At 37.7% G+C, this 121,896-nt stretch overlaps 3 protein-coding genes across 13 annotated transcripts in view; all 3 read left to right on the plus strand.

Moving 5' to 3' along the window:
* The window catches only part of LOC131697986 (uncharacterized), a 59,042-nt gene extending 42,453 nt beyond the window's left edge, over positions 1–16,589 (plus strand). The window contains exons 2-5 of the mRNA XM_058990355.1: positions 300–369; positions 1,751–1,859; positions 14,130–14,344; positions 16,394–16,589. Of these exons, the coding sequence (XP_058846338.1) occupies positions 300–369; positions 1,751–1,859; positions 14,130–14,344; positions 16,394–16,544 (545 nt within the window). The 3' untranslated portion in view covers positions 16,545–16,589. The remainder of the gene's footprint in view (positions 1–299; positions 370–1,750; positions 1,860–14,129; positions 14,345–16,393) is intronic.
* Positions 16,590–26,453: 9,864 nt separating this feature from the next.
* On the plus strand, positions 26,454–35,001 carry LOC131698003 (uncharacterized). Its single transcript, XM_058990499.1, has 5 exons — positions 26,454–26,569; positions 28,546–28,614; positions 30,817–30,968; positions 31,980–32,137; positions 33,314–35,001. The coding sequence occupies exons 1-5, from the start codon at positions 26,454–26,456 to the stop codon at positions 33,635–33,637; spliced, it is 819 nt and encodes a 272-aa protein (XP_058846482.1). The 3' UTR covers positions 33,638–35,001.
* A 3,813-nt stretch (positions 35,002–38,814) lies between these two features.
* Positions 38,815–118,745, plus strand: LOC117974117 (dedicator of cytokinesis protein 10-like). 11 transcript variants are annotated; one of them, XM_058990360.1, is made up of 57 exons: positions 38,815–39,010; positions 73,706–73,825; positions 75,083–75,172; positions 79,871–79,953; positions 80,705–80,777; positions 81,243–81,368; positions 81,783–81,917; positions 83,058–83,241; positions 83,778–83,863; positions 84,028–84,111; positions 84,290–84,445; positions 84,980–85,198; positions 85,781–85,903; positions 86,524–86,606; positions 87,723–87,845; positions 87,929–88,011; positions 88,397–88,584; positions 89,404–89,469; positions 89,814–89,906; positions 90,761–90,884; positions 91,280–91,401; positions 91,481–91,567; positions 91,868–91,960; positions 92,173–92,291; positions 92,806–92,875; positions 94,512–94,625; positions 94,868–94,939; positions 95,282–95,428; positions 95,520–95,603; positions 96,196–96,292; positions 96,791–96,826; positions 97,242–97,417; positions 98,089–98,205; positions 99,043–99,160; positions 99,403–99,524; positions 99,767–99,881; positions 100,533–100,599; positions 101,411–101,458; positions 104,387–104,488; positions 105,200–105,324; positions 106,036–106,151; positions 106,537–106,674; positions 107,009–107,191; positions 108,284–108,394; positions 108,831–109,046; positions 109,917–109,974; positions 110,413–110,511; positions 111,573–111,679; positions 111,993–112,115; positions 112,533–112,646; positions 114,275–114,421; positions 114,828–115,038; positions 115,260–115,450; positions 115,856–115,956; positions 116,474–116,612; positions 117,332–117,407; positions 118,092–118,745. In XM_058990360.1, the coding sequence occupies exons 1-57, from the start codon at positions 38,900–38,902 to the stop codon at positions 118,160–118,162; spliced, it is 6,582 nt and encodes a 2,193-aa protein (XP_058846343.1). In that variant the 5' UTR covers positions 38,815–38,899; the 3' UTR covers positions 118,163–118,745. The 11 variants fall into 11 exon arrangements, with proteins under 11 accessions (XP_058846343.1, XP_058846348.1, XP_058846346.1 ...); XM_058990365.1 differs by lacking the exon at positions 38,815–39,010 and adding an exon at positions 56,520–56,759; XM_058990357.1 differs by lacking the exon at positions 38,815–39,010 and adding an exon at positions 59,581–59,789.
* The last annotated feature ends 3,151 nt before the right edge of the window (positions 118,746–121,896 follow it).

The following is a 121,896-nucleotide window of genomic DNA, read 5'->3' on the forward strand; positions in this document are numbered from 1 at the left end:
TTTGACAGCCGATGCTCATTATAAAAGCAGACCTAATAGATTTTTAAATTGTACCTTTATATCCTTCTTATATTGTATTAGCTAATCACATTGTGTGTATTCATTTGTGCTTTGGAACTAGAAAGTTAATAAATCACAATAAACACCACATAAAAAATATAGCTACAGGGATATCTAAGAAGACATATGTAATTAATTTATATGCAACTTTAATCCATCCCTATAGTATTAAACACATGTATAATGATTTGTTTCCCTCTGTATTTTAACATCACATTTTTGTTGCTGTGCTATTCAAGACAGTGTGAAGATTCTACCAGCACCCATGTTTAGAGATGACACCATTCCTACCGAACTGGAAACTGTAACGTGAGTATCCGATCACACAGACTCAGATGATGTGACTAGAGGTGTCTCAGCAGGGTTAAGTGGCATGCTAAAGTAAAGGTCACTTATCAATGTCAATTTTAAATTAGAAAAAGTAGAAACCATACACATTAAAGTTCAGTGTCCCACAATCATTTTGAAAGTTAAAAAATAACAACAAATATATAACTTCTTCCGTAGTTTTGACTAATGAGCACACCGGTTTGTGATGGTGTCACAGGAAATTGGTAGACCGTGAAAAAAGTAGATATCGTCTTTGCTGTGCATGCGCGAATTTCTTAAATTAAAAGGAGGGCTCACACCAGTTGACTATCTGTGAATTTTAATTGTTAACACCCTGTATATGACCCCTTTTGTTTTAAATTGGTTACCATAAAATTATAAAATATTGCAAACTGTTTTAAACTTAATTTTTTTGTCAGAATTAATATTAAAAACTACAATTTACGTTAAAAAATGTATTCTGCTAATGTTTTTTTTTTTTTTTTCACGGTCTACCAATTTCCTGTTACACCGGAACTGTATTTTTTAAAAGGGAGTTACAGCTGTAGACTTCTCCTTTACCCTTAAAATGTGTTTACTTGCATCTGAAGGTGGTTCTAATTGACAGCCCTGTATAGCTTAGGGGGGAAAACTTTAGTTTGTGTTATAATTCTAATTATTACACATACTAATATGGCCAATCAGATCGCTGAAAATGAAATGAGAACCAATGAATTTTATCTAATAAATTATCCAATTAAAACTCGCCTTACATCTGCCATTCCCGCCAAATTTGTGGTGGTATATGGACTTGGCATTATGTAAAGTCTAGTGAAAGATGGATCAACATGGAACCTCCGAGACGAGCATCAACCGGGGATTTCAGAGCCTTAGAAGTCACTTTAATTCAGTGGTAACCCCACTGTAACTAATATGTATTTTAAACAAGTGTTGAAAGATCTGACATTGATTCTAATACTAGCTATAGTAACTCAATATTTTAGTGTAAAACTGAAATAAATATAATTAGGAAATAAAAAACAAAAACGATTGTGTACATGGTTAATACAAATTTGCAATTTTCCTTTCTCTTGATTTTTTAAAATCGTATTTCATGTCTGACAGTGATTGGCTGCTCTTGTAATTACGCTGCATGACTGCATGCTTGTGCTTGTGTGCTTGTGTGCGCATGTGTGAGTGTGCTGGTGTGCGTGTGGATGTGTGTGTGTTTGTGCGTGTGGATGTGTGTGTGTGTGTGCGTGTGTTTGTGTGTGTGTGTGTGTGTGTGTGCGTGTGTGCGTGTGCGTGTGTGCGTGCGTGTGTGTGTGCGTGTGTGTTTGTGCGTGTGAGTTGCTAATCTTCTGAAGCATTCTTGTTTCAGACCAAAATTTGAGAACATCATGACACACTGGGTGACAGAGCTTAACAAGATCCAGAAGCACAGTGGCGAGGCTCCTCTGTTTACTGAGAATCTGCTCTCAGCAGGAAAGGTATTGCACACTTTATTCCTGCTTGCAAATCCATAGCACTGGAGTAGGTATCTCTTCATACAAAGCATTCCTGACTCACTTTGGAAGCGACCTTCAGTTTCAACTACCAGGTACAGTAAAGATCCCCTCTTTCTACTGGGGAAGGCCTGGTTTACTCAAACAAAGACCACCAACATAAACACTTACTGCCGTATACCATGGTATTTGTAGTGCCACAAGTTTGTAAAAGCAAGGTCAAGCACAGGCATAAAACTTTTATAAGGATGAAACTTTTTTCATAATGGCAACTTAAAAGTTCTGATTCGACAAGTCATTAGTGATTCCTCTTAAAAATAAACCTCAGACATGGGCAGCTTGTTGTTGGTTATCAGAGGCCATTATATATTGATAGAGGAGGATTTATTGCAGAGAATATAGCCCAATCACTCTGGATCAGCTGGTAGTGGTGCCTGGAGGGAACAGGCATCACAGCTGTTAGTCTACTGTAATTTATCAGTAGGTGGAGCAGTGTGATCTATCAATTAGAGAACAAGCAATTCGACGCATTTGTTATTGGCAGCCTAATAGAGATAATGCTCTTTCCTGGACACAACAGGTATAATACAGGAAAACAGCAGTATAAAGTAAACAGAAAATACATGTTCATTAAAATATCATGACCACTGTCACAGGGAAATGTTAAACTGCAGGAAGAGAAGGACTGCAAGGCACCACAGTGTCTAGCTCATGCTGGTCTTTTAAGGGACACAGGCTGTTTGAAATGGAAGAGATTTTTATTTCCCTTTATTTAATTCAGTACATTAAATCATTGCAATATGCTACAGCGATGTCACGTGTCATGTCAAAAGTAATGCAAAAATAAACCACTAAAATATACATTTTGAGTGCAGAAAACAGATGTAGTATAAGGAAATGGGCCTGTGTACCCTTTTGCCAACAGAAGTTAATAAAAAAAGGGCTGGAAAATTGTGCAGGCTTGAAAGTGTTGTTTGAATACTAAAGTAAAAAGTAGTATTGGAATGCCTGGAGTTGTTGGGTCGTTGGTTTGTATACAAGGTGCAAAGTATATGGATGTCTTAGTATTCTATGTAATATACAATGGTGTTTTAGGTTGGGATGTGACCTTAGGCTGCTCAGTGGGTTAGGGTTAGGGTTGAAGCTGGGGTTGAGGTTAGATTAGAGTTAGGGTTATTGTTAGGGTTAGGGATTAGTTTTCTGTTTCAAGATAAAATCAGCTCTGTTATTGTGACCATTGTTGCTCAGTTCTTTGAGGTGATATACTAAGGTTTGACTGTATTTATGAAAAGCAGCATAAGTAACACCCTAAGTCCAAGAGTCCCACTTTACCACCACCTGTCGGTGGGAAGTAATCTTCATTTTCTTTCTAAAAATCCAACCAATTGTTATAAATCTAAATTGTATTGTTATGAATATAAATTTTGTTGAGGCTGCGTATCCAACTGTAAATCATTTTACGGAACTGCATCTGCAATAAATTAGGCTGGTTCAACAGAAATATAATTGTGTCACACATGGAATCATGTGATGAAAATGTTGGACTGTTAAATGTGATGACTTCAAAGCTGGTTTTAATTTCTAACATGTGGTAAAGCCATAATAGTGCTAATATATATATACATGCATTTTCTATCATGTGTTTGTTCAAAATGAGAATTATATACTATTTACATTTCTGCAATCCAACAATATATTACCACTGTGAAGTGCGGTGAAGGCATTGTTGTTACTGAGTGTTGTAAACCTTTTTATTATTATTATTATTATTATTATTATTATTATTATTATTATTATTATTATTATTATTATTATTGTAATAGATTTTCTTTTGGCAGTGGCACAACTTGCTAGTTATGCATCACAGATTGGGCCTCTGGGTATTAGAATGTTTGGAGAGCAAGAGGAAAGAAATTTCAACATTATATGAAATTAAATCACACAATTCAAATTCTGCATAAAAGTTTTAGTACAATGAAAATGTCACCCATAAATTATGAAGTCAAACTGAATTCCCTTTACAGTTTTAAATATGGAAATAAACTAAACTGATAGTCAAGTGGTTACACATATTTTACCAAGATGCTGTTCATATACAATTAAAATGACAGGCGTTTCCAAAGCGATCAGTTTTGAGAAATGTGCCCTCTATTTTCCTGTATTCATGTTTACTAACATCACATTTTTATGTTACTGTTGTGTCAGGCTGCTGTATAACAGTTTTCATTTCCACATTCCACATGCACTTGAAAACCTTGAATACTAAGTGGAAGGCTGTTGATTGACAGATGGATGGGAGATTTGCCTGTGAAACAGAAGCTGGGTGCAGGCTGGTTTGTTTAGCTTCTTTCAGATGTACTTTTTTTTAATATAAAGCTCAACGGTAAGTACAATTCTATGACTTGGAGAATCCTCAAGCAATCAGCTTCCCAATTCATTACTTCAAAGAATCAGACGCTACTTGCACTGTAAGTACCACTGCTTTAGCCAGTTAGGTGAAATCTCATGTTTAATAACACAACCAGCATTTCTGAATGAAGAATGTTTTGCACTGAGCCATGCAAAGAAATGGCTCAGTATGAAAAACCTATTTTCTCCCGGATATTATTTAACATTTTGCTTTATCTTGGCACCAGCCAAACTTCATGTTTTAATTCAATAGTTAGCATTTTTTTTTCATTAGCCCTGACAGGCAATATTTTAATACAGTAGGCTAAACCCAAGTGGGGAGAAATGGTATTCTGTAATTAAGTCTTACTTAAGTAAACGCATCAGAAACAAGTTGACAGAATGGGGATTTGTAGATTATTTAAATTTCTCCACCTCCTCCTCAGGTGAATGATGTTGACGGCCTTGACCCCAGTCTGGCTGCAGGGATTAATGTGGTATAATGATTTCTGAGGCTATCATTGCAGCAGGCATCATTAATTATCCTTATTGATTGCTGCTTTCAAAGATAAAGCATTCTGCTGACTGGAAAATACCCTCCCAGTGCAAGGTCAAGGCTAAAAAAAGGAACTTAAATAATCACATTAGCAAACAACAGACATGAAAATAACCTCTTCCCAAATTGTGTAATTAGGATCAAGTGGCAGAATTCATTTTTGTTTACAAGATGACAGAGTTCTACATGTCAAGTTGTTCCACCCCAAAATCCTTCAGTACATGATTATTGCATTATAGCAGGTAACTAGAAGAGCACATTAAAAGGAAGGATCAGTTTCCTTGAGTGTCTGCAACTTGCTAACCGGGCTGACTTACTCACCTAACAAAGTGAAAGGGTCTAGAGGGACCAATCTAAAAATACTAATGATATGATAAATGAAATGGGTTAGATGGAGGAAGTAATACTCAGTCTGGGGCCCGATTATATTTCCTGGGGCAGTATAATGGACTGTAGGGCATCACAAGGAAGTCATGGTTTGTATTTCCAGATTCTTACATCACCGTGTCTGTGCGCTTGCATCTCACAATTTGAAACCTGGCTAGGCTTGGCTGTGACGTTCCCTCGTTCGAACATCCCTACCAATTCCTTAACCTCTGTTGACATTGATGTATTTGTAAAAGTCGAAAGAGCGAGTGTGTTTTTAAACGTGTTAATTCTCCAGCATTGTTTAAACCCGTTCAAGGGCTTGTTGACTGTCTCACACTGATTACTGTACCGCTACTGCGTTATCAAAGTACTTTACATCCATGACCATTTTGCCAAAAAATATTGAAATGGTGTGGCTTTTATCATTAAAGTTTTGACGAATCAGATAGAAATTTAAACTGGAAGTTATTTAAAACCAGTTACCGGGTCCAGGTTAGAATAATTTCCTTTAACAGTAAAATGTAAAAAGTGTGTATCACTGTCACACCGAATTGACGTCTTTGTGTAAGACATAGATTAACATAATGGATAAACCACCAGGAGTGCACGCTTACAAAGCACCAACCATTGCGAGCGCTCTTACCTTTACAATCCAATTTGTTTCCTGTTTAAGTAATTGTAGCTATGGGTAGCTGTTCTCCAATGTCACATTTGCCATGTCTGTGCTATTACTTTTTATTTTCACATTGTAAGCTTCCTGTACATTGAATGGAAGTTCATATACAATCACAAGCCCTGCTAATTGTGCCATTTGAGTACTATGTACAGTACCTTTGCATTGTTTGTCATTCATCGCTAAATTAAGATCCTTGAAAACCTGCTGATATAATAGGGTGCACAGTGAAAAGACTATATTTATATCATGTGTATTTAGCATGCCTTGTCGGGTACTGTCAATAAAGATCTAATGTATAAAGTTAATGCCAGTCATAGATTGGAAATGTGTTTGACATCAATGTAATCTTTCCATTTCAAACTGGCCATTCAGGGAAGCCTTGGTTTTTGTTCTTCTCGCACTGTGATCTGTGATTGGCATGTTTTCATATGTGGATTGTGTTTTTCTCTGACATGCTCCTTTGTAGAAAGTATTGATATCAAGAGCTGAATAACAGCCATTTTGAAGTAAGGATGCCCTTTAAATAATAATAAGAACAATAAAAGCGATGCTGCTGTGAATCTGAACGCAGAAGGAAGTGCAATAGGTGTTAAACTGAGTTCAGGATATAGAATATCATATATTGGGATGTATATAACTGAAATACAGTGTGGGTCTCAGATGCCCCCAGCCTGTGCTGTGCTCTGCAGCATCCAGGGAAGGAATACAATCTCATCCTCACTATACTGTAGCACAGGAAACATTCCAAGGCCTGCAGTTGCTTTGAAACAGACTCACAGTTTGAAACTTCACATTGTCTGTATTGTATACATTGTGAAATTGCAAAGCAGATGCCTAAGGGCATGAGATCCAAACTATTTTAGATTTGGCAGGAGCTGCCAGGCATGCAGAAGTATTTCCTAAATGTGTGTGTGTGTGTATGTATGTGTATATATATACTGTATATATATATATATATATATATATAGCTTGTAAAAAAAACGATCTGATTGCTATCGTCCTAAAAAAAGGTGACACTTTCAATTTTGTCTCTACTTACTGTGTATTTATTTACATAGTAGTTACTTAGTAAATACATGTGTACTTAAACATAATTACAATGATATCATGCATAGTTACAATGTATTCATGTGTAAATATGTTTGCAAGATATATGTTGATTAAATGGTGCAAAAAATTTACACATTGAGTATATTGTAACTATGCATAATAACACTGTAATTATGATCCATATCCATTGGGTTCATTATATGATGTGCAAGTGAATCTGCCAAGGTTTGTGAAGGGGAATACATGGTTTGTATATTGTATTTTATACAAATAAAATATACATTATTTTTTCCAATGCAAATTGTGCACCACTTTCCTTAAATGCGATGAGATACATAATTGTTTTAAAACTAGTCATAAACAGCTGTTAATCTGTGGTCTCCTATTAGCAAGTCTTACTGGTATTGAACCTAGTCTGCACTGGAGCTATGCTCAGTAGATTTGGTTCATTATGCACATTTCAGATTGATGCTGATGTGCATGCTGGTGCTGGTGGTGCGCTCCTGCAGTTTTCATCCTCAATTCTTTTGACAAGGGTTGGCTCTGAAACAGACCAAGAAAGGTTGCAGATCTCCAAGTGTACAGTGGATAGATCCTCGTCATGGTGGACAAAGAAGGAGAGTGTCTCCTGAGAGACAGAGAAAACTCAGAACCTGCAGCGGACCTTCCTGAGGCAAACCAAACCCTTTCCCACTGACCCAGGAGAAGGCTTTGACAGGCTCTTGCTGTGAGGGAGCTTACAGCTTCTTCATTCCCAGGAGCCTCTGTCAGTGATTGTGTAGGCAGGGCCCCCAGAGTGGAGTTCAGGGGGAAATAACACGTCAAATAAAAAAAAAAGGATGCTTTTGCAGATTTTACTACATGAACAGAGGTCATAAAGAACAGACAGACGGACAGACTGAACTCCAAGCTTTCCAAGTGCTTCACGCTTTTTACAACTAGTGGTGTTACTAAACTGCAACGTTAATTTAAAACAATATTTAAGCTTCTTTCGTAGTTGTTTTTCAACATTAACAGTTTGATAAATGCTGGTACAATTAGATAAATGATGCACTAGAGTATTGGCAAATTGGTCACTGCCTTATATTGTAATATAATAATGAACAATTGTTTTTGGATGAAAGATGGCTTAATGTAATTGTACATGTAAAGGTTGTCTTTTCATTCCTTTGTGTTTTATTTTTGGTCAGCTTAAATTCTTGCCTTTAAAGTTGGAGTACACATCCCTCGGACAAGCACTTTAATACTGTGTGATGTCCTTTTTCCCTTTAGACGTTTCCTAATTTGATTTAAGCTAAGGTTAACAGAATTATGCACGGGCATTAAATAATCATCGTACCACTACATCTCTTGAATGTTCTAAAATTGTTTTAAGAAGCGTAGTTCCGGTTTGTCTTGTTTTAGAGTGCAGGTCACGTACTTGCACTTACTATATGAGGGATAAAAAAAAAAGTCTCTTGTATTGTATTGCAGAGAACCTGCCAGAACCCTGCTCGCCACAGGCCTTTTTTTGGCTGTTGTTATCTGTGGCTTTCTACTAATTGTTTTCAGTTTCTCATGCTTTAATCAGTTGTATCACTTTATGTTTCCATCAAACACTGCATTTATCTTATCATTGCCCTGACAACTGCCTATTAGCAGAGCTGGCTGTGCAGGCCAGCGAGTATTTTGTAGTGCTGACACTGTGACAGTGTCAGGCGGCTGCGACTCGCATGATAGTTACAGCACGCAATAGAGCTGTCAGCCTGCTACAATTGTCCGACAGTCTCCCAGCTACATATTTCATATGCTTTTGAAAAAGCTGAACCTGACAAATGTATATATTTTTTTTTTTCCTGTTTGTCTTTGAACTGCTATTGTAACCAAGCAAAACTGGGAAATACATAACTGTACAATAGCCATAGGGTTGTTAAATCAGCAGCCAGTGAACATTTCGAAGTGGAGTGGACTCCACTGGCTCGTGACGGGATTATTTTTGACAAGTTTAACAAGCTAATTGAAAGCTTTCTGCCACAAAACAGGCGTTTAGATTGCATGTGAATATGACGTCTCCTTTCATTTCCTGTTGAGATTTGTGGTTGTGTGTGACAGATTGTTTGACAGAATGTAACCCATTATAAAGGCGGCATTATTAAAGGATTTTTTTATGCACATAAATAGCACTACAGTATATCCTCAATTTGGTGTTTGTGTGACCAAGTCTCCATTTATTACAATGAACATTGACTTGCGTGTGCTTTGCAAACAAACTACAGCAAGTCCCATTATTATTATAATGTATCACAAAACATGTCTTTGTGTTCTCCCTGTCACTTTTACTGGCAACTACAGCATTTCCAATTCTATGATTAATAAAACACTTCAAAATGTTAAGTGATACCAACAAAAGTAGGTTTATGCAAATAAATGTTTTAACCAAACAGTCTTCTTTCCATCCTTTTGGGAAGTTGCTGTCTTATCCATCTTGACTGAAACTGCTGTACCCTTGAGCTGCTGTACCCTTGAGCAAGGTACTTTACCTAGATTGCTCCAGTAAAAACCCCACTGTATAAATGGGTAATTGTATGTAAAAATACTGTGATATCTTGTAACAATTGTAAGTCGCCCTGGATAAGGGTGTCTGCTAAGAAATAAATAATAATAATAATAATAATAATAAACTGACTTGCAACCAAGAGATATAGCTTCTGCACATTACAGAATACATGTCACAGATTAATTTGCATAACACAATAATCAGTGAGGATCCACTGCCTTTTTTTTTTTTTTATTTCACGACTAGAAAGAGGCATTTATTTAATTTTTATCTCCCAGTCTCTGCTTCTGTTTCCCAGCTAAATCAATATTATTTTAGCTGTGCAATGTGGTTATTGTGACACCTGAGGTCCATCAGTCCCTATGATTCTCTAATTATTCCGGCCACACCGCTGCACTGCAGTAATTCATTATGAGAAGAGAGCAGCCTTATCTTGTCATGGCTTTCACGTCGTTAGCGTCAGTGCATTAGCGACCAAACCTAAACTGAGCAGCCAACTGATTAGAGCTGTGGCACAGAAAGGGATGAGTGATGTTTGAAATATTGAAATCATTGTGTTAATAATATCCATCAGAATATGGGTGTGGAAGTCAGCAGAAACTAATGGATACGTTCAGAATACTTCTAATCAGACACAGTCTGATTGCTAATTGTCTTTGATGTACCTAAATATATACATTTATAACCTGAAGACTTCAAAACAGAATTATTTTATACAGATACAGTATACACTCATTTTGACCAGCCCTAACACCATGCTTGTCAGCTGAATCAAATTGCCAATAACTCCATCTTTTTAACGGACTGTTAATTAAATACTGTCAGTGTTAGGGATATCAGTGTCTTATCCTGACTTTGATTTAACAAGGGGAATACTTTTTTTCTTTCAGTGAGGAAGAATTTATTTCATTATTTTTAAAAAAAAGAGAGTGAGGTAAAGGATGACATTTTGTATTTTCTTACAGTTGAAATTCTAACACTTTTCAATAAGTGTAGACTAAAAAATGACATTCTCCTGCTATTGATTTTTATTTAATGGTAAATGGCAGGGTAACAAACAGCCTGTGCACAGATTTCAGTGTAAACGCTTATCCGATAAGCACAGTTAAAGAAGTTCCATGACTTGATATTTCTTCAGCCCTGCGGAAGAAAAATCAATGCTAATTTAATTGGAGGCCACAGAACAAATTTCGCCTTCATTGTTCCTTGTAAACTAAATCAAGGTCCATAGATACAAACACACTCTGCAAACGACTTTCCTGTCATCCCTCTTAATAGTCAAAATACTACCGTGAAGCAAATCGCATGATGAATGCATAGGCTTTTAAACAAATAAAAAGTGTGATTGTACAATCTGAGATATAAAATGGGTTTGCTTGCTATTAGATTAACCTCATATAGCAGTGAAAGAAGAATGGAAAAAGTGATGTGGTCTGGGAAAGGTTTTTTTTTTTTGTCAGATTATTTTTAATTCAGAATGTGGTTGCGTTATCCCTTTTGAGGGTTTCAGTTGTGCTTAACCTTTAGACATTTTGAAGAGTAATTGCAGTTTCATCTTATTTTATTGATGTAAGCAATGGCAGGTTTAAATAATGCCAACATTTGAATATTGTAATTTAAAATGGACTCCCTTGCACTTCCTGTACTTTCACAGACTACATAAAACAGTTTTTCAACTACGGATTTAAGCATACCAGGGAGAGCTCTATCTGAATAACTGTAAACATCGACCGTAATAGAGCCACTAGATTTATAAGTTAAATAGCATAGCATAGAGTAGCATGTTATTTCATTTTAATTTTTTTCTCATGCCCCTTTCTCCATTGATGTTTTTTAATCATCGGGCAGCGTTTGTCCTGGGCTGCCAAGAAATTGGATTTGCCCCAGTCCGGTAATCTATTATTAATTGTCTGTGTGCTGTCTTATCACTTCAATGCTCAGGGACTAAAATTAGGCAGCAGCAAAGTGAGACTGTTTGTACGGCATCGCTAGCAGCGCAATACTTTGCAAGCTGAACAAGGCTGTGGAAGTTGTCTTCTGTCAGGTACGAACGATCAGCAGTGGCTCAGTTAACCACATCTGGAGGTCTCTAGATAGACACTAGATGAAAAAGAGTGCATTTTCCATGAACCAACAACAGTTCCATCATAATAAACTGGGTATATATATATACATTTATATCGATTTTATTATATATATATATATAATCCTCAATTTCCTAACTAAGTAGCGGTAATACAGTACTCAAGTTCAGATACAGCACATACCTCAGATTAATTAATTACTGTAAATTCTGTAACTTGTTTTTGTATGTCTTAGTCTGTATCTGAGACACTTTGATTATGTTCAATGCAAAGAAAAGGTAACACATTAGTTTAAGGATGTAAATATATTATAAAGAATGTCATAAACAATATTAAACAGTGAAAAAGCAGTCCTATTGTAAATGAATGTAAGTAAAGGAAATAAAGGAGAACTAATATCGGCCACACGGCTTTATTTTCTGTTTGTTGTTTTAATATTTCTGTTCTGCAGCATATCTTGGATAAATGTGAATGACTACTGCTTCTATTCCAGTTCATGCAGTCATGGCACAAACCTCTTTCAGCTTCTGGATACTGTTCTGATTTCTCACGGACTGTGCTAGTTTTGTTTAAATCATTATTTGACAGGCTCATCACAAGCAGCAGGTGACGCACATCCTTTTGTTTTAACAAGGTACCATCGGAGTACTTATGGACGTTATTTTAGGCACAGGCCTTTGAGAAAACACAGACCTCAGTTCGTTCACTTGTTACAGTCATCATCACACAAAACGTTGAGGCTGACAGGATAGGAAATACTTTTTTTAATGTCTTTTGGGTTATTTTTTCCTTTCGCAGTCCAGGCTGCCCCTTATTACCACTGCCTCTCTCGCAGTCATGTTACATCACAGATGGCCACGAAAAGAAAGCAATGATAATTCCACTCTAATTTCCTCCAAGCTTGACTGGGCTACATAAATGTTGGTTGAAGACTTGCTAAATTAAATAAAACAGGTGGAGGAACCCCTCACTTACATCACTGCATAGGAATTGAATAGATTTCCCACAATACTCACTGCAAGCAGTTTTATTTCATACGGGACAGATTTAAAAAAAAAGATGAAGAAAATAATGTTGTTTCAAAACCTCTTTTTTTCTTATAACTGTAAAATCCTGCATTCGCTAGAGCTGAGTGAGAAGAATATCCAATAAAAATTGATGGGTCATGATGCCGACCCAGAACAAATAAATGAATGCTGCTTTTGCTAATTAACCGTGGTGTAGCCACACAGCTGTCTGATTCAGTCAATAGTGTTCTTGATGAAATGAACTACTTCTTTAAGAAGGCTGAAAATGCTGGCGATGACGACAGCAACAGTGCATCGACTACCACTGTGTAAAGAAATTAGATACATGCATTACCTATTATATGTGTTACTAGAAGTTCAGTATACAAATGAAATGTGAATTTGTATAATAATTATTGTTTAAGAAAATCTATATTTTATTGGTATTCGGACTACACCACTGCTAATTAATATCCAGTAGTCTATCAGAATGCAACAGTGGGATTCTTACTTGCCCTGGGCTTGTTCTCTTAATGCATGCCAGGTGCACCACTTAGCAATTAAATGCATAGCATGAGAGTATTTGTCTGAATGGGCTGGATGTGAAACTGTGTCTTACTCTCAGGTGACTTTGAAGCAAGTCAAAAACTACTGACTGCATCAACTGGGCCCTCTTGTAAACAAGATGCTACACCACAATATACTTTACCTTGTCAGTAACATATTAAAGTAAATGGAGAAGATATGTACATTTTCTGGAAGGGAGAATTAAGGTATGCCACAGTTTATATAAATAAAATGAATAAGTGTTAATTTCATAGCATCAGAAACACTCCTTTTGCCCTTTCGCTGTGTCCTTTTTCCAATGACTGTCTTTTTTGGCTTGTGCTTTGAATTGGTTCTGTTCCAGGTACTAGCAGGAATGTAAATATGGAATGAATCAACTTTTTCCACTTTTTTTTTTCCAAGCAGTCCTTTTATGAAGAACAGATTTTCCATAAAGGAAATGAAAATGTCCGTAAAATTCAGACACCACGGTGTAGCTGAGAACAGCATATTGCAGCCCTATGGAGGTCTTTATAAAAATAAAAAAATAAAAAAAACTGTAATGCAGATCAAACTGCTACATGTTCTGTAAATATTTACAAATATGTTACAATTGTAAGAACCTCTCACTTCGTTGCAAGATATAAAATAGAGCCACACATTTTGGTTTCACTATGTTGAAAATCTGTCTATCTGTCTTTCAAACATGAGTGACATTTTGAAAAACAAATAAACTGAAAGCAAAGTGGACTGCCCCCTAAGAGGGTCATACAAAGTATAGCTCTTGGACCACAGTGAATTAAACTACAGTGCCAAGTATAAACAACCTGCCACTGATGATGTAAACATCCATTAACATGGCATATTTTTCAACGTACAAGCAAACAAGCACTTCACCCGTGTTCATCTCCTCTCTGAGTATTTCACCCTTATTAATAACACATTCAAGCAGAGGAGTACTGTATTTTACCCCACAGCAGAGGGTTTCGAAATTCCTGGATAGTGCCATATGCTTTCACCCATTTCCTTTCTTTTCTCCCCAGGATGAACAGCTGTCAGGTCAGCCCTTACTTAGGAGCCCAAAGCCATTGAAAGCAAGGACAACTTCACCTGAAGGGCAGCTTTTCTACAGACCAGAGAGATCACACAGATACCTCCAGGCCAGTATGCTTGAATCAACTGCTTATGAGCTCACTGAAATTGCCAGACCACGGAGTGTTACTCTGGAGCCCCAACTGGGAAGACCTACCAGATCTAGGTACTGTACTGTACTGTCTACAACATAGATGAGGGTAGATGTATGCTGGGCTGGATTACTGTAGTGATTATACAACACAATTACACAATTAGGCACATATACATATTGTCCTATTAATATTGTTAATCATCATTTTAATCTGATGTACACACTTGAACTGAAGTTTCCTCAAAAAAGGGATACATTTTAATTTAGAAATAAGTTTAAGCACCTTTAACAGAGATCCTTTAAGTAAACATGATAAAAACAAACTGGTCTTGTAAGAATCTCCAACACGAGTGCCCATTGGCGCTGTGAGATATAAAGGGTTAATCCTTTACGAGGTGTGCTGGCACTAGTGCAATGACTAGTACACCTGTCCCTTTATACCGTAGGAGTATGTAACTGTGTAAAATGAGTTCCATATGAATAATAAAAACGTGTCTTTGTAATGTTTAATCATCATCATTGCTGTAAGTAAGCTGGCCCATGGTATATGCGTTCATCTTTTATGCTATACCCATGGTAATGACTGGCTGTAGTTTTATGCTTTTTATATTTTGCATTATACTCTCAGAGATTTTTGCTGATTTCATGCTAAATGTCAAATCCCTGACATGTGACTTGGAGGAATCTTTATGCTAAGTCTCTTACCTTTACTATTCAGATTTTTTTTTTTTTCCTTACAGAAAGAGGAGTATCTCTTAACCATGGAATTAACCCAACCTCCTTCACTGCCTTGGGCCCTTGATTTAATCCCTCGTTATTTTATACATAAACACACAGACAAAAGAATTTTGGGATTATCTGTTAATGCATTTACAATGAGTGGCCTTAACTTCTATTCAAATTAACGTTTGAAACAATGAATAAATAATCAAATCAGTATTTATTTTTTTTGTTCAAATTAATCAGTCACCATTTGTACTGCCTCAAAACTATATTTTTTGTTATTTGCAATGTAATTTATGCATCACACATACTGATATTAATATTAAAGTGAGACAATTGCACGTGAACTGTATTATTATTATTATTTATTTCTTAGCAGACGCCCGTATCCAGGGCGACTTACAATTGTTAAAAGATACCACATTATTTTTACATACAATTACCCATTTATATAGTTGGGTTTTTACTGGAGCAATCTAGGTAAAGTACCTTGCTCAAGGGAACAGCAGCAGTGTCCCCCACCTGGGATTGAACCCACAACCCTCCGGTCAAGAGTCCAGAGCCCTAACCACTACTCCACACTGCTGCTATAATCGTCTAGAATCTATACAGTATATACACTATGATGATGATATTATCATCTTTGTGAAAATTATTTCACTACAGAAATGTCTGTATGCATATTTTTTTCACCAGAATATGTGTACAAGTACTGCCAGGATGGTGTACAGTATCTTTTATAATTAGACAGCATTCAAATATATAACCTCAGCTGTTTATTACCTCAACTGGATTCAACCGCCTGTATGCCGTTAATTGGCAGTTAAGGACAGACACAGAGGTCATTAACGGTACTATGAACCAAAGCACATGTTTTCTGAAAACAGAAAAACAAAACAAAACAAAACAAAAAAACACTATGACTTCTGATTCATTTTCATTTCCATTATTAAGCAAACACAAAGTTTCTTTGATACAGGATTTAAATGCAGAATGTCTTTATATAACATTACACCAAAGGTCTCGTAAAAGTGTGGTGTAAAGCCAGCTTTAGTATTAATACACAATATAATGGATACCTAAAGTGTTTATAACATGTTATTCAGTGACAGGGGTGGGTGCAGAGATGCAGCTTGAAAAGCAGCATGAAAATACAAACAATGACACAGACTTGGGACTGACTATAGCTTTTTCAGTTTTTATGAACATGTTGGGATGATTTCTATATCTTCATGAAATTGTCTCATAGAAGAAAAAATATAAATTCCAGTAAATCAGTTCCCTAACATGTGACAAATAATGCCTATTCTGCTTGAAGATTATTTTTGTTTATTTTTTCAGTTATTCACTTGTCTTGCTATTGTATTGTAAACTTCAGTTTTGTATTTTGTTTTTCAGTCTCATAAGAGCAAGACAGCTGGCGTTATCAGCACCAGGTCACCGCCATCTAAGAGAAAAACTTAAATGTGAGGGTTTTTTTTTTTTACTTTTTAAAACACATAATTGTATTGTCAAAAATGCATATTGTTTCTGTTCTTCAACTAAATAACTTGCTGTTTTTGCTAAAACTGTGGTTTAATTTTGGCTAAATATGGGGGGGTCTGTGATAAAATATTTGTTATTTCTATATTCATTTTTGTATATTTTGAATTTAAGCATTTTATAAAGCAACTGAAAGTATTTCACTTTTTTTAAATAAACGATAATGGGGGGGAAAAACAACAACTTTCCCCTAACAATTGATTTGCTCTGCAAGGGATCACTTAAATCCAAGATAACCTGACAGTCGTTCTCTTAAGTAATCATTAAACACAATGCATTTGAAGGTGGTTTTGTAGTGGATAATCAGTGTAAATGTGCATCGTTGATTGAGGGATTAGCACCAGATACCAGATCTGGAGGGAATAGTTCAGCTGTATTTCCTCTGCCCGTACACGAGCCACAAGTGTGGTCAGAGGTTTAGAAAGGTCTGTGTGGAATCAGCGAGCTGTGTCAATATGTGGGGAACTACTTTAGAGGGAAGTGGAGGGGAACACTGTCCCCTACTCCAGTGGCAACACTTGCTACCCCCCCCCCCCCCCCGTGTTCAAATATTGCACGTATCAAGAAACTCTAAAACAAGAACTACATTACCCCCATGCATCACCCCACTTAGACCCCCTTGCTTTTTAAATATTTCGATATCCCTGTATTTTGGTATCTCTGCACATATGTCAATTATACTTGGTTACATACAGTCATTCTGCATTGGTTTTAAGTCAATAATATTTGCGCTCTTGCTCATTAAGGTCTTTTGCATGCAAGTGTTAATTCTAGCTTGAAATGTAAATGCTGATTCAGTGTATTTAACAAATCCAGTACTGTACATATTTCATATTAAATTTGTATTTTTTGTAATGTTTATTTAAAAGGACGGCAAAGTAAAATATGACTTTACTAAGTTTCGCGTTTGTTGTATTTTAATGCTGCCTAATTACATTGCTTGATAGTTTTTATGTGTTTTCTCAAACCCTTTTGATTGTAATTGGTACAAAAATGTATGCAGTCAAGTTGAGGAGCCCTATAAGCTAGTATTGTAGCTCTGCAGCGCCATCTACTGGTAAACAATATAGTCACACCTACTGATTTAAAGCTGTAAGGCACGTATGTCTTATGGAACATATTCCATACACTTTTTAGTGTTCATTTTAATTGTTTTAGACTGTACTTTAGAGACACCAAAATAAACATTATATAAACACTAACATGTGTTTCTAATCTGTTTTGTGTTGTTCTTAAACGCTTGATTTACAGTGTCTGCATTTCAGTATATTAACTATGCACTGGTTCCTTGTCTTTGTTTAGTATTTGGACAACAGTGTGGCAGAGTTAATGATGGCAAACCTCTTTGAGTGCTGTTGCGGCTGCAATAATAAAACATAAAAATGAAAAGGTTCATTAAAAAAAAGCAGTTCAATTTTTTTTTTTTTTTTCACTAGTTCGATGGTTAGCTATTAAGCACTACAAACTGTATAGGATTTATTCTGTGCTTATGGGGACCTGTCACACAATTATTGCTTTAAGCAACAGCTGGTTTGATGTTTCATTCAGATAATGTATTGTGGTCCTCAAATGCAACATTGTTATACATTATTTCATATAGAGGTTTATAGGGCGAGCTTAGTTTTTACTACAAACCCCATTCTCTATGCTTTAATATCCAGCTTGCACTCACCAGGGTAGTCAACCAACTTTTATATTTGGCTGATGGGACAGCGAGATTCGAGATACAGCATTAATTTCCTTATCTCTTGTTGGTTTTACTGACATTGTTACTGGTTATTGGTTTGTGTTCAGAATCTTTTCAATCTTCAATTATTTTTTTGTGTTAATTCATGATATGCAAATATTTCAAATAGAAAGCTTTAAATAAACCTCGGCCACATGGGCAGCTAGAAGCAGGGAGAGCATTGCAGTGAGATTAAACTGCAACACAATGAAGTGATAAGTTATCAGGAAGCTGTAACTCATTTTCATCATAGTGTTGTTGTTTTTTTTTTTTAATTCAGTATATTCCAAAATTAAAGCATAAGCATTAATGGTAACTTGTGTATTTTTTTTTTTTTTTAAGTAAAGATAAAAAGATAAAAAAAATGGATCCTAAAATCTTTGTAGCACTTTTATAATATGTTAAACACAACTATGGCAACCATGCATCAAGCCCATTAAGTAAGATGAGATTTTTTATCTAACCCTTGACAGGTAGATTATTAGCTAGACCCTAGAAGCCAGGAATGATCTAGTTTCATACATCTGTTGATTTAAAGTACTGGCGGCAGCAGAAAAGCACAGCTGTCTAAAAAAAATATATTCTTTTGTTAGTGTTATAAAATCTAGTGAAATGGACCTGCATGGTGCAGAGGGGTCATCTGTTATTTCTTAAGAAGCCGCATACAATTGAATCATTGTGTCTGTTTGCCTGTTAGAGGACTGAAGACACTGATGCAATGATGAATACACATTATCCAGAATGAATTTGTAAGAGTAAAATAAAAACGATACTGTATGCAGAGGTATCATCAGAACGCGTTCAGATTGCTGTAGAACAAATATCCATCCACCTCCACAGGACACAGAAATGTCATTTATATATTTAGCCTTCTCCATATACATTTAGAAACATATAGACAAAAAATACATTGTTGTTACAGTACATATATTTCCTATTAGTACAAGGTTATGAATATATTATTCCCATTGGCATGTCATTCTATAATCAGAGTTTATAAATTAAATATTGAATTCTAATATTGCGCTATGCTGTTATTTTAATATAATTTGCATCTTGGCATTGCTCTTGAATCTGGCATTTGCTACAGCATGAGATTCCAAATATGGCTTTGGCAGAACTAGAAAAAAAAGAGAAATAGTATTTTTCTTTGTTTTCCATAGCTAGTGTTAGGGCTTTTAGTCTGAACGTCCTCTGACCTGTTACTACCTTTATATATCACAATTTGCAAAGTTCTGAATACCTAAATAGCCGTTATTCTGACAAAGAGCATTAGGGTACATAGATGGTCTTGGACCAAAACATATCTTAAGAACAGCAATAGCAGTTCACTACATTGGCGAACCTGAACAGTTTCCAGTATGCATCTGAAATGATCTGGCTTCGGCAGTACCCACAGCTGACTAATCGGTGCAGTGATTTGTCTCAAGGTCCTGATCTTGTCAGGCGAGGAGGCTGTGTTCCCCCTGGTGATGAGAGAGAGAGAGAGAGAGAGAGAGAGAGAGAGAGAGAGAGAGAGAGAGAGAGAGAGAGAGAGAGAGAGAGAGGCAGGGCCCACATCGTAGCTTCTTGTTTACAAGGCCCTCGAACAAAGGGCTCACAATTCTGAGACGATCCTTAAAGATTCTATGGAAAGTCGTAGGATCACGAGATACCACCCAGGGGAACTTGCGTCCTCTGAAAACACAATTGCTATATGAGAGTTTCTCATTATCTCATTGGCTTTAGCTACTGTTCTGTTACCATGGTTTCTAATACACAGAGGAGTCTGAAGCTAAGAGCACTGCTAACAAAGAACATCTCCTTGTTCAATGACATTAGATCATGTTAGACAGGAAAGCCTTAATTAAATACCCCGCGATGTGAGCCAAAAACACAGGTTAACTTGCGCATGCAGTTTCTGGCACCAAAGTGCATGCATGGGTGTTGTTTGGATAAATACAGGCGCTTTAAAACATTCGGCACGAAACTCTTTCTAATTTAAAAAGAAATGTTGCAAAGTTAATCCCTGGTGCTCGTATTCCAAGCTTGTTATAAGAGTAAATAGTTCAATCCATTTTGCTACTGTACCCAAACATTATGTTAGTAAAACAAGGGGGCACAGCACAGCATAGGTAAACACTTGTGTCCGCCTACTCTGTTTCACTGGTGTATATTATTGCACTGTAACCTAAAGTGAGATGGTAGTTCAGTGTTCATGCATCTTTATTTTTTAACTGCTGTAGAGCACAGACTGCCTGGTGTGCCTGTTATTCGAATGATGTTGTGGTCTCATCACAGCTCTTGTCTAATTCATTCCAAGGCCGAGTGTTTGTGTCATGCTGCATTTTTGTTTGTTGTTGTTGTTTTTACCTTTTCATTACTTATGTTCAGGGGAAATTTAATAAATTATGTTTTTTGACAAAGTAAAGAACGAGAGGCTTGCTTGGGGGTATGTTTTGTTTTGCCTTTAAGTTCATGTGTGGGCAATCTGACATCAATGTGTTACACGATTTCGAGGTACAATCAGCAGTATCACAGCAACGGGTGCATGCTTTTAATAAAGAAAACGTACCGTTATGGCTTCTGAAACAGGCCACATGCACTGATGGTATCACATCAAGCTGTGGACAGCATGCACAACCAGGAACAATCCATCATACTGTCAGAACGAGCTACCTGCAAGGATGCAATTATGGCAAGCAGGGACAATATCTGTATGAAAACAATACGGAAATCAAACCATTGCAGCACGTTTTACAGTGCTGGCAATGCCTGTGACATTTCAGGCACTGCTGAAACAGGAACATGATTGAAAATGCGGGCTGCCACTTTGTCCAGAAGCAGGTGTCCTCCACATTAAGGGTGGCTCATGCTTTAGAAGAAGCTCTGAAGCCTATACTATGGTCACCATTATAATCGCACAAATCACTTATCTGTCCTGGAGGATATCAGGTGCCTTAGTGTGACAATAATGATGTCCCAAGAGGTGTTAATTGATTTTGTACGAGGGTAATTTGGCGTCCAGCAGCTTTTACTTTATGGACTTACTGATGTCTGGCTAGCTAGTATTACTGCTAATGAACACAATAAAACCACTTTGACCTCTGAAGGAACATTGTGCTGATTATGAAGCACAGCCTGCAAAGAACAACAGGCTAACATTAGCTGTTTAAAAAAAAAACGAATTACTCTGCAGTGAAACTACAATGAATTCCTCTTCCACAGGACAAGAGACCTATACCGTCATCTATCTTTGTTTGTTATTTGCTTTATTTAAGTAGGAGATAATGGGAAATCTATATTAGTTATATTACACTGTTGCTTCTGCAGTTTGATTGAATAGTTGATTTTTTTGTATGCATTTGGATTTTGTTAGATTGTCTTCATTAGATAAGACCAGTTTTCATGGGACTGTATTTCTTGCATGTTGCACATCTTATACAGTACTGTATTTTCTTTTGTTTTGGTATTTCCTTCCTGGCTTACCCCTCCTCTGTATATTGCACCCCAAATCCAGACTGCTACAGTATACATGTATAGGCATTTCACGTTGCTTTGAGGTATTTCACTATACAGTATCGATATACTGTAGTAGCCTGAGGGGTGAAATGTAATCAATATGTGTCCTCTGACTCTTACATATATTATATCCTATTGTTTTACTGTTTACACACACCACATTATCTTACTTGCATTTTCTGTTTTTCATTTTGATCTAGTTAATTGCATGTGGGTATAAATGCATTGAAAAATACCAAACCGTTTAACCCAGTGCTTGATGTTAAAATACTGTCTGTCATAAACTCTATGATGCATTTACAGATATACTATAGCTGTAAAAGAGACAACTGCATAATTACTAATAGTTCATATGGCAGAATATAATGACTGCAGACACAACACATTAATATCAGTTATGGTGTCATTTTAGTTATACTGATAAATAAAGAGGCTACTTTCTGATCACTGATGCAGTGGATGATGCCGCTGCTTGATCTCAAAGGACCCCAAGGTGTTTTTTTTTTTAAATAATACACCATCTTGTCTGACTATGAGAATCAGGAGTGTAAGTATGGAGTCTCTACAGGCTAGCCTGTGGTGTTATAGATGAAACACCTGCCAGACTCCACATCAAACAGCACCATCTTCCTTCTGACCAGGGCTTCCTTTTTTGAAGAGTGGTTTAAAACCCTTTACTTTTAACTGAACTCCTTTTTCATACGGTTATCGATTTATTCAGGAGATTAATATTTTAATGTTTCCTTTTCAAGTTATGTTTATTGTATATATATATAAAAAAATTAAGTAGTTCAGTTTATAATTATCTTAGTTCATACATTATAGCGTTTGAATTTCTGCCTGGTTTATCGCTTATTACTAATATCATACCATAGATAATGAATACTGTGTTTCTGAAGTACTTTCCTTATACTGTACACAGATACGTCTAACATATATTGAACAATTATGGGTAACACCATTGTGCCTCCAATTAATGTGTATTTACATCGTAAATACAGGTGTACTTACACATAATGCAAAGTGTTACCAAACCTTAATATTCACTTCAGTTGAATTATGTAATATGAAAACATTATAACCATATCCTCCTAATTACAGTATCTATTTAAAATAAATGAACGCTGTTTTATTCATTAGAAATCATTCACAGTAGCTTTGATTTGGGGGTACTGGGACTTACCATGTTTTAGAGTGGAGGCACCAGGTATTCCAAGTCCCAAACGAAAATAAATATAATAAAACTGTGAATGATTTATGAATCCCAGCATCCGTTTATTTTAAATGACTCCAGGGAATGTGGAGAATAGAACTATTTAAACCAGATAACGTTTCCTTAAAAAAAAGGGGGTCTTCTGATGCTAATCTCCAGTGCCATGCATTTTCACACCAAATGGAATCAACCTGCAAACAGTACTTTGTGTACAGTCTGTAGCTGAATGCTGCAACTTTCGCTTTTTACAAACAGTTAAAGAATGAGTTATAAAAGGACCGGAAGTCAGAAATGAGTGTAAATGGAGCAGATAACTCCTGCTTCTGTAAATGTTGTATTTATGCAATTAGGTTGAATTAACCAGGCAATTATGTGCTGTGTGGCGAATGCACAGATGATGATAGAGCCCTGTAGACTTGAAGCAGAGCTCCTCATCAATAATAATGTTGGACATGTCTTGCTTTCTGTAATTAATTAGTGTTTTCGTTTGAAGAGTATACATTCAAACGGTGATGAATTGTTTGGTCATGTTGTTGACTTTCCTTTGTTTTTTTGAAGTTTCCGTAGCTCTCTTATAGAGCTGCGTGTGAACATGAAACGGAAAAGAAAAGACAGAAGTATGTTTTTTTTAACTGGACCAGCTATTTCTGACTTTATTGGAAGTGAATACTGATGAAATCCAAGAAGTGCACTGAATGTTCTTTTGCAGTGGCACACCATTTCAGATCTGTATGAATGGCAAAGACCTAAAATATTTAACCTCCCGAGGATGATGTTATCTGTGTCGAATAAAAAAAGACACACACCAAGTAAAATACAAATTAACAGAAGGTAAAGGTGAATGGCATGAGGTAAAAAGTGTACAAAAAGTGTCAGGAATGAAATTCAACTTTATCTCTGCTAGACAATTGTAACCGTGGAGCTTTGCTTTTAGTACCCCTTTTTTTGTAGTTGATAATTAGAACACATTTTTATGGCAAATGAATGGCTGTACACTGTGAGGTCACACACCTAATGTATAGAACACTGTCAGCCAGTGCTAAAAGGCATGTACAGTACATCTAGTATAACACAATCCCAGTGAAACAGATCTTAATGCTCAAAATGGTTTTCACAGGAGTTGTAATGGGAAACATCAAGTGATTTGTTTTAAATCTAAAAGAATACAGAGACCAAGTAATCCCAACCAGAAGCACACTAATCCTAATGACATTCAACCTTTCCTTTTGCAAGAGTTATGTTTTTTTTTATCAATTCCTTGAATAATAATAATAATAATAATAATAATAATAATAATAAGAAGAAGAAGAAGAAGAAGAAGAAGAAGAAGAAGAAGAAGAAGAAGAAGAAGAAGAAGAAGAAGAAGAAGAAGAAGAAGAAACTGTGCAAACTACGAATAACGGTTCCAGGATTGCTTCTCATAGCGCAGTTGCCCACGCAGTAATTCTGGGTCAAACTAGAGCAGATGTCTGAAAGGGATTCCTGGCTGCTGTGAATCTTTTGCAGTAAAGTTTGCACGAAGGAGTAGTTTGTGGTTGAAACATGCCTTGCAGGAATAATTGATCAAACTGCCCTTTTTTTTGACATTGGGTAACCATGCTTTTCTGTTGTACAACACAAGATTGATAGTGTGCGCTCATCTCAAGGTGGATCAAGCAGTACAGGTCAGTAATTTGAGGTGAGAGTCCTGATATTGAGTACAAACAGCTTCTCGGCTGCCTTGCTGATGAGACAATTGCAGGAGGAGACTCAACCCATTACCCGCATGTAATAAAGAATATTCAGTAACACTTTAGTTTAGGTATCAATTAGAAGTGATTATAAACAATCTATACAATATGATTAGACACAATAAGACTATTATACACTTTTTCTTTTTTTTTTTTTGCTATTGTTTATAATCACTCATTACAGATCCATAAACTAAAGTGTTACAGAATATGTCTTGCCTCTTTAAGTAATACAGGGAAATAGAGGCCTGTACGAGTGACTGACTCATTTGCTGTGCCGAGAAGTTCACCCTGGTAGTCAGTCCCATGAATTACAACAGCTTACATGAAATAATTTGTGTTTCTAGTTACCGTTTCCTATCATTGTATTTAATTTCACTCGGGGTGCTTACATTTTCTGGGCAGTTTACATCTGTGTCTTTGTCATATTTATCTTAACCCCCTCCCCACCATTAATTAATGCTTCTATGTGTTTTAACTAAACTGTTCCTGAGCCTTTTAACATTCACAATGGCAAACCTTCAAGGATGAAGGTCAAGAATCACATACTTAGTTAAAGGAAAACAAACTTACATTTTCCTTTCGCAAACAGTGTTATTAGTGTTAAAGACAAACTTCATGATTCATTAAGAAAAGAAATTCAATAGAGCTGGACAGATGTGGAATACTGCAAACACCAAGGCTGCTTTTACTCGTATCCCAGCATTCAGAGCAGTGTTATGGTTGTGTTTATAAGGAGCCAAACATCAAAATTATCAGGGGTTACAATGACAACTTTGTTTCAAGTTACTTGTTCAGACAGCAAAATATTGCTGTTCAAGGTCAAACACGGGATCTGTTTTGTATGTGTGTGGGTGTACAGTACAGGCCTAAGGGGTTTAGGTATTCAAGTAGAATTCGAGAGGTATAGAGATCAAGGCCATATGCTTTACTGTGTTTATTGCAGGTGATGCCTAGTGAGTCGAAGCTCACCTGTGCTTGTCATTGCAATAACTTTGCTGGACCATTTCACCTAATTTAATATGATTGTATCAGCAGCCCTGCATGTTCGCAGTGGCTTTGTATTGTGTCAAATAAATCAAAATGATAATACTGATACAGTATGCACTGTGTGTTATGGTTTTGATACTTTATAACACAGTAGGCTATTTTCTTTTATAATTACAGAAATATGTTTTTGAGGTACAGGCTGAAAAGAGTGTCTTCTGCTTAGTAGTTCTTCAGTGTTAACCATTTAGCAGGATTTTGTTATTAGGTGTAGTGCTAGTGTCCTACTTCTCCACACAAACACATGAATGCACATACATATACTGTACACATTGAATTGTTGAGTGCTGAACACTAAGTTAAGGAGACTGCAGGTTCAAATTCCAGACCAGCCATGGACTTACTATGTATTGTACTTCATTAAAGCTGTATTTACAAAATTAGGAAGGACCACACTGGCTAGGCTATCCTGAGAAAAATAAAATACCAATCATAATAATAATAATAATAATAATAATAATAATAATATTGTAGAAATGTGGGATACTGTTATAACGTGAAACCTTACTGTAGAGCAAAATATGACAATGAAATACAGCAATACAGCATTTAATTTGAATACTTTATCAAACTGGTGCAAGTTGTTAAACAAACATACTCTGCAAAGTTTTTTTTTTTAAATAAGAGATGAACTGCAGCGTTTCATAAATTCTACCTAATTGAATTTATATTCCAAACTGTAATGGTTTTAGATTAAAAATGGGTAACGCGGGTCTCGAAGAGAGATCTGAACAAGATAATGAATTATCTGCATCTCTCTCTGTTTCAGCTCCAAAGGAATACTCCTCCTACAGATCACCTCTGAACAGGAAAGAGTATGTGCAGTTTCTATTCTCTCCTTACAAGAAGCCCTTGGTGTGATACTTTTCTTTTTCCTAATGAGTGCTAAGTGGCCAATACTTTCTTATGCAGGAAACTTATGTCAAACTAATTACATTTTAATGAGAGGAAACCAACTGATTAGAATGTTGTTCTTGGCACATAAAGCAATGGATTTTGTGTACCGTTTCAGCTGTATGTGCTACGGACGATATCCCTTGAGCAGCCTGACCCAGACGCGTTGTGGGTGCAGATGAATGTTTATTTGAGTGCAGCCTATTATAGCCAGCATGCTGAACAGATTGGAATGGCTAATTTAAGGAAGTAAAAACGAAAACTGTTGAGATAAGAATTACATAGAGAGGGCATTGTCTTTGTGTGTTGGTTTTTATTTTAATACCAACAATTAGAAATGAAACCAATTGCATCCAAATGAGGAGGAAGTCTTGAACCAAAATATAGTGTTTTTTCAACACTCAACAATGGGTGTGGGTGTGTGAAAAGAGTGTATATAACATAATTACATCTACATTTAGAAACATAACAATAATAATTAATAATTAACAAAAGGCACAGAGGCGTTTTACCACGTGCCTTTTGGGTACTGTATATGCTTATATCAAAAGACAGCAAAGAAAGCTTACAGTACTAAACCATACATAGACACTCCAACATCATTCCTAAATGAATGCCCTTTACTGTATAGCATGCTGTCTGGTTCACTGCTGAATATTTAAACAGTGCAATGAATGTGATGTAGGCTGCTGTAGGAAACATCTCCAGACTTCTTTTTTAAATACACTGTGCAGCTCCATGTAAGCAAGCAAGATGATGACCATATTAAACTATTAAGTTAGAAATTAACAACTACTATAGCTTAATGTATTTTTTTTTTTTAAAGTGTTCCAGCGTCACTGCCCCCAACCAATTTAGCACATTAGTTGTCCCCATTAAAAGAGTGCTTACAGACTTCTATTTTTCTTTCGTCGGAAAAAAAAACTACCAGACAAGTAAACTGTTTTAACAATATTGATGCACTAGCCACTTGCAGAAGTAAAAGCTCTTGGTGCAATTGATGCAGTCTGTTCTAATGGACGTTTAAGAATCATATATCTCAAATGTTAATCGTTTCCTTAAACTAAAGTGTATTAGCTCCCATTGTCTGCTGATCAAGCAATATGCTACGGAAGGCTGTAAATTAAATATGAAATGTTAAGGGGCTGAACGAGAGATCTTGCTGAAGAGCTGGCTCCATAATAGAGAGAATTCAAAGATTTAACTGGGTAACCAGTAATCGCACCTATTGCCCACCAGGGGGAGTACTTCTCAAAAAATGTTAATCCCTCCAGAGGGTGTGGCCACCTTATTGCTGGTATAACACATTTATAACTGGCTTTATAACATTTTAAAACATGTTCTGCTTTCGACTTGTTTTACGTTTGCATGCACTTGAAATGTATCAGGGTTCCCATTTGTTGAAGTGTCCCTTTGAATCCCAGGGAGCTAATTGGAAATCTTTCAGTAACTGAGCAGTTATATAATGAGGTGGATTTTAGGAGAAGGCAATACAACTCCTGTCTGTTAAAGAAACCCTTGCATTAGGAACCACAATCTCTTTAATATTCAAAGACAGTAAAACGCTGGCACAGAGAGTATGGAAACTTATTTCATCTTTCAATTACAAAATGAGTTTGAAGTTGTTATGTTAGTACTTTATCTGTCACAATATGGCGTAAGTTTGTTGAAGTATTAAAAACAAAAAAAGCAACTGCAGTTTCAAAGAAGCCATCCCTTAAAGATGAAATCAATCTTGTTTCAAATTTTTACCCTTGCTTTATGATTAGGGCTCTAGGGATATATTTGGCTTAAAAAAAAAAAAAAAAAAAAAAATTCCTTAGATTAATATGCAGCTGTCACAAGCAAAGCAAATCTAGACCTCATTGCAGCCTTTTATCTTTTTCTCTTACCCCAGGCTGCATCCAGTGTGTACCTTTGCAGGAGAGAATGTCCATTCTTTCCTGAGTGGAGCTCGATATAACAGGTCAGTCAGCAAAAGTTAGCTACTAACTAGCAATGATACATAATGATTCAAGTACAATGATTTTATTTTATATGTACATTTGAACAGAAAACATATAAATAAAATGTATATATATATATATATAAATATATATATATATATACATATATAATTGACAAAACAACAAAAGGCCACAATATTATGTGAATGTGTGGTTTTAACTTATTGCTGATTATCACTTACTTCCCAATTAAAATGACTTATTTGAGTCAAAATTGATTTCTTTTAGCTGCTTTATTGCATATGTATTGTACAGGGTTCTGCTTCCATGTATGGCCCCATGTCATTAGGATTAGTCCAGTGCTTCATTGATGCATAGTTTCTATGTTTAAACCTCTTGTCTGTTTTTATTTTTAAATGGGGTTACACTTTACCAAGTTGTTTCCAAGTCGACTCTGCCAAAGTAAATCCATGTAGTTCAAGTTCCTAATATATAGAGGGAACTAAAAGTGTCAGACAAATATAAGTGAAGTCTCCAAATGGTTTTAAATGTCCTATTCTAATGAAAAAAGCATACCTGAACTGAATGAGTTCATTGTACACTTAAGGCTAATGCAGTTAATGGCTGACGTATGAATTTAATATCTTTTTAAATATTTCTTAGTTTGCCATATATGCCAGTTTGCAGCCCAAACGATCAGGTGACATTTTGAGCCAACACAGTACATTAATACGGATGTATTCTTAATGTTGTTTACTCTATATACATTTCTTGTGATGAAGCCACTGAATACAATTCAATTTCAGTTCATTAAGGATGCAACCTTAAATGATACACCATTTACGTTTTCAAAACATGATTTAAATGTGGTTACACATATGGTTAATTTATTTAAAATACACAAAGCATATACTGTAGACACCGAGACTGCGGGATTAATATATCCAGCATGTGTATAATATTTTAGGCAGCAGTCAGTTAATATTGTGTGACTAGCAGCAGCAGACTGGTGAAACAGAACTGCAGTTTAGTATTCTTGTCCCCAGTGCATTTATTTCTAAAATATGGAAATTTCTACAGGCCTTAGGCCATAATGAGCATTGAACAAAATGTACGTTTTTGTTTGAGTTTCACATTGACCTGCTATAAAGCAGTGTTTCTGAACACGAAGGAGAATCATCGACAGCTCCTTTGTGAGTCTGCAGTAAACAATGCGAGAACTATTACATGATGGAGATAACCAATTAAAGTCTAATTTAATATATACATATGGCTGTTTTTAGGATGCTGTCTAATAAAGGTATTCTGTATATATTATGTATTTAAAGTTTTATATTATGGGTGCAAGGATTTTTGTTTCCGTTTGCATACTTATGAAGTAAATCATTTCATTCTTTGTATTATCTCCTAAGTGTTTCATTTATATATATATATATATATATATATATATATATATATATATATATATATATATATATATATATATATAGTAACACAGCCACCACTCACAGTCATTCGTTGCACCTTTAAAAATGAACATAGAAATTGAGTTTTTGTGAGCTGAAGCTCTATTTTTAATAAACAAAATAAACAAAACACCTAGCTCCGTTTGGAGTGCTGACTACCCACATCAGGAACCTTTTCTAACGAGCTAAGCTGTTTACCAGCTAAAAACACAAAACATACTGTACAATGAAAATTTTCACTCTTGTGTTTTCTTAGCCACTGTTGTAGCAATCAACCCACTGAATGGAACAAATATCAAGGAATATCGTCTTATTTGAATGGGCCAGTATGAGAACTCCTTCGTACTCCCAGGTCAACCTTCTCAGCCCAGAAAATAACAAAACAAATAATACAAATAAAATTATGAGAATTTCAATTACAAATGTATTTTTGTCGTCCATACAAATCATTGATAAGAACCTCCTGCACAGCATGCTAGTTGGTGTGTGCCGGTTCCTGCTAGCTATCAGGAATGAGATGAGTTTGCTTGATAATGTTCCATTCAATGGGTTGATAACAATCAGATCGAGTGGCTTTTCCACTGCTTCAGACCTGTGCCTGCCAGTTTCAATCACTGGGACCTTGCACTGAAGTTGAAGGCGATCAGGTAGAATCTGCCTGCATTTAAATAAATCATCCCCATGCTTACGGGACTAAAAATCCAACGTATTAATAAAGGGTTTTCTATACCCTTCTTTCACCTAATTCATTCACAGGGACAGGATAATGGATTTTGCTGCTGTTGATAAATATGGGCTGTACCTCACACGCAATAAGCCTAATGAGAGCTTTCTGACTCACAGTGATGTGGATCTGTCTGCAGGAACCGCCAAAGACCAGGGTACAGCATCATTTAATACAGACCAGGGTAAAGCATCATTTCATAGTAATATTTTTGTTAAACATTCAGAAAAGAAAAATGATGTAACCTTATTATTTTGCTGCCCGCTCAGATTGGAATACATACCCCTAGAACTCAGATCCGCAGTGTCATGTTCTCGATTGTATGTGATGCGATGTGAATACAATTAATGCATGGATTGTGAAACTGTGTGCTTGCTGTATGCTTGTATGTAACTGGCACTTGCTCCTGCCTTCTTGCAACCACATTTGCTCCTGAAATATCGAATCATGTTTTGGGGAATATCTCTGCATGTATAAGATGTGTTTATAAGAATTCATATTCAACCTGTGCAGGTGCACTAGGGGTAGCACGGAATAGAACACCTCAGAAAATGGTAGTGGACTAATCGCACGTCACCTGACTGTGAAGTGATTGTGAAGCGTGCCGTTTCAGACAGACGGAACTGCAGTTGCGGTTCCTATTTATTAACATTTAAATGACATTTCTGAACATAGATAAATGGATTATAAAAATACCAAGACGTTTTCAAATATAGCAAACAAACAGTAGTGTGTTACAAGATAGAAAACACCAGACATCCAATCATACATGAGTTTTTAATGACTACTAGACTCAACTATTCGACCCCTAAGGCACACTACACTGGCTGTGCTATGGACAGTAACATCTTATATGGAAACAACGCTTTTGCTCCCATATGTTCTGCTAAGGTTACTATCATACTTTCACAGGCACCATAAGTTTTTGTAGGAAATTAAACTGGATACTTTATAACTGAAAGCTCTGTAGATATATTATGAATTTACTTTACAAAGAACCCCATTGTGCCCTTGCTTTTTTATATTTTATTTGGTTTTTATTTAAAAAATATGATACCCCAGCCCTGGATACAAAAACAAGTAACATAAATAATGATTGCTCAATACTTTTGATTGTTGCACTATAGTTAGAAATGGATTTCTGGTTGCTTACCATAGTCAGACTTCTGACTCCCACTGTGTCTTAATGCTTTAGACAGAGTCTCCACTGAGAGACAGAGCAGTACATGCACACAGAAAAGCCTGAGGGAGGAGAAGAGCATTCGCATCACTGTCAGACAAACAAATAAAATCCAAGATGCCTGCGGAAGTCTCTCTGAAACACAAGCAAAGCTAGTCCTCATAAGAAAAAAGGTGAGAATCATAAATACTAGTTTGTTCTGGCAAACCAATTCTCTTCAAATGTTTTGCACTCACATGTTTGAAAGTTCAATTGCTCAGCACTGTATGTATGTTCAAATTGTAATGGTATTAATCCACGTGTCCATGCACTAGCTCTGGCCCAGCGGGTTTAAACATCTTTTGCACTTGATCTTGCACTTTGTGAAGCAGAGCTGAAGGTTCAATGGGCCAAAATAAATCAGAAAATAAAAACTAATATTACCACTCATTATAAACTCAGCATCCGTAAGAAATATTTTAGGAAAATGAATTCCTGTAGTTTTCAATGTAGTTAAGCAATCTGAGAAAAAAAAAATGTTATATACATACAATATAAATAGTGTGGTCATTGGTCAAAACTGTTTTGAAAGCCACAAAAACCACACCCACTGACTCATACAGCTCTGCTTCTGAATATTCCTTTCAGCTGCAGTATAATCCCCTAATACTTTGAATTATTTGCAGATTAAAACAGTTATTGAAGACATGCATCAATAATATATCATGTCATCCCAATCCCTAATGACCCTGACAAGAATGATGAGTTTCTGCTTTGCTTTGGCTGATAACCACACTGGGGTTTTTAAATTGTATGTTTAATAAATAGATGGCTCCCTAATAATTATTTTTTCTGCTGTATTCTGTTCTGTAGAACCTTGTTTATAGTAGTTACAACAACTAAGTTCCATTGTCAGTGCTTTCCAGTAATCATGTCACTGTTTCACTACCGCACACTTTGAGATGCTGTCTTCACAGATTGTATACAACAGTTTCCTATGGTACAGTACTTCCAGTTAAGTTCCATTCCTGTAGTTGTCCAGTAAGAATGGCCTGTTTCGCTGCCGCCTGTTTTGCTGCCTGATTACTGTGTTACAATGTTATTATGCATAGTTACAATGTACTTAATGTGTAAATGTTTTTTGCACAATACAAACCTAACCCTAAATGATTTACACATTAAGTACATTGTAACTATGGATAATAACATTGTAAGTATGTATAAGTATACATGTATTTACTAAGTAACTACTATATAAATACACAGTAATTAGACACACTTAATGTAAAGTGTTACCGATTATGTTTACAAACTATTCCCCCCTTTCCAGTTTGACTTGATTTACACCTACTGTATTCTTTTTTTAACAGAAAAACAGAAATGGCAGAAGAGTGCAGGGCAGTACCCCAGTGGAAATGAGTATCACCAGGATCACAGAACTCCCCAAAAGCAGTAGTAGACAGGCTACTCAGAAATGTAAGACTGTAGTATTCAGAGCCCAGGATGTGGGAAAAAGTGACAGCTCATTCAAATGCAAATCCTATTCCGAAACACTGAATAACCACACTCCCAAGTTTGCTGGGCAAAGCCATAAAGCTTTCAAAATGACATTTAGTATCCAAGGAGTGCAGTGGCAGCCTGCCAGAGAGCAGACTGCAAGCTTTAGATTTGGTGGATCAGTCATCAGAAAATAAACTACAGACTGCATTGAGCGGGACAAGGGTCAGATATTACTAAAGCATATGTTTTATCAAATGCTAAAAATAATGTCTCAGTCCATTAAAAAAAAAAAGAGATCTCGGTTCACTTTAAAGAGATCTCGGTTCACTTTAAAGAGATCTCGGTTCATTTTATCTACGTATTTATTTTCCTGTTTTCTTTAATTAGATCCAGTGCTTCAAACAGCCCCCTCGGTGAAGGAAACGGGTCAGATTTTTAAAAAAAGAAAACAGCAGTTAAATCAGCAAAACCTGATATATTTGTTTCTGATCCCAGGTGCTGAAACACATTTCCCCAAACAGCAGAGCAAACCCTTTATTACTATTCCTTTCTAATACACACAGTACTTTCAACGATGGAAGCAAAGATTGTGTGTGTGCGTGAAGGTATACTACAACATACTACAATAATGTCTGATTGTTCAAAAAGAATATGTTATGTGACATAACATCAACACTTGTAACAGAGGTCAGATGTACTTTTTGGTGACAGAAACTATTTTTTTATCATCGCAGTGCCTTTGGCCATGAACAGTTTCCCGCACAGTGCTGTATGAGGTGTGCATCTTTTATTTACTGTACCCTAAACAGTATTGTTCCCATCATGAATCCAGTCCTATGTGTGCACACTGGGCAACCCAGTTCTTATGTACAGCTGTAGCCTTTAATTGAAGCAAAGAGCCATGATCAGTTGTAAAAGTCATGTAGTGTAATTTTGCACGGGTAAAGAAAAATAAATGCAATATAAATATTGTTTATTACATCAAAGCTGCATTGAAATGTTACCAGTTACAATAATAATAATAATAATAATAATAATAATAATAATAATAATAATAATAATTAAACCACAAAGCAAAAATTACTTTGAAGTTATTTATTCACAGCATAATTTGTGGTGATCGTTGTTTCTATTTGCTATGAGCCAATAGTGAATTAAGGGGTGAGTCTTGCATTTCTGTAATAGAAATAAACCTACTGCAAATTGATATATTGATCTAAATTGTCTTGGTGTTCAACCCAATCTATAGGTAACTTTTTTGTTGTTTGTCTTTTACAATAACTTAACAGGTATCATGTATGTTGTTTTTCAAATATTTTTTAAAGATGTTTTATCAATTATATATTATATAATTGATAATGCCATTGTACATTATCATTTTAATTGTGTTTAAAGTATATGCATGCATGTTCATTTTTACATAATTTTAAACAGATGCCAAAATAAATGCCAAATGAAATCCTGGCTTGTGTTTTTATGAAACCATATGCCAGTTTTCAATAGACAGAGTATTGTTTTACTTTTCAGAAGAAAAATGTCTTAACAAAATGATTAAAGAACTCCATAGAAATAAACGTAAACCAGTACTTCAACACTTACTTGACTTCCAAACTAGTTTGTATGTGGTGAGGTTCTTCATGTTAATTAAATACATCCCAGAAGAAAGGGCAAATTGTACTTTAAATCTGTTTGTACTAAATGCAAATATAACATGTATCATTTATCTTTATGATCTTTCAATTCAAAACACTGTTCTGACAATTTGGAATTTCCCTTCAGATTGCCCTATTAAATCCCCTGATTCCAAACATACGATCCATTATTTAAACTGTTCTTGCACTGCTCCAGTATAACAGTTTTAATTTAAATGAGTTCCCAAGAATTTAACTGTCACCCCTCTTTGAAAAATACAAAAAGGCACAGTATGGTAAAATAAAGTGTCCTGAATTAAGTACACAAACAACTCAAACAAATACCTTTCCAGAAATAATATACTCATTTAAAGGAACTTCTTAATAATGTAATGCAAATCGTTTCCAGGTTCATTAACAGATCTCAGGGTTATTAACATCATGGTAAAAGCATAGCAAGATGTAATGAAGTATACATCAGTAAAAAACAAGTGAAGATAGATCATTCACATGTGGTAAGCACAACACAGCAAAGAACATGTCTGCACATATACGTGGTGGATCCCATTAATGCCAATGAAGGTGTATTGGTATTAGTCAGATTAAATCTAATTTATAGAATTACTTTTTGTATATATTTGTAAAAGAAAGTGATTCTGTATAACTCAATTCAACGATGTTGTGCTTCAATACCTCCATCTAGTGGTGTATTATAGGAACAGCAATTATAATTTGTAATTCTGCCAGTGGATTTTGCTGGAGTGCAATCTATACAATACCATCTTTCCGATACTTTCGTCTTTTTTTTCTGTGGATGCAGTCTGGAACAATGTCATTTATGGTTTGAGCAGTTAGATTAGAAAGCAACTTGTCTGTGTCTTTCGCTTATTTCATTTGGACCCTGAACACCTGCTAGACGGAAACAGCGACCTGATGCCCCATATGGTATTTAATAATCAAGAGTGCCGATTTGAAGTGTTGGATTTCATCTGTGGAGCGTGTTTACAAGCAAGCACAATATTACTTGATGAGCGCGTTCACAAAGACGTCAATCACTGCACCACTGCATAGCATCTTCGTAACGTATGGCACAGCTTTGAAATGCGCATTGCATTGTATAGTAAATAAGCACATCACGTTATTTAAATCCAATGCAGGACAGATTCATCTATATTATGCGATGTAATATTGTTTCAAATGTAGACAAAATGTATAAATAACAACAGCCACAGCCAGGGCCATCACCAGACATTCCACCGAGGTCAAACTTAGGTTTCAAACTATAGCTGGCAGTATTTATATGCTTGGTATTTACTATTCAGCCTCCAAATCTATGTTACACGGGAAACCAAAAGAGATAATCAAGGAGTCTTTTGTACTTTACCAGAATTTTTACATGAGCATCAGCATTGATGATGACAAAAAAAAAAAAAAAAAAAAAAAAACGAGGACACGACCTCAGTGTTCTCTTAGCTAGTTACGACCATGGGCACAGCGCACACACATACACATACACACACACACACACACACACACACACAGCCGGGAGGTATAGATAAGACAATGCTATCTGTGGAAACATTGCTGAAAGCAACTAGACAAGGCAAGAACATACGGCAGGCGAAGCAACACGTCAATAATTTACAATCAAACCAGTTGTGTCTGTACAATCCAGCAGCTCCCAGCCCTGGTGATGGGAGTTTTGTTTGCTAAACGTTGACATGAGTGGAAGCATAAACTTGAAAACAGTGTACACATGTGTATATCTAGTGATTTTTTTCAATATTATACAGGGCTCTTCATACAGATGCTGTTGGTCTTCATCATGCAAGTGTGTGAATTGCAAGACTATTGATAATTCAAACATGTATCCCTTCCCAGTAACATAATGCTGAATATCATACTGCCATCTAGTTCTCATGATGATGCTAATCTTAATAAAAGATTTTGCATGACATTCATTTTGACAATGCGTAGCAGCATTGCTTATGGAAGAGGAAGGTTGGCTAAGCAAAAATAGTGAAACTTTTGCACAGAAACAGGAGCAGTTTAGACTGCCGGCCTTTTACAGTATAACATGCTGCAAGCTTTACACAGGAACAAAATCCAGTGCGGAATCCAGTGCAATATTCTGTGTTGGGGTCCAGTCGCAACCACGGGCACAATATTCTACTGACAGCACCCACAGCAAACACTGGTAAACACTGCTTGACTGTCCCAGGGTGTCTTTGGGTGCTCTCTGCTCTCTGGAAAGTGCTGTTGAGATGTTGATGGGAAGCTGCAGGAGGAGGCTTCCAGTCACTGAAGATGAATTCTCTTCCTCTCTCAATCCCTGTGGAGTAAAAAGTGCAGTCACTATCCAAAACAACATCTGGAAAACAAAGCGTTCACATGCCCTAAGTATTTAAAATCCTTCCAAATATCTGCCATGTCTTGACATTGAGTGTCATAGCTGATTTACCAAATGACTGTAGCCTGTTGTCAAAATGGTTCTCAAGGAAGGATTTGGGAGGTCAGTGTTTTTTAGGAATGACTATTTCAAAATGTTCTGTATTTTAGCTCTTCTTGTGAGGTATTAAAGTTTGTTCAATTGCAATGAACAGGTCTCTATTTGCATATGTTACATTGTGTTAAAGACTTTGTCCACTAGATGCCACTGTTTCCTCATTTATCATCATATCAGCATTCAGGTACTGGATCTCTGCGCTAAGGTACGACTATAGAAGGCACTATCCACTATTGACCAGTGATTGACAGAATTTGTGGGCAACAGAAGAAACTATTATTGCTCATGTGTATTAGCCAAAATGGTTATGAGTTGAAGTCTAAGGGGTATGTCTTCATATACTACAATACAATATTGTATAACTGATGTCAGCATGGCAGAATAAGACACACGTCTCATTATTATTGTTGATGTGCAATCATGTGGCTATACCATCATATAGATAGATGACAAGGAACACACAACCTCATGTACATATCACCATGTCTAAGGCATGTGTGTTGGTCTGAACTCTCAATGCAAAAGTAGTTTCCACGCCATTCAATCTGATTACTTACAGTTATATGCTATATAGGCTTGTAATTGGTAAAATTGGTTTAATTGAACATTTTGCATTACATTAGGTTATTACTGCATTGTCTAGCTACAGGACTCTGTAGCCTTAAAAACGGACGCCTAGGTGTTGAGGGAGACTTTCTTCCTTGTAATTACGATTTTTTTAAAAAAAAATTACCACGTATACTGATAATTTACTTTTATTAATATGTAACATCAAAATCACTGTACAAAGAAAATAAATGTGTGCAGTTTTTTAAATTCCTGTTTTCCTACACTAGATGGTGCTAAAGAATAAAATACCATTCTCGTCTCCTTGACTTGAACTCTGATGCTTGCAATGATAATCTTCTGTAGTAGTGACATTATTCATTTAAATACCAGTAAACCAGTGAAATATGGAACAGTTGTGTCAATGGATGTAATGCTAAATAAACACAGTACATATTTGTGGGAAGGTTTATTAAATTATTTTTAAAGGTTTGCTATTTATTAACCGTTTTCAGCCATACATTACATTATATATCATAATATATATATATATATATATATATAAAATCAGAAGAAACAGAAAGTAAAAGCCTTTCAGTGCCTCTTGTCGTACTTAAAGAGAGAAAGACACACAGACAGAACATTAGTTCCGCTTCCTGAGACTGCTGGAGGCAAGACCACAATCAGTTTGAAAGATTAAGGGACTGTGGAAACCACTGCAACGAGAGCAACGCAATCGCTCACACTAAAAGTCGCTCAGTACTAATGAAGAAATGGCAGCAGAATCGGCCCGGAGATTTACGAAGAACCTCCTGAAACCGGGGACAGCGGTGGAGATCAGACAGAACGCGTCCAATGCGGTCAGACCCTCGACTGTTACTACGGTGAGTCCTTGAATAATGGTGTTGACAAATGAAATGTATGCAATCTTTGATTTATTTTACGGAATACCTATATAGAAATTAAGATGACTCGATTAGGTGATTATAGTATATCGGGACAGTAGCGAGAGCAGCTATAAACTATTGGATAGAAAATGAAGGTACATATACATTTGATCCATACCAGTATTATATGTATAGTGTGTTGTATACACATTGAGGATTCAAACAAGGAAGGTTAACATAAAACCATATACAGAAGAGAAATAAGACATTCTAACATGAATGCATCAGGTTTTTTTTTTTTTTTGCAGCGGTATCTAATGTATCCTGTATAACACTGTTTTTTTTTTTGTTTTTTTTTTTGGTTTGTTTCAATTGCTTAATGCACCGTGTTACTGGAAAAACGGGGACTCTGTTGTGTAATTTTCGGTATTTTCCAGGGACAAAAAAAAAAAAAAAAAACCTTTAGCTAAATGACAGCAGTATGATTTCCGCGGGAAATAACATCCAAGTCTTAATGAAGAGCGAATGTCAAGCGGGCATGCAGAGGAGCGCACTCTAGAGAGCGATGCAAGACGAAAGCACAACTGCGATTCATATTATAACGCTTAAAGTTAGCATCCGAAAAAGACAGTTAAGTTACCCCCCTTTGTTCTTTTTCTTTTTGCTGGACTGGGTTCCAGTTAGAACTCAAGTTAACGCAAGCGGTGCCATCCTGCTTTACTGAAACTGTGAGACAAGTGAATGGAACCGCATTTTGTAGTTGTAGTTTTGTTCAAAGACACAGTAGAAACACTGAGGGTCCCCGAGTGGCTCACTTGGTTAAAGCACGGACGCGTGGTGTGCAGGGTGAGTCATACAGTCAGAGGAGCGCAGGTTTGCAGCCTGGCTGTACGAAGACGACAATCTTCGCTGGGGATTCCAGAGGGCTTGTCGCATTGGCAGTGGCACTCCAGCGGGTTAGGGAAGCAAAACCGGCAGCAACTGGCCAGACGCCTAGTGAGCTCAGGCGGACACCTGCAGGGCTGGCCTTTGTCCTCCAGAGGCCAGTAGCTCGATGACATCCGCTCTCGAGTTCCTGGGTGTGAAAGAGGAAGCTGGCTTGGTCTTGAGAGATAAGGAAACCCACTGAGTCTTCAGTTATTCTGAGCTGTGTGGGGAATTGCAGCAGTGAAGGAACATAATTGGACATTCTAAACTGGGGTGAAAATCGGGGGTAAAATAATTGGGCACTCAAGAAAATAACAACAAAAAAGAAGCACAGTGTTTGGAGTGCTCTCTCAAGTCAGCTACCGCCTCCCATACAAGCACTGTATAGTACGGAAATGTAATGAGCCACATCTTGATGATTCAGGCCATTCAAATGACAGCATTCATGTGGGCATCCAGAATACTCAGCTCTGAGCGAAATTATCTGCGGCCTGTCAAAAGAAAGCATGTTAGTGTTCAATGATAAGGATAATTAAGCCTACAAGGTACAGTACATATGCACATGGACTTTATGCAGTATCCTTTTGCTCTACTTTTGTGGCAATGTTATATCACTGAGACATTGAAAACTGTATAGGAGTGTAGTCTTTAGGACACAGCAGGACAGACTCTCTAAAGTTATATTTTAATGGGCTTTAGTTTTGTAGCTCAATGGAAATGTTGCAATGAGGGTATTTTGTAACTTTGACCATCCTTGCTTTAAGAGCTTCTCATTCCACTCATCAGATACAGTCCTAACTGTAGGGATGCTGCACGGTTGGTATATTGATCTCTTATGATGACTCCCAATCTGAGCTCTAACACATTGCTAGAGTATGGTCCTGCATGTCAGTCAATACAGTATTAGGTGTCCTTTTCACAGCCGTGCCACTTTAGTATCCCTGTGTACACCTCACTGGTCCGGATAGTGATTCCCCCCCACACGCCCCATCAGGTGACTGGTCATTTAGTGGAGGAAGTCCTTCTGCATCAGAGTTGCACACAAATCTGCTGTGTAGACAGCTGAGAACATCTCACATGGACTTTATGCATCTGGTTTTTGTATTTCTTACAGTGAAACAATGAGAGCATCTTACAGTATTGAACTGGAGTGCCACATTTCTAGGGTCATTCCATGAAAATTGAACTTTTGTTACATGGATAGCCATTGATATCAGACAACGACAACCCCAAGATCTTTACAATGATGGGTCTATCCAAATACACCAAAGTTTTATCATCAGGAAATCTTGGGCTTAATTACTTATCCAGTATAACACATTTTACGGTGTGCCTCAGTTTAGAAAATTAACTGAAATGGCACACACCCATGGGCTTTCAACATCCTTTCTGATTTTTCTGTTGTTTTTATCACTGTGGACTGGAACGCCAAGTCAGTTGCCGTTTGAGGTACTATAGACATGTATTGCAGGTATTCAGGAACACAGAAACATAGAGCACAGTCTATTCCCCAGGATCAGGTAAACAAAATTACAAGCAGGAACCTGTTCTAACAGAGGACTATAGGGATTAGACAAACCCTACCCCCTCCTGTATTTCCTAGACACCTTTTCTCTGCCCTTGGTTTTGACTGAACAGACATAGAATCTGAGCACCCCCCACTTAGCTTCAGTGTTATCGCTGTCGGCGATCCTCTCTACCTACAGCGGAGTAAATACTAAGTATTAATACTAAGTATTGATATATACCTGACCAGTAAAACAGCAAACTGGAATCAGAATGCAAAAAAAAATAAACAGCTCACTCTGCTCCCTGCTCATACACCACTATGCCTTAATTATTAAATACACATAAACAACAACAACAACATAATAATAATAATAATAATAATAATAATAATAATAATAATAATAATAATAATAATAATAATAATAATAGTAGATTTAGAATCATGCTATACAGATGTTTACAGGGCACTCTTTCATGGACCCTAAAAAGACTTTGTTTAAACATAGATAGTATTAAACTATGCTATATTATAGATACTATATTGCAACGGATAAAGCCTTTAAACATATTTACCAATTATGTGCTATCTGTTTTTATATTCTCTGGAGTGTGCACAGTGGAAATGCTAAATGGCCAATTCATTAAATAATGAAAAGACACAGAGTGCCAAAGGGAGCAGAACTGTAAAGTGTGCTTGAATGAACTTCTAATTACAATGCGCCTGAGATACTTACTGGGAGAGGGCAATATGAAGCATGTACAGGACTGCCAAGACTGCAAATGCAAGCATTCAAGTCATTCAAGCTTTCTATCTATCTATCTATCTATCTGTCTATCTATCTATCTATCTATCTATCTATCTATCTATCTATCTATCTATCTATCTGTGTCTGTCTGTCTGTCTCTGTCTGTCTGTATGCCTCTGTCTGTCTGTCTGTCTGTCCCTTTCTGCCTTTCTTCTTCTCAGATGTTGCATTCAAGAGGCTTGTTCAAAGTAATTGAGTATTCAAACTCTAGAGTCTTGTGGCTTCTCGTTTGTGTGTGAGTGTGGGAAATGAGTTTTGGAGTGAAAAGAAAAGGCTGTGTTGGGTTGAGTGGTGCACTTCTAGTGTGGATAACGCAGACCCTTCCTGGTGAGGTGAGGTAACAGGACTTAAGGGCTAATAACTACCTGTGTTTGTGGATCTCACCCTTTAGTCCGGTGGTTAAGTACATTGTGAGGTAGTATTGTGAGTGTCAAGTAACAGAGTATAGGGAAGCAAGTGTGCGAAAGCCTGTTTGATAACGACACAGTTAATTCCAGTGACAATAAAAGCATCTGCTAAACAACACCATTGTGTTGGGGGGCACAGAAAATTAAAACCAGTCTGACAGGAACGCATTTCAACGAAACTGGCATGGAGATATTCATCAGACCACGTACCATGCTGTAAACACGATCTCTGAGAGAGAATTCCATTCAGCTCCCACTGCCCCTTCAAGTATTCCAGTAGGCTTGAGCTGAAAGCAATCCAAGTACCGTTTTCAAATAATGCAACTGTTTAGACTTTCAGAAATACAAGCACAGTGTACAGTACTTTGTCTGGATTACATTGCTCCTAACCAGGTTACGTCCCATCCCACAGATGGGGGTCACGTCTCAAATCTGGAAGATTCAGGTTCTAAAGTTTACATACAGTACATGCAGTTCCGCTCGGAGCTACATTATCTGCATCTGTCAAAGCGAAACAAGTGCTTCGTGATATGAATAATTAAACCTGTAGGCTGATGGCAGAAGTTTTTTTCTTGTGTAAGTCACATGGCTTCTTGGCATTCTACTCCCTGCTTCTGGGCCTGTGGCAATGCTGCACTCATTTAAGAGATTGTACCAGGGATACAAACCATTTCTAAAGAAGCCCTTCAAAAGAGCTGCTTCAAACTTGTGCCACTGGTGAAGTCTACCTCTCTGTCTCTCACACTCTCTCCTCTTTGCCCTGCAGCGCTCGTCTCCAGGGCAGCCCTGCTTTGTGTTGCGCTCGCCCGGGTAATGAAACGGCATTATTCTAGACAACCAGACAGGAGGTCGATTTAAATCCCCAGATGAAAGGATGACCAGCTAAAAATACAGCTGCCAGCAGACTGCAGTTTGTACGGTGCAATGGGGAGACAGAACATGTCTGTCTTGAATGTCTGTGACATTGCCTGACCTCACTCTCATTCTTTCGTGCACATCAAGAGTGGTGGAATTACACCAAGCTTACGTTGCGCTGTACCTGTTAAAGTGAGGTTAGAATGTGTGACCATTAGTGCAGTGTTCAGTATTTAACTTCAATCTGTTTGAACTGTATTATACACAGCAGGAACCTGCTAATTCAGGGTCTCCAATCTTGGTCCTGGAAGGCCGGTGCCCCCCCTGGTTTTTGTTCCAACTGTACCCTAAATTACTTAATTAAACCAATTAAGTGCTTATTGGAAGCTTCATTGGTCCAATTAATTAATTTAGGGTACAGTTGGAACAAAAACCAATAGGGACACCAGCCCTTCAGAACCAGGATTGGAGACCCCTGTGCTAAATGACTTCAGATAGTTACCGTATTCGTTCTAATTTTGGATAAAGTTACAGTGGACATTGTGTTTGCCCTACATGTTTGGATGCTTTTTTGCATTTCAGAATTCTTTTTTTTTTGTGCTGGAAATAATCACCAATCAGTTGCAAAAAGCACTGCCCAGCAGCACCAGTGCCCCCCTCCAGTAGCTGCATACCCCCTGCAGTATACTTGTCAAAGAGTCTGGGGCCACGATTACTGAGCTGTACAGAGCGGATTGCCCGGGCTTGATGGACAGACCCATCAGCAGCCCCTGCAGTCCCGAGGTGAATTTAGCATTGTGAATAATATGAAGTTAAAACAATGAGACTTTTCTGTTATAATGTTACTATATTAAATTATAGCTTAGTTTCCACTTCTCTGACAATAGAAGAAACCAAATATCCAGAATAACTTGTTTTGGAGCAGAGGAAAATGCCAACAGAGACTTGGGGAAGTACCCTTGTAATGATAGCCAACAGTAGCAGCATACTGTTACAAATAATGCTGAGATGGGTTATGTACTTAAACCAACCCATAAAAGTGTTTTTTTTTTTTTGCAACTCTGCCTTCCGGTTCCAGTTCCAAATGCATGCTATGACACTGGAAACTGTCTTGGGACAGAACTGCACCAAGTGAGATAGGAAGAAATCCATCATTCCATGTCTCCATTGCTGATCTAGCTTAAACCAACTTCCTATTCAGTATTATACAGAAGCAACAACACACCGAAAAGCAATGTTTCCGCACTTAGCTGAGACACTGAGCTGAGGGGAGCACCAGAACCAGCACTTGAAGGAAGATCGTTATAACACCTCTTAACCATATACCCCCCCCCCCCAAGAAAAAAAAACAAAAGAAAAAAAACTGGTGATGTTCAACAATAAACTCTAGTTGCTCAATCAGTATTTGTGGCACAAGGAGGGAGGCGGAACACAGTTTGAGTAATAGCTATCTGTTTCCAACCAGAGTATCACAGTGGTGTCCTTTTATTAAAAGAGACTGCTAAACAAAGTTTTAATATCCATTTCCCTACTAGCACCATCAATTACTAATTTTCTTCAATAGAAGATCTTTTGGTTCTTTGCTTGTCATTTTTTACTTCGATTTGGAATGTGCTGATAATTTAAAAGACAATGCTATTGAAATAAAAGTTGCTCCTTGGTGCCCAATCACATTTGTTACACTTGAAACTCACTCCAGTGGTCTAGTTGCCATCAGACCATGTGACCTACAGCAAAAGTACCAAGATGAAGCAGTTTTTGAACAATCCTACCCAAACGATTCCAAACATAATAAAAGGGGTGCCATTAATAATGTTAATAATGCTAATAACAGAGGGGTTGTAAAACCTTGGTAAGCACTCCTTTAAGGGTTGTTGTTTTAAAATGAACTTGCCAGGCGATAGGTGCATAGTCTAGCAGTCTTCGTTGTCTTTACACTCCAAGGGAGCTTCACAACATTCTGTTACATGGAAGACATCTTCACTAAAGCACTGTACCTTCTGACATCAGACACTAATAATAGTAAGCTGTGTAGAGGCAGTAAAAAAACCTCTGGAGATAAAGGAAACCAGGTCAGTTATAAACACACTGAGGCGTGAGCGAAATGTGCACATCCTGAATTCATTTCGTAACAGGAAATTGTTTTTGTGTGCCTTGGGAACAAGCATACTGCTTTTGAAATAACAATGCTGGTGTGCCACAGCTGATTTAACAACAAATAAACTGTCATGGGAAATTAGCATTGTGCAGTTTACCATCCACTGTTACCATGCCTGTCTCTACTTTCAGTATGCTAGTATTACACTTAATAATACCCTGCAGAGTGCGTTTTATGAATTGTTTTGCATTAGGACATTTTCCATTGTGAGATTCTTAGATTACCAGAGATCAACAGGTGGGATAAACACTGTAACTCAGAATACTATGGGTCAATTGAATGTGTGGCTAATGGAGACCACAGGTCTCAAGTAGAAAGCCGTCCTGATGCTAATCTTTTAACATCTGCTTGTTTCTCCAGTACTGAGATCATCCAGGTCCCCAGTTGTGTTTATCATTCTGCCCAGCGTCTCTGTGCTTAATAAACACCATCAGATTGAGCTGCCAGCTATGGAGCATTCAGAGTATGTTACATTATAGCCTAACATTAACCTGACCCCAAGTCAAGATTATTCTGGCATTTTGACATGCGTTTCTGCTATCAGACGATAGAATTTCTGAATAAAACCCCAGATAGATTTTGTATATCTATAATAAAAGACAAGTCAATCCTCAAGTAGCTACACAGGTGAGTAGAGCATATTCAGCAGAGCTTTTTATCACTGCCAAGACATTCAATACCCCTATATCTTAAGATGTTAGAAATGTTCCTTTGATCAAATTTAAGTTACCTAAGATTGGCAAGTCCTTCTTAACTCTTTCAGTCCTGGCAGGACCTCAAGCGTCATTTAGTGTTCTTAAAGTCCCATTTACCCAAATATATATATTTTTTTTCGTCATGTTCTCATGTTTACTCAATAAAGGAGTTCCTTTTTAAATTTTATAACTTAATTTGACATTCTTCAGCTCGATAAAAATAATTCAGGGCTGAAAGGGTTAATTTTTGAACAGTTGATATTTTGAGCCACGCTTGGGAATCCTTTTCATTGTTGTGTTACATTCCAAAAAGTCACCAACATACATAAGTGGCTCTCGTGACACTAAATAACTGTATTGTCAGGTTCCTTTGACTATTTAATAATGGAACGACCAATTATTAGTAGTATTTTTTTATTATGGTAAATATTTTGTGTTAATACTACAGTAAAAACAAAAAAAAAGTAAAACCAAGTAATGATATATAGAAAATTGAAGAGATAAAAAATGATTTTGCAATGCACATTAACCAATACTGGGAGTGTGGTGTTAAACTTGCACAATCACGAGGCAGGAAATGGTTTTGTTTAGTTTCCTCTCGACATTTATGGTTTTGAAGATTTTACTGCTTAATGTCGATAATTATCATCTTTTAACTCTCTTGGCAAAGTGTATTTGTGGGTGCATGTTTAAAATGATGCTTTGCAGCACGGTGATGTCACTGTTAGCCATAGGAAAGATCATACTGAAGTACACAAATCAAGTAACTGATTCAATATTCATTTGCAATTGCAGTCTTTATAGGTTACATTATCGAAACATGACCCTATTTCTTAATTCAGGACCATTGGTGCTCTGTTTCACTGACTTGCCTTTAATGTTCTCTCTAGCAAGGCGTGAATACAGAAATCCACAGGCACTGCTTCATGAGCATTAGTCAGATCAGGCTGAAGCAGCTTCATCTAAGTGACCAGCTGCATTAAAAAAGCCAGACTTCTCTGAAGATAAAAGCTCTGTCTGTTCAAACAGGAAAGCATTTGAGATAAAATGCACTGATTAATGACCTGACGCCAGACCCACTGCAACGCTGTGCAAATACAGTAGCAACTGCTGACAAAAACTACAGATACTATTTAGTTTTATTGTAACACATGTAATGGTATTGTGTTTTTAAAAGCACCCCGGCCCTTTTGATGAAAGCTGATCTTTATTCAGAAGCCTGAACAGCCCTGAGATCACAAGGCATGTATTAGTTGGTGTAGCTGGAATGCACGATAAGTGGGTCAGACATCACAAGTGATTAAATATTTCTACTACTCGGAGGATGACCTTGTTAATCTGCAGCTTTATCACAGTTCCTCCCGTCTCAAGAGAACAAATAGCAAATGAAGTAACTCTAGAAAGATATGATCTTGTAAACACAGTGTGTGTGTATGTGAGTGTGTGTGTGTGTGTGTGTGTGTGTGTGTGTGTGTGTGTGTGTGTGTGTTATGTTGGTGTGCTGTACAGTATTTTCAGATTTCACATTTGCCAGCTACTGTAAGATTTGCTTTGGATGAGTTAGATGTACATTGTAATGCGAGGGTAGAAAACATTGCCTTTCATCTTTTGGAAGGCTGGTTAACACATTCTATAAGCATATTACCTTACATTATATCCTAACTCCAATGCTGTACCTTATGTTTTGGTCAATGCACAGTTTCTGTATGAATCACACTCTTTGTTGAGTTAGCAAGAAGCAAAAATAAATAAATAGATCAATAACTCATTTTTTGTGAATTCCCAATCAATAAACAGCTGACTGATATATTTACTATATGCGTGCCATTCATTTTGTGCCGGGGAATATTCTTTTGCCATACTTTGGAGCACCTGTGTAACATTGCTAACAGCATGGAAAGCCTGGAATCCTTTTTGAAAATTAGAAAAGTGGCCTCTGAAACATACATTTCACACATTTTAACAGCTATCAGACAGTTCCACTGCTGATTCATTTTTCTTTAATTCTTTCTCAAATCATATTTCACTGTTCTCTTACAGTAACAGAATTACTATTTCTGTATTAAAGGCTATTTTTCTGCTACATTCAATCTCCATGACACCTGTGTTACGTATTGACACAACATTTAACCAATCAGAGAGTTGAAGGGGCGGGTTTTCTGTATTAAGCACTCGAGAGGCTAAAATGTTAAAAATGACTGCTAATAAAAGAACCAACCTGACGGTACCGGACGGGTTTTACTTATACCGGCTCTGCCTAATATGATATTTGCGCCAGCTACTTTATTAAAAAAATATTACAATTATTTTTGGGTATTATCATTCAGTCCATTTTTTGTCGTATTATTGTACTGTAGGGTGATGTATAGTACATAATAGCTATACATTTGCACCCAAAAAATTAATAAATAAATAAATAAGTGTATTCCTTTTGTTGTGATATTGTAAAAATATGTACCCAGGTGCTTGTGAGAGATATTGGGGGTTCACGTATAGAGGCTTTACGCCTTTAAGAAGAAAGGCATGATGGGATATCAGCGGAACACTTGACAACTGACATACAAATGCTTAAGTGTAGAGGTGCTGGATTAGTACACTGCGGTTTCATGCAACAGTTATGATGGTGACGAAACATGAGAACTGTTGTGTAAAAAAATGGTTAAAATGAACAGTAGCGTTCAAAAAATGTAGAACAGCGAAAAACAAAAATAGACATGCATTAAAAAAATGCCCTGAAAACTTAACATAAAGAAAACAATTTAAATGAAGTAATAAGTTCGAAAAGACAACACATTATTCAAATTCTTTGTCGTATTATATATTTAAGGTAAGGCAAGTTTATTTTTCTGTTAAAAGTGCTCCCGGCTGTAATGTTCTGCCGTCCGGCTGTACAGAATTCCTGGGGTGAACCCTGATTATTCTTATTATTCTTTAAGCAGTGTGGGAGCTAGTTTTATGAAACTAGTGTTCCTCACACCAGTCCCCCGAGTCACTTCTCATTGTTATATGCACATGCTATCTAGATGTGATTCGGGAGAAGGTCACCCAAAGGTTCCAAGCCTGACCTTGCCTGCTGTTTCTCATAGTCACTACAGTCGTGGATATATAGTACCCTTTGAGATAAAGCTGCTTTGTACCGTAGCATGCAGAGTGCCATATACCAGCTCTCCCTCCCTTTCCCTCTGCAGCACAGTTCAGCTCAAGGCAATGGCACAGTCAAGGTTGGATCTAGCAGCAAACCATGTGCCATGTGTTCTGAATACTGCAGTGAATAGGATAAGAACTTGGAAGCTTTGCAGCACTCAGGGCTTGATCCCAAACCCCAATCGCTCCACTGCGCTTCTGAAGACAAAAGGAAATTAAAACAAAATGAAGTTTCTGTGACATGGTAATAGAAATAATATAGCAAGCCCTGCTTCCTCTGTGAAAACTAAATAGAATTGGCTGCCAGTACAAAGATGATGACCTCTAATTCCTTCACAGACATGGGGGGAGGTCTGCTTTAGTGGAATCATTATGTATGCTTGTGGAAAACATCTGTATTCCTTGCTGTCCTGAATATAGGAAAAAATGCTAACTGAATGCTCTTTTGAAGTCTGTCGGATCTGCTCCATAGTTAAAACTGACTTGCGTAACACTATGGTAGCACTTTACACTGTACTTAATCTATACATCTTTTACCGCAATGTATGTAAGTACACAATTGTATCAGAAAAGGGTTTAGGGTTATATGGTGCAAAGAGACTTACACATTAATTACATTGTAACTATGTATACGAACATTGTAATTGTGTGTAAGTGCACATGCATTTACTAAGTAACTACTATTTAAATACACAGTAATTAGAGACACTTAATGTAAAGTGTTACTCAGACTATTTACACAAAAACGTGTGCTGCATACAGGCGATCCTATGATGTGTTTATATTGATTTGATTTATGTGTTAAGATCCAAATTCAAACATATTACTTGATTGGCTTTCATTGTGACAATATGAAACCATCAGCTTAGGGTCTCGGGAACGAGGACACCATTCACAGAATCTGCATGAGTTTGCAGAGCGTGCTTCGCTATGTGACAAACTGAAAAGGCGTCTTAACCACAGGGATTAATTCACTTTGCAGTTATTGTCTTTTCAGTTCCTGTGTCTGTTTTTTAGAGCTGCATGTGTCGCCTTCTAGATGGAAGGCTGCCTAATTGCCAGAACTGTATTGAATAATGAAATCACACGTCTGGTGGTGTTATTAAGGTCTGTGTGCTCTGGAGCACCAGTGAAAGAAGAAGTTGAAGGTTCAGAATATCTTTAGGGACCCTGTTTTCTCTGATGATAAATTGTGATAAATTAAATGATCAATTGTCTCATGAGCGCAGTAAAAAATATTGACTCATACCTCCAGGGGTCTGTATCTTTGAGTTCCAAGCTAGGGAACAGCTTTCAGAGAATGCCTTCTTTCCAAGCTTTAAAGAACATCTTAATGGAGTAACATAATTTCCGACCATTTGTACCTAGAAAATGTAACAAGACAGCCTGTGAGGTACTGAGGTACAGTAATCAGTAGTGTCACCAGGTGGAGGTATCCTATTAAAATATAAATATACTGAGCAAAAACGTTGTTCTCGTCTGTGTTTAATTACAGTGAAATAACATACGCTTTACCAAGCACTTGTTTTGCTCTTTCTTGTGGTTTCTTGTCTATTATTATATTTCCATGCTATTGAGATCTTAATGTACTCCTGCACTGCCTCTGATCTTCACAGTTCAGGCTGGTACAGTCTCTGCTAGTTTACTGGTGATGCTGCAAAACAAGAGGATAAGAAGGTCTCTTGGCAAGTGTGGAAAATGTAGCGTAGCCTGCAGATGGATTAGAAGTTGTCAGTGTAGAGCGAGGATGATCTTGAATCTTAGATTAGGGATCTAAAGGAAGACCCCCCCCCCCCCCCCCTCTCTCTCTCTCTCTCTCTCTCTCTCTCTCTCTCTCTCTCTCTCTCTCTCTGTGTCTCTTGCTGGCTCGCACATGCTTCTACACACTCTCCAGTCTTCAAGTAGACAGCTGTGTGTACACGTGCATGTGTGCACAGTATGTTTCTCTGTACATGTGTGGGAGTGTATTTTGCTTGACCTCAGAATGCCAGTATAGGCTAGAACAGCTCTTGAAAAAGTCAGATACAGTACAGTAAAGTAGGTCAAATATGTCAACCATTAAGAGGGAGACCTAAAAATGCTCCCTCAAGGTATTGGATTTGCCACTTCATACAATGCTGTTAGAGTAGATTGAGTGCTGCCTGAGACAAGCTGACGATTTCGCCTGAGAGGCCCCCAGGGAGCACTGTATTGACTTTGCAGGTTCACAACTTCTTAAGCTCAGCGGGAGGAAAGAGGCGATTGGCTTGTATGGTAGCCGTTGACCTTTGACCCTCCTGGTCGTTAAGTGTGCTGCAGCGGTGAGCCGGCATTCAAATTGAACATTTCAAATGGGATAGGAAAGCAGGGTAGAACACACAAAACAGATTCAAAATAAAATCAAGTAAATTAACGTATCATGCATTGACGTCAGAATGACTGACAAGATTAGCCTGTGGTAAATTTCTGTTTCAGAGGCGTGCTGGCAACTGGACTGATTTAGTATGTCAGTGCTGCATGCATGCCATCTGTGGGGTTTTGTGCTATACCTACTGCAGCATTATTGTTTTGTTTATAAATTATTCAATTTAACATTCGTTTTGGCATATTCATTGGCATTTACAAAATGAATTTTCCAAGTCGGTGGTGTAAACTGTTTATAATAATAATAATAATAATAATAATAATAATAATAATAATAATAATAATAATAATAATAATAATAATAATCTTTATTTTGTATAGCTCAATTCATAAAGGATTATCACAAAGCACTTGACAAAGCAAGGGAAGACAAGTAAAATAGCAATAAAACAGAACTGATGACCTATACAGAATTGGATACAAACTACTAACAACATTAAAAATCAAGAAAATAAAACAATAATTAATCTAAAAGAATGCCAATTTAAATAAATGTGTTTTAAGGTGAGATTTAAAAGCAGACAGAATCTTGAATCTCGAGTGGGAGTGAATTCCATAGCCTTGGTGCACAGGACGAGAAAGCCCTGTCCCCCGCTGTTCACAGCTTGGTTAAGGGAACAGTTCAAAGACCAGCATCGGCGGACCGTAGAGCGCGACCAGGAGTGTAATTTGACAGCAGGTCAGAGATATAAGGGGAAGGAATTCCCCTATTGGCCTTAAAAATCAACAATAACATTTTATAATCAATACAGAATTTGACCGGCAACCAGTGTAGAGATTTTAATACAGGGGTTATATCCTCACTGGAGCGAGACCTGGTTAACAACCCAGCTGCTGAATTTTGGACAAACTTGGTAATATTCCGAACGTGCGGCTCAAAAGGTAGACTAGGGTCAAAAGTAACCCCCAAGTTTTCATTGTGGAACAAAAAGTTAGTACCCCATCAATAATTAAGTTTCGACAACTGGATTTATGCAGTTTTGTCACTGTTTAATGTATTCATATATGGTTCAACACTGCCCCCAATGGGCAGTTTTAGTAGTGTATTCCTCATGGCTTGTTCTGTCACAGTTCCACAATTCAGCACTGTCTCTACCTTGGCTAGATAAGCCACAGCATGTGTGGATATACAGTAATTTATTAAACCGTCTCACTCCAGATACCCTGCTTTCTTTCCAGAAACAGGCGTCGTAATTAAAAAAAATACGTAACAATCCTGGTAAATAATAATAAGAGCGGAAACAGCACTAGGGTTTTATATGAAGCACACCTTATAGGATGTCAATAATGAAAATGTGCATGGTATCCCTTTAACTGTGGACCACTCTATGTTGCTAGCAGATAGCACATTCCACAGACAAGGGAAATTGGCGCAATAGTGAAAGACAAAACAAAAACAGCAGAAGGAAAAGCATTCAGTGAAGCTTTGCCATCCATCTTGGCTCTCATATTGGCTAGTGTTAAATACACAGGAGACAGAGGGAAGACGCGGATCATGGAAGATACTGTACTCTGTGAATCTGATGTTTATTTCTATTGCATGTGGGTTGTAAGGTATCAGAGTCTAATGAAAACATTTTAATTGCTGAACAAATAGCTATGTAGGCTTTTACTTTATGGATGCATCCTCTAATCAAATACCCCAGAATACTGTAGAAGAACCAACGCTTATGAGGAGTAGCCTATAGATTGACATGGGTTACAGACTCTTCAGCTGAAATGAACATACTGAAGTGACAGCAGTGCAGTCGTTTCCTTGGCAGACTGTACTCCCCTCGAAGTTAGTCTGTTAATCACAGAGTTCTATGGTCTGGCTCCAGTTCTTATTTGGAATCTGCATTTAATTATGTAATCAAAATGGCAGCATTTTTTCTTAAAAAGTAGAACAAGTTATAAGCCAGTCTGTTAGTTTTATTGAATTGTTCTTGCAAAGAAACAGATACCAGTTTACAGTGGCGTGTGCCACCCAGTGAACCACATAAAGCAGTATACTGCAGTATATATAGACAGGACCCACTATTGAAAATATGCTGGGTAAAGAACCAATGCTGTTTACTATTGAGTTCACAAATATATTGGATTTATTCACTAGAATAGTATTTGCCTAGCAACAGGTTTCGTAAACCTCCTTTTTTGATGTAATTACTTTATTGTTTAATCACAGTTTCACTCTTACTAATTTTCTGTAGAAGTTGTTTTAAAAAAAGGAGGAAGAAGTAGGAGAGAACGGAAACTGTTGACATCATTTTCTGCTTATCGATATAATCCCCTGATATAAAGAATCACCCCATCTCAGAACCCCACCCCCCCACACACACACACATACACACATACACACTAATATACAGAAAATAACTCCTGGGTCAAGGACACTTAAATAATGACTGTTTCAACCCATATAGAATCAATCCGTAATTATCACCTAGACCACAATGCAAAGCAGCAACACAAAGACAACACCTGATCAATCATTACCATTTCTGTGCTCAACACTAGATGGTGCCAAATGCGCAGTTTTTAGCCGCACACGTCCGCGAGTGTTTTTTTTTCTATGCATTAATTTACTCATTTATTGAACTAAAACAGAGGGCACTATTGTAGATTAAAAAACCTCCTGTGCTTCAAGAACACATTCTAAACCTTACTAATAATCCACAGAGGCTCGTTCAGTTGGATGTGTGGCTGTGTTCTCTAATCTGTGAAGCTATTAACAGGTCATTATAAATCAATTTGAGCTAAAGACTTTTATATGCCACCAAATCAGGTTAATGGAGATTGCCCTTACAGAGAGGAAATGTGTTTGCATGGTCACTGAGTTATTAAACTGGAAGAAGCTGGGTAATTAGTTCAACAGTGCTTAATGGCACATCTTAATTAGTTAATATACCGGTACTAACTTTCACATGTTTTTTTTATTTTTTATTATGTATTTATTTATTTACCTTGCGTGGATTATTTATCCCCACAAAGGTGCATTGAACAACTTAGTGGTCTTAGATTTGATTAAAAACAGACCATTTACTCAGGAATGCTAAAGAATTCAATTATTACATTATCAGCGGTTGACATTTATGGGTTGATGTTGCTTATTAATGATCAATTGGTCTGTAAATTCTGCTTCAAAAACTCACAGCAAAAACACCGCATAGTTTAACAGCTTCTACATCCTGCGATTGGGGTTTTTCTCAGAACTGGAGATTACATCGAATGCGGTACCTGTTCATTTTACATGCAACCATAAAGAACCGTTTCACTTTCTTTCGATCAGAAACATGCTCTACACACGGTAGTGTTTTTATAGTGAGAGTAGGGAGTTCTTTAGTGAGAAAGGACTGCGGTTTATAGAAGTGTTAATTGATTGCAACACACTATTCTGTCTCAGTCCTTGAGTAATTAGGGTAGCAATGTTTTCAAATGGGTTTCCTTTTTCTTCACCAAATAGAACCAGCCCAGCTCCCAACAGCTTAATCTTCTCACATTCTCCTGAGCTGGCTGGGTTTTTGGTTGTGTTATCACTCGTTTGCTTTCACAGCACTATGTGTGGCAAGGAGCCACAAGGGGGTCAGGGAATGTTATAACATGGAACATCAACTGAATGTTTGCACCGTATGTGAATGAAACTTTTTAATCCAGTATTTTGAGATTACTAGGCCTTGACAAAGTGCTAAAAGGCCTGGGGTTATTTTCTAGGATCTGCACTTGATGAAGCCTTGTAGCATTTAGAGTGTTAACCCTGATATTCACTGAGAGACCGTATGGAGAGTGGAAAGCAGGTGAAACAGTGTTCAATGCAATATTCTATATTTTTTAATATATAACATGAGACAGACAAAAACTTTAATCTGGAGAAAAGTGAGGTATAAAGAGTTTATAGTTTTTAAGAGATATGTAACATCTATCTCTTAAAAAGGTATGCAATTCTCCACCACTGAACAACTTCAGTTCCAAATACTACTAATATGTTGTTAGTTTGAAAACATTTTTAAAAGAAGCAGTGCTGTTTTGGTAGAAAATAAAATCGTTTGTTTTCTTCCAGTGTTCCTGATTTGGATTTGCATTCTGGTTTTTGCAAAAAAAAAAACTCCTCTGTTAACAGAATAGGGATTTGATGCTTGGAAGTTCCCTTACAAAGCCAAATGGAGCATCTGCAAGAGGTTAATTCTACATTAAACTCAAGCTTGTTTCATGAGAAACAGGTAATCCTGCCTAGTCCTAATGTACTTGACAAAAAGATCATGTGTTTACTACACTCAGAATGAGGTGATCATCTGGCGAGTGGAAAAAAGACAACCGAAGGGCTTAAAACAAGACACATTTCACATTTAACTTGCTTTCCCCATTGAATACAAGCGATATTCCTCAGAGCACATCAGCTGGATTTAGCTCTCCTTGCAACATTATAATCTGCCATTAGTCTTTGACGTAGTCCCACATGCAACACGTGACCAAGCCTGATTAAAATAGTGCTGCTAATCTGCTCACCACTGTCTGTAGCAGCATCTGTCCCTTGGTTGCTGTCTCTTCTCCTTGCTCTCTGGTACCCTATTGCTCCTTTTTAGAATGCAACAACCATAGCGCATTACATTTTATTGGCCCACATTACAAGCACTTGAGCTGGCCGGGCATAAATGATTACTCTGTACTAGTGTGGCAACATGTGTGGGCACAAGACAACAAGACCATTGATGGGGGAAATATAAAGGAAAGCACAGTTATATCTTTAAACACTTACTGCTGATACAACAAAGGGGCTGCAAGTAAAGATTATTTGTTTGCAGGGACCTAGTCGGATATAGAAATATGGGCTCCCACATGGGCAATATGGGAGCTGAGCTGAACAAGGTCAGTAGTTTCCATGTACAATAATCCAGTGAATCTGCTGTGTTGTGCATGTTTTGTGGGTAACACTTTACATTAAGTGTCTCTAATTATTGTGTATATACATAGTAGTAAGTATACATTTATTTACTAAGTAAGTATTATGCAAATACAAAGTAATTAGAGACACTTAATATAAAAAGTGTTGCCGTTTTGAGTAGATTGGTTAGAGATTTAGTCTGCCGACTTTCAAAATGAATCCTAAACTAATCATATTGGGCATTTTTTTAGACAAAGGTAATCACTTAAAATATAGGATTCTCATGCTAATCCCCAGCAATCTATGGGAAGATTATACCAAGCAAAGCAAAAGGATGAGCTGGTTTTTATAAAACGGATGAGCCCACACACTGCTTAATCAGACATGGCTAATTACTTTTACTTTATGTTAATCACTTTTCATTACAGTATAAACTAAACCTACAGTAACATCATCATTGCCCACATTTATTATCTCAATAAATCCTTAAAAATGAATCACAGCTTTATTTGGGTTCCATTTTTGTATATTTCCAATGCAAGTTTAAGGTTACATATTAACCGATACATTATTTAACATGCATCTGTAGTAGAGCGAAACTGCAGCTCCAAAGCCTTTTCTCCTGCGCTGGCTGTCTGATTTACAGTGTCTCTGCTGGCGTATAAAACACATTTTAATCATTTCCAATTAGACCATCCTGTAAAAAAAGCAAGCAATGTGAAAATTGGCATTGTATCAGAGCTTGCTTTAAATGATCTTGTTTGTTTAGCAGTTCTGGAATAATAGCAGTCTGCGAGTGAAAAGAAAGAGAAACAGCTTGACTGCCCCTCCATAGCATTATGTACGGTGTGTAATTAAGTGTAATCAAGTCTTCAGGACCAGATAACTCAACCTTTACAAGTAGCCTGTGTTTATGTATGAGTAACATCAGTGCTTGTGTCAAGTAACTTGCAGTTTACACCGCAGTGGTTTGCACTGGGTTGGTTGTGTCCTCAGGCATTGCCAGTACCATATGGAGAGGTGAAGCTGCAGGCATTGTGGTCAGTGACCACCCCCTTCTGGTGCATATAACGGTATGCAGCTAGTCAGTAACGGTACAGTTAGGATTGAGCGTTAATGAAAGTATCAGTTTATTACTGATAACTGCATCTAACTTAATGGAACCACTAGGTCAGATTTCCAAAGCATTTACTCCTATGTTTTCACAAATGGAAAAGCAGCTGTTACACAACTGTAGCCAAACAACTGAATACAATCCAAGGTCACTTAAGCACTCAAGCTGCTTGTTTCCCATTCTTTCAAACATTAATTAAAGACAGGAAGTAAATGCTTTGAAAATAATGCCCCATTACTGCTTATACCATTTGTTTTAAATGGTTGTTTTATATTTCCAGTTGTTCATTGAACCTACCCTGACTTATTATCAAGACATGTTAAATACAGTGAAAAAGGACCCTTCTTTTAATGAATGCGATACAACAGTATTTGTATGTGCCACTGTTTCTGTCAACTGAATACAGCAGACCCCCAGGCATTCTCTAAACCAAGGCCAGAAGCAGATAGCAAACTAGCCCTGATGAGTTATGTGCGGTACATGTTTATGTAAGCCAAGTAGAAGATTTCTTTGTTTTTCCACTGTATTGTGTACCGTTATTGTAGTAAGAACACGCCAATAACCAGTGACCTGTACAGTAGAATCAATCACACCAGTTAGAACTATTTGGCTCTGATTTCTCAGCCACCAGGGGACTCTGTTGGTACCACAATATTAGCCACATCCAACAGAGGTCTAGTTACTCTCAACACTGTGAGAGGATCCTTCATTGGCTTGCAGAGTGCCCTTTTACTGTATGTGTTTGAGGGGAAAATAAAAAACCTTGGGAGTCTGCCGGAGGGGAATGTTTAACCTCATCACATAAGGAGGCATTGCTGCATGCCTGATAAGTGATACTGCAGTGTTAGGCTTGGAGGAACAGAAGGTTAACGATGCCTGTGGAAGGAGTCAGTGTGTAAGTGCCATCCACATTCAGGAAGGGCATCGCAACAGATCATGCAATGGGTATATAAAGGGCCACTCCTTTCTCCGTTGGTGTTCTGGCTCTAGCATACTGAATATGTTTTATTGGGAATCATAAGATGCAAATATCCTAAAATATGTTGAAACTATTGTTAAAAAAGCACCTTTGATATATTAAAAACAACATACAGCATATTATGTGTATTACATTCAACTTACATTATACATGTGTGTTGTACTAGCTCGTTTATGTGAGGCCAGCTTTCCCAAGGGGCTGTGTTGTTGAGAACTGATCAAACAGATTTATGAATACAGCTTTTTGTTTCATCTTCCAAAAAAAAAAATCCATATTATTTTGTATCCCAGATGCATTAGTGTATCGAGACTGCTGCCCTAACCAGTGAGCAAAGCTAGAGAGGTGCAATTTAAAGAACCTATGTTTTACAAACTGATAAGATCCAAACAGCATTTCTAGGCTACAAATAATACAGAAAAATGAAAAATAGTTTACTAAACCTATTGGCATGCTCATTTTAGACCAATAACAGAAATGAGTTCTGAGCTCAGCCAACAAGAATACGTCTGATCTTCCTTTGTATATTTTTTTTACATGATTATATTCTGCATCCGAGCAGTGGAGTGTATGTGCGTGTGTGTGTGTGTGTGTGCGCACTTTCCCTTTTCTTTTGTCAGCTGACCAAGATTCCAGGCAATGATTGGAGATCCAGCTGCCTGCAGCTGCAGTGTAGACAGCTTTCAGGGACAAGGATTCACTGTCTTTTCCAAAATAGTAGCATGAAAATAGAAAGTATTCTGTAAGCTTCAGGATGCAGATATGGGCTGTGCTGCTAGCATTGTTCTGCTTCAGTCCTTTCGGTCTGTGGTACAGAGGAACTGTGCACATATCTGCACAAGGCGCCAGGAGCAATTGTCACTTGAATTCTTGCCACTTGATGACTGCAATGGAATGAGCAGACCCACGACCATCATAATTATGGTAAAGAAATACATTATTCGCAATTGCAGGGATCAGCAAGATTGTTGCTTTTCTGACTGATGTTTTGCTTTTCATTCCCTCTGTTATACGTCTCAAGATATTTTGCAAGTATGTAATGTGTGGTGCATATGCAGTCCAGGAATATGTGCCAGGCTGCGAGTCAGACTTCCCATGGAAACATTCTGCCGTTAATCTGCCCTTATGGAAAAGTCAGCTGTTGTATAATGATATAATTTCTCATGTATCTGTGTGCATGCATTCAGTCTTTTTTTTGTTTAGTTTTATTTTTTAATCTAAAGCTGCTGCAGACCCAGCTTTATAACAGTATATTCAATCCAGTACGTACAAAGCTTAATGTGTTGCCTTTTTTGAGAGCTGTTGCCACGTTGAAGAAGCAGAGCAGTTGAAATGTGTGTAAATTTGTAAACAGACTTATGGCTACAGATGGAATGGTGTTGTGGTGCTCTGTGTCTGGATGAAAGACTGGGCTAATGTAGCTGTAAGGAAAAATGCATGTCTGTATTCAGGTCATTAAAAACTAGAAGTTTAAATCTGTGGGGTAGATTCCATGCTTCATTAAACAGCTTCCAGGTGCTGCCAGATATCTGACGTTTTGTTGCAAAGCATTGCTGAATACCAGAGAAATGGTCTCTGCTGCTCAGTACAACCTGTCTGTCTTTTAATCGGTCGATGGAATATTTTAATGTTTCCTGTATGCGTATAGTAAAATTGAGTTTGTATTGATTGACAAGTAACTGAATTAATGTTAATGCTGTTTGCAGAGTACATGCAGGGTTTTAAATTGACCACGATTGATGAGACCGGAGCCTTTATGCCTGCAGTGATCATATTAAAACAGAGCGTGTATCTGTCTCCCGGAGCCCAACATCAAGCCTTGGCGTCTCCCTACCTGTCTGATTGTCAGCTAACAGCCGTTACTGGCACTAAGCGCTCTGAGTGTATTACTCCCGTGCTCACTCAGCTTCGTTGGCTGTCGGTCACATTCTGTATTACATGTAAGCTTTTGCTGCTTACTCAACGTGCCTTACCTAGTTCAAACCCTTCTTTTCTTGCTCAGTTCTTTACTCCTCATGTCCCCCTGGTTGCCGGCTCAGATTAACCAAGACTGGCCTCTATGTTATGCCAATGTTTAAACGACCCACTTCTGGTGTCCATTCTTACAGCTGGGGTCTTTTTGGCTTATTGCCTCAGTGAATAGGAATGGGTTCTTTGGGCAGGGTGGCTTTGGGTTGTTTTTTGTTTTATTCGATTTGGGTCCTGCAGTGCTTTGGGATCACTTGTGATGAAAGGTGCTATATACATTATTATTATTATTATTATTATTATTATTATTATTATTATTATTATTATTATTATTATTATTACTTCCATAAGCTACTTTCTGTGAAAAGTATTTTTTCTTTCCTACTGGAAACTTGGCAAGAGCTAATGTCCCTCTGAAAGTCTTGGCTTGGCACATGTCCCCCTACGGTGTATCTGGACAGTTATTTTATAGTAGTGCTTTTCTGCTTGCTTTATTCCTTTCAGTTAAAGAAACGGCACTTCCTTTTCTCAGGATGCGTGTGCGATTCTGTGGAATTCCTGAGCAGCGGGATTTTAGTAAATAGCGATGTACCAAATCCCTTTTGTTGCCTTGACAAAGAAATTCAAATTTCATGTTTGTTCTCTTTCCTTCTCCTATGGAACAACTTAAAGTGCTAAGTATGTTAACCTGCATCTAAACTGAGAAGATTCCACAAGCCTAATCACGAAGCACCCGTATGTTGCATTATTTCATGGTGAACGCTGCAAACCCAGCGCCGACACAACAGCAATTGACTGTTTAGACATGAAGGCTACAAGATGTTGGAAGGCTCTTGTGGTAACAAAGACTGTTAGTCTTGCAAAAACTCAAAGGTGTGCAGGGTTTCAGGTTGTGGTTACTGTACCCAGACACACGCTGGTTTAATTCATCCCATTGCCGCTCCATTAAAATTAGATTTGCTGATCGGAGAGGATAGGGTTACCTGACAGTGTTGTATTGTATTGCTGTGAATAGTACGGTTCTGTTTGTTTCACAAGCACACAGGATGAAGCTGTAGCAGTATATTTTGTCACATGTTCCGTCGGCAGCCTTGGTTTGTTCTGTAGTTTGAAATGATGAAGCAGCATCTTAGTCGATGTAAAAAGTAGGTTAATACTATGCAAATAATACACTTGCCTCAAACCTTCAGACACCTATGTTCAGTTTAACTATGTTTAAGTAATGCTTAACAAAGTCATGGCAGGCTGTTTTCTCATCACATATGGCTTTAACAGGTGCTGGAGCAATGGGAATGACAGCTACACTCAGATACAATATGGATAGTAAAGGACAAATAGAAAGGATAGAGATTGCAAAGAGGCATCGACAGTGGTTGCAATAGCAACGCTCTGGACACCTTCTCTGAGGAGAAGCTTTTTAATTTGATCATCTTGATGAAATGAGGTGATTTAGAGATTAGAACGGCATGTGCTTTCAGAAACATACAGCTTTCTGCAGAAAAACACTGTCATTGTCATGAGAAATCATTTTATTGTCCAAAATGATGATGCAAGGCTTTGCCGGTACGTTACTGTGGAAAAACATTGGACCATTTGTTGCCATGTCATTCCACTTGGTGGAGCGCAATACTCATGGCCAAGTTTTAAAACAAACCTCATTTTTAGGGGAGTGGGATTTTTTAAATATTCTTCACTGAAGTCTTATTTAGCTTACAGTCCATTACACTAATGAGAAAGAAGATAAGGGCACTCAGCTGTCTACTGTAGGATTTAGGATGTCCGCACTCATGAACAGAAACTCAGAGATTATGTCAGAATGTCTTCATCTCTTTATTTTGTATTCTCTATTCATTAATTATGGAGTTTAAAAAGTAAAAAAAAAAAACAATCATGTTTCGCCCACAAGTGGCCCTCCGTCTTCTAAAAATGGTGTTGAAATGGAAGTGATTTAACATGACGGTTTGTTGGGATTGAGTGGTGTTTCTTCTATACATGTGGTCTTTAATTTAGGTTTGACAGTAGAAAAGTTTTACTTGGAACCCGTGCCAGCTTTCTAATGTATTAATTATGCTTGGGGATTCAACAACGAAGGCCTGCCTGACAGACTATCACAGTTTTCATGGCATTACATTCTTTATGCAATACATTTTATGAACTTGTGTTGTGTGTGTTTCTCACATACAGGTCTTGCTATGCTGTTGTTTAATACCCTGACAGGTGATTGACAGGGTGCTGATTGAGAGGAATGGGCGTAGGGACGTGTAGCAGGTGTTAGCTATCATTCCCTCTGTTGTGTTTCTGCAAGTTCTATAATGAAGATTTTAGGAAGACTGAAAAAAATAAAGGGGAAGCATTAATTGAAGATGGCATAGTGGATTGCAAAGTGTTGTTCCTTTCCAGAGTGCTTTATCTTACAAAAATACTCTGTATGATTAATACAACAGTATTTTTTAATGGTAAGTTTGCAGTATTACAGAATATCTGTAGTATGGTCAGTGATCATTTTGTAGTGTAGCAAAAAATTGTATAATTGTGTACAACTGTGTCCTCAGTGGACCTCACAAATCAACCCTAGAATCCAAATCACTCAGGGTTAAACCCTTCACTGTTAGTGCTGTGCTTGCTGTCACGCCAGATTGCTCTCATTACAATGCCATGTTCAAAAACTGGAATATTAAAACGTGATGACAGGAAAGGATTGGCCTTTTTAATTACTGATCATTTAAGACTTTGTTTGTGTTGTACAAAGTAAATAGCCGGGCAAACCTGAAACGTTTTGCTTGTCTCCAGATCATGTATCAAAGTATGAGATGTCTGTGGTGTGGCATTCAGTGCTATTAGTATGTAAAGGGCAACACAATGCCTTGTATCGCAGTTTTAGAGAAATGCAAGAACACTTAACACAGGGCAACCCCTATATGCTGTACTGTGCAAGTTGTTAGTTTCTCCTGATTTGTTCCTGTTTACTTGATACTCTCCAGTCACTGTGTCTTACAGTGGTTACCCATGCTTGTTACAATGCTTTACCACACATATCTGTTATTCACCATACTTTCAATGAGCTCTGCACCACTTTGCTCTGCTTTTACCATGGTATACCCTATATTTAAGGGATTGCTTCCTTTTCTCACAGGCATCTAAATCATTCACAACATGAGCTAGTATTGATAGTTGTAATGTTTCATTTACAGTAAACTGCTGTTTTCCAAACAGCCCTCTGTCACCCTGTCATTGGCAATACCCTTCTGAAATCTTTCTAAAACATCACAAACGCTCAATCAGATTGAATGCCTAGTAGAGTAATAAAGCATTTGAACCCACTGGGGGATCCCCTGGGTTTCATCAACCACTGATATGTATGGATAATCCCGGGATAACCACAGAGTTATGGTTCATATACACTCCAAAGGGATTCCCTGGTGCTGTAAAAACAATCCTACTCAAAACAAATTGAGATGGTGAAGCCCTTAGTAAAGTGTCACCATTACAAGTATTTCTGTAAATGTATACACGAATGTTGAATAATTATCATCATCCCTTTCAGATTAAATTTGATGCCCTAATGTATTATCAGGGAATCAAAACAGCTTAATTAAAAGCTTTTCAACAGGACTCTTAATGGCGTTACTTGAGTAGTGTCAATATTGTGCTTTTATTTGAAGTGGGGATACTTGAAGTTTTTAACTGATATACATAAATAACTCTTGCAGTGCCCAGAACAGATAATACATATTATGTTTCTTCACCGAACACAAATTTCACATGAATCTATTTTACAGTTTACTAAATATGTAGTTAGTGGTTATGGCAAGCATGCAATTCACTTTTTCCGTGTCAGTGGCTTCACAGGGGTTTTAATATTAGGAGTGTGTCACCTCCTATCTGTCATGGTTTGCTGTGTGCATAACACTTGAGAGGGCTGTAAGAAATTTGTAAAGTTATGACTGGAGGTTAGGAGATGCGCATTTAATTAAATGTTTGGCTCATTCGATTACAGCCGTTAATGCAGTGTGGTAAAGGTTCTTATATTCCCCACTTTACACAGGCCCAGAAATATCAAGACATTCAATAAATCTCCTCAAACCCCAAAACATACTGTGACAGGGTTGACCGATGGTGTGGTGTAAAATGACAGACTCCAGTCCAGTTTTACAATTTAAGCGCTTGGTTTTTATTTCCCTTTGCCCCAAGCTGCCAAAACGCACTCCAAACAAATAATAATAATAAATCAAATAAACAATAGGGAAGCCGGGATACACAACAATGTGTAACCCGACAAAATAACAAGAAACGGGGGGTTGCAGTCCCAAAATAAACCAACAACAAAACAATAGTCCGTCTTCTTTGTGCAGTCCAAGCACGGGGAAAACACGGGGTAATAAAACTCAGCACTTCCGTGTTGTCGCTCCTCTAGCGTAATCCCGGAGCGTCCCGTTAGTGCTCTAAAGAGACAAGGAGTAGATGGGTTAACAGGACAGTCCAATCCACAAAACGTCCCGTCCTTTAATTCCCTTCCTCTGTTTCTCTATTAGTACTTTGCCAGAAGGAACAGAACCCCGGGCCACGCCCCCTTTTGTACGCCCCGTCCCGTCCCCATTGGTCAGCGAGGGCAACCGCCGTCAGCCAATGCGTGATTGCCACTGCGCTTCCCGACCGGGTCTGTGATGTTGCGCACCGCGGCTCCGCCTGCTCCTCCTCCCCAGTGCCCTCACCGGTCGGAAGGGAGATCTAAAACAGGAATGAGTTATAAAAATAAACCATCCGCAGTCAGACAGAAGGAAGATTCGGACTCCAAAGGGCAGTAAAAACATACAAGGAGGACACATGGAAAAGACACTTACAGAATAATGTACAGTTACAATCTTTCTCTCTGTAAGTGAATTAACGGTTCCGACACACTTCTGGGGGGATTCGTCCAGTTGAGCTAATCTATAGACTTTAAACAGGAAACCCATCTACGTATTTACACCCTATGGAAAACCGGTTACATTTTACACAATAGAACAGAGAACCAATTAAAAAGGATACCAAATCACCTAAAATGAGGATGCAATTACATGGATCACAACGACTAGTATACTTAGGCTCTCCACACTAGAGGGACCATTAGTGATGCCTTATAGCAAAGGAGTAAATACAGCACTGGAGTGATTTTCTCACACAATCATACTTTTAGGCAGCATGCGCACTCTCCATCATGGCGAACACTGAAATGGGAACAGAAAAGTGTGTTTGTTGGTGACAGCGACTGATCACACAGAGTCATGTGAGTATAATAGCAAGATGCTGTAAGCATCCCTGGCAGCAAAGAAATGGATACTTAAACACTGGAAAGCAACTTGAACTACCATAGGGAATGTCTGAGAAACATCTGTGATTAAGAGCGGATTTGTGGAGTTAGTTTTACAGCTTCAAAATTATTGTATGGCATTGTATTGTCAATGCAAAAGAGTTGCCATATGTAACCACGGCAAGTCAGTATATTCGAGGGGCTTTTGGAAAATGACACATTGGAAATTGTGATCACTTGTTGTGGTTTAGTTACCCCGCCACACACACACACACACGGACACACACAGAGGTCTGTGTGGTTAAACGGTTATTAGTCACCTTGGCCTCTATGGGAACTATACCACTGCAGTAGTACCCTATATTGTAGTAAATATGTTAAACATATATTGTAGTTTTGATGCAATTAGTGATCTATTTTCATTCAACCTCTCTTTCATCGGCAAACCTCAATGGACACTTTTCCTTACATTTCTATATTTTACTTCAGTCTCTTCAGTCATTATGGAAGGGTGCCACTTATTCTTTTTCTCATGAAACTCACCTGACCTGAATAAACAGGTACTGTATATGGCTTAGGAAATAAAACAACAGTCCCAAAGAAGAGCAGATAAACTGGAAGGCGTGCCTCGGTTGCTATGTTACATTGTGGTTTAGCTGTGCTGTGAGAGATGTCTCAAACACGAGTAAAGCATGTAAGGGGAAAGTATGCAATGGGAATGAAAAATAGGTTCAATTTAAGAAACTGCTCAATTATTGCAATACCCAGTTCAGTCCTGTGAAGTGCTTTGTGTATGCTGTAGCAAGCCTGGGAGTTTCTGCAGCTATGCACATTTCATGTAGTTACTGCACTACACTACTCTACACTACACAGTTTGAACAATGTCAGAGGGGTTTTGAAAGCCTGCTGCTGTTCTGAGCTCTCAAAGCATCTCTTTGAACCGAAGTAAACTGACTGAGAGAATGAGCTTCCATCAATGGATTAGGTGCAATTCTCTCGCTCATAGCCAAAATCGGAGCAATATCACAAATGTGATTAAACTCTTTAACTGATACTTGAATTATCCTCCCTCCAGACTGTAGTTTACGAAATGTATCCACTTGGTTGTCAAACCTTCGGAATGCTGTACAGATTGAAACCATTAGCAAGGTTCTTGAATTCTGACAGCTAAAGCTAATACGAATCAATCATCTCAATTGCTATTTATGTTTGTGCAACTATTGCCAGGAAGATTTTCAGAATGAACCCAATGCTGTGACTAGCAGCAGCAATATAATAATAATAATAATAATAATAATAATAATAATAATAATAATAATAATAATAATAATAATAATAATAATAATGGCATTCCGAGAAGCAATTTAAGATAGCCATAACAGATCTGTGCTTTGAAATAGTAATGCCCACAAACTTCTGTAATCTGAAAGAACAATGTGCTAGGAATGGAGCAGAGCTTTCATTTCTCAGCCATGTTAACCTTCACCTTGTCTTCTGAGTATTTCAGATTTCTGAATCAGAATGAAATCCTTCTGAATATATGAGCAAACAAATATTTCCGTTAAGAATTATTTATTGCCTAAGGTGAAGTAATGCAAGCAAAGGCAATGTTTTTGGAATAGTGTTAACTTAATTTTAATTTATTTCTTAGCAGACGCCCTTATCCAGGGCGACTTACAATTGTTACAAGATGTTACTGTATCTGTTCACCAGGGTTAGCGAACACTCTATACACTGTAACAGCAGTGTGAAGTATAGGGCAGCAGTGTGGAGTAGTGGTTAGGGCTCTGGACTCTTGACCTGAGGGTTGTGGGTTCAATCCCCAGTGGGGGACACTGCTGTTGTACCCTTGAGCAAGGTACTTTACCTAGATTACTCCAGTAAAAACCCAATGTATGTAAAATAATGTGATATCTGTATAATGTGATATCTTGTAACAATTGTAAGTCGCCCTGGATAAGGGCGTCTGCTAAGAAATGAATAATAATAATAATACTTGAAACTGCAAGTGCAAGTCAAAAAAGAAATTAGAAAGGCCAAGCGAGAGATAGAAATGAGCATTGCTAAGGGGGCTAAAACCAATTCCAATTTTTTTTTCCAATATTATAACAACAAAAGAACATTCAAGGAGGAACTAAAATGTCTAAGAGATACAAATGGCATCATCATAGATGAAGAGAAGAAAATAGCAAATACAAGCTAACTTCACTATAATGACCCCCCCTGGGACCTGGAGAAATGTTCGTTATATCAGGGATTTCACTATAATAGGGTTTGGCATTTTTCTGTATCATTACAAAACAACCTCTGGTAAAATCAGGTCTAACACCCCTGCTGTAAGCCATTTCCAAATCTAACTTCATGTGCATGCAGTTCTCGTGATACGTGAAGGTACATGAGTTGTGGGTTCCACATTGTGGAGAGTTCATTGTATTTTAATAGTGAGACTCACATAACCACAATCTCAGGTAGAATAAAGAACAACATTTCTGTTAGTGTAACTCATAACAGGCCTGGTCACCCTACAGTAGCCTTCATCGGGATCTAACTGCACTGAATACAAGAATAGAAAATGTGCAGGTTTTTTCTATAAAGTAATGTTTACTACATGCAATTGCTGCTGTATTAAATATCTTCGCTCTGCTGCAGTACGGCTGTACTTTTGTGAGTAATTATACTACAGGAAGTTTGAAATTAGAATGCCACACGAGATACATGCAGAACTTCCTGTCTGTCTGCAAAGCAGCAGCCTGTGTCGTTTACAGAGCACCTTGCAGTCCTCATTTCGAAAGATTGGTGATTTGCTTTGAATGGGAGATGAATTGTGTGAAAGAGATATCGGCAACCCCTCCACCTGTTAATCCATGTGGATTTAATTACCTGTGTTCATTCCATGTCCCTTTGTAGCAAATGATGTTGATCACATGTATAAGACATGCATTCATGAATGAATTAACACTTCTCACAATCCCTTGCTGGGCTAGTAAGAGGGTATGAATTAGTGAAGAATAAACTGAATTCATTCGGAATGGATGGAGAGGAAAGGGGAACCTAAATGTTTCTAAATTACGATGAACGAACAGGGCTGAATTCAAAATGAATTGCTTCTGAACAGAGGAAGTGCAGTAGTGGTTAGGGCTCTGGACTCTTGACCGGAGGGTTGTGGGTTCAATCCCAGGTGGGGGACACTGCTGCTGTACCCTTGAGCAAGGTACTTTACCTAGATTGCTCCAGTAAAAACCCAACTGTATATATGTGTGATTGTATGTAAAAATAATGTGGCATCTTGTAACAATTGTAAGTCGCCCTGGATAAGGGTGTCTGCTAAGAAATAAATAATACTAAAAAAATACTACATTTGGGTGTTATTCCTGTGGGATTCAGCTCGAATTCATTATGAATTTGCAGCTGTTATCTTTAAGCGTGAGGATGTGCAGGTTACTATACATATGCACAAGTAATCCCCCTGAAGGAGAACTCGGAACACAGTCAAAGCTTGTAGTGACTGCTCATAGTAGACAGCTGGTCTTTTCTATACAGGGCAATTGGTCAAAACTAGGATAATTCAGTATAGTCTCTATAGACACACATGACCAGAGGGGTAATTTAAGGACTTGTATGTCTATGTTGTTTGTTCTTTATTCTGTAAAATTAACAGTGTTGTTTTCCTTTAAAAAAAGATGCTACTAGAAAAGGGTAAAAGGTCAATCAGTGTTTTTGTATGGGAAGTGTTAATACAGATTTTGTTGCATTGCAACACTAGACCTAGGTGAGCAGAACGAACACTGAATATCAAAAATAAATAAAGTTATGTACTGTAACTGTGTAGCATTCTGTCTATAGGTAAAGTCTGAGCTTGGCAAAGGGAGTCTCCCTTTAGCTCACCTGTAATGTTATTGCCACTGGACTACAGGTAGTTTGAGCCCAGACTTCTAGTTAAGTCATAAATATTAGAACTGAAACAATTGCATGCTTAAAGCAGCCTTGTTTTAAAAGTATAATGCTGTGCAGGCAGAAAGAGGAGGAGGCCAGGCATTGCACTCAGATATACCGGTTCAATAATAATAAATAAAAAAAAAAACAGAAGTGCAAAGTTGTGTGGTTGAAATGACATAAAAACAAAATCTTCTCATTTAGAACAGTTATTTACTTATTGTAATTCAAATGGAATACAGTGGCTTTGTTTGCGTGGAGAATGGATGTCAGGATACCACAGAGAGTGAGTTGCAGGTGTAATAGCTGTGCTTTACACAGGTACAAAACATTCACCAGGGCCATCCACAGTAGAGGCACCTTTTATATGTATCAAAGGTAACAGTTGACATGAAGTGTCTCTAATTATTATTTATTTACATAGTAGTTACTTAGGAAATACATTTGTACCTACAGTGATATTATGCATAGTTTGTAGATGTACTTAATGTGTGAATCTTTTTACACAATATATGTAAGTACACAATTGTATCAGAAAATACACATTATTAGAGACACTTCATGTAAAGAAATGTTACCCTATCAGATTTCCTGAGTAAGTCTGTTCCGTTTGAAATGAGTGCTTTGTACAGGAGCTCATCCATCCAAGTTTCTAAAATGGCTCATTCTTTATCCACGAGGTTTCTCTGCCAGCAGTAAATAGCACTGCTGCCGGAAGCAATGGTCTGAGTGCTGGTTTTCTTTTCCTCTTTGTTGAGCTCACTTCAAGCTGACTGTGACATAGACTCGAGTACTTCCCCCTCCCAGAGCAGTGCAGGTTTCAGTTAAACTAAAGTTCTCCTTTTTGATGTAAAGTTTGCGTGTGTACGCTGCATTGCTGCTCCACATTCAAGGATGAGTTTTAGATCTAAAGTTTTTAAACGGGATGTCAGCGTTGATTTCCGGAGGAAAAGAAAGACTAAGCGAGCACGGGGGGACTTTAGCAGACTAAGCTGTGTAGGTATTTTATAATGTGCTGTATGTGCTCTACCTGTTTTTAATGTGTTTTTTTTTTATGATAACAACATTGATCACTAACACAAGCATTAGACCAGGTGACTGGTCCAGACACTCAGGTTTTAGACAACCGGTACAAGTGATCAGCTACGGTAGCAGGGTTTTGATGTTCTGCGGTTAGTATAGTTAGCAAAGGTATATCAATTTGCCCTGTGTGTTTTATGTGTGATGTTGCTGTGCATATCATAATTTATTATTTTGCTACATTGTCTAAGCTTTTATTATGTTTAAGGCATTCTATTAGGTTTTTGTTGAATGAAATTGGTATTAACTGACATTAAATCTTAGATAGCATCTGAATATGATGTACAATAGATTTCAATTAGAGAATATAAGAAATCCATTGTTGCCATAATAGAGACAAACTGTGAGGGAGTGCTTGGAAAATACTGCACCCAGGTAAGTGTTTTACTTTGGTTTTGATTTCTTGTAGTGAAAGGGTACTTGTACCATTGCAAAGGTGCTTAATCGTGGCAACAGTCAAATTAAAATGGCCCCTCTTTCAGCAAAGCTGGAAGGTACAGCTGCACAGTAGCAGCAGGTTTTACACCTGACCTACACACACACATACATACACACACACACACACGCGCACACACACCTCGGCACATACATTCATCAAGAATAGCTTCACCTGGGATGCCCTTGGGATAATTTATTTCAGTTGTAATAGAGATGTACAAGGCTAAGTGACAGTAGTGAATTGTATAGCAGACACTTCTGGTGTTGTCTGTAAGATATCCTGTCCTGTTGCTGTTCTCGGTTCTGTTTTTAACTGCCAGTGCTGTTTGTCTTTGGATGGATGTTTCAATGTGTGTGACAAAGTGAGATTGCTACATCTGCAACACCACTAAATTAGCTTAGTGCTATTGAACACTGGTTATATATCTGTATACCGTAGGTTAATATAGCCTAGGTTAGGCATAGTTTAATGAATGATGAAAATACTGTAAGCTATTAAAGTTTGAACTTTGAACTGTAATAATGATAACTGGTGTTGCACACACTGTGGTTTTTATAAGGTACTATAAGGACAGCAGCATCCTACATAAGAACACTGATACCCAAGTTTGTAGTGAAATGATGGCTACTCTGCAATGGGGTTCGTCTTTCCATCCCTGCTTTAGTATCGTTCTCTTGCATTTCTAAGGTTGGCACAAGGCACTGGAGCTTCCCTGCTACTATATCTGTAGGCGTCCACTCAAAAATGTGCATCTGTCCTTCATTAAAGTTTCTCTCAGCTTGGCAACCTTGCAGACACTTTGATCTGGTCTGGGCTGATTTCCTACATTCACATTCACTCTTTGTCTTCACCAGCTACATTAATGGGGCAGGCTGATATGCTTTCTTTACTGAGTCAGATCCCTTATGAGCTGGTATTGCTGTCATAAGGAATATTTAGTTTACACTGTCACTTGCTCACCAACATACTGCTGAGATGCCTCTTTTAATACTTTATTAAAAGCAGGACTCCTTTAAGACTGTTTGCTACTACCATTTTTTCTACATTTAGTAGCCCGACCAACACCTTCTTAATGCAAGTTACTGATGGTCCTGATTAAACCCTGCTTTTGTATGATAAAGAAAGACCTGGTAATTGCAAAGGGGGATTTGCTGCCTTAGCTTCGTGACATGATCATTTCCACTCATTATAAGTCGATAGCTCTTCCCTTGGTTTGGAAATGTTCACATTATTTAAGGAGGGCCCTTGTGCAATCAACATGTCTCTTTGCTTTAATCAGGATCCCCAGCTGACTCATGAGTACAGCATATGAAATCATAATCTCACTCTTAATAGAGACTTTCCAGTAAATATGGGGAACCCTTCTGTATTTTAAGGTATTTTCCCTAAGAGGTTAATTTCCTGTAAATGAAAGTGAAATTGGGCTTCACAGACCTGGTTCTCATAACTGTGACATGCAAAATGGTTTCTGAAGCAGCTTTACTTGTATGCATCAGTAAACACCTAGTTTTGGTATCACTATACAGTGTGTTTTCCAGCTGGTTTGAAACCAGCCTTACATAAAGAAATGCCATTGAGTAGAATCCATTATAATAATACTACCCTGAAGAAACCATAGGAGAAATTAGCAATGACTACAATGGAAACATGTTATGTGGATCATTCCGATCTCACTTGAGCTGCTTGTCCCTCACAGTCCCAGAAACACAAACTTAAAAGAGCAATAAAATAATAAGGCCCGTGATGGCACATCCCCACCACTGTAAACTGGAATCGTGTTTGTTGGTATCTGCAGCCTAGATGGAAGGCATGACCTCCTGTTGAACAGATTCCCTCGATAATAAATAGGAACCAAGTTTGTAACTAACTGTGAATTTGTGCAAATCATTGGACCTACTACTTTAAGAAAGGCAAGGATAGGTCTATTTTTTGATGGCTGCCTTGACTTATTTGTGTTTCCTGTATTCTTTTCAAACACAATAAGAACCAACTTTGTAACTTTGTAAGATGTTTTTCCATAGTAGACCACAAGAGTGTTAAAAACATATAGTAGCATAAGGCTCACATATGTTTAATACAGATAAGAGGTGAGACAGAAATATTGATTGTATGTTTTCTTTCTTTTTACAGCAAGAGAAACCAAAACTACTAGACCCTCTGGATTACGAGGCTGTTATCTCTGAACTTGATGGTGAACTTAAAGATGACCCCTTGAAGGATCTCATAGTGTTCCCTGATGAGGATTTCTCAGTAAGTATTCTAGGCTCTTTATCAAATTAAATTCTGTAAAACACTGATCGGTAGAATATGCAGTAATGCTAAAAGAAACCTCTTTGACAAATGTTTTGACCAGAAGTCTATCTAAATGTCTTTAGCACTTTTGATTACGTGACATAGTTAACCTTACAGTGAAATGGTTATAACTACTGTAGATGACACCCTAGGGTGCAATAGATGTGCAATTATACTACATGGAACTAGCCTGTGTCATGGTGTCACCATGTAATTACACCAGATAACAAAATGTTATTCATCCCACCCATAAAAAAATATAGTAGTTACCATGTAAGAAAGGTAATATATATGGTCATTAATTCCCTGCAGTCTAAAATGCTAAAAATGTCTTCAGTGGTGAGATTTTGTGTTGTCAAAGAAAGTTTATTTTATTAGACTTACATATTTATCAAATAACAGAAAACAATATTTACTTTTACAAATGTACCAAATCCGGTGCTAGATGCATTATCTGCTTTATAAAAACAAATGTCATTAAAATGTGCAGCACTGCAGTACAGTGTCCGATCTCATGTCATTCCTCAAGCCGAGGCCTGTGTTCGCAAGAGGAAGTGGTTAAATGGTTTGCACTGAACAAGTTAAAGTATTAGAGTCTAAAAGGGAAGCTCAAAGTACAACTGAGGAAGAGAGTGAAAATAACAATTAGCATGAGAAACAAACATTTAACAGCAGCAAACAGTAACACTGACAGTGATTTCACACATCGGAAACTGTAAGAGCCAGTGTATTGTCAAGATGAATGACATGAGATTAGTGTTTAAAGGGCTGCTTTCTACCTTCTGCATTGTCTTTGTCTTTCTTTCTTACCTGTTTACTCTCATATTGTACATGCTCTGTATGATTCTCTATTGTTGTTTCTGCTTAAAGCATTATTTACCCTGCTTTCTATTCGAACAAAAATGTTTTTAAGAACTGATTTTCTGAGGCTGGGTGGGGAAGCATATTAGCAGTGCACTGAGGCAATGTACACTGAAACCTGTGCCACAATGATATGCTTCCCCACCTTTCTTCAGAACATCAACTTTGAGGAGCATTTTCTGAAACATTTGGCATTAATAACGGAAAGCACTGGACTTTTCTAAAGCAAGCAATTGGAATATGCTGCATCATACGAAAGCAGGGTTTAATCAAGACCAACACAACTTTCACAAAGTATATTCATCCAGATTAAATTAATACAGATGAATAAATCAAGCGGCTTGTGTTTTGTAGACGGCCACAATTTCTTGGGAGACGCAGACCTTGTACTCCACTGTCCCAGAAGATGCAGAAACGCAGGCTGAAAGTCTCCTGGTTAAAGAGGTGAGCATCATGACTGGACTACTTAAGCACTTATATCTGACGCAGCACTCATTAACTACTAGACAATTGACCACAGCGTCAGTTAGATGTTAGATGTCGAGTTCAGTTTATTAAAGACAAGATGAATTATCTACAGGTAATAACCACTGTGGAGGATATACATGCATTTACTGGAAATGCTTGTCTATTGTTTATATATAGTGTTTTTTTTTTGGTCTGGATCATTTTGAAATGTATGTTGCCATTTAAAGGGAGATTTTAAGATTCTAAAATGTGCTGTAGGACAATGACCAAACAACCCTGATCGACTGTGAGGATCCAAGAGGTTTATAACACTTTTGAAGCCCATGTTTAAACCATACTTCATATTAAAGCAACCCCTAAATGGTAATGTTCTGCAGTAGTGACTGTACCTGGGCGAGTACCAGAGTTTATACCAGAACAGAACTGCTGTGTATCTATGCTGATAGATTGGGGCCACGGTCCAGTTTGGGTTTTGATATATGGTTTGAAAATTATACAGTCAAATCCTGCTATGGAATTCGAACACTAAAGCCTGGGGTTGTCCTTTACTCACAAAGCTTGCGTTTTCCAGAAGCAGTTAGCATGACATTTGTCGTTGTTACCTGCAGATTATATTGCTGTGAAATTATGATCACATCATACAACATCCCCCCCCCCCCCAAAAAGAAAAAACAAAACACAGATTACACACCAGCCACTTTCTTTTCTAAAATGACTAGAAGCTATTAAACCCCCTATTTGTTCTAGTTTACCACAAGCCAAGTTACACACACATTATGATAAAGGGCTTTGTACTTGGAAGAGTGGCTAAGGCTTACACATGACCTGCCTGGAATCACAAATACATAACAGTAATACTGTGTCTTAATTCAGTCACCAGCATTGCTGAGGGTTACTGTGATACTTCTAGCCTCTAATTAGTGTCACTATTTGTCACTAATTAAGGGTTGGGGGGGTTGGCAGTTGGAGGCAGTTCGAAGTGCAAAATGAATTGATTAAAGGGCGAGTGGCAGAGTGTGCCTATTCTGATTGTCATGAAACTGAATGGCAGTGCCATTGTATTTAAATTGGGCTATAGTGGATCCATAATCTGATTATGTCAAGTGGAATCAGCTGGTTCTGTTCTTTGTCAGGCAGCAGTCCATCACCAATCTGCAAACTCCAAGTTTCTGCTTGCCAAAAAGCATGTGGAGCAGTTTCACAACCAGTCCATTTAAAAAAGTTTCAAGGAAGAACAAAGCAAGTCAATTTGTATGTTTTTACACTTTGTTTTATAGCCCAAAAACATACATTCTAGTAGCGTCTTCTGATAATTAGAAATATATATTGCTGTTGTACATTGTGTCTGTTTTACATTTACATTTTTTTGTTGTTGTTATTATTGTTTTTTTTTTAGTTTTGGAACACTTTACACCAGTCCCTACGTGACATATTTACTTGTGTTACTTATTTTATTGAATGAGTTATTATTGTCCAATAGAATTCTGGTAAAGAAGGCAGCATGGGTTTAATTCATTTGGCCAAGTGAAGAAGTAATGCAAGCTGTGGTTTGTAACATGTGTAAATTTAAATAAATACATTGTTGAGTGTTTTTGAAAAGACCCGTTACACATGCTGGCCAAAGGCTGATGAAATTACCCAGGGCTTTGCTGACTCATACAGAAGCTGAAAAAGCTGAAGTTCAAATGGTTTAGTGTTCATTTTTACAATGTACTCCACCCTTTACTCAGTGTGACATTCTGCCATGGTACTGCTTCTGATCTCAATACCATTATACAATACTGGATGCTCTTGGTTTTTTAATTACAATGCACAGAACAGGCACCCTCTTCACCTCATGCAAATTCGTCTTTCTGCTGGTGCTTAAGATTCAGAAGTTTGAATGTAACAATCAGGGTTGGCATATTCAGGGCAATGGTGGTAGTTTTAGAATGTTATTGTCCATTTCTAACTGCCTCTACCTAGTTTTGTTGCTTTGACCATTGTCATCTGACCTTTTAATGGCTCTGTGTTTTATCAATGGATGATATCAAAATATTTTTTTTTTCCAATAACTGTGTCACAGCTCTTTTCATGTCATCAGCAGAAAAGGTGGGTGTGTGTGTGTGTGGGGTGGGGGGGGGGGGGGTTAACATAAACCAGGGGCGTCACTAGGATTTTCTTACTCAGGTTGTGTGTCCGGGGCATTGACATCACCTAAGCGTTTCTTCAAAATCGATTTGCAGTTTCACCTGGACAAATTCTTTAGCAAAATTAATTACAAATGGAAAAGTCATTGTCTGGGTATATGAACAAAAAGTCTTAAGTGTAACATGACCTCCACTATACCCCAGTGCGAACAGTCACTGGCAAGCTGCAGTAACCAGGAAGAGAGTCAAACACACGAAAGCTGCAGGTTTAAACAAGCTTTTGTCCATTTAATATCCCCGTGGCTGGACTTTTAATTGATCATTTAACCATTTATTCAGTTGCTGGCTCCAGCCACACTCCCACCTGTGTTTGCAGGGAGGATTTTAATTCCCTCCCTGCCACCCAAGACTCCCCACACATCACACACATCAATGCTGTGGCAAAGCTTTCACCCTGCCGTGCTGCCACACACCTATCCTAATACTAACACACAATACACCCAAACAATAACAATAATAACACCAACAATACAAAAACAATACAAATAAACACAGTCCCCGTCACACCCAGTCACAGAGGATTCTGCATCCCAGCAGGGGATTATAAGGGATGTTTGTACTTTACTGTAAAGATAAGCATTCTACACCCTTGTAAAAGCATGTATTGAAACCAGGTGGTTTGTGCATGATATATAAAGCACAAAAAATAAAGATGACTTTCATTAGAATTCAGACAGGAGCCTTCCAATGATCTCTCTATAGATTGAGTGAACTGTAATGAATATGAATTCAGAAAGATGCAGACTTCATTGAATCGCCAAGCAAGCAGACTATATTTGCCCTTAGGTGGTAGACGTACTGTGAATAATTACAGCAGTGATCAAAAGTAGTCTGTGCTTCAATTTTACTTAAACGTATACAAAGTAAAAAAAAAAGAAAAGAAAAACTCAACGCAAAAATTATGTTCCAGTGCTTCAGGGTTTAAGACATTAGCTCTAATAAATGTGACCTATGACCTTGAAAAGCTGACTCCTGTTGTGCTTTATACAGCATTGTTATACCTTACAGGGGGGTAACGTTACTTGGTGAGAGACATATAGCAGAGGTACCTGTCACCTATTTGTATCCAATCGTCCAGCTGTGAAGAAGTTTGGTTTTGGGCATTCCTTGTCAAAAGTTCTTCATCTTATCAGTTGTATTAAGACCATGGTTACTTACTATACATTTGCATAAGAGAGGGTCACTGAATGGCTAATGATGCATGTGTTTAAAGGACCCCTTCAATGTTTTCTTTATGTCCTTAAAGGGGGGAATAGTACTGCACTTCATGCTAACATAAATGCATTGTTGCATTGTTTTGTTCTACTATTATTGCATCACTGCTAAGAAATAAATAATAATAATAATAATAATAATAATAATAATAATAATAATAATAATAATAATAATAAGGTCAATGTGTGAATCATCACTGAATAAGTCTTATTTCTGATTTTACTTTTCAGTGAATTCTGCTGTAAGTCACTGATTGCTGAAAAAATCTGTCACATTTGCTACATTGTGAACCAAGGATAAAGTAGGACAAACATACTGTTATTAGTCATTGTTATCTGTGTATCTTCAACGGTTTTTGGGCCATTGAAACAACGCCCACACAAACAGACGCACACAGTCACACGCTGCAGGGTTTTGCCATAAAATGAGGAGGGGTCCATTTGTTCTCTGCTGGACATCAGTTGACTCATATTGCTCGGTGTGTCTTCGTAGATGGTGGTTGTGGTGTAACCTACAGGATCTAAGATTTTCCAGATGTTGAAAATGAGAAGTGAAAGAACTTATTTCTCGGATGTTAAGTGTTTAACGTACGCATTGTACTTTTGATGGGTGAGCATACAGTAGCTGGGATAGGACTGCATGTTTTAATGCATATATAATATTATAGCATTTGTTTTAAGTGGGCACATATGCCTTGCCTTTCCAGTGTTTCAGTAGTGGTTTTGTGATTCATGTACTGTGTTATACATAAATGAACCAAATAATGTTTGAGGTTTGCAGCCTATTTTAAGAATGGTGGTATATTTGTTGTCTCTTGGAAATAACAACAGCTTAAGGCTTCTATAATTATATAGCATTTAAAAAAAAACATGTTACGTTATCCATTTAGGCTGTGTTGCTTTCACAAATAACCATATCAGTTGAATTTATGAAATTCAAGATCTTACAACCCTCTTTATATAGGCCTTATTTACAGCATCAAGTACGAATCATCGAGTTATTATCCGAAGAGCGTTCTACTATACTATTTATAATTGTCCTTGTATTGTTATACATCTCACTATTTTGAGATGTATAACAATTGTTGCTTTCAATGTACAAGATAAAGATGTTGTTTTTTTTTTCCTCAGGAGTTATTCAAGTTGAAGCCTCATTGGCACAATGGCAGCGGCTCAGTACATGTGGTTTTCTGGTCACTGACTGCAGTATGGCCTCGCCATGTGTTTAAGGGTTTCTGTTTTAACTGATTTATTTGTATTTCTTCTTTCAGGCCTGTAAATTCTACAGCTCCCAGTGGCATGTTGTCCATTATAAACATGAGCAGTATTCTGGAGATTATCGGCTATTGCCCAGGTAAGGGTTCTTTTGCAATGCATAAGAAGCAATGAGTGGAACAAGGCTTGACTAACTTTATAGGGCTGACCCTTTTAGTACAAAGTGTGTATTGTATCTGTATTTGCCTAGCTGGCATGAACCAAGCTCAGTGGCAATCTGTTAAGCATTGATCTTCAATGTCAGTGCAGTGACACCACAATGGCAATGGATCTGACTGTAGGGCAATAGTATCTCAAGGGTAGCATTGGTAGAATAGTGGTAGCATTTGACATGTCTATATATAATTTGGCATATCAACGCACACTGACAATAATCCATTGCTTTGTGAATGGCAGCCTCTGTGTCCTGTGTTGTCTAGATAGACACATGGATGGACAGACACTTCAAATCTATTTCAGAAAGGTTTATTCCACTTTATCGATGTGTATGTTTCTTCTGAAATGCCTGTGAATTATGAATAAGGTTTCCTGTAAAATACTTTTTGCATTTTGTTTAACTGTAATAAAAAAGACCATTCTATTATATAGCAGTAACATTAAAAATACATATTTGAACATTGCTACAGATGTTTAGTGTACTGAGCCCGCTCTTAAGTAATGTAAAAGTGATTTCATTCATTGGACAGCCAGACAGAGCAAAATGCAGCGCTTGGAGAATGAATGATATGGTTGTATCGATTCATTGATGACTAAGGAGTTGAATCTGTTTTGCATGAGCTAGTTAATGGGCAACTGAGCAACGGCTAAAACATGTAAATTTCAATTTACAGAAAACATTACAAACCAGAGAAGCTGCCTTCACATTCTTTTGAAATCGATCATGAAGATGTTGATAAAGATGAAGTAAGTGCATCACTCTCAACCTACATCTGTTCATTGTACACCTCACCATCTGTGAATAACACACAGGGGTTTTACAAAAGGTAATTAATCATATTACTGTGATTCCCAGGATAGGCCCCTTCCTTGATTGTTCTGACATGTATGTAATTCTATTTTACAGTCATACTGTAGTGGTTTAGACTGCTCCTGGCTATTATGTGGTACAGAAATAGCCACAGTGGTGGCTATTTCTGTACCAGTCTTATTTCAGACCTAGAACTCCTGGGAAGTCCTGTACCATGTCTAAGGGGGGGAAGGCCAAGACCCTATACTTGACCAACAAAGCCGAGAAGCTAACATATGACCTGTTTTTGTTTAGGACGTGTCCTAGCATAATATAATACATTTGCAACAGAAACTGTAATACAATGAGATGGGGTATCTTTGGGGGCAGCCTCATAAAGCTAACAATGCTTGTCTTCACAGGACACGACATCCCTGTCATCTTCTAAAGGAGGCGGTGGAGGGGGAGGAGGGTTTGGCGTTTTCAAGTCTGGCTGGCTTTATAAAGGGAATTTCAACAGCACTGTGAACAATAGCATCACTGTTCGGGTATGTACAGGAACTGCCACTGCTTTGTGTGCTAATATTAGCTTCGCAGCAGGGTGCAGGTACTGTCAACTACCAGTGCACACTCACAAAATGTAAAGCGGGCTCTGCTCACTGCATGTTAACTCTTAAGTTTAAAATGCATGACACTGTCTGCTAGTCTGGTGTCTGTTTATTTAACAGCAGTGTAGAAATGTTTCATGCATATGATTTTTTAATAAATCACTTTTTTTTTTTAAAGTAACTCACAAATTAAAGCTACTGACAGGGGAGCATTCTTTCTCAAGATTTTGTTCAGAATAATACAAATCTGACATGCAAAAATGTCTTTGTGATTTAGAAATTGCCTTAATTAAAAAATGTATTTATATATTTTACAAATCTGTAACATTTAACTGTTTGTGGTTTTTTTTTCAGTCATTCAAAAGGAGATATTTCCAACTCACACAGCTCTCAGACAATTCATACATCATGAATTTTTACAAAGATGAGAAAATCTCAAAAGAGCCCAAAGGGTGTATATTCCTCGATTCTTGTACTGGGGTGGTGCAGGTGAGTTATAGTCCCATTTGAACTCTGCTCTATTAAAACTGGTCTCATTAGCAGAGCTTCCCTAGTTCTCTAGTACCATCAACGGTTTCAACCAGGAGCCCAATTTTGCTTAACTGTATTGTTTTTCAGTGCACATAAAACAGCATGTCTCTGAGACTTACAGTGTGCAGACACAGTCGTTGCTCTTGGGTCTGTCTTCATTACCAGACTGCAATGCAAATGGCTGAGGACCAGGGCTGAAAACTGCTGTCTTAGAAGTAATATTTAACCAAGGTTAAATATTGATGCACTTATATTTAAATTATTAGAATGGTGGAATGGAATCGGATGAAGTCATTTCCTGCATCAATGTGTGACCAGCAAAAGTTTCCTCTTTGATAACATTGTTGTGTTATACCTGTCCCTCAAAATTTGGTACCCATTAAATGCTAATAATAATAATAATAATAATAATAATAATAATAATAATGATAATAATAATAATAATAATAATAATAATGAAGTTCAACAATCCTGTTTTAATACCTGTACCTTTCTACTCTTTGTTCAAAATGTTATCTTTAAAAAATCCCAAAGCAGGGATGTTAGTTCTTGATACATTTTAAAATCAATGGCTAAAAAGAGACAAATCATTCAAACAGGACAAAAATACTTCAAACAATCATAAAAACAGTAACAGAAAACAATACAAAGGAAGGAGCTGATCAGTCTTCATGTCCATCACTTCTGTGGCTTCTGTCTTTGAGACTGCCTGTAAAATGCGACCAGATGTTTGAGTTTCACGCAAGACCATGTTGTTGAGGCCACTGTATTAATTTCACTTGTGAACAAAGCCAGATTCAAACCCGGTTCTGTGGTGGTAAAAGGCAACTTAACCGCCCAAAATCTTAATTATCTTCCACATGGTTGTTCCAGAACCTCCTAGAATATCTTTGAGTTATACTAGCAAATGTACACCTGTCTCTGAAACTGAATGCTCCAGTGCAATGAACTGTGGAGCCAAGCAGCCGTCACATCTAACAATTCCTTTATATATATATATATATATATATATATATATATATATATATATATATATATATATATAATAACATGTCTAATGGTCTAATTCTAATTTCTTGAATCAAAACACTCTTACAGAATCACAAGGTGAGGAAATATACCTTCGAGCTGAAAATGAAAGATGTGACATACTTTGTCCTGGCAGCTGAAAATGAGCAGGATATGGACGATTGGATTTCCACCCTGAACAGAATCTTGCAGATCAGTCCTGAGGGGCAAATGCAGGAGAGGAAAAGCATCGACCTCACAGACAGTAAGCCAGGTGAGCCGCGAAAATATTTTATTGTCATTGACACAGAATAGCCCATGGCAGCCCCTCTTAGCATGGTAATAAATGTACCTTTTCAGACTGTAATGCGACTTGTCTCCATTAAGGAAGTGCCCTAGTTCTGTAACCCTTGTGTCTCTGTGCCTCTTTTCTGTGTTTGCACTGGGACGGCTTGCTCTTTTTCTGGAGCTGCTGTCTACTGGTATCCTTGAACACTCTGGGTACTGTTCCCTCTAAAGTCAGAAAGTGTTGAAAAAAGAAAGATGCCCTTGTTTGGCCCTTTAGTGAGTTGGCCCTATTCACAAAACTTTAAGGATTGTTTTAAATAAGTATTTTTGAGAATAAACTACCCCACTCTCTATACAGTTGAAGCTTGATTTAATTAATCAATATGGGCTATAGAAAACAGTCCTTAACTAATATTCCTTAAAAAACATTTTGTGAATGTGACCACTCTTTATTTGATTACAAAACAAGAATAATTATTGTATGTGTCGTACATAAACTTATTAATGATCTCTTTAATTTAGAGTCAACTGACGTGACGCCATGTGAGAGCTGCCCTGCTGAAGCAGACCAGTCTTCAGAAGACAGTATAAATCCAGAACTGGCTAAGGTACCTGAAGACTATTCAATGGAATATATTGTGTTTCCCTTCACAGTATCAATGAATGTGAATATCGAGCATGCATATTCAGTTATAAAGTGCCTCAGTTACACAGAGGTTTCTATGTCTTCAAAAAGGATGTACAAATGATGCTTGTTCTTTTATTTCTGCAGTACCTCACTGAAACAGAGGACACAGTTAAAATGGCAAGAACAGAGAACAGACTTAACTTGTTTTCACTTGATCCTGACTTACCAGTAAGTATTAGCATTGCAGAGGATTATTAACTGTCGGCTAGTTTAGCATTAATCTTGAACTACCTAATGTTGTGTTAGGCAATATGGTCCAAGATCAGCCCCAGGGCCTGTTAAACCAGCTGGAAATGCTTCTGGTCTCTTGAATGCATATGCAATTTAATTTCTGTTTGATGTTAAGGCACCGAAGGCACAGAAGTCTGAGTTTTCATCAAACGAGTCCATTGTGAAACCTTTGGAAGAGAAAATCGGCAAGAGGCTGATGATATCATGTAAATCCCTTAACCTAACACTGCAGGGCTGTGTCAGTGACAGCGAGACCGGACCGATAACCAATGTAAGTTTGATATCCTTGTTTCAACCAATTTAATTCATGGTTTACAGTTCTCATCACCTTTTACCAAATTATTGGCCTAGAACATGCTGTCTGTTTTGTCTTATTAAGTATATACATGAGTATCCATCCTCTAAAATACTCTTATGAGTGCTCTTACTAATAATGTTGCATGCAGCATATGGAAATGGGAGGGGCCAAATCTGAAACAGGTGGGGAGGTGGGGGTGGGTGGGGGTGGACTGAGAGTGGGTTGTGGGATGGGTGGGGCCATAACCAAAAGTTGTGTAAAACATGTTTCTGTCCAAAAGCACATATGTTAAGACAAATTCCAAATCCAATTCCTATATACATCTTGTTTTGATCATGCCAAATGAATTACAAGTCTCACCCACAAGGCTTCTTGTATTGTGCAGATATAAGCCAAACTTTTTGTATTATACAAATATATATAGACAGATCCCAGTCGGTGCCCGACCTGCCTGAGGGTTCCCATGCAGTTTTTAACGTGACATCTGAAATGTTTGAAACTCCTCAGATCGAGCCGTTCTACATCAGCGTCGCCCTGTTCGATATCCGGGAAGGCCGGAAGGTGTCAGCGGACTTCCACGTGGATTTGAACCACGACCTGGTCCGGCAGATGGTTTCAGGTTCGTCGTCGGTGGTGGAGAATGGGGTGAGCTCTCCAGCTGAAAGAAGACCAGGGGAATGTCAGCTGAGAGGCCTCCAGGAAGACTGGCTACACTACCCAAAACAGGTACACACCGGCTGCAGCATGGATTTCTACTGGAAAGAGATTCAGATCTACTCACAGTACATGAACTGTACAGTTACAACTGAATAAAAATGAATTTTTCCTCCTGGTTTTCCTAATGCTGTTGCTGCTTCAGTTATTGCGATTATTGATTCTCTTCTTATACAAAACAGTGTAGTCATGTTTGATTAGCTTTCACTTAAGTTTTCTTCAGTGCATGTTCTGTTGCTTATTTGAATGGCCTCTTTGTTACAGTATCCCTGCATGTGACTACATTTTTAAGCTATGTAAATTGTGCGCCCTTAATTTGTGGAGCCGAATGCAAGCAGACCTGAGCACCCCTCCTCTGAGAATTCCTGCATTGCATTCTGGTCTATTTGTTTTTTTATAATGGGGGGCTCACATTCTAAAATATTTTTTTACTGATGAAAGTTCTTTGGGATTGGATACATAGAACGCCTAATTCAAGCAACATCAAAAAACGCTCAGTGTAGTTTCAAGATAAGATTGTAATACAGTAATAAACATTGAAAATCGAGCTTTAAAGCCACTGTTAATTTAACCAGCTTTGGTTTTCTCTTGCAGGCGATTTTCTCAGTTACAAACCCACACACTGATATCGTTTTGGTGGCCAGAATAGAAAAAGTGCTGATGGGGAACATTGCCAGTGGAGCTGAGCCCTACATAAAGAGCACAGACTCCAGCAAGGTAGCACGACTCTCTAAGTGAAACTGCTTCTGCTTCTGTTACTTCAACTTGAGACCACTTCAACAAATACCTGAAAACTGTGGATTACAATGGAAAGAAGGCACAGATATCAACTAGAACACATTAATATATACAACCAACACAACATTGAAAGCAATTTTGTAATAAGGCGTGCAATATAAAAATATTAGCATTATGGTACAAAAGTGAAATAGATTTTTTTTTTTTTACTTTATTTTTATCATTTCCATTTCCTATATAGTTACATTAGCTCTTCGAAGGTCTGTTTAAGCTCAAGAATGTAAACAAGGGGAAAAAATGCATATTTTTGTATTTTGGTATGCTCATTGTCTGCACCAAACACCTGTCAAACTGATATATTCAGCATGGGCTTGTGAAGTTACAGCTACAGTATCTTAAATATAAAATCTATTGAGGCACTGCTCATTTTAATGGATTTTGAGAAAGCATAAAAAAGAGATTTTATTGTACTGTATTATATTTAAAATCAAGTTTGTAACATTTCATAAAAATAAAATAATAATAATAATAATAATAATAATAATAATAATAATAACAGAATGTTCTTGCTTGTTTTGTTTTTTGTTTTGCTTTTCCAGACCGTCCAGAAGACGCTAAAATCCAACAAGCAGTTTTGCAGCAAGTTGGGCAAATACCGCATGCCATTTGCTTGGTCAATAAGGTATGGCTAAGAATATGTGTTAATACAATACCAGGGTGTGAAGTCTATTTATGACCCACAACCCTGCATTCAGTGTTACATTACTGTTCATATTTAATAATCGGTAAGATTGTGTTGCACATTACCCAATGGCTTTTGTGGAAAGTCTACTTCTTACTAATGCGTTAATGTTTTTTTTATGCAGTTATGGTCACAGCGGATGCACCAGGATAAGTAATTTCATTATCTAGATTCCACAACCTACTCTGCTACATTATTTCACAAGGCAGCATGAATTCACACATTCTATTTTCTGCAGAGATGAGCAGAGTGATTATAGTGGCTAAATATACCATAACAATGATGAGGCTGCTACTAAAATGAACTATAGTAAGTGAACTGCTGGAAGAAGGCTGGGTGATCTGGATGCACCACAGTCCTTAAGACTTTTTTTTTTTTCTCATGACGAATGCTACCAAGTAAATGTTAAATGTTTCTTGCCCAATGATGTGTGATAAAAAATAAAAAAAAAAATGTCATAAGAATTGACAATATGTTTAAAAATATAAAGTCAGATACAGACAACAGGGTAAAGGGCAAAGGTAACGTAATGTGTGTGTGTGTGTGTGTGTGTGTGTGTGTGTGTGTGTGTGTGTGTGCGTGCGTGTGTGTGTATGTGTATATATATATATATATATATATATATATATATATATATATATATATATATATATATATATATACACAGTATATATATATATATATATATATATATATATATATATATATATATATATATATATATATATATATATACACAGTATATATATACATATATATATATATATATATATATATATATATATATATATATATATATATATATATATATATATATATATATATTTCTACAGCTTTTGCCAAAATGTATGCACCACCTAGAATGTTAGGATTGAGACATCATTTTTAAAAAGAAACTATGTGAACATAATTTAAATCTTTTAAACCAATCAGAATGATTGCGTACATCATACAACAGTAAGGCAAATGTAAAACAAGCTGTTACAATTGCAGCTACAGATAGTACTCTACACACAGTACTCTTTAACAGGTATTTTCCACCACATTGCTTTGCAGGCCGGTGTTCAAAGACAATCAGGGCACAGTGGATCGAGAGTCCCGCTTCTCACCCTTGTTCAAGCAAGACAGCAGCAAGGTTTCCACGGAGGATTTACTCAAATTAATATCTGAGTACCGGAGGTAAAGACACACAGGCACTGTTTTGGGAATCATTGCTCTGTTTATCCATCCCAGGAGTGTTTAACATATTCATTTATTGTCAGCAGGGCGGAGAAGACCAGCAAAATGCAGAGCATACCTGGCAGTGTGGAGATCACTGTGGACTGTGTCCCCATGGAGCACCCAAGTATGAGCTCCAGCATTCACTCTTATATCAGCGGATTATTGCCTACAATATTAGATATTGCATTACACATACAGCAAGTCGAAACCCAGATCATGAGCCTATTGAGATTCAGCATATACTATACATCATTAGTATAAAATACCTTCTTTAGTTTTCATTCTCTTTTTGCCTAAATATTCCTTTGTACCTTACATATATTGTTGCATTCATATTTAATAGGAAGGGAATATAAAATATCAAACAATATAGATTTTGTTATGCTTATTTCATGTCCAAGTCTATTTATCTAAACAGCTTGCTAGTTCAGAGGGTAGTATTCATCAAATAAATCTGACTTTTTTGCAGATTCAGTAAACATATTGCTTTTGGTGGTCTATTTTTACAGACTGCGTTACATCCTCCTATGTTCCCATAAAGCCATTTGAAGACTCTGAAAAACATCAAGCTACAATAGAAATTGAAGAATTTGTGCGGGAGTCTACCAAATATTCCCACCCATTCAGAGTCTACAAGAACCAAATCTACATCTACCCCAAGCATCTGAAATACGACAGTCAGAAGTTTTTTGCAAAGGTATTATTATTTATTTCTTAGCAGACGCCCTTATCCAAGGCGATTTACAATGGTAAGCAAATACATTTCAAGTATCACAGTACAAGTAATAATACAATTAAGAGCAAGATAAATGCAATGACTTTGGTTCAAGCAAGTACAAGTGTGACAAAATACAATTCAATAATACAGCAGATAACAGTGTCAGTGATAGTTACATCAGGATATGATTAAATACAGAATACTACAGATTAAACACTTGGCAGATTACAGTACTCTGAAGTACAGGATTAAATGCAGTAAAATAGGGGGCAGGGGAAAAACAGAGGAGTTCTACAGGTGCTGTCTGAAGAGGTGTGTCTTAAGGAGGCGCTGGAATGTGGTCAGGGACTGGGCAGTCCTGACATCTGTAGGAAGGTCATTCCACCACTGCGGAGTGAGGGTGGAGAAGGAGCGGGCTCTGGAGGCAGGGGAGCGTAGAGGAGGTAGCGCCAGTCTTCTAGTGCAGGTGGAGCGGAGAGGTCGAGTGGGGGTGTAGGGAGAGATGAGGGTCTGGAGGTAGCTGGGTGCAGTCTGGTCAAGGCATCTGTAGGCTAGTACAAGAGTCTTGAACTGGATGCGAGCAGTGATCGGGAGCCACTGGAGTGAGCAGAGTAGTGGAGTTGCGTGGAGTTGTGTTTAACAGTTTAAAGATTTTGTTCTTTAGTCACTAAAATGAACATCTTATCTGTAACCCTCAATTTAATTAGCAATTTGCATCATGAAATGACACTTTAACAAATGTATCCTTCGACAGGGAAGTTACCTTTAATGTGACACTTATTTATAACATAATTGCAGGCAAGAAACATCGCAGTCTACGTGGAGTTTCGAATTTCAGATGAAGAAGGTGCCAAACCTTTGAAGGTTAGTAACATCAAAGTTTTTAAAAAGATGAAATACAGTGCTACCTCGATATCTCAATTTATGTCTTACACATAGAAAAACAGTGAACTGATGAACAATGAATTATCGAGGGGTACTACATTTACAATGTCCTGTCAACATGGCCTAACTGTAACTGAGTTTGTGCATTATCGTGAAATAACATGCACTGTATTGCATTGTGTAAGACCATTAGGACCAATAGGAATTTATTGGTGTACAATGCATTTCAAAGGCAATGCTAAATACTGTAACATTAGAGCATCTCTGAAGGGAGGGCTGATATGCTTTTGTGGTTGTCCTGTACCACCTCTATCTTTTCACAGTGTATCTATGGCAAGCCTGGAGGACCTGTGTTCACAGCAACAGCCTGCACAACCGTTCTGCATCATTCTCAGAACCCAGATTTCTATGATGAGGTCAGTTTCTCTGCACATGTCTATTTTTTAACTAATAATTGTTCCTGACTGTGGTTGGTTTCTTTAGTAAGAGTCTAGAACCATTTAAACAGCATGCTTTCATCCTTTAAGGTACAAGGGACATATGTGTCCCACAAATAAAAGAGATGCTAACTTTCTTATTTTTGCAATGAGGTGTGTGAAACAGGGTTTTAAATTTACTGACAGTTTGGATCTGGTCATCCAAATTGTCAATTTCCTCCTCATGATACTTGAGATACCATTTGAACAACCGCTCAATTCCTTGTGTGTCTTAAGGGGTTAACATAATGCATACAAAGACTCATTACAGTATCATGAGTTAAAGCCACGTGAATAGAGGTCGGAGTGTGTCTATGTACAGTATTATTAAGATCTTTTCAAAATACTACAATGTTGCCCGGCTTTATATAATGTAATGCAGATTAGTAAATTGTTTTCATTCTGTAATTTGTAGCACTCTGCCATACAGACATGTAGTGCTGTAAAACATGCTGTACATCCATTATTTATTAAGTAGACTTTTTAAACGAAAGGTATTCATAGCATACATTGAATTAATGATGAATAAAACATCACCATTAAACCATATACTCTGCTCAGTGGTTTATTATCCGTCCTTATAGTTGTTGCCTATTCATGCAAATGCTTGCCTTTTTGGTGCTCAGTATTATAAACTCAAATGACACTAAGTATAATCTCTGTAATTTCATTAATACGCTTCATGCACAACAGGACTGATGCCACTTTTTACTAGCTTTAAGGGTATGTTAAGCACTCACAAAGCCCTGTCTTCAGCAATGAAATGGAATATAATATTATCCTGTTTCGTTTAGGTGAAGATTGAGCTCCCCGCTCAGCTCGACGAGAAACACCACCTTCTGTTTTCATTCTATCATGTGTCCTGTGACATCAACGCCAAAACCAACGCCAAGAAGAAAGAGGCACTGGAAACAGCAGGTATAAGCGAGGGTTTTAAATGTGATTTATAAGACACATGTGAGTAGATTATAAGACATCACTACAAACCACTGGGTCCATCCTGAGAGGTCTATTCATAAATATGCTGTTATGATTTACTGTAATACCATAACATTCAAATTGATTATGTAACTTGGCCCTACAGCTCATTGTAATGCACTGCTAATATGGAGCGTTTGGTGATTAGTAAACTACTTGTCTATCTTTCAAAATACAGGTACATTCACTCCACTAGTTACATTAGTTACATTGTACTTCCAGCTTTGTTATAGTTTAATGACATGAATTATATGTTATAAATTGAACAGCACCAAAGCATGTGTGTGACCCTTTCAGATGCATGCTCCTAATAGTCTGTGTTCCCTTGTGTTTAGTGGGGTACGCCTGGCTGCCGCTATTGAAAGAAGGCATGCTTGTATCTCAAGAGCACAGCATCTCAGTGGCTAACACTTTACCTCCCGGGTACCTCAACATCAAGGAGCCTGGTTCAGGAAAAGTAAGTGTACATTTTAATGCAGGCGTTTCGTGCTGTAATGTTGGTAACATTTCTAAACTGAATGCATTTTAACTTACAGCAAAACGGAACTGACATCAAATGGATAGATAATGGAAAGACAGTGTTCAAGGTGTCTACACACGTAGTGTCAACTATATATACTCAGGTAAGAGATGCCTTTATGTATAGGGATAGAAATAAGACTCCTATTGCTTAGCAGCTTGATCCATTCCTGGTTTTATTATGAGTTTAATAAGGCACACCTTTATGTATATTAGATTTGCATTAATACGAAAATCTGCGCATTCATTAGCACATGTATTTCTTATACATTTAATATTAAGTTCTGGTTCAAGACATTGAAAGACAAGGCAGGACAAGACATTGAAAGAGCAGATTTTTGTATATGTTATGGATGAGGAGGTAATGTTCTCGCACGTATTTAATTTATCTTTCCGTTCAACAGGATCCACACCTAAACCGATTCTTCCAGCAGTGCCAGGAAAGACAATCAGAACTTTCTGACGCTCCTACCTCAAACTTCATCAACTCCCTGGAGGTAAAATGGCTTGGCCTGACTCATTAATGTTAAGCACTTTATATTTTTTTATGATTATTATTGCTTTTCAGTTCAATTCACAACCGTTTGTATTTATGTGCTATTTAGTAGTCATCTGATTATTGTTTTATATCTATTTTATAAAGAAAATGTGTCAGGAGGTCAAAGTGAAATAGAGTCAATAAAACAGGGTTGTGTTTTATTGTACACAGGGCCTCCAGAGTATAGAGAAGATCCACGTGATCACAAGGTTCCTTCCTGTTCTCTTCAATCAGCTGTTGAAGGTTCTGATACAAAATGATGAGGATGAGATCATTACCACCACCACCAGGTAAAAAAGGGGAACTGCAGGGATTTGGGTATTCAGGGCGTATGCTTTGTGTAAGAGGATTATTTCAAAAATGTAATTTGACATACCCCATTAAAACTGTTAAGCTTGATGATAAGAACAGCTATTTTCACAAACTGTTGTCAGTTTATATTAGTCATTATTTTAATCTAATATCCATGGCCTTTCGGTTCCTGCCTAGTGTTTAATTCACATAAAGCCAATTGTATTAAGTTTTAACATGGGAAGCATTTTCAATGACCTGATCTTATAGTCCTTGTACAGTACATTCAGGTTTAACTTACAGCAAGTTTAAACCACTCCTGTGGCCTCAACAGAGCTCTTAAATCATGTCTAACCTCAAAGGACATCAGAGTGTGAGCATTAACCTGTCTGCCCTAAGAGGATGTAAGACGTTTGTGTTCTATGTGGTATGTCTTACTTCCACTAGAGGAGGTTTGATCCAAGTAATACATCTGTACCTGTTGCTAACCACACACAACAATATTGTTTTCAGAGTTCTTGTCCACATTGTTGCCAAGTGCCATGAGGAACATGTTGACCACTATCTCCGTTCCTACGAAAAGGTGCAGTATGAAGCAAAGCTCGCTATAGCCAGTCTGGTACTGCTTGATATCTGCTCATAACCACAGGGTGTACGACATCATTATTGAACAGCTTTTTATATTGTTTATATAGCACAGTGATTACACAGATCAGCATAGAACCAGCAAGCACAGCTATTATGCCAACAGCATTCAGTCGTTTCTCAATGCTGCTGCCAGTGTCAATAAATGAACTTGATACATACGCTCAAAATATTTATACTAAGTAAAGGGTGCTGGGATACAGTATTTGAGTATGCCTTTGTTCAGGTCCACTGCTGTGTATTAGCAATAATGTGTTTATATTTATGTCTGTGATGTGTTATCAAAGGCTAAGGTTAGGAGCTGTAGCTTGTTAATATGCTTCTATCTGCCAGTATTAATGGAAATGAGAAACCACAGCACTGGGGGGGGGGGGGGGGGGGGGTTGTTCTTGTAGTTGTGTTTGTGCAGAAGCAGCATTGAAGGCTTAGGCCAATGCATGCTGTGCACCAACAGTAATAAGATATTTTTAATAAGCCTTATTCTATCAGATATTTATTTTACTAGGATTAATATAGTGTGTGTATATATACATATATATATATATATATATATATATATATATATATATATATATATATATATATATATAAATAGAGAGAGAGAGAGAGAGAGAGAGAGAGAGAGAGACAGATATAGATATTGATGTACATGTAGCAATAGGAAGGGAGACAGGCCTGGCTAGAAGGCTAAAGTGAATCGTTTAAATAGAATGATATTAACAGAGAACAGTACTGTGTGCTCCTTGTTGAGATTTCAAAGATTAATAGTGAAAAGTTCAGGCTTCCGTTCTCTCGCAGCAGCAGCAGCAGTAGAATGAGAAGGTTGATCCCTCTGGAGCAGTGGCAGAGGGCCCTTTCCTTGGTGCTAGGGACTGTGGTTGCCATAGCGATTCCTTGGCGCACGATAGCTCTCTGCAGGTCAAAAGACTGGCTCTGCTGATTCTGTAGCTTTGGGATTGCCTGAGGCTACACCATCTCCTGCCTCTGCTGGAGCAGGTCACTGTGCCGCACAGTCTGTCTCCGGGATAGAGGAGTGTACTGTAATAAAGAACATCTGAAGAATTTTATCTTGAACAACATCACAACAAAGTGCCTCACATTTCTACAGAACTATGTGTCGTGCACATTTTACATTTGCAAAATCTGCCTAGTGTAGCCCTTTTAAAGTCCATATTCAGGAACAACACTTGAGTGTTAGTGCTTACTTAAGTGTGCTGAGTTAAGTGAGCATTAGCACAAAATACTGCTTCTGAATATGGCTCTTGATCTAGGAATCTGGGGATACTACAGTACGTTTTGATAAATAATTTAAATAGCAAAAAGAAGAAAATAAACGCCAAGGCAATACTTGCTGCATTGGCAGATTGTATTTCTTGAATTTGCTGTTTGTTTATTTGAAGAATCAATAAAATATATATTGGGAAACATACTATAGCAATTGTAATAATAGTAATAATAACAGTGTTTGTAAAACGCTTTGTGGTCCTGTGTAAATGAAAGGTAAATGCAATTGTCACCTGTGTGGGTGGAGTTGTTATATTAATTTATGTTTATCTTTTTCTTTGTTTTTGTAGTTTGTGTTCAAGGCAGAATCATACAATTCAAGAACAGTGCATGAAGAGCTTGCAAAGGGAATTAATTCCATCTTAAAAACCAATGAACAAGTACCAGTTAGAAATACACTCAAGGTAAACTAAAAATGATGCATCTGGCATGTTAGAAATTGGAAACAATATATACTTACGAACCCCCTCCCACCTCCTCTCTCCCCACCTCTGCTCATCAACAATATCATCCACTTGGAGCTCAATATTGTATAAGAACACAATATAAGGTCTTTGGCCAAACTAGTCACATGTACAACAGTTTACTTGCCATTACAGTACATCAAAATGAACAGTATGTTGATGTATTTTATGTTGCTTCATAGTACTTGTGGTTCTTCTTTGAGCTCATTGTGAAGTCAACGGCCCAGCACCTGGTGGATTCAAGTAATCTAGTGGTAAGAGAACATGCTTTATAACCTTGAACTATACTGGATAAGAATTAGTAAATGAGACCCTGTGTATGCCACTCACAACACCTCTGTGGTCACAGTGGCAGTGTGGTCCCCTCCCTGTTTCATCTCAGTGGTGTTCAAGTTCAAGCAGAAAAATAGGAAAACTGTTATGCAGCTGGCAACAGGACGCTCCTGTGTAAAAAACAAAGTTTGTTTTAGTTACCTCTGGAAGCGAGTAACCATCCTAAAAAAAAAGGAGTTCTGTACGCGTTTTTATTTGCATTTGTGCTTGTTTGTTTTACAGTGTAATAATGGAATATATATTTATAATTGTATTACTAATAGCTGCCCCGTTCTGAGAGGTTCCCTGCATCGTACCCCAGCATGTTGGACACACTGATAATGAACGTGTCGGATCATGTATTCTGGAAAAACAAGGAATTTCAAGAGGAAACGCGGAATGCAAACCTTGCTGTTGCCATGTTTGTGAAGGTAGGGCAGCGAGATGACAGGATTGGCTTCTTCATTGACTTTACTTACCTATATTATCAAATAATAAGATCACATGTCTTTCATTTCGCAGCGCTGTTTCACATTCATGGACAGAGGATTCACATTTAAACTTATCAATAATTACGTCAATATGATCGCGCCAGGAGATAATAAGGTAATACATATTCTAAAATACTTTTTATTTAATTTCATTTTTTTAGTCCCAATTTGTTCCCATTTTCGATTTTGAATCTTCTTTGTCGGCAGGCAAAGTTGAAATCCCACTGCGCTGAAAAGATTAAAAAATCTATGCAAATATTATGTGACTGTCAGCACAATTGTAGATTATACTGTTCTTTATTTGCACTTGTACAATGATTTATTTGCACTTGTAAAATGCTATCCGTTTTGTGCCAAAGTTAACACCAAATGAACTAGAGCTAGTGTAAAAAGTGCAGGTCTATTATTTTAGTCTGGATGCTTTACCTCCTGTCTCTGACATTGCCAGAAAGATTTGTATTTCAGGTGTCATATGTCTTCTGTTCCCAGCTTAGAAAAGGGTAGGGGATGTTCAACTATACCGGTACTAATTTTACAGTATATAGATTATATTATGTATGTTGTATATTGTCAAAATAAAACTGATGGCAACTCCCCAACCCAGCCATCCTTGTTATGAACTAATGCTTGAACAATCCCACAGCTTTGTAAAGTACAGATGGTACTTGCTTTTGCTGTCAGTTTGCTGACTTCACCTTATGTTTCAGACTCTGTGTGAATTCAAGTTTGAGTTTCTTCGAGAAGTCTGTAACCATGAGCACCATATACCTCTCAGCCTTCCTATACCATCAGCAAAGATCACAGGTAATATGACAGTTCATTAAGAGAGTCTCCTGTATTATAGTGAGAGTTTATTTAAGCTTACACTGTATTCCCCAATGTATTCAACATACTGTTTTGATATAGCGGCCTAGATTCTCAAAGCAACTTACTCCAAAACGTCATTAGCATGATAACACACCCAATAATGTTACCAAAGCAGAAGTAAGCAGCTCAGACATTTGATGTTTTGTCTTGTGAGTAGTGCTGAGTTGGTTCATATTCGTTTTAGAATTGTAAATGGTGTCGCCCCCCCCCCCCCCCCCACCACCACCATTAGACAACAATAATGATAATGATAATTTGGTGTGCATAGCTTTGAGAATCTCGCCCAGAGTCACAATGCTGTTCATGAGATTGCTAAGTGAAATGACATTGTTTTCTAAAACTGTAAATCCCGCTACAACAGAAGATGCTGTCTTGAGGTTTTTACACTAAACTACAACCCTAACACTTCACTCCTTTCTGTTTCCTTAAACACAGACCAGGCGTCCCCTTCACAAACACAGAGCACACAAGGTATGCATCCTAATGTATCTGTACTTGTAGTCTGGATTTCAGGACAAGGAATGATGCAGGTTCTAAAATGAACGCTAATACTCAATCAGTGGCTCTCAGGATAAATCGACAACGAACAAGCGCTCAGGTTTCTAATCAACAAGCTTTCCATTTAGGTCTGGTCGCTCAGGTACAGTATTAACTTTCCGTTAAAAGAGATGTTCCAATTAATTACAGTGCAATGTACAGTGTATAATATAAGAGTCTGGGAAATGTTAATGGCAGTAGATAGGGTTTTCATTATTCCATTTAAACACATTGGTTTTTCGGTTCTACAGTAATGACATGGCTCAGCCCCCCCCCCAACACCAATTCACTTTATCTGCAATTATTACAATTCTAGTGGCTTAGCTGAATCGTTGTCCTTGTTCCACAGATGTTCCGGAATACAACCTGACCAATGAATACTGCCGAAAGCACTTCCTGACCGGACTGCTGCTCCGGGAAGTTGGCTTTGCGCTTCAGGAGGATCAAGATATCAGACACTTGGCTCTGGCCATTCTGAAGAACCTCATGGCAAAGCATTCATTAGATGACAGATATGCAGATAAAGTATGGGCACTTTTGTTTGTTTGTTTTTTTTTTAGCTTCTAAATAGGTAGTTGTATAGCAATTGAATTGCATCACATCAAGATTAAGTACAACAGTAATATCACTGGACTACAGTGGTCCTTAATGTGCTATTCATGTCTCATAAAATTAAGTGTTACTGATAGTATTTAGGATTGTTCTTCATAGAAAAGTACATTTGAGCATCCCTATGTTAAAGGTGTCTTCTATAAGTGAGAATTAGCAGGTTGACATGAAAAGATAAAAAGGTAACACTTCAAAATAATGGCTGCAAATACATTAGGAATTCCTGATGAATACCACAGGAATAACACCTTCATAGCTTATGCACTTCCTCTGAGTTCTGAAGTAATACATTTTGAATTCAGCCCTGTTCATTCATCTTGATTTCAAAACATTATGGTTCCCTTTTCCCTTCCATCCATTCCTAATGAGTTCATTGTTTATTGTTCACTAATTTATACCCATATGACACAAATAGGGTGTAATTAAACTCAGCAAGGTTGTTTCTTAAACACATGGCTCTTGCAGCAGTTGCGTGATGCAGCTTCCCATCTGACAGCAGTGAGGACTCATTGATTTTCCTTGCTGTTGCTACGCTGGCTTCCTTTCGTCATACCTGACACAACAAGCAATGTCTTTTTATTTTGCAGAGTAAGCAGGCAAGGATAGCATCCCTATACCTTCCACTGTATGGCATGCTGCTTGACAACATGCCAAGGTTTTTCATGAGGGACATATTCCCATTCAACTTCAATTCTTCTAATCAAGTGAGTTTGAATCTCTGGTCCCCACTTTTTAAATTATTTTGTTCAACTGACTTAGGATAATTGTACTTTATTGCCGTTACTATAGAAAAAATAACAATGAGTCGGTTTGAATGTTCTAAAAAGTACTAGAACTAAATGCATCCATATTATTAATGGTGCTTTCCTCCTACCCTGATTTGTAGCCCCCCCTCCCCCTTATTAACATCACTTAATAATGTGGAATCCCTCTGTGAATGAAGGTCTCAATAGAGAACCAGCCTAAATAGAAGAGCTTTTCAGCGAGCCCTCATATTGAATGGGGCTGGCAGAAAGTGGTGTGAAAGGAGAGTTGTAATTTATTACTTTGAAAAGAGTTCCAGGTTAGAGCGGGTTAAGAATGTAAGGGTGGCAGCATTAACTGTGCAGTTGCTATGATCTTTAAAACAGAAAATGGGCCCATTGGTATTCTTGTTTTATTTGGAGGGTTTCCTTATGCAATTCTTGGTCTAACTTCTGCACTGTATTTCTGAAAGAAATTCCATGCTTGCAGATTGATACTGCACTTTTATTACATGCTTGCAGATTGATACTGCACTGTTATTGCATACTTGCAGATTGATACTGCACTGTTATTACATGCTTGCAGATTGATACTGCACTGTTATTGCATACTTGCAGATTGATACTGCACTGTTATTACATGCTTGCAGATTGATACTGCACTGTTATTGCATACTTGCAGATTGATATTGCACTGTTATTACATGCTTGCAGATTGATACTGCACTGTTATTGCATACTTGCAGATTGATACTGCACTGTTATCTGCACTGCATTCATTGTTTTTTTGGAATGTAGGGCTCCAGAGATGACCTCAGTGTATCAGGGGGTTTGCAGAATCAGGTGGCCTCAGCTTTGAGACAAGCAAACTCAGTGGATACTTCATTCTCTAAAGAGGTGCTAAACTCAATAACAGGTAGGCATAGACTTTTAACGTGCCTTCACTTCACTTCTGGCTGGTATGTCGTTCTTGTCGTGTACTTCATTTAATATAAAGGTGTTAGTTCATATTTATTTGTACAAATGGTACATAGTTATTTTATGCATGAAATAACCAATTTGATGTATTAGATTGATATGGTAGGTTGTTGAAACTGGAAAGTGCTTTTCTTTACTGCAATAAAAAGTAACACTAAGCGTCTGAATTCATATTAACAGCCTTTTCATCGCTGGCAGTGTCTACTGCAAATCATGTGGACTCAAGGGCCTCCTTGATAAGCATCGAGTCAAACCCCAGTAACAGTGACAAGAACAGCGAGAAGACGGATGTCTGTGAGAAGGTACTCCTTCTGCATCTCTTCATCTACTCTGCATCTGCTCAGTCCGATAAGGGACCGCTGTTGTCTTCAATACTTGTGTATTTTTAACTTGGTCCAATAGTAGATATCTCTGGACCAATACAGCTAACAGGACAGTTTTATATCATCTATTCTAAAACTTTAAATACCTCTATGTCTGAGTCTGTGTGTGTGTCTTTGTGTTAATCAAGCAAGTTTAACATGGATACGTTTCCTTTCTTCAGTTTGCCAGGCCGTTGTCACTGATTGGATCAGCTCTTCGCTTTGACAAGCTGGACCAAGCAGAAACAAGAAGCCTTCTCATGTGCTTCCTTCACATAATGAAGACGATCTCTGAGGGTAAAGGATCTCCTCATTTGGGGTTGTGGGATTGCAGTTTGGCAAAAGAGCGCTGCTTAGCTATTGGGATAGAGAATGAAGAGATCCACACACAGGTTTACAGGCAATCCACAATACTTTTATTACTACAGGATCATGCATAGTCCTTACAGACATCTGGATTAGCCAACATACATGTTACACTGGTGTCTACATATGTTAATAACGAATCTGTATGTATTTAATACATGAATCTGGGTCTGGTGTTCCTGGTCTCTTGTCTGCCAAATAGACCCCTGATATATTGGCTTTGGCTTCAGGCACTGCAGATTTCAACACAGAGAATAATAATTGTAAACCATCTTATAGCAGCCATTCGAGGGACTGTTGGTCTTTGTATACAGATATTTTAACCATGGAAACTATATGTACAGGAATGCATCACTTTTGATGGGCCGTCCCATACGGGTGTTCTTTAATACTAATTTCGATAGTAAAACCCAAAACACTTTAATTTACTAAGGTGCATTGTTTTATATGGGGTTGTAAAGGCTATGAATGGATTCATTCGAGAATAATTAACCTAAGGGTTGGGGTACTAACAAAGTCATAAAGAACTGACTAGTGTTCCTGCAATATACTGTATTCTAAAAGACGTCCCCTGTTTTGCAGATGTGATAGTCTCTTATTGGCAGAGAGCTGTTCACCAAGAGATTTCAGACTTCTTCAACATTTTAGAGTAAGTACCTATTTCTGGGACACGTTTCCTGTGAATTTGCTTTTAATGTTACAGAACAAGTACGAAACATGTGAAGTGCATGTGGGAGCCCCTAAATTAAAACTGTATTGTTTATTTATAGATTTCAGGTGTTATACGTCCTTCAATTCCTTTTAGTAAGCAGTAAAACAAAAGCTTGGTCATGCCTGATATTTGGAATTCACTTCATAGATCATTTTGTATTAAGCTCTGCTCAAAGTAATTATGTTCCGGTTTCAGCTCTCATTAGTAATCCAGCTGTCTACTGATTTAAGATACAAATCTTCATAAGCCTAATAAAAGAAAATCCCCATAAAGCAAGGAACGGCAGTGGCAGTGAATATTAATGAGCAGGTGCTTCCAGACTAATACAGACTTTTACAGAAAGACTGAAGGAGAGTTTATGAAAATGCTTTGTAATTGGTTAAACTGCATTTACCTGTAAGCCATTAGTGAAGGTCAAATTCAAAGGAATATTCAGTAAACTGATGCAGTGTAAAAAAATAATTCATAATTCAAATCAAATTCGCTTTAAAGGTTGAAAATGTAGTGCTACGTCTTTTATTATTGGCTCAGTTCTCAGTCTTTCCCATGTACTGTACTCTTATTTCACCTGTGCTGGCTCTCAATGATTAAAGCATCCAGGACAAAAGCCTTTGGAAGAAAAGGTATTTCTTTAATCACTGTGCAGTTTTTACAGCTCCTTCAGACAAGTTAACCCCATCCTTGTAATACAGCAATAAAGCTTCGAGTAAACCAACGTGAGAGCTAAATGTGTTTGATTTGCCTTCAGATTATGTCTCCAGCACTTTCGCTTTTTGGGGAAGAGACATATTGCAAGGTATGTGTTTGTTTCATATTGTATAACTTTTTAATATTATTAGAGATATGATTGTTATTTTAATGTCTAATATGTTTGTACTAGATACCAACATCATGATTTTAATGATCTAAACAGGAGAGGATCTCAGCACTCAAACTTGTAACCCTTCACTATTGCAGCCCTCTTAGCGCTGCATTTTTACTGTATTTAGTAATGTTAATAGTTCACCCTTGGTGGAAAACACCAGCAGGATTCAGACAGGCTTTGGCTGTTGTTTAGATCATTAAAATAAACCCTGTTTTTATTTGTGTGTGTGTGTGTGTGTGTGTTTTATTCCATTCATTCATGCAACAAAAAATGTAACTGCATTTGACTGCTTTCTTCTGAATACATCAGCTTCCTGTATAAAGTAAGATATTCTGCATGCAGCCAGTATCAAACTATTGGCATGTCCAATCAGTGCAGTCCATTCATAATGTGTGACAGATGGAATGCTTTGTGGTTTGGAGTGACCACCACACACAGACATAATGCATTCCAAAGGATAAATAGATAAAGGGGTTTTTATGCTAACGTGACATTGTTAAATAATATGCATGTCCTGTTTTGTTTCTAAAAACAAAGCTATTATACCAAGACTTCACTGACAGAAATTGTCATTTGTAGCTACAGTACCCAATGTAACAGACTAATAGGTCATGGTGTTGTAAAGTCACTGTTTTATGTCAGTCCTTTAAACCTTGCACAGTGGTGTCCCCTGTATTCTCTGTCAAAAGCATCATGTGAGTGGTTAGTGAAGTTGCATCCTTGGGGACTGTCTGACAGTCATTCTTCCTGCTCTTTGGAACACAGAGGTACCCTATTCCTTCAGACCGTGCGTTCAAGCCTCTCAGAGCTGAGGTTCAAGAACTGGCCCCTGAGACACATCTTTACTGTGTGACAGTCACCTGCCATACCAGCTGTTCATAAACATGCTTCTGCATTGTACAAGCAAGTGCAAATGATGTGTTGAGGCTTACCGCACAGCACAGTATGCTTGTAAACGACTGCATAATATATTTTTTTAAAAACAATACTGAATATATTATTCATTTCGGAATTTCAATTTGTTAAATTACTAAGAACTGGAACTGCTCAGAACAGAGCAGGAATCAAAGCTAAAGAAGGACTTTCACTTACTGGAAGACAAGCCTCCATCCATCGCCATGGAAACTGATGTCCCGAAGTGGTGAATTAAAAATGGATGAACATTTTAATAAAATGATGGTGCCTAAACCTGTCATTACCTGCTTGTAATAATGCCGCTCTTACTTAAAAGCAAATGGAAAGAAACTTTGAAAATTTCACTTTATATGGATTTTTTTTTTTTTTTTTAGTTCTGTCTTGCCTGGTCTACCAATGTTACTCCATATGGTGCCATCTGTAATAAGAAGAATAATTTTAAAAATCCATATGGTGCCATTTAATTAAACAAAATGTGATGAAATATATTTTCAGGGGCTTTTATAACATTGCTGGCAGAAATACAAAAGGGTATCCACTGTCTTCAACACTGATACAGTATGCTGTGCATTGAGCTACAGCAATCTATGGAAGTTTAAGAACACAATCTTGAAATTCTCTTAAAAGTATTTTTTTTCTGAATGCATTTTACAGGGATGGTACATTAAGTACTGTGCATGTAAAGCAGTTTACACTGTTTAGTAATGTTTCCTACATGCACTTAACACACAGTCTGTGAGGATTAAAGTGCATACATTAACAACATTTGCCTGTACTGTATCCGGAGAGTCCATGCAGAATACTCACTTATGTATGATCTTTCTAACGTTGTGTGATGTTAAATGACTTGTTATTCTGTGTGCTGCGTACTGTGTATTTCTGTCATGTATTCTCTACATATTAACATGTTTTTGTTAGCTGAGATGCCTCTCTCCTTTTCACCTTTTCCTGACAATTGACTACATCAGCTGTGACATCACGTGGCCATGAATCCAAGAGCACTAAGTTGTAGTCTGTCCACAGACAGAGCTGCAGACACTGTGACTACTGATACCACCCTGATCAAGTCAATTAGCACCCTGCTACAATCCCTGCAAACTCTGCTTTCTCCTTGCTTAGCAGAGCTTTCACAATGCAAAGCCAAATGGTTGAACTAATACAAGTAGTTTTAACTTTCCTGCAAGTGTCTGGATGTTTATGCTGTTTATACTTCAAATATGGAACCACGTCATGCATTGACCGTTATAGCCATTATCATTCAGCCATCATGGTAGCCATGGATTCTGACCTTTCACAGAAATGTAACACTTAATAACTAAAACATTTAAATGAGGTTAAACTTAAAAGCAGTATGTTGATACACCACCTCCCCTTTCACACACTCAGACACTCATCCCATTTAAAGATTCCATGAAGCTCAATGATGACCTAGACATTCTGTAAGAGGTTCAATGGAAGGCTATTACACCTGAAATCACTGTTGTACAGGACAGACTCAGCATGGCTTATAAGAAGTCAGACTTATGTAAAATGGAGAGGATAGAGGTTCAAATAGAAAGATTGTCACAAATGATAAATAGTAAAAAAAAAAAAAAAGCAGTAAAATAAATTATGTAATGTACATGAAAACAGTGAAGGGTAACTTATTTTACACAGCAAGAATAAAGCATTAAGAGGTCAAAATCCTTCTGAAATAATAAAAAAGAGGCTCATCAAACACAAGCAGCGTTTCATGATTAAACTTCAGTACTAAACATACTCGCTGAGAAACCTAAACACTACTAAACATACTCGCTGAGAAACCTAACTCTGCTTCTAACTCTGCTTACCTTCCCCTGCTTGGCTTCCTGTCACACACAGCAAACAGTAGTCATACAATAACAGTAATTTTATATTATAACATCTACCTGGAATTTTTATTTTGGTTTTGTTTAATGTAAACAGGAAGCTAGCTGCGGCTGTTAAGCTCGCACAGGCCACCCAGAACAATGGCACTCTCAAAGGGTCTAGTTCCTCAGCTCAAGCTCCTGGTCTCCTCTCACAATGGTAAACTTATCCACCTCTGAGTTTAAGCTTTGAAAATACATACTGTAGCTAAATAGAAATGTGGGTCAGATATATAACAGCTGTGTTGGTTAATTAGCTGATTGTAAGCTAATAACAACCTAAGCAATAACTCTGTTACTAACGGAAAGCAGCCAATACAAGAAATCTACACTGTTAAGTCCTCCATTGTTCGATTTGTGCTACTGGAATTTTAATTAAACAGTGATGGGGTTTGAAATACACTTTTAACTGAAAGCCTTAAAAAAGCCTGTATTGAAATTCAAATCAACAAAGTAAATGACACTGTTTAACTTTTTAACTGTATAAGATAATTGTTGAATAAATACTCCATTTAAGTCATTGAGCCTTGAAAATACAATTCATTTAATGAAGTTGCCATTAAGGATCCTTTAGTTCTTTGCTTTTAATTCAGGATATGCAAATATTTCAAGTACAATATGGATAAACAGCTGCATCCTGGAACTTGAAGCATGTAACTGTCCACCTCAAGTGTTGTCTTTGCAATACAGTATCTGCATATAACTGAAATACTAGACAAGAACTAAAAGATATCCAGCCTTGATAAGCACTCCTGGAAGGTAATATTTTTGACTGATAATGACAAACTACCCTTAGTTTGCATTTAGTTGCATTTCACACAAATGACGCCAGTTCTGACATGAGTTCCTGTTTCTGTGTTTGTTTTTTCAGGATGCACTCGAGTCAGGATGGCCACAGACACTGTCGCTCAATGACCATGCCGATAATACGTGGAAAGAACGCTCTGTCAAACCCCAAGCTGTTACAAATGATTGACAGTGCAAATGCAGGATCCAGTACGTTTTAGATCCCTGAATGGAATACCCCAAGGATCTGTTTTGAGGACTGTTTGTTAATTTTTCAAGTCCATTTTTTATTAATTAAATCAATTTGCATTAAATCACCTTCAGCTATTTTGGAGAGGGTTAGAAATTATCAGAACTCAAAGCATTGTTTTTTGTTAAACACAAAAAGATTCCTCAAAACAGTCCTTAAAGTCTTGTGAATGCAGTCCTAAGTCCAGAGCTGTATTCATAACAACTATTATGGGTTTTTAGCAACTTTTAGTATCTCCAACCAAATGACAAAACAGTAAAGTTGCTTAGAAATAAAAGATTAAAACACCAAAATATAAATAAACTTTTGCACAGTATGTATTAAAAAGTAGAAATAAATTAATCAGGATGTTTTACAGAAAACAAACGGGTGAGAGTATCAAAATATCCAGCCGAGGGTTGATTGGTTTGTATACACAGAGATGTGTTTTCATCTCTGTTACATGGCCAGGTTTTTAATAACAAAGAGTTGAACTGCATCTAACAAGCACTATTTAATGCTCACATAGTACTGTACTTGGATGTTTAAACACAGGACAGGGGAATGGAGATCACAACAGAATTAATAAACCATGTAAACTGAAATGAGCCGAATCTGTCCCCAGCTGCTGCGTGGATACCCTCCTTTAAAACGCTGTGTAATGCCGTGCCTGGTGTGTTTGTTTTGTGCAGATGGCAACGTCGCTGAAACAGACACCTTAAACCCTACAGACATGGAGGCAAATGTTGCAACCGAAGTGTGCCTTACAGTCCTGGATATACTAGGTCTCTTCACTCAGCACCACAAGGTACGTGGAATAAAACTGAGAGTGGGCTAAGGAAGGGCTATCGAATGCAGGTAATTCATGGTAAAGTAGCTGTTTTTAAAATGAGCCATAATCATGCTTTTACACTGATTTGTGTATTTTCCAAGGGTAGATCCTGTAGCTGAAACAAATAATGAGGTGACCCTCACATTTTGTGCACTTTTGAAGTTACCAATACAGTATGTAGTGACATGGTTTAACGTAGGGTTAATTACCATTGAAAGCTTGACCTTTATAGAGCCTAATATCGCCGGTCTTAAAGGTATAAACATGATCTAACACAAACCTGTTTCTACTGTATTTTATATTCTAGTGTACTGAAGGCTGCCCTTCTTTCCAGTTCACTTTCTGCATGTTCTCCCTTTAGAAACAACTGCAGCAGGATGACGGCCAGAATCCGCTGATGAGAAAAGTCTTTGACACCTACCTTCTGTTCCTCCAAATTAATCAGTCGACAGCAGCTCTTAAACATGTCTTCGCAGCATTGAGATTATTCATTCACAAGGTGCGTACCTTCACTTGATGTACATGATGTACCTGTTAAAGATATCTGAATAGACAAAAAAGATGCACATTAAAAAAGAGGATGTCATTGTACCCATGTAATACTAAAAGCCACCACTAGATGTCTCTGTTGTACCAACTCTGGCTAGTGAAAATCCAGCCCTTCATTTGCAACACCTAAATATTCATTTTGCATTTCTACCTCTTTCCTTGCAATGTGTGTGTCCAGAATGCTCAGAACTGTAGCACCTCATTCTTCGTCTACCTAACCTGAGCACCCTAATTAAACTGCTCTAACTTGTAATTCAGTGTTTGTCCTGCTTTGTATTCTTCAGTTCCCCTCAGCCTTCTTCCAAGGCAAGGCGGATCTCTGTGGATCTTTGTGCTACGAGATCCTGAAGTGCTGCAACCACAGGTCCTGCTCAACACAAACAGAGGCCTCGGCTCTACTGTACTTCTTCATGAGGAAGAACTTTGAATTCACCAAAGGGAAGTCCATTGTGAGGTCTCACCTGCAGGTTAGTGCTTACAAGAATTCAACAAGAATCCTTGGCTAAGAGCCGTTGGGTGCTCAGGCTATGGCATAAACATTTATCTCAAAGCAGGGACATGCCTTATTTGAATACATGTTGTGCACAGTGTTTGCAACACTTTCATTTGTGTTTTCTGGTGCTGGATAGATGGCACAGGGGACTGAAGTCCTATATTGATCCCCAGAGGTTCAGCACAGGCAGCCAGCTGCGACCTCGAAAAGCCTCATGCTAAGGGGGTGAGAGGCCAGTGCAGTCTCCATGCCTTCCATTGTCTGGGTTCTCTGAGAGCTCCATTAGTGCTGATTCCATGTGTTTGAACAGGTGACAATAGAGGTGAAAGGCCTACACATGCCAGTCATATTCTGTCCATAAGCAGCTGTCCTGCATCAGCCTATTCAATCAATGTTGTTTGAGAACATGGATCAAAACAACTATTGCTTAGTTGTTTTGTTCTTGTTTTAAAAAATGAACCAACGTTTTACCTCTTTCAAATTAAATCTGAGTAAACGGTTTGATAATATGGCCCAGTATGTGTTATTAATCACCATTAATAACTATTTCTACACTCTTGGATATTTAAAATCACCAGCATATTTTACTTTTGGGTCAGTCTCTGATCAAACCAAAGCTAGGCGACATTTCTATAATGAAGTCAGTATAAAAATGACCATTAAGGGAGTGCTGGGTTAAATTGTTACTCCTTATCAAATATTTGCAAATGAACAAAGACACTGTTTTCTGGAGGAAGAAATGACTAATACAGCACCCCCCCCCATCCCCCCAGTACACCCCTGAGTGGTTATTTCTATGTCTTTATGCATTCAAAGTTAAAGTATTCCTCTAAAATACACTTCTCTTTACAAAGCATCACCCACAGTAATCTGATTGATCTATGAATAGTGCAGTTAAAGTTGATTCTTTTTAAGAGCTGGCAGTCTAATGATGTTTATCTCTCTGTCTGAGGCCAGGGTTGAATTTCACACGCAATCCAGTGGCGTTATCTAGTGATCCCTGTTGTGTCTTTGACAGGCAAACAGTAATATCTCTCCTGTGCTTGTCTTCTCACTCCCCTCACAGCTTATCAAAGCCGTGAGCCAGCTGATAGCCGACGCAGGGATCGGGGGATCACGCTTCCAGCAGTCTCTCGCCATCATCAATAACTTCGCAAACGTAGATGCACCTCTGAAAGTAAGAGTTTGTAAATGGGTTTTACACCTTCTTCCCTGAGACGTCAACCCTTAATTACTACCTGATTTCATCTCTTACTGTATTATACATCCAGAGCTATTAAGCTTTCCATGGTGGTATATGTATATATCTATATTATCAAATTCTATAAAAAAAAATATAAATTTTGTTGAAACATTAGCCATAGAGTTGTTTAATATTTATTTTAGTACTGCAATGTTTCTTACTTTACATGTACTTCAATCATGAATTATGTATTCGGTGAAAGATAGAGAGCTTGATGTACTTCACTTATTTCTTTATTTTAGACCCATAATACAGCAACAGTATGTTCAGGCTATCATTAAAGGGGACGATTTTCTAAAACACCCAGTCAGATATTTCAAAATATTGTACCAGTGTAGCTGATTATACAGGCACTGCTTTTGTGTCTCAGAGCACCTCGTTTCCGGCAGAGGTGAAGGACCTAACCAAGCGAATAAGAACCGTGCTGATGGCTACATCCCAGATGAAGGAGCACGAGAAGGACCCTGAGATGCTGGTTGACCTGCAGTACAGCTTAGCGAATTCGTATGCCAGCACTCCTGAGCTCCGGAGGACTTGGCTGGAGAGCATGGCAAAGATCCACGTCCGAAACGGAGATCTCTCAGAGGTAGGCTTGCTGAGCAGCAGGGCAGATGGTGCGGACTGCGGAGTATGGCAGATATTCCAGCTCCACTCCTGTGTGACCACTTCTACCACTTTCCAACTGTACAGCCACTTATTCGAATGGTGGATCCAGAGGTTATGGTTGTTTTTCTTCGTTTTTGTATCTTCATATATTACTGAATACAACTGAAATGCAATGACAGGCTGATTACATAAATAAGAGCAGTAATTTGGTCTTATGAGCAAAAAACTCAGCTTGAGACACTGCACGCAATGTTGTTAGTCTTCTTCGTGTTTACTGACTGAAAATGGGTATACTGGTCAAGGTCTTGGTGTTACTATGGGGATCCAATCTTCACTGCTTGTTCAGTGCAGGTAGAGACGTTTGATAGTCTTTGATAATCCTAGGTAACATGCTCAATAAGCCTGTCCTGTGTATATATTTTGTAAGAAAAGGTTAAAACAAAAAGCACTTCCAGGATTGAGATCAATTTAAATATTTGATAAGCATTGATAAAATAAGATACAGCATTATTGCAATTGTTATATCAGCTCAGCTTTAATATGGGTAACTGCAGTTAGGTAACAGCTGTAGAATAGATGGATCTATGTAATCTAATTAAAACAGCCCTAAACAGTGGCAGGTGTTAATGTATAAACCTGATTCTCTGCAGCCCTCATCCCACTTCTTTATGTATTTATTAATGTTTAAAAAGTAGATGAATCAGTAGATCCCCCTGAGGGAACCCTCCAGCAGGTTCTTAAAGAGACTTAAGGAGGTGTTTCAATCCTTAAAATTCAACCCAGAGGCTAACAGAGTTCCAGTGAAATAGACCCCAATGGATCTCTAATTGTTTGTATTATTATTTCATAGGCTGCAATGTGTTACATCCATATCGCTGCTCTCATCGCAGAATACTTGAAAAGGAGAGGTAAGGATTGCAATCAATAAGCAGATGTGCTAGTAAGATTAAGTCAGTTATGTTCCTTAGAAGTGATGTTGTAAACAATTGCTATCTTGACAGTAACATATACCATGGTTGTCAAAAGGCTACATCATTGGGTGATTACCTTTAAGAACTTACTACTGTATAAATACACATTCTTAATGGATATGTGACCAAGGGGCCTCATCCACTCCCAGGAAAACAGGGGCACACTCTTGTAATGCATTTTTTACAGGTGTGAGAAAGGTATGCAGCGTTTTGTGATGCAGACCAATTGTATATAGTAATGTTACTTTTTTAAAGAACAACATACATTTTTTCCCCATGTCAGCATGCTTCTTCATATCATGTACATAGTTAACAGCATGTTCTAGCTTCTCTCAAGCACATTCAGTAAAATGTTGAACTCCTACCTCAACACAGGTTACTGGAAAGCAGAAAAGGCTCGGAACTCGAATGTGTTCACAGAGGATGCAAATCTTATTAACTATAACCAGTTACTAACCTCTCGAGATGGAGAATGTGAGTGTTTTAATACCGTGTAATAATGTCGAGCTTAACAAACCTACAAGATGCAGTATTCCATTGAAAAAATGCACAATGCAGTGTCTGTTAGAAAATTTGTGTTACAATCGCTTGAAAAACCTTGTTTTTGCTATAAAATCACCTTTTTATTATATAGCTAGTGTTTGTATTTAGGTGAAGTGAAATGGACTGTAAGCATGCAATGCATTGATTACTTTTCAAACTGCACCACTTTATACAGGATGCCTCCCATGCTGACTATGTTCATGCACATATCTGGGGAGATTCTTTTATTCCCAGGGTTCTATTCATAAAAAAGCAGAGCATTTGTTTATTGTATTCATAAACAAACACTATCTGTATAGTAAGTAGTGTGTTGCATCTGTAGCCAGTTTGCATCATGCATGCATTCCCAAGATGAGAACACACACAGATTTGATCATTTGCAGATTGTCCTAAGTTCGTATGCACCATGGTGAAATATCACGCAATTCCTATCTCTCTGCACTAAGTGTTGTGTAGTTGATGTAGTAGATACAGCTAGCCAGCAAGCCATGCTGAGAAGCACTGGAGAATAGCATGTAGTGTATAATTCAGATGGGATTCATTCTGAGTTTAAACTCTGGTTTACTTGTGGTTAGGATTACCATATGACTGCATGTACACTAGGACAGTTTGTGACAGGCTTTTCAGTTCACACCCAATGCATTCTGGTAAGTGTCGTTCTGCTGTGAAAGGTTCCTGAGAAAGGTACAGTGTACCAAAATGCATTGCAATGTGCGTTGAAAAACCTAAACTGTCCCACACTGACCTATTGTACATGAAGCCATATGGCAACACTGCTTGTGTTAGCCATCCCAAGATGAAAGATCATTAACACACTAAACAGCATCTGATGTTAAATGTTTATTTTAGCTCACTGTAGGGTCATTCTCCTCAGATAAATATGGGGTGCACTGACCGTACGTCTTGCTAAACCAACAATATAGTCCACTTTCTATTGTATTTCGAAGGGTGATACAGTATGTGCATGTACTAGACACTGTTTCTTGATTCAGCTTCCTTCATAATGGGCTGGGCTGCGTTTCTGTGTATAACCCCCAATGTGAAAGAGGAAGGGGCCATGAAGGAGGACACAGGGATCCAGGACACTCCATATACAGAGGTAATGCATGTCTAGGGCAGGCATTCCACTCATTGTCGTGTGAGTTCACTTTCAGTATTCACTCCTTCTTATTAGAATTCGATTCTTTTTCAGATACAACCCAAAACACAGGTTCAGATTCTGATATAAAACCGTATTGTTTCTTTTCCCTTTGCACTCGATGAAGGGTCACACAGTATGTTGTACAGAGAGCTTGTGTGCCGCTCACTGGACTGTAGTTATCAATGAAAGAAACCTGGAATAGCTTGAAGATGAAATGCAGTGTTGACATTAGCTGTGGCAGCGTGGCCTGACTCTGCTTGCTGCCCTGCAGGACACTCTGGTGGAGCAGCTGGAGCTGTGTGGGGATTACCTGTGGAAAGCAGAACGACACGAGCTCATCGCTGATGTGAACAAGCCTGTCATTGCGGTGTTTGAGAAGAGACGAGACTTCAAAGTAAGTGCTTTCAAGAACCTTGTATTACTGCAGCCGAGTGAGACCGAGGCAGAGCTGGAATTTAACTACAGGAGCTCCTGGCTCTCAGTGCCTTAGAGCCGGATAATATAGGTCACCTAATCGTTTCACTGTGGTTAGCAAAAGAACTGCATAGCAAACTGCACAAACTCTGCAAAGTTTTCTTTTGTTTTTTACTTTGGAATTGTGCTGCAGTGTTCTATGCACTGAATAATTTCCATACAAAGGATAAGAAGTATTGAAATCTGACAAACTTCAGTGTACGCAGTATATTTCATATACATGATGATTTAAAATGTGAAAAATCTAGTATTTTTTGCAATGTTGCAAAAGTAGGAATAGCTTTTGTTGCTCTCTCGCCACTGCTATGGAAGTGTTTGTGTCCTCTTCAATTTACAGAGACTGTCAGAACTGTACTACGACATCCACCGATCATACCTCAAAGTCACTGAGGTTGTGAATTCAGAGAAGCGTCTGTTTGGCAGATACTACCGCGTTGCCTTTTATGGACAGGTATGGTGCTTCTCATATATAAAAACTATGAATCTACTGTAAGTGTCCTACGTTTGTGTACAGGCTGACTGTTTAAGTTATGCTCCACTATTTAAATATTTTCTACTTCTATTAAAACATTCCAGTAAAATGTATTTGCCAAATATGTGATTAAACTTTTCCCCTCCTTCTTCTTCTTCTTCTTCTTCTTGGTTTTCACAAAGCCTCCTAGAAAAACATAAATGAATAAAACTAATACTAATCATGTCTGTGTGTGTTTGATTGTGTGTGTTTTTGTGAATAAACGTTTGTTTATTTGAATTGAAGTTTGGCAGGGATGTGGTTATTCTACTGCATCTGTATGTTATTCTGTATGTCATACTATTTCTCGGTAAGGATATTCTTAATTATTTGCGTGTGTGTGTGTGTGTGTGTGTGTGTGGCATGAAGAGGCTTGTGTTTTGGTTCAGAATTATTTTTTTTTACATATACTGCAATTGAAGCTTCTTTAATGCAGTCATTTGCTCTTTTCTTCCTTTTTTGTCTTATTCAAGGCTGTGGTAAGTTTTTCATTTCTCTAGCATATCTTTTCTTTGATTGCTTCATGACTATCCTAACGTGCTTCTGTATGTGCGCTATGTAATTCTTTATGTTTGTGAGAAGGTCCTGTTATACAAGTCTTTTTTTGTTTGTTTTAGCAAAAAAAAAACTTGTATTCAAGTTTCTCAGTGTTGTTGCTGGCTTTTGTGTATTTACAGTATGGTGAAACTAGACACAATATACATTCCTGTAACATTTAATTACAATTTAAAATTCAGAACAGTGCTAATGATGCCAAAACCTAACACGTACTACTTTTTCCTTGTTCTCCTGTTAATAATCCTGTACAGGTTTATTTGAAGGTAGTCCAGTATTATTTAATACCTTGTAATTATCAGCCCTCTCACCATATTCTGTTAACCCATTCCTGTGTCGGCCTCAGGTACATATGTCATAGTCAAAATGGAACAAGTTCAATCATTTTAATCCATTACTCTGAATAAGTATTAAAACTGTGTAACTAATCTTTCTAAAATACAGTACCTAATTGAACTGCCATAATCTAATGTGTTCATCTGCTACCCACAATACAAGTATTGTAATATTTGAATTGCACACATCTTGCAGATCTATGAATACTTGGAGGATTTTAATTGTGCAGTCTTTGTACAGTAGCAATCTATAAAACTCAAGAATCCAGTAATGAAGATGCTCAGAATGTGTTAGATTATTTTTTTCAAACAATACCCGTGTTTGCCACATGGTGGCAGTATATACCAGGATGGGCACTGCTACAGTTTTCAGTATTTTCAAATAATGAAATGCTGCACTGTCCCTGCAGAAAATCTGCAGCATAAGCCATCAACATTCAAAAAATAAATACTCAAATATGCTTCGAATGTTGAAGTGTTCTTGGTTATCGTGATGTTTAGAAATCTGTATTTTATTGTCCTTCACCTTCTTGCCAAAACATCCCAACTAACAAGAAACAAATACATGGCTGTAAAGCACATCAATAAAGTACACGTTTATTTGATGTGTAAATCACGGTTTGCATTAGTGCAATAGGTAGGAGATTTTTTTTTTCAAACGTTTGCTTTCTTGAACAGGGATTCTTTGAAGAGGAGGAGAGCAAGGAGTTTATTTATAAAGAACCAAAGCTGACAGGCCTGTCAGAAATCTCTCAGAGGTTGCTGAAACTCTACTCGGATAAATTCGGAGCAGAACATGTCAAAATGATCCAGGATTCAAACAAGGTCTGTTGGCAACAGTTTTGTTTTTACTGCAATTCTTGTTATCAGTTATCCTAGAAAAATATGTGTGCTTATTATGCTTATATGATGATGTAACATACTCATAAACAAATATATAAACAGTAACAATCCTGCCCAAAATGTTCAGTGAATTGATAGGGGTCCAGATACCCAGGTGGTGTGTTACATTCAGTTAATTAGTACTTTTTAATGAGCCCTGCACAACTTGCATTAACATGTAGATAGCTAACAGTCCCACTGACATTACCATTTTAAGCTGGTTGTATACATACATTTTCCAAAGGACAGACACAACAAAGGAACTCATATGAATAATAGTGGACAGGAAATGAAAGGGGCTACAGTGTTATAACATCCTTTATCACTTTTTTTTTTTGGTTGTTTGCAGGTCAATCCCAAAGATTTGGATTCAAAATATGCCTACATCCAAGTTACCTACGTGACTCCGTATTTCGACGAGAAGGAACTTCAGGAAAAAAGAACGGACTTTGAGAGACATCACAACATAAGGCGCTTCGTGTTTGAAACTCCATTCACACTGTCGGGAAAGAAACACGGAGATGTGGAGGAGCAATGCAAGAGGAGAACAATCTTAACAAGTACATGCTGCATCTATATCCTATTACTAGTATAATAATAATGTAGGAACATTGTGTTTCACTTGGGTCTAGCAATGAGAAGTCAGTATGAAAACAAGAAAACAAAATGTTATTTCTAAATCATTTCTGTGTGTGTGTGTGTGTGACAAAACGACTGCTCCTGAATTATTAAAGTAAGAGCAGTGATAATAAGTCGAATGCTTTGTTCCCCTGCACTGCAGCCAGCTCTTCTTTCCCTTACGTGAAGAAGCGGATCCAGGTTACTGACCAGCAAAGCGCAGAACTGAACCCCATTGAGGTGGCAATTGATGAAATGTCCAGGAAAGTGTCTGAGCTCAATCAGCTGTGCTACATGGATGAAGTGGACATGATCAGACTGCAGCTCAAACTGCAGGGAAGCGTCAGTGTCAAGGTGATTGCATTAAACAATGAGGCTGTTTAAAATGGATAGGGGGTCATTATAATGATCTAACCCTATCCCTAGCCAGTAGCACCAACCAACACTATGTAGATAAGCAAGCTGCTATCGGTTTACAAAGAGGAAGGAAAAAACAACATTTTAAATTCGGATTGATTACTGTTAAGAACACAAGCCAATATCTACAAAAGAAAGAATTGAACAAAAGTAAAAGTCTCTTATAAGTTGCACATAAGGTGTTCCGGGGTTATTGATTCATGATAACCCTAATAGCCCCATTTAACGTCATTCGAGTCCTTGAAGTATTCATTTTTGCATTTGTATGTTTGAAGTACTGCTCAAAGTTATATATGTATATACATATGCTCCATGATTACTTTTTTTATTATTACCTTTCAGGTAAATGCAGGACCAATGGCGTATGCTCGAGCCTTCCTTGAAGAAAAGAATGCGAAAAAGTACCCTGACAACCAAGTAAAACTTCTGAAAGAAATTTTCAGGTAACCAGTGTTTTGATATTACTGCTAGTGCCTCACACAGGGCCAAATTCAGTATATTACAGAGATTTTTACTGTAAGAGAAAACAATTGTATGATTGCAATATACAGCCACCAGATGGTGCAGAGCACTAAAAAAAAATCAGAATCAAAGATAACACCTTTAAAGGGAAGCAACATTGATAAAGATCACAGGGGTGAGTTGCACAAACTAGATATAAGCTTTACAGTTATGGATACGCTAGCTGTAACCACCTGGACCAATCAGCATTACGCTTATTTGTGAAAATATAGCTGTTGAACAAAAATGCAACGCTTGAGATGGGATTCATAGTTAAATGCTTGTTTGGTTTCTCTTGATTTTGTCACCATTTCAGTGGAAGTGATCATACTGTTATATTGGGGTATTTATGAATCTATAAACCGTTGATTCCAGTTTCTTATCTAGGAAAACAATACATGTATAGGCATAGGCTGCAGTGTCTAAGGGATTCTTATGGATCTCTTCCCCTCGTCTCAGACAATTTGCAGAAGCGTGCGGGCATGCTCTGGAAGTGAACGAGCGCCTGATCAAAGAGGATCAGCTGGAATACCAGGAGGAGATGAAGGCTCACTATCGGGACATGTTGAGCGAGCTCTCCACCGTCATGAATGAACAGGTTGGCTTGTACCCCTTATTGCTCACTTATAGGATTTCAGGACAACTACCAGTTTCAGTGAACCTAATTGCGGATGTTGCATGAAGACTGGTCTGCCTAGTCATTGGACAAGGAAACCAAGACACACAGCTTCTTAGAGTTACTGTAAGGGAGGAGATGATAAAATGAGTAAGCAGGTATCACAGCATTTTGACTGGCTTGGGTTTGGGTATACTTGGTGCTGCCATGAAGTTTTGATTGACATCCCTGAGCACTGAGAGATAGGCAGGGAGGCCAATTGATTGCTAAACCCTGATGTAAACTCAAAGCATGGTATTGACTGTGAAGAGAAGGACGTTTAACTTGACCTGGCTTCAATACCATTGGTAGCTGTCACTGATTGTAAGCTGACGTGAGATTTACCTCCTTAGTCTATTGTCTGCTTGACTTTTGGTGATGGTTGCAAGGAGTTTCCTGTCTATCAAATCCTATCTGCAGGAGTATTTAGAGTTTCCCTCTTGAACATTTGCATTTCTTGACATTCTGCTTACCACTAGTCCTTCTGAACTGTGGTTTGGACAGATTCACAGATTCAGCTTTTGGTGGTGACCTGCTTGAATGTTTGCTGAGGTGAATGACCGGATTGTTGCACAACTTTAGCTGCTTGCTGACTTTGACGTGTGAGCTCTGAAATCTCCTGTTTTCCAATCTGCTGTTCATTTGTTTTGTTCTTTTCCTAGCTTCATTACGGCACAATCTCTTCCAGCTTCTGCTCCTCTTTATCTAATATGTCGCTCGCAACTGTTTCCAAAACTGGTACGTCATATTTCCTTGTTTGCAAATCGTTTATTTGTACTGTTTTGTATTGCTGTCAAATAATAATGTGTTCTTTCTTTCTATCTAGCAGTTTCTGACACTGCGTCAGATTATTATCTCTAAGCATGATTTTATGTAAAAAGCTTAAATTTCATTGAAACTAATATATAGCATGCAATATATTAAACCCTCCATTGCATCTTTATCAGAATGAATTGTTTCAATGTGGATTAAATGGACAGGATGCAAAATCAATTTCTATCAGAATTCAGTAAATGGAGTTCAGGTTGCTTGAGTTACTGTGGAATTCATGTGGAATTAAGCCTAATGAGATTGCTAACTGAAAAGATCCTGCGTGTAGATAACTGGATTGACTGCCACACACACAGAGACTCCTGCATCGGGTTGTGGTTTGAGCATGACCTGATGATCTCAATTTGAAGATCAATAGCATTATAACATCAAACCGGACTTAATACTAGTATTCAAAATATTCAATCGTCCACAACCTCAGATCAACCCCTTAGTTTATATGCACCTATTAGCCAGTACTTTAAATTTGATTGACAGTTGATGCTGGCATCTACAGTGTGATAGAAGCCCGCTAGAACTGGAAGCTGATTGGCTGATGGTGCTGAATCGTTTTCTTATTCTGCATTTGATTGAGTTTCTTTTTCATTTAAGATTGTGTACAGGGAGGACACAGCAAAGCATCAAGGATTGGAGCGGCATCACGTCTTTCGAGCAATCAGTAAAACAGCTGCCTCAGGCCAGCAAGGCACTGCAGAAACCTCCAAGACAGAGTGACCTTTACACAGTAGAGGAGGATCGTTACACCTGTACAGTATTATCAGAAAAACAAAAACCTTTATCAACTGGAAGAGAGGAGTGTTACCAGGCTGGCAGCAGGAGAACCCCATTGCAGATTGAAGAACACTGCTGTTCTGTAACTGAATTCTATATGCCAGTCTGGTTTCAATGCCAAGTCTGTGTCTGCACTCCCTCCCCCAGCACAGCCCCCTCGAGATTCATGCTACTGAGTGACTGTAACCAAGCTTGGTGTGCGCTATGAATGTATAGCATCACAGTAATGTATCTTAACACCGACAATCCCAGCATAGAGATTTAAAAAGGAAAGTTAATGTTTTATAGCATATATTTGACTGTTTTTATTTACTATTTTAAGTGTAAATAAGAATTCATATTTTAAAAAAATCTTCTGTATTCTTTATTTTCTTTTTTATATATAAATAAGTTCTGTGTCAATAAAAAAATGAAGGTACTGAAGTTGTATGTATAACATTTAAATACATTTTATTAAATTGTCCATTCAAATAATTGAGTTTTGTTTGCCCTGTTTTTGCACCTATAAGTTCAATACAGCTAGACATTTTTATTAAAAGGGTATACAACAGAACACACAAGATAGATGGAAAAAAACTTTTATACACACCCATAGAGAGAATATTATAAATAAAATATATTTTCATCAACATGAAAGAAAAAAAAGAATGTGATGCTGTATCTGTCAATATCAATATATTTTGCATTGTCTTTGCCATCATTCTAGTACACGGTGATACCCATATAGATTGGTGTAGTGTCAAACAGGGGAATAGTGTTCAAATGAACAGTACTTATCAGCACCACTATATATAGTAACATATGGACACAGGGTTCGTGAAAAGCACTTCTAGTGAACCATATGCATTGGAAATGGACCAGTTGGTCAGAGTACTGGCATTCACAGTTAAGAATAGAGAAGAAAAAAAAATACATTTGAAATCTCTTCACAGTGTGTTGATCCAGTGACAGCACTATTCAAAAGGAAGATGAATGATCTGTTTCAGCTCCTCACCTCAAAGCACTTCACCAGCACAGAGAAAGCACCTGTAGCTGCTCACCAGCCTCACAGAGCTGCACAGGGAAATATTCAGATTGCATGTGGAGTACTATCAGTGCCTGTAGATCAACAGGGAGGAGTGTAACTAGAGAACAGTGCACTCAGTGTAAGGTTATTTCTTTGATAGGTTTTAGGCAGTACATGTTCCATTGTAAATTAATGTAAATGCTAAAAAAAACTTTTAACTCCTGTTAAACCAATATACTGTCTAGTGTGAATAAATGTGATACAACAGTCAATGACCTGTAAGGTTAATGAAGGTTTAGACACATATTATGAGCATACAGTACTCAGCACAGCTGCAAGGTAAGCAGTGAAGGCAAGATGTTTACTACCTGTGATATGGAAGGAACAATGAAGTGAGTGGGGTGTGGGAACTTGACTGACCTTGGTTGGAACACTGCTGACACAACGAAACTAAGCTAGAAAAACAAGGGTTAGCTTCACACACATGTTTAGGCAATATATAGAAGACAAGCACTTGAGTGTGCATTTGAGAACCATCCAAGATCCTCCATGAACACAACAGTGCTGAGTCCCCTCTCAAAGATTAGGTAACCGCTTAATTTCTGCTAATAACTAGTGGCCTCATTAGTCTGTTTAATGATAATGGTTAAGCTGTAAAAGTGTGACTTTCGATAATTGGAATCAATGAAGGAAACGTGTTAAATTCTGATTAAATCCTTGTTGCGCGGATGCCTTCACACACACACACACACACACACACACACACACACACAAAAAATGTAGTTTCCTTACAGCCCCCTCTGAAGACCAGACCATTGCAGCCTTCAGTCATCATTAAATGGATTGGTTTCAGCAGTAAAACACCGGTAGGAAGTTCATTCAAAATCCTAAATTGCCAGTTTGGCACCGCAGCAGGAGAAAAGCCAACTGTAATCAATTAGAAAGACAATGTGCAATTTTCCCATCAAACATGTCACACGAAACGTCCTATTCATCAGCATGGCGTAGCTCAGCTCTAACCACTGGAATTGTTCCCAGGAGTGCAAACTGTAGAGAAGGAGCATCTGCTGCTCATTGAAGTGTGTGTGTAGAAGCTACTTGTTTGGACAGATAAGAACAGATCAAATACTATATGATATCATAGTCCTTCACATTGCCTTCCTGGAGTCACCTCACAGGTTATTATCAGGCAGAGCTGATGTTAACGGTGATGGTCTATACTGCAGGAAGCAATTAAGGTATTTGACAATTAATGGATCAAGCCATTCAAAGACCAGTTAGACTCCTTGCTGGGGGGGGGGGGGGTGCCCCCTTTCTTCATGCTTTTGCTCCAATGCAAAATGTTCTTTTTTAAGGAATGTGCAACTTTGTTTTGCACCTGAACAAAAGTTTGAAATATCCAGACTCCTCCTGCCTTCAAGAGCAAGCCATCTCCAAAGATGTTAATGGAAGCTAAGTTACGCTTTTTTTTTTTTTTTGTCTTTATGTTGTTACACATTGGGTGCTCCATAATTTATCACCTTCTGCATTCCGCCCTTGTTTCCTTTGAGCAAAATACATTTGAAATAATTCACATAATTAATTTAAAGCAAATCTTTCAAATTCAGAGACTGGGGACTTGTTCAATCCTTGCTTCAAGATTAAACAAACAGCCTGATACAGAAGACCGAACAGTCAAATTAGGATAGAAAATATATTGCAATTGCAACTGTATGCAGACTTAGAAACAGAATTGTGCCTAACAGAATTTGGCAAATATATATTTCAGTCTGGGCAACAGTCTGTATAAACTGTGTTGAAACCATCTATTACTTTCAACTCTCAATCATAACAACTATAAGAAACCAGTACATGATAAACCTTTAAAACAGATACAACATTAATTTGCCAAGGTATTGTAACTGCTCCAAGATCTAGGTCATTGTTTCATCTCTCACCACAATGCTGTTTTCTTGTCTTTTGTTAAATGCCCATTTGTATTCATGTTTGCAGGAACAATTTGACCAGATTTAGAAGCTTCTGAAATGAAAATCTACTGATGTGCGCTTCCCCAGCTGTGCCGGACACACAGTTAATTTCCTTTCCATTTGTGCGGCGACAACGCCAGCACATCAGCGTAATTATAGATAATTGCTCACCCCGCCACAACCACAATAGAGATAACTGTGTGAAGTGCCTGTGTGCGATGGAAACCGGGCCTTACTATCATATCAGCTTAAGGGAAATTAGACAACAAAACATTTGCTCATTCTGTTCAATGAAACAACAGAGAAAGAACATGCTCTCCCTTAGAAACACTTTGAAGAATATTCCAGCCCACGTCTTTGGAATTCAGGCAATGTATATGTGTGTATGTATGGAGGGCCTGTTTCTGCATGGAAGTCCAGTCCAGTCCTTTTAATATCACTTCAAAGTGATTGAGTATCAATGGTGACAATAAAGGGATTTGACTTGATCACATAAGTTCCCCAAGAATTCAAATCCTCTACTACTGTACAATACTGTCTATTCCATTAACAGCCTATTACTCACTACATATACAATACATGAACAGGCAACAATTACAAATAAAAAGTTCTAGACATACACATTGTAGTGTTCTGTCATCTACAGTATGTG

Source organism: Acipenser ruthenus, chromosome 17 (genome assembly GCF_902713425.1).
Source record: "Acipenser ruthenus chromosome 17, fAciRut3.2 maternal haplotype, whole genome shotgun sequence".
NCBI lineage: Eukaryota > Metazoa > Chordata > Actinopteri > Acipenseriformes > Acipenseridae > Acipenser > Acipenser ruthenus.

Excerpts from the sequence above, each read along its gene's own strand:
- LOC131698003 (XM_058990499.1), top strand. The coding sequence starts at position 26,454 with ATGGGTAACGCGGGTCTCGAAGAGAGATCTGAACAAGATAATGAATTA. Across the intron at positions 26,570-28,545 it reads TCACCTCTGAACAGGAAAGA|GCTGCATCCAGTGTGTACCT; the intron begins GTATGTGCAGTT and ends CTCTTACCCCAG. Across the intron at positions 30,969-31,979 it reads ATCATTTAATACAGACCAGG|ACAGAGTCTCCACTGAGAGA; the intron begins GTAAAGCATCAT and ends TTAATGCTTTAG.
- LOC117974117 (XM_058990357.1), top strand. The coding sequence starts at position 59,628 with ATGGGCTGTGCTGCTAGCATTGTTCTGCTTCAGTCCTTTCGGTCTGTG. Across the intron at positions 92,292-92,805 it reads ATCATTACCACCACCACCAG|AGTTCTTGTCCACATTGTTG; the intron begins GTAAAAAAGGGG and ends TATTGTTTTCAG. Across the intron at positions 116,613-117,331 it reads CCACCGTCATGAATGAACAG|CTTCATTACGGCACAATCTC; the intron begins GTTGGCTTGTAC and ends TTCTTTTCCTAG.